At 47.4% G+C, this 131,426-nt stretch overlaps 1 protein-coding gene across 1 annotated transcript; it reads left to right on the top strand.

The window, feature by feature from the left end:
- Positions 1–3,162: 3,162 nt before the first annotated feature.
- Positions 3,163–118,271, top strand: ARHGAP35 (Rho GTPase activating protein 35). Its single transcript, XM_061388764.1, has 7 exons — positions 3,163–3,251; positions 42,502–46,378; positions 58,972–59,116; positions 104,895–104,972; positions 106,478–106,609; positions 113,142–113,247; positions 113,874–118,271. The coding sequence occupies exons 2-7, from the start codon at positions 42,695–42,697 to the stop codon at positions 114,229–114,231; spliced, it is 4,503 nt and encodes a 1,500-aa protein (XP_061244748.1). The 5' UTR covers positions 3,163–3,251; positions 42,502–42,694; the 3' UTR covers positions 114,232–118,271.
- Positions 118,272–131,426: the final 13,155 nt, after the last annotated feature.

Consider the following 131,426-nt stretch of genomic DNA (forward strand, 5'->3'; position numbering starts at 1 on the left):
GTGTATGTGTCAGTCACTCAGCTGTGTCTGACTCTGTGACCCCATGGACTGTAGCCCACCAGGCTCCTCTGTCCAAGGTATTCTCCAGCCAAGAGTACTGGAGTGGGTTGCCATTTCCTTCTCCAATGTCTCTGCTTTTTAATATGCTGTCAAGGTTTGTCATAGCTTTTCTTCCAAGGAGAAAGCATCTTTTAATTTAATGGCTGCAGTCACCATCTGCAGTGATTTCAGAGCCCAAGAAAATAAAGTCTCTCTCTTCTAGTGTTTCCCCATCTATTTGCCATGAAGTGATGTGACCTGATGCCATGATCTTAGTTTTTTGAATGTTGAGTTTCAAGCCAGCTTTTTCCACTCTCCTCTTTTTCACTTTCATCAAGAGACTCTTCAGTTCCTCTTCGCTTTCTGCCATAAGGGTGGTATCATCTGAATATCTGAGGTTATTGGTATTTCTCCTGCCAATCCTAATTCCAGCTTGTGCTTCATCCAGCCAGCATTTTGCATGATGTAGTCTGCATATAAGTTAAATAAGCAGGGTGACAATATACAACCTTGACTACTCCTTTCCCAATTTGGAAACAGCCTGTGGGAGGGCCTCTTGGAAGAGGGGACATCTGAATTAGTATCTGAAAGAGGATTAGAGTTAGTTATAAAACAAGGATTGTGTCTTGGCTACCATGCCCTCAATGCCAGCCATCACTCCCTTTGTTCACCATTGGATTAATTCATTTATTCATTAGCAAGTATTTAGTGTGGGTCATCTTTCAGACTGAGGATCTAGCCAGAGTTCCTGGCTTCGAAGGGTTCCCACATAATATGGTGATGCCAGTACAGAACTTTAACCCCTGATGGAGTGCTATGAAAAAGAACAAAGTGTGTGACTGTCTGACCCCTGTTGTCTGGGTTTAAATCTCACATTCGCCACTCACTAGCTGTGTAACCTCTCTGTGCCTTAGTTTAGTAGAATAATAACAACCCCAACCTACTTGTAAGGTGTGAGGATTAAGTGAGTTAATATGTTTGAAGTGCTTTGGAATGTTGCCTAGCATGAAGTGCCCATTTTTATAAAGTATGAGGGGTCAGGTCAAATCTGGGAGGCCACCCAGAGGAAGTGACCTCAAACAAGACTTGAATAAGGCAGAGTTGATAGGCTCCAAAAGAAGGGGAGAGGGGCATCTGGATCCAGAGTGAGCCCAGGCTTTTCTCTTCTCTAGGTGCTGCCAGTTCAAAAATTTCCCAACATTCAAAGGACCTAGAACACTGCATTGGAGTTATAAGCACATATTAATTTGAGGTAGGGGAATCCGATGTCCCTTCTCCCCAGGTTTTTCTGGTTTTCTCAAGTGATAGATTTCAAAATCGCTTACAAATTAGGGCTTGCAGTGACATGTAGAGAAAATCTGGCCCAGGCACTGGATTTGTTTCGCCCACAATGCTACAAAACAAACTTCCAATAACCAGAAAATCTTTATTTAGTGGGATGCTTTAAAATTTGAGCACATCTAGCACAACATTGTAAATTAACTATACTTAAATTTTTAAAAAGCAATAAGACCTCCAAAAAAAAAACCCACCAAAAAACAAAATTTGAGCGCATGTAATTTTATCAATGTTTATAGAGCAAGGCATGATTTTCAGCGCTTTACAAGTATAATTCATTTAATTCTCCCAACAAATCTTACTAAGAGATAAGATTATCATTCCACTTTTAAGATGAAGAGACTGAGCAAAGAAAACGAAAAATGCAATAAGAAACATAGCTTTTCTTCATGCATTCCTTAAATATTGACTGGGTTCCCAGAACACTCATCTTCCACGATCCGTACTTCCGGAGGGCTCCCAGAGGAACCCCTCTTCAGTTCAGAGGAAGGAACTCAGGGGTTACAGCGGTGCCCCTTCCCATCACTACTATTTCCCCTCTGGGCGCCCAAACTGACATTTGATTTGCAGTCATTGGCACAATGCTGACTTGGAGGCCAGGGATGTATGCGGGACCAGGCCCTCTCCCGTCTCCCGAGATTTGGCGATCACGGAACCCAAAGCAATTTGTAATAATGCGCGCGTTGCCTGCAAATTTTCTTCGCTGCCAGGGAATAGAGCACGCGCTTCGCAGCCCCGCCCCTTCTTCCGGAACGACGAATTTCGAGGCTCCTATTGGGCTGGGGCGGGCCACGCCTCCCCGTGTCCCCCAATCAACTCCCCACTGGGTGCACTCCCTCCTCCTCAGCCCCGCCCCACCGCCCCACGTTACGTCGATCCTTCTCTCCTCCTCCGTTATCCCGGGGGCTGCGCTCGCGCGGCAAACCCACCTCCCCTTGCCTCTTATTGGCTGGTCAGGTCCCGCGCGAGCGGGATCGCGCCCTTCGCCCCCGCCCCCAAAGCCCAGCCATGCCTCTCCCCTCCCGCTTTCTCCAAGAGCCGACGCGAGAAGGGTTTTAGTTGCTTCTTGTGCGCGCAAGGGTGCGCGCGCCTCTCGAGGACCACTCCCTCCGCCTCGCGCGAGTAGCCGCAGAGGCTGGCAGCCCTTCCCGCGCACGCGCTCTTGTTCACCCCAGCCCTCTGCCCAGTCGCAGGTCTCCTCGCGCTCTGTCTGGCGCTGCAGCCACCGCAGTAGCGGCATTTTGTGTGTGTGTGTGTGTGTGTGTGTGTTTCTGTGTGTGTGTGTGTGTGTGTGTGGTGGGGGGGGGGGGGGGGGGGGAGAGCGCACGCGCACTGCGCCCTCCGCGCCCGTTCCCTGGACGCGGCCGCTGCGGTGGCAGTGAGTCCCTCGGGCGCGCACGCGCTCTCGCTTCTCCCCGCCACGCGCCGGTTATACCCTCGCGGCGCGCGGTTCAGGGGCCGTTATCCCCCTGCAACGGTCCCCGCGCCACGCACGCGCGGTAGCGAGGGTGAGCGCGCGCGGGAGCGGCGGCCGCAGGAAGGAGGCGCCGCCGCCGCCATTGCGAGGGAGGGAGGGAGGGAGCGAGCGAGCGAGAGAGGCTGGTCCGCCCTCCCCCTGGTTCCCGCCCCTCCCCCCTTCCCCTCCCCGCCCCCCCGCCCCGAGGGAGAGCAGCGGAGCGGCGGGAGGAGGAGGTGGAGGAGGCGGAGGAGGGAGCCCGCGAGGGAGGGTCCGCCCGGCCCCCCGCCGCCGGAGCTGCCGCCGCCGCCGCCGCCTCAGCCGCCGCTGGACGAGGAGCAGCAGAACATGGCGCCGGGGCCGCCGTCGCCGCTGCCGGGATCCCGAAGGCCAGGGCCGCGCTGAGGGCGCCCAGCTGGTGAGTGCGCGAGCTCGCGGGCCCGGGCGGCGAGGCCGGGCGCCGCCCCGCTGCGGGGTCCAGGGGGAGGCGGGGACGGCGGGGCCCGGAGCCCGCGAACAATGGAGGAGCCGGAGGGGGAGGGGAGGCAGCGGCCCCCCAGCCCCCCGGGCTCAGCCGGCCCCGCCGCCTCGCGCTGCGGCCCGGCCCGCCGGGGCCCGCCTGCCCTTCGGACTTGCCCCTGCCGGCCGCAGCCCTGCTGTCGCCGCGTCTGCCCCCACCCTCCAATCCGTTGAGATCTCCGTGTCTGCCTCGGCTCCCCCCACCCCCCGGCTTCAAGCCACTCTGCTCCCAATTCTGCGCCTCCGCCTTCTCTCTTCCGCCCCTCAGTAATGCCCTTCGCCCCCCCACCCCCACCCCTAGACTCTGCAGTGCTCTTGGGACCCTTCCGCATCCCTGAATTCGGGACCCCCACGTTCAGATTCGTGACCCTTCTGCCTTCTCCGATTCCGCTCTCACCACCCTGAGTCCGTCCCCTTCTTTGACCATGTCCTGTTCCCCTCCGCTGCTGCACCCCCAGGAGCTGTCCGTCTAGGACCTGCGGTTCCACCTCCTCGGTGATTCATTCGAGACCCTGTTCGTCTTGGCACTACTGCCCCCAGGTCTTCTCCTTGGGCTTAATTCCATGTCCCTCTTGGGCCCTACTGCCCACTGACAAAACCTGCCGCCTCCCCCCGGCCCGCTCCCCACGGGATACCCCTGGACTCTGACCCCTGCCGATCTCGATGCAGTCCCCTGCCCCCTCTTGGACTCCGACGCGCCATGCTCGCCTCCTCCCCTCCGATCTTACTCCATTTTTTGCCATGCAGATCCTTGCCTCTCATCCAGACCTTTTTGCCTCCCCACTCTGCCCCTCGTCCAGTTTCCGATCTTGCGGTGCCCTCCAGCCTGCTTGCTTTCTGACTTGGCCTTGATTGAAGCAGCCTCCACCCCCTTCTCTGACCCTGCAGCTCTCTCGTTCCTGCCGTTCAGTTCTCTGACCTTTCTCCCTAACTCAGCCTCGCCGCAGCCTGACGCCCTGCAGTCCCCGGTTGAGGTTTCTTCTCTCCCCCACCGCCTTATTGGCCCTCTTCTGAGCCGTTGCATTCATTTGTTCCCGCTTCCTTTGCCCTGTCTCCCCTTCATTTCTTCTTTGCTGAAGACCTGCTTCCAGCCTGTTTCTCCAAGGCCGGTCCTTTCCATTTTGGCCCTTACTGGAAGACTGGGAATTTCTCTCTGATCCATCACCCCCCTTCGCTTCCCATTCTGCACCCCAGACCTGCCCCAGATCCTTTTTGCATCTGCTCTTGGCACTTGTTCAATTCCACCCCATCCTCTCTAATGTTTTCCTCCCAGCTCTGCCCCTTTGGGAGCTGTCCACAGTTGTCCACCTATGTTTTGGACCCATTTTAATTTTCCTACTGCTGTCTCCTCTTGGAGTGGTCCTCTTTAACTCTGGTCATCTTATGACTGCCTCGCCTCTCTGTTGCCTCTCAATTCTAAGTTTTCCCCCTGTTCTTCTCCCCCCACCCCATTTTGATTCAACCCTCAATCACAGCTCTCTCCTTTCTTGAATGGGTCCTCCCCCTTTTGCCTTGCCTCTTACCTCCTTTTTTGAGTCTCCTTTCTCTGGGTCTGCTCAGTATAGAGATGTTTCCCCAAGCCTTCCTACATGTCACTCCCCCCAGCCCAGCTTCCTCTTGAAGCTGTCTCAGTTCTTGTCGAGAGTCTCCGTCCCTTTTGTGATCCCTTTCGCAGTTCTGGTCTTCATTGCCTGGTTTTCTCCCTCATCTTTTCTTTCCTGTTGTATCTTGCTAGACTGCTTCTCTTCCCTTGTAGTTCCTCTCAGATTTGCTTCTCCCAGTTCCCCTCTTGACCTGCCTATTCCCCACCGGGTTACTTCACCTCTTCAGGTATGCCTTTCTCTAGTCTCCATCTCACAGCTTTGGGGAGGAAGGGACTGGGTTGGGCCTAGGATGCTTATGTTCACATTTAGACTTAAGATTCGCTCAGCACTCTGAGGGTTTTATCTCCAGGGATCCTGTGAGATCTGGGTAAATAGCTGGGGTTGGTTGATTAACTACTGCTCTCTCGAGTCGCGGAGTGTCGCCCCTATTTCCCCCACTTTTACCAAGCGTAGTGATGGTGGAGGTAGTTCTCTTTCCATTGCCTCGCTTTTCTTTCCCACTCCCATTTTGCTTCCCCGCCCCTTTGAGTCCTGAGGCTTTGCAGTTTTGTGTCCTTTGGAAAAGGAGAATGCAGCTGCTCACAGGTCTGTCTTCTCTCTCTCACTTTCCCTCCCTCCTCCTCTCAGCTATCATAAAGAGGCAGTTGTACCCTCTCCCCCTTTCACCTCCAAGCCAGCATCTTTGGGGAGAAATTAGGAGTGTGTTTTTTTGTTTGTTTGTGTTTTCCAGCTGACAAGTCCTATTTTTGTTTCGCCTTTAGCTGGAGAAATGCCAGTTCTCAACTTCTCCCCAGCCCCACAGGGGTTATGGCCACGCTTGGTGTTTACTGTTCTGGGTCTGCAGAAGCTGCCAGTCTTGCTTGGCTTCCTTGATGGCCTTTGGTTTGCTGTGTGACCTTTGGGAAGGGTTGAAGGAAGGTGGGCTTGTTTCTTTTTCACCTCTGCCCCAGGAAGGATTCAGCTTCCTAGTCTTCAAAATGGTGAGGGCCTGGCTTTGGAAAGCTCTTTGCGGTTGTTTGTTGAAACAAAGAGTGCCAAGTGTCACTCAGATTTCTGCCCTCTGGTATTGCAGGCGCTTCCAGCTGCAGAAGCTGAATTTCTCTAGGTAGCTCCATGCTTGGGGAGAAGGAGGGAACTCATTGGTGAACCAGGAGTATGTGGGTGGGCCCTGACACTCCCAGGCCTTTTGACTGCCCTGATTTGATAGAGAAATGAGTGCCAGGAACGGGCTGATATGATTGGGTTTTTGGTTTATTACCTGAAAAATGTGCCTTTGCTGCCTTTCCCTGAGCTGTTTTCTCCAGTGATCTTCTGTTGGAGGTGGAATATAGGAAATTCATCCAGAGGAAGAGGTGGTTTCACAGAAAACCGTCCAAGCATTCTCCTTCCTTAACTTGGGAGAGGGAACCTTTTGCATGTTCTAGGTTTATTTATTTTATTTCTTAAGTAGATCAAAGCCTGATTATTTTTTCCCCCCTGTGGCCTAGGGCAATTGCATATTAAAGCAGCCATCCAGCTGTGAAGGAGCATTTACTGGAAGGACTTTCTTAACTGAGCTATGATCAAACTTTGTTTACTTCACCACTTAAATTTAGAAATAGTTCTGTATGAATACATGTGAAATAAAAACCATTCGTTGTCATCTACAGAATTAGACCACTGACTCATCAAACATTAGGGCATTTGTATATGAGACAGTGAGAGGGAATGAACAGAAGATCCTTATGGCTCCTTTCGCCTAAGTTCTCAGGACTTTAAATTTTGTGACAAGCAGAATCTGGTAAATTATCTTTGACATTTGTTTTCACCATTATTGACTTTAAGGTTTTGGTTCATTTTTGTTCATTTCTGTTCATTTGATGAAAAGAATTCTGATGAATTCTCTGAATTTATTTGAGTTTTTATGTTGCCTGCTGCTGCCGCTGCTGCTGGTAAGTCGCTTCAGTCGTGTCCGACTGTGTGCGACCCCATAGACAGCAGCCCACCAGGCTCCCCCGTCCCTGGGATTCTCCAGGCAAGAACACTGGAGTGGGTTGCCATTTCCTTCTCCAATGCAGGAAAGTGAAAAGTGAAAGTGAAGTTACTCAGTCGTGTCTGACTCTGTGCGACCCCATAGATGGCAGCCCACCAGGCTTCTCAGTCCATGGGATTTTCCAGGCAAGAGTACTGGAGTGGGGTGCCATTGCCTTCTCTGTTTATGTTGCCTATGTTGGTATAAATAGTTGTTTTGGTTTTTATTCCTAATGTGCAAGTGACAGCTAATTAAGAATAAAAACAACTGTGTATTCAGTACTGCTTAAATTTGTGTTCCAGGTTTTTCACATCACTGGCAGCATAGGAAGTTTCTGCGTGCCCAAAGCCTAAGTTTACATAATAGGAGGAGAGGAGACAGAAGAACAAAGAGCTGTTTTTCTTCTGAGACTGGGAACTGATGTTCCAGAGATTGTCAGATTTCTCTGATGGTGACAGAGGCTCCAACCCCTGTATCAACATTTGTTTTCATGATGGAATTGGGTGCTGCAGAAATCTGAGGTGACAGCCTTGGCCTTCTGGAGCATTTAATGTGCCAGTTGGGGGTGGGGTGTGGAGTAGGGGAAGGCAGTAGATGACTGTTTTCAACCTAGTAATGTGTCTTCAAGGGTTCTTGCCCTGGTTAGAAAATCTTTATTACTGGCCTGATTAGAATTCTGTCTTCATTTTTTATACTAGCCTTTACTTTTGGCTACCTCCGCCCTCCCTTATATGTTGCCCCTTTTTTCTTGCCATGATGAAGGCCAAAGATTTAGGACAATAAAAGGATCAGAAAATAGTCATTCCTGGGATTCCCTGGCAGTCCAGGGGTTGGGATTCCACACTTCCACTGCAGAGGGGTGCAGACCCCTGGTGGGGGTCTAAGATTTCATATGCTGTAAGGCATGTGGCCACATACCAAAAAATAGTCATTTTTCTTGATACTGGACACATGGAAGGAGTTATCCTTGTGCATATCCATGGACCTGAAGGTGACTTTCTGACAAAGGACAGTCTGGGGAGAGTGAGGGTTGTATAGGTGACTGTGACCTACAGCCTCATAGGTGTGGTCAGTCTGTATATAAGGAGGAAATGCATTGGGCCAATACAGTTGGAGATCGAAAAGGTGAGCTTGGTTGTTTCCCTCTAGTCTTGCCTGCTTTCCCCTCCTCCATCTGCTGTGCTGTTCTGAGAGGGGTTGGGCCTCTTGTAGGCCTTTTGGTGGTAATGTGCTCTAACTATTGTCATTCATCCACTGACAGTCTAAACAGTGTGTTAATATACCCAGTCCCTGTGATAGTTCATTGACCATCTAGTTCAGTCACTGAAAATTTCTTTTTCACACTATATGAAATAAACTTGGAGAGTCTCCGTTTGAAGAGGGAAAGTGACCAGCAGAAATCCCTTGGCTTTGAAACAGCAGTTTGAAGATCAGTGCCTAGTCTAGCCTCCTCCGTTATAGTTGGGGGAATGGAAAGCTTGCAAGGGGCATAATGACAAGGCTTCCTGTCGTAGCTGAAAGAGTGTTGGACATACAGGTAGGAGACCTGGTCTAGGCTCTAACCTAATTAGATGGACTCTTGGACAAAATGCTTTACCTCTCTGGGCTTCTCATTCCCAGCCTGAAGTCTTGTGTGCCATCAAGCTCTAATTGTAGATTCTTGTTCTGGATCACAGATGACAGGACACTTGAGATTAGCCTCTTGGTACTACTCTTAACCCCCCCCACCACCCACCCCGTCCTCCCCCCATCAAATCCTGTGACCCAGAATGGGCCAGGCAGTGGTGGGACAGGGGCCTCTTTCCCCAGGGGATGCAGTAAAATGAATTGCATTACCTCTGTTGTATGCTTTTTCTTTTCTTTTTTTTTAAATATTTATTTGTTTTTGTTTATTTATTTGGGTGCATTGGGTCTTAGTCACGACATATGGGATCTAGTTCCCTGACCAGGAATTGAACCTCTGGCCCCCTGCATTCAGAGCTTGGAATCTTAGCCACTGGACCACCAGAGAAGTCCCCTGTTGTATGTTTTTTCAAGTATAAAATAAACACTTGCCTCTTTTTCAGCCATTCACATGAAGATAGTTTATAATTTCGGGAGAAAGGAGCATCCAGATTGTATTAACTACATAACTAAAACCATATACCTCCTAAAAAACAGTATGAAATTTTTCAAGCTGAGTCATTGTTGACCTAGGCTCTCAAATAGCAGTGGTTTGAATAGCACTTGAATTGCTGGTATTAAGAAATGCAAACAAATCTTTCATGTTCATCTTCCCCCAAATTTATTTCTATTTAATTTTTGATACAACACTTTATCAGACTTCGTCTATGAAGAGTTCTTGAAAATAGTATTTGGCATCTGTCAGCCTCACCTTCATTGCTTTGCTTTGCTAATGTTAAAGAGACACCATTACTTTGATGTACTAGCAGAGAACCAGCCATGAAGCATCCTCACAGGAAAGTAATATTTGTTTTAGTCAAAAGTGGCCAGATTTGCCTGTCTGCTTTATCTTCCTTTGTTGAAATGGACACATTGTCATCTTATGAAATTCGCAGCAGCTGTGATGTTGCATCTGCATCTATAGGTACTTCAGACTGTTTCTGCTTTCTTAGTGTCTGCATTCTTTTTTGGAAACTGTTCTCTTGCTGGTCACTATTGTAATACTTGTGCTTGGTAATCAAACTTCAATAATTGAGAGACAGCTTCCTATGGTAAAGAATGTTGACTTCATCATGAAGAAACTTGGGTCCTAGCCCTGGCTCTGCTGCTTACCAGCTGTGTGATTGTGGCCAAGTCATTTCACTTCTGGGCTGCAGTTTCTTCATGAGAAAAATGAAGGGATTATATCAGTTGGTTTCCATTATTTCCAGTCATACCTAAATACTTTATGTGTAGTAGGCCCTCACTACTGCTAACTGAAACCACGCTGGTGCCAAAGACTTTTTCCTTTTTTGGGGGGCATGTCTGCCGCTTAAGAGTTTCAAGCCTAAAAGTGGCCGTTATGGTTAGTGCACACATCTCCCCGACGTTTTTGACATGCCCTCCTGCTCAGCATTTAATCCCTATACATACACACACAGCCACACACATGCACATATATCATAAATGTCTTGACCAGGGCTACGCAACTAATATATGAGCTAATTTATGGTAAGCTCATGTTACGAATCCATATCTGTCTGACTGTAAAATCTGTCTTTATTTTATTAGACTGCCTTGCCTCTCTGGGCTATAAGAATAAGCTGTAGTTTAATTCCTTAAGGAATTGTAGTCAGTTATAAACAATTAACTATATATGTAATATGGGGTGTGGTGAGGGAAGTAAATGTTGAATAGACTATTCTTACTAATTTCTGCTGTTCCGGAGGCAGTCCCATAGTAAACTGAAAGATTCTCATATTCAGAGACTCAGCACACATCAGGTTCCATATTCCAGTATTTTAAAAGGAATCCACAGCCACGTGTACCAGCTTATCTTTGTAGTCAGTATTGAAGAAGTTGAGCATTTTATTTCTGACCTGGATTCAAACCTGAGGTAGCAAAACTATAAGTAAATTTATCTAACAGAAATAAGGTAGAAATGTTTGGTTATGGAGTGGCCTTAAATCTGTCTTGTCTTTGGCAAGTAGAAAAGTGTCTGAATAGCTCCTAACTGAGAGATTTTATTCTGAGAAAACTCTCTGTGCAGCTAGAAATGTATAAATAAAAATATACTTTGCCCCTTGACTTATTTGTATGGAGCTCCCTATAATATATTTTTTTAAAAATAGCAGTTCAAAAAGTTCTTAAACAATGTTGGGGTGCAAGAATGTTTCCCAGCTACAGCTAGTAGCCTCCTGAAGTGTAAAATACTATTGTTGTGTGGTACTTCTTCCTATCTCCATTTAGAGATAGAAAGGTCAAAACCGAGGCTTCTGTATTTCGGCCTGCTCTACTTGAGAGTAAGATAAAGGAAAATGATTACTGTTAATTGCCACGGGCAATTAAAAAGGATTCTTTGTTCAGTACCAAATTGATTGTGTACAAATGAAAGTCAGCACTGCATTAATACAAGATTATTAGATTCTTGAAATCAACATCTTCAGCCAGAATGGCTTTCACTTCAAGGGAATTGTTTCACTGGGAATAGTGTACCTAAATGCTTGGTGATTAAAAGTATCACTAGGTCTTTAGTTTTCAAAAATGCTTATTAAGTTTGTAGGTGGAAGACTGGTGGGTGCCTCTTTTGTAATACTATTTTAAATGGACTGATAACATTGAATACTTTAATGCTGCTGACATATAGGGAATTTATTCCACTTTGGTCAGCCAGTTGAAGAATGCAGATAAAACCTTTGGTAAATGAGGAAAAGGGCCTCAGCGCTGCGGGAGTGGGCTGCTGGCGTCTGCCTGGTGTCGGTCAGTAGACACAAAGGCTTAAAAATGGCCACTTTAGCTAAAGTAGTTATAGTTTGATGTGTATACAAGGAAGATGTATTTTCTTACATACATGTTATACAGATTCCTTTTTCATATGCTGGGGCATAATTTTCTTTTTCACATATGTTTTTTTCCCCCTATTCAGTTCTTCTTTTTTAATTTTATTTTCTCCCACACAGTTCTTAATAAATTGAAAACTGGTAATAAATTTGAGAGTCTCTATCTATAAGGTACTTCTCAGGATTTCACAAATGTGAATGTGTGGGATCATATTTTTAACTTTTACAAGTTTGTTCAAAGTCACATACCTGATGATGAATGGGTTAATAGTGATCTCATACAAATTACAAGTGTCAGAAGCATCTTATACTTACAGATATTTTCTATTTGTGTTATAATTGCAGATTTTTGGGGTCTCTGTTTACTTGGAATTAAAATAGGTATGGTCACTGCTCTGACTTCATGATGGGACTGTCAGGCAGACTGGGGCAAACTTTCTGGAAAACAGTTTGGCAAGAGATACAGTCCTTGGTCTGGTTATAGGTATCTGTATGGACCAAGATGAGGAGATGAGGACCAGAATTTGATATGAATATGTTAATTATAGTGGTGTGTATTGGGGAAAAAAAGAAACAATCTAAATGTTTTAACTTTATGGGAATGGTCACTTTATGGAAAAGTCTGGAGTCATAAAAAAAGATGATTTTGGAGAATTCTTGACATGGGAAAGTACACACAAAATGAAGTTAAGTATGAGAAAAAAGCAGGATATAGAACTATAAACAGTATGATTCCAGTTATTTTAAAATATATATGGGAAAAAGTGGAAGAAATATGCCTACGTGCTATTAGTATTTGTCTCTGTTGCAGAAATTTGAGTGATTTTTTTTCTGAGTTTTCCCAACTTTTCTAAAATGATTTGCTATTTTTGATTCAGAGAAAAAATATTAAAAATAGTTTTTTGCAGTGTGGTTGTATTATGTTTGGTTTTTTCTTGAAAACGTGAAGGAAAAATTGAGCTGAAAAGCAGGAACTTAGTAATCATGAGATCTGTTGGAGTTTAGTGCCTTTGAAGGTAAAGGCAGTCACACTTCTTAGAGCAGTAGTTGAATTAATGACAGCAGTGTAGCCTTCCTGGGTGGCACTGGTATTGAAGAACCCACCTGCCAAGGCAAGAGATGCGGGTTTGATCCCCAGGTCAGGAGGATCCCCTGGAGGAGGAAATGGCAACCCACGCCAGTATTCTTGCCTGGGAAATCCTGTGAACAGAGGAGCCTGGCGGACTACGGTCCATAGGGTCACAAAGAGTTGGACATGACTGAAGCAACTCAGCACACATGCATGCATGGCAGTATTACCATGCAATAGCAGCAGTTGCTTCTTGAGTGCCAGGAGATTCCAGTGTGTTCCCTCACATCCTCCTCACCATAATCCTTGCCCTGAGGTGGGTGGTACAGCAGTGCGGGGACTGAGGCTCCCTAAGGGCGCTTAAGGCCACCAGGCTGACAGGTCAGCAGTCTGGTTCAGAGCCTTTGCTTGGAGCCTTTACATTCTAGCACTTTCTCTGGTGTGCCATATACTTTACAGAACTGATTTCACCCCAGAGATGAGAAGAATAAAAGTCTTACTTCCTTACTGATAGCTGTACCCTAGTCACTCAGTCGTGTCCACCTCTTTGCAACCCCATGAACTATAGCCTGCCAGGCTTCTCTGTCCATGGAATTCCCCAGGTAAGAATACTGGAGTGGGTTGCCATTTCCTCCTCCAAGAGATCTTCTTGACCCAAGGAGCTAATCAAGGTCTCCAGCATTGCAGGCAGACTCTTTACCATCTGAGCCACCAGGGAAGCTCTGTTCTCTTCAGCATGATATCCCCCTGCCCTCAACCGTGCTTATTTTAAAGGAGCCATAGTGTATCGCTTTTTTCTTTCTTGGTCACAATCAGGAATGGACATGGAGCTAGTTATGTTTTCCCTTTTATGGGCCAAAAATCTTTAAGAGTTAAATTATTTCACATTTGATTAACTATTAAAATAAATTAAGGACTGTACAGCAGAAAAGGAAAAGAAGGGAAACATACTAATTCTTTGTAGCTCCAGAGGATAGAGGTGTAGGGAGAGAAGTATTTTTCCTTTTTCCTCCACGTTCAGCCAGCGTTCAGGGGAGGATCTATGCCATGTAGAGTACCAGCTGTACAGAACAAGCCTTCTCTCTGAGAGTTGACACACCGTTTATAAAACAAAAGCAGTTTTTCCCTTAGAGGTAACACAAGGAACACCCTGTTTCTGTACCAGAAAGTAAAAAATTTAGAAGACCAGTGGCCTGATTTTTTTTTTTTTTTTGATCTTGCCTTAAGGAATTAAGTGTGACTGAACATTCAAACACAAGAATGTGTTGACCAGGGAGGTAGATGTCATCTTATTATGAGAAAGAAAGTGGTCTGAGTTCATGTTTTGTTTTGAATAAGGAATAATTCGGAAATTTAAGTTTTCACCTTCTTTGTATTGTTGTTACCAACAAGACATTTGCACACATGTGTACCTGTTCTTTTACTCGCCCTTCTTTATTTCACCGGGGAGAGCGCTGAAGACCTGATGTGCGTTTGTAGTGGGGGGTTGACAGGTATCAGGAAGAAATTGGAAAACGGCTCAGAAGCGCCACAGGACTTTTCGTTTTGTTCTCCCATTTATCCTGTGAACCCATCGCTTTTATCCTAGAACAAACACGTCAATAGGAGCACGGTATTTGTTGAATTAAAGATAGGACTAATGAGAGAAACCAGGAGAAATAAAGCCTCTGAAGCCTTTCAGAGCTTAGACTCTTGGGTTTCCTCTAGTGACGTAAAGAACCCTTTCTTTGCGTTTTGCTTCTTAGCAGCTTTTGACCTTGGACGTCATTTATCTCGAGTTCTTATGTGTAAAATGGGCCTCAGTACTGTTCTGCCTGCTGCAGAGGCTTTTTGTGTCCAGATTTTTTCTTTTTTTTTTTTTGAGTGCTAAATGACAGCAGTGGATGTGGACATTCTGTCACATTGGACAGCCTTTCAGTTTTCTGGGAGGATGAAAAGGAGCAGTGTGATTAATGAAGCTGCTTAGGTAAGCCAGCACGTTAGATGCCTCACGAGAGCCTGGAGACGTTTTTGGATCCGTGGAGCAGCAGTGCTATTGATTGGGCATCTTGTCGTTAACGACGGCAGCAGCCGGTTTTCGGGTCTTCCCAGGGTCTCACCCATCCTGGTGCTGTAGGTCACAGGCCGCAGAGCAGCGTTAGGACTGAAGCTGCGGTTGCTCCCCCCGTGCTGACCCCAGTCCCGCCCCTGCACCCCAGTCCCGCCCCTGCGCCCCAGTCCTGCACCCTACACCCCAGTCCCGCCCCCTGGCAGCTCTGCCCCCTCACGTTGTTGCCTTCAGGCGCCTTGTCCGTAAGAAGGGGGAGCAGTGTCTGCTCACAGGCTCACTGTGCAAGTGAAACAGCGCCTGGCCACGGTAGATGCTTGTAATGTCATTATTTGTGCCGTGCTCTTGACTTTTACAGGTCAGTTGACAATATGGTGGTGGGGCAGAAAAAGTGTTAATTTACCAATTTTTAGTTTCGCCAAGGAGGATATTTTAAAAACGGGGCAGAGGGGAACTACTCACTATATTCTGTTAAAATAAAAGGGTCCACTATCAGAGTAAAAGATTGCCATTTTCCTTTTTTGTCGGGAGGCGCACTTCTGGCTTGCAGGATCTTAGTTCCCCGACCAGGGATCAAACCCTGGTCTCCCTGCAGTGGAAGCGTGGACCTCTATCCACTGGACCACCAAGAATTCCCAAAAGGTAGCCTTTTTCAAGGAAGTTGGCAGCTTTACGCGGACATACATAAGTGTATGTTTCTAATTCTCATTTTTACATAGACTGGGGAAAACTACCACAGGCCAGCACCAGTTGTATGTAGACAGGCATTGAGTAGATTCCTGTCCTAGTTTGTCCATTTATTGTCACCTTAAATAAGCTCTTTGACTTCTCTGAGCCTTCTTTTTCTTGTGTAAAATAAAGATGCTGATTGCTATCTCACAGGGTTGTGAGAAACCAGGGGAACTTAAGAAGAATGTTTGGCATGTAGTAAGTGTTCAGTTGATAGAGACCATCACTCTCAGATGGTTGGTTAAGTATTAAGCCAGGTAAGCGAAATCCCTTGTGCTTTGTGCCACTGGGAATTCCAAGAAGTAGGGTGTCAGGCTCGATTGCAGAAATGTCCTACGGAGGTGTCCGTCTCTCCATTCTTCCCTCGTTTATTCTCAGCAAGCCGCTGGAGACACTAAGCAGAACCTGACTGTTGCTCCCCCTCTTTAAAACTCGAGTGCTTTTCCGTGGCCTGTAAGGTTAAGTCCAGATCACTGGGTGGTCTTGTGTATTCCTCTATGGTTTGGCCCATCCTGCCTTCCCAGCCTGGTCACTCCTGGTCTCCAGAACACGCTCTGTTCTTTCTCTGCCTCTGATTTTGGTGAAGCTGGTTCCTCTTGAGAGTTCCTTTACCTTTCCTCCGATTGGTGAATTTCCTGCTCACCCTTCCACATCCTCTCAAGTGTCCACTATTCTGAGGCCTTTCTTCCAGGGGTTTTCCTCAGCTCTGTTCCTTTAGCACTTTGCTGGTGACGTTAGACACATCCCTTGCTTCGTGTAGTGATATGTTTGTGCAGTTCTGAGTCAGCAGCCACAGAACACCTCTGTTTCCTTATCCCTGCGCCACCCCCCAGCCCAGCCATACAGTTGTTATCTTTGGAGACATCAGTTTTCTACCAGGGTTTTTTTTTCCTTCCAGAGTTGCTTTTTGCACACATAAATAAGCAAATAGAAATGATATATGCATTCCAACAGAAGCATACTGTAATTACTGTTCTGCATCTTCCTTTTTTTCACTTAATATTTTGGGAGATGGTCAGTGTTAACACAAAGGAAGCTTCCTTGTTCTTTTTCAACAGCTCATGGTACTCCACCATACAGATACACTGTAATTAGCTAATCTCCTAGTGATGGACATTGGATTTGTTTCCAGTTCTTTGTTTTGCAATCAGTGCCGTAGGGGAAACTTGAAAATAATTTGCACAAGTGAGATTATTCCTGGAGGTGAAATTCCTAGAAGTAGAAAAGTTCTTCTTTTTTGGCTGAATGGCTTGTGGGATCTTAGTTCCCTGACCAGTGATTGAACCCGGGCCACCGCAGTGAAAGCGCTGAGTCTTAAACACTAGACCGCCAGGGAATTCCCGTCTCCTACTTCTTCTTTTTTTAAAAAACATCTATTCTTGGCGGTGTCGGGTCCTCGTTGCTGTTGCTGCGCGGGCTTCTCTCTAGTCGCGGTGAGTGGGGGCTTCTCATTGCGGTTGCTTCTCTTGTTGTGCAGCACGGTCTCTAGGGTAGTTGCTGGTAAGCCAAGATGGGTTTTTGAAAAACATTTTGATACCCTGAGTCCTGATATCAGGGGTCCGTGGCTAGATCCTAAAGCTTGCTGAAGTTCTGGCAGCAGTCCCCCATGGCTTTGGGTATTTTGATGGCCCATAGGACATGGTTGGAAGATGTCTGTGTAGCTCACTCAGCTTGGGACAGATTGGACTTTTCAAAAGCCCCCACCTGACATGACAGTCAGTACAAAATCCCTTTCCCCTGTGAGCTCACTCCTGGGGAAATCCTTTTACCCTTCACCAAGTGAACTAGGTCCTCAGAGACTCCTGCACTAATAATAGCCGTACTTCCTTAGTCTTCTGTATCCTAAGCACTGTCTTATGCATTTTACATGTGTTAACTCAAGGAATCCACCTAACAACTCTCAGAAATAGGTGCTGGTACTATCCCTGTGCCCATTTTACCGATGAGGGAACTGAGGCATCTTGTGTTTAGGTAATGCAGGTAGATTCAGAGAGAAGAGAGGAAAATGCCTGCCTTTTAGAAAGTGCCCAGTTGCACTTCAGTTTTGCTGGACTGGTTTTGTGTGTGTGCTGTTTCCTCTGACTCTGCAGTTTCACCTTAATTGTTGACCTTGATTATTGGGAAATGTTTCTCCCACTGAAGGGTATTTGGATGAGCATAGTGCGTTCTTTTGTTTGTCCCCTTGATCCCTAGTTTAGCTTACCTGTTAAAGATTTCCAGAATGATCTAGCAGTTAATTTCATTTCTGTTTCCCACTCCTTTTTAGTGAGGTCCTAATTGGACTTTATAATCCAGTTTTTTCACCAAAGCTTCTCTTAGCAAACTACAGCCAAAGCTTGTTATTACTCAATTCTTTCCGTAATGCTGTCTTGAAACACTTTGCTTTTGGTTTTGGGGGAATAGCCCTGGAGATTCTGATATTGCGCGATGCTCAAGGGCAGGGCCAGTGGCATGTGTTGTGTGTCATCAGCCAGCCTGGAGTGCTCACTTCAGTAGCCACGTCAGATGCCTGTCTCCCCAGAAACCTTCCCCGGTCCTTCTCTGCTTCCAAGGTCTGAATTCGCGTCAGGTTGTCGTTTAGATCAGCCCCGTCTAGTCAGCTCAGTCCTTTACAACAGCTACTAGCCCCATGTGTCTACTTGACATGTAACCAGGGGGACCAGGAAACTGAATTTTTAATTTCACTTAATTTTGATTAAACTTTAAATAGAAAAGTATCAGGGAGTGCAGATGTAGACAGTAGCCTCCACAAGGGAGAGGGTTTTCTTTTTCTACTTTTAATTCTGACACAGGGCCATCCATGCTTATGTGTTTGATGAACGTTTGATCAATAGCCCTCAGTGGCTGAAATACACAAGGGAAGTTAAAGTATTCCTTAAATACTACTTCCTAGGGATAGCCATTTTTACAAATTGTGTTTTAGTTGTATAAAAAATTGCCAGTTTTCATTGACATTTCAGTGATTTTTGCACAGGATTCATCCTTCTATGAATTGACATTAATCAGGGTTGTTGTAGGTTTAGGAATTTTAGGAGATGCAGGCTTAGAATAAATGTAATAGAATGGGTCATAAGTTTAATAGAAGTATGACTAACATTGGTCAGGTAGCTTTATGAAGATTATTGTGACATAATGGAATTCTGTCCTCAGAATTCTGTGATTCAGGTCCTTAGTGAAAGTCATAAGAGGATAAATCATCATTCATCTTTCCACTTCCACTTTCCACATGATTTTGCTGGCATTTTGTTTTAAGGATAAATTGGATGTTTAGGTGTTTTGGCTTGGCTACTTGGAGTGGTTGGGCTCTTTAGAGAAAGAGGTTAAAGGATTCATGACTTGGTAGCAAGACTAAAGAAGCAGAAGTGGATCTGCTAGAATTTCTTTGGTCTTTCATAGTGGAAGCAGCACCGTAGGCCAAGTTCTGTTTGTAAAGGCGAGGATGGGATGTGCTTCTTGCCCATGTAAAGCTGTCACTGATTTAGTTTTCATTACATTTCTTTGAATCCCTAATAGTTTTCTCTAAATCATTTGTTTTTGAGAACTTCTGTTCTGAAACGATGTTGTATTTACATTCTAAGTGGGCTGGTGATGTTCTGGCATAGGGAGGCATAGATAAGAGAGAGTGATGAAAAATGGCAAACTGTGGTGCTCAGAAGGAAAGGAAGGAATTTTACAAAAGTCTTTGAATTAATGGAATATGGCATTGAATCCTGGAACAGAAAAGAGAATTAATGGAAAACTGAAATCCAAATAAAGTCTGCAATTTAATTTTTTTGTACCAAAGATGATTTCTTTGTTTTGACACGTGTACCTTGGTTATATTAACATTAGGGGAAGCTGGGCAAGGGCATATGAGAACTCTGTAATATCTGAAGCTTTTCTGTAAGTCTAAAATTATTCCAGACTAAGTTTTTTTTTTTTTTTTTTTAAGAAGCCCGGAAGAGCATGAGCATTTAGGGCTGTGACTTCATTAAGGGGGTGGGGTCTGTATAAATTTAGATTATATAAGGGCCCTCTGGGAGCTCTGCTTCTCTCCCACTTCCCTCCTTAAACTCAGTGTTGCAGCCATGTCGGATGACTGCAGCTCTCCCAGAGATCCTTGCTTCTGACTCTTTATGTACTGTTTTCTCTTTTATGGTATGTTTTCCTGCTACCCCCAACCCAACCAAAAATAAAATAATAAAAACAACTCCTAAAAACAAACCCCCCCCCCCCCGCCAAAACAACCCACTTAACTAATTCCTGTTAATTCTTTAGATCTGCCTTAGATTTTACTTTTCTCAGAAAGCTGCCCCTGACCTGCAGTGGTCAGCCTCTTGCCTGAATTTATTCCTAATGTGGTACTTACCATTCTGTATTCTAATTGCCTCTTTTCTTTTCTCTTTATCCAGCTACATTTTAAATACCTTAAAAAGACAGGGGCTGGTATGACCCAGGAATATAGGCATCATTGATGTTCAGGAAATATTTCTTGAATAAATATCTTTACAGCGAGAAGCAAGACACCTGCCCACACCCCCTCAGACCTCTTCAGTGAGGCAGTTTCCCTCGCTCCCTTAGGGAATGGTGGCTATAGTTGGCTGTATGCTGGCATGTATACCATAGATGGCTAGATCCCTGCCAGAAAGAAAAATCAGGACTATGGAGATGAGAAAGTCCTTGTTTAACAAACTTAGTCTTTTATTTCAAGCTCCCAGGAGTCCAATTTAGGAAAATATTTTGTTCTAAAATCTGCTAGTTATGTACCAAGTTATCTTTTCCTGTAGTACATTAATTTATATCTCACTTTACGATAAATAACGTGTAGGTTATTTTAAATCTGTTCTTTAAGTAAACCATTATCTAGATAGTTAAGACTGTCAGATACAGACCCTGCTCTTGAATTTCTTACATTCTATTTGGAGGAGAATAGCGTGCTTATCTCACAGTTTATTGCTGTGGCGTAATAACGTGACTCGGGTAGTAAGATGAGCAGGGCCCTCCGTCGTGATGGGCAGTGAGACAGTGCCAGTGTAAGCTGTTGCCTCTGTCTTCAGTTGCCTTTATGTTGGTATGACATCTAACGAACAAAAGGTTGATGAATTTAGGTTGCCTCTAGCACAACTTCCCTGGTGGCTTCCCTGGTGGCTCAGACAGTGAAGCGTCTGCCTGCAATTCTGGAGACCTTGGTTTGATCCCTGGGTTGGGAAGATCCCCTGGAGGAGGAAATGGCAACCCACTCCAGTACTCTTGCCTGGAAAATCCCTTGGATGGAGGAGTCTGGTAGGCTACAGTCCATGGGGTCACAAAGAGTCAGACACGACTGAGCAACTTCACTTTTCTAGCACAACAGGGATTAGACATGCAGATTCTAAGGAAAAGTTATGAACTCAAGGGTCTGTGGACCCTTAAGTGATTGAAATGGGGGAGTGGCCATGATAATGTCAAGAGTATGTGCTGAATTTGGTTCTGTTTATTTTCTGTGGAGAGAGGATCTGTAGCTTTCATTTAATTCTCAAAGGAATCCATGACCCAAAAAAGATTAAAACCCTCACTAGTTTAGAGTAACACTGAGACCCATGACCTCATTTTGTCTCTCTTTTGTTTGACCATTTTAGTTGGAGCACTGCATTTTGTTTTTCCCTGATAGTTATTTGGAGGAGTCAACTGTTGAACATCTAAGGGAGGCGTGTGTCAATTTTCTTTTTGGAAGCTTGGCTTATGGCTCTTAAGCCTTCATCTGTTCTCTCATTGTTTAGTAAAAATGGCTTTGTATTTGAAATATGAGCACTACTTTCCCGGGTCTGAGTAGCTGAGCAGTGGTCATATAAAGATGAAAATGATTAGGCTCTGACCTTAACTAGGCTTTCAGAGATACACAGTGTAAGAGCTCTGAAATGGGAGCTGAGAGTCTCAAGGGAACAACTATCACGCAGTGTCATGGCCACAGTCTTGGAAGATGTGCAGGGTAGAATGGGAACATGTGGGAAAGGTTATCTTGGCTTTGTTTCATTGAAATTTCACTGTTGATTTATTTCATTACCTCACTGGTATTTTGCAAACCTTTGCATGCGAGGCTGTAATATAGCTGAGGTGCATAGGCTCATTGACAAGCCGAAGAGGCCCAGCTGGAAATAAAACAGTGACTGAGGTCCATGCTGTAACACACGCCTTCATGTGGGACTCAAGTCTGTTGACACCATTTCCCCTTCTGTGGACAGGGTTCTCACTGCCCTTAGTCACTCAGCAGGTGTTTATTGGCCAGCCGTAGGGTGTGTAGTACTGGACTGGAGCCTTGGGCTGGGCTGTTTACTTACGAGGAGAGGGCAGTGTCTTCCGGTTGCTCCCCATAATCAACATGGTGACAAGGCCCTTTTTGCTGGGAAGCAATATAGATGGACTTTGGAAGTCAAAATGCCAGAGTTCTAAGCCCGATTTTGCCATTTTTCAGTTAAGTAGCCTTGAATCGGGTCAGTTGACCCCTCTGCGCTTCTGTTTCCTCATGTGTATACAGAGATAACTATTATATAGGATTTTTTATTATATACTGCATATCAACTGTTATACAGAAGACCTGTCATATATCTGGGCCCAATAAGTGGAAGATATATTGTTGGCTGATGGGCATTGTAAAACTGGAGAAATTCTCTCATTTTATTTAGTCAGTAAGGAAAATTACTATGTCATTCGAAAGAAAGATTCTGCATATGTGAATAGGGAGAATTGGATACTCCTGGTTAGTATTAGAAACAGTGGTGATGTCCTTTTTTTTTTTTTTTGGTTGGTCTTGTTTATTCTGTTATTTTTACTAGGGAAAGGTTCTGGATTTGGGTTCCTGAATTTTTTTGTGTTAAGTGCAATTTTCTGAGAGAGGGTCCGTATTTTCATCAGATTGTCAAAGAGATCCTTAACTGTCAAATGATTAAGAATTAGTTAATTGACCTAAGTCACAGTTAATACCCTTGATCTGAAATTATCCATTAAAGTAAGAACTGAGAATTTTTCCACATAAAAAGAATGTAATGAGGCTATATAGTGAATATGCAAAAGCTTTTATGTGCTGCTCTTTTTTATTTTTTAGGCTGGGAGGAAGTGGGACAAGTAGGGAGGGAAGAGAGGTGTCAGAGGGAGTAGTGAGGAACCCCCTGAGTAATTAAATGCCAGCTTCTTGCCCGAATATTCCCCAGATTGATTCTAGGTTATCGCTTAGCCTCCTCTCCCTGTACTCTAACTTCCGATCAGACTGGATCACTTGTTTTCTTCTGAACAGGCTTTAAAGTTTTATTATTTTATGCTGGTCCCTCTGTCTAGACTCTCCCTTCTCCTGTAATTCGCTGGTCCAATTCTCTGGGCTTCAGAGCCTCTTTCTGATGCTGCCTTTCTTAATTGTCATCAGCTTATAAATCCCTTAAAAGCACTCACTCACTCATCTTTTGTCCATCCGAGGCACAGTTCTTTGCCTAGAGTTAGGCACTTAATAAAAGGTTGTGGAACTAAAATGAAGAATGATGCCTAAGATGCAACTAAGTTTGTGACTCCACGGCCTGTAGCTGTGATAGGCTGCTCTGTCCATGGGATTCTCCAGGCAAAAATACTGGAGTGGGTTGCCACTTCCTTCTCCAGGGGATCTTCCCGACACAGGGATCAAACCCGGGTCTCCTGAGATTCTTTACCATCTGAGCCACCAGGGAAGCCCATAGGTTAAAATGATTGAAAACAAACAAACAAAAAATGGTCAGATGCCAGTGTGAGTTCTGAGTTCTGGGAGAGAGTTTGGGGAACCTTTTTATAGTTGCAGTGACAGTCTGGCTACCTTGAATTAGGAAGCAGGAGTGTGGGGAACTAGTAGCCAGCATTGTAGCTTGGCCAGGTGGTATTTTTGTACTGGGGTTATCTTCCTGGAAGGTGGGTTGGACTTTTTGAGTATGTAATAGCGATGGTATTGATGAGCATCTGCTGTGTGCCAGGTGCTGTGAGAGTGTCGTAGGGAACAACCAGGCAAGACCCCTGCTTCTATTCCAGTAGGGGATATTGGGTAGGCTATTCCTTCATCAGCCTTTAAATTCTGTGATCTGGAGAATGGGGCACCAGTCCCTGTTTGGGATTGTTGTGAGGATTAAACGAGAAAGTGCTTTGAAGATTATATAAAGTGCTCTTATTTATTTTGAGTACCCTCCACCCCCCCATCTTTGAGTTATAACTTAAACAGATTAAAAATGTTTAAAATGTGTATGAAGGTCACTGGCAGCATTTTTGCATTCGCCAATCCCCAGTGAGGTTTTCATGCCATATTGTAAGCACATTAGCATAGGAAGATTGGTAGAAGCTTCTTGCACCAGTAGGAGTATGAACTAATGATCCCAGGGTTTAAGTAGATTCAGGCACTTAATTCTTTCCGTTATAAGTGAATCCCTTAACAGGATTGGGGCATAGATTTGTAATACCATCTTCCCCCAACTCTGAGGAGTACATTTATTTATGAATGTTTTTGGCTGTCTCTTAAATTCTTAAATGCAGTTTCATGCTGGTGAAGGCTGCATGTTGGGGAAAACCGAACTTCTTTACTGATTTGGGGCTTTTTTTGACCATAAATGGGAGATACAGTTATTCTGCTTCCATTTTGTGATTAGGATGAAAATTTTAAAATACACCTCCCTTGTCCCCAGAACCCTTATAACAAAGAGCAAATGATGCAATTAGGATGCAATCCATTGCCTGTGGATTTCAAGGGAAATTATTTTTCTACATAACTCGGAAGCTCATGGGTAAAGTCACGCTTCCTTTTAGATCTGGTGAGTTTTGTCAAAACTGACCTGATAAGGTGAGCTTCCTACCTTGAGGTTAGAGTTTTTGAGTGTTAAGCAGTGCTGTGAAATTCCTAAGGTAGCTTTGATTTATGAATAAAGTGTCACTTCTGATTCCTTCTTTGAATTATTTTTATTCTTTTTTCCTTGAAACTATAAATGGAATTGACTTTGTTCACACTGTATTCTGGTGTTTTTCATTTTCGGTAAAAGCAAAGACTTCGCTCCCTTCTGCCTGTCTCCTGTGTTAGGTCTACTCTGCTGTTCTGTGAGTTCTTGGGATTGAGATAAAAGATGAATTTTTACCTACCCACTCATTTTTAGTACAGGTATTTTAATTTCTTTAAATTTGAGACTGACTTTCTTTCCATAGAATTTAATTTGATGATTGTCTCTATTTGTGGCCAAACCCCTCAGGATCCATATGAACACTCCTCTCTGATCAGTAAGAGATACTTTTTCCAGAGTCTTGAAGGAGTATTTCTGTAATAGTGGAGTCACAATATTACTTTTTTTGGTGATTTTTCAGGTGTATTTTCTGTATGAGTAGAATTGAATTTTTGCAGTGGGTTGAGGGAAAAAATGAGGTTAAATTTAAGGGCAGAAACTTAAAGCATCTTCTTCCTTCTATTGTTTGAGAACTGGAGAAAGGTAGAAGTTTGTGTTTTTTCACAATTTAATAGTTTACTGAAGTCATAGTAATTCTTAATTGCAAATTACTTAAGTTTTAAAGACAACCATTTTCCATCAAATTTCATTTTGGAAATGGTCTTTGTGGTTAAAACCAAAGGAGACACTCTGTTTCTGCTGTGTCTTGGGTGACATCTATGTGCCCTTTAAGGAGACAGCATATTGAATCCTGACCTACTTCCCCTTCCCAGGTGGGTTTGAAAAGCTTCAAGACAAGATATGTAATAGTACTTTGAGCAGCATAAGGCACACACACATTTTTATGGGGAGTGTATTATTAAAGTTTTGCCTTTAGGCAAATAAGTGACTGCCCCCCTTACAATGGCGAGCTCTGCTGAAAGAGGCCTGGGATTATAGGGCGAGTCGCTTCTGTTTTCTCCAGAAAACCCATGCTGCACCACTGGTTTTGTTCATTCTGTCTTTGCTGAGGGCAGAATTGGGGTTAAGCCATGGGCTTAGGTTTTAGAAGCAGGCAGCTAGGGCCACATGAAGCCTGTGTGATCTAGAATGAGTCACTTGGCCTCTCAGAGCCTGTTTTTTTCCTTATCTATAAAATGAGGATTATAATAATACCTGACTTGGGTTATTGTGAAAAATGAAATGAAATCACATATGCATATTGTTTATTTGGTACTGTGCCTGACTCATGAATATTTGCTATTATTACTTACATAAAAGAGATGACTAAATGGGAAAACAGCTAGTGTAGGCATGTGTGTGTGTGTGTGTGTGTGTGTGTGTGTGTGTTTAAAGCCAGTTCTAGGGCATCTTCTGTCCGGTCATTTACGTACTGTGCAGTGGGAAGCCTTTACGTTGGCGTGGAACTCCTGCTCTGATGGTCCTCTCATTTCTCATCTGGCCCCAAGAAGGCCTTCAGTAAATGTTAAATAAGGGATATACTTGAAGCCCTTCATTGAAAAGTGCTGGCTTATTTATCAGAGAAAGGTGTGGTTTTCTATGCTAAGTGCTAGATATATTTTTGTTTATTCCGGTTTGTTGAGAGTTGATTATCTATGAAGCATTCAGCAAACCCCATCTTACCAGACCTTTTCATTTTGCAGTCTCTGAATTTATTGTGCCTGACACTTGGAAATGCTTCTCTTGGGTTGTACAGCATGGTTTCCTGTGGTAGCGTTGTGAGAAGTAGGAATGGACTAGCTAACAGCGTTCAAGCACTTACCTGTGAGGTATGTTGGCAGATGCAGAATGAAAATGACAACAGCTGGATGGCCCAGTTGCATCAGGCAGCCTGGAAATCAGTGAGAATCAAGCTTCTCTGTGCTCTGGTTGGAGGTTATATCTTCTCTAAGGTTTCCATTTCATGGAACATTTTTTTGTTGTTGTTAATGGAAATCTGGGTCCCCAGATGATGTGATGAAGCGCCATAGGTATGGTTTTCGTAATTGTTAACCTCTGGAGTTACTGGGTTTTTCTTTAGCCTTTTAAAAAAGTTTATACTCTCCAGCCCTTCTTAGCCTTATTTAGGTTTAAAATAATACCTGAATTTGAATTTAAGAGAAGACTTAGAGATGTTTAAGTGATCTCTGAGCAGGTTGGAAACACACACACTTTCAGGAGCCAGAGATTTGCATCTGTTCTAGATTGATTCAGTTCTTCTTCTTTCTAAGAAAGGTGTTTTCAGGATAGATGTTTAACCAAAAAAAAAAAAATAGAGACCCTCATCAGAAATATAGGTTCAAGGGTGGCTTCAGCAAGGAAGAGGTGAAAAATCCTGCCTCATCTGCTAGTTGAATTCCTCACCTCCCCTCCTTAGTGGCTACATTTCAGGACTTGAAAGAGCTTTGGAATCCTTTGTTGAGTGCTTCAGATGAGATTTGCATTCAAGTTGCTTCTTAGAACTAGGCTGACTGTTTGCTTGGCCTTCATCCCCAGTCTCTATGAATTCCAACACTACATAACAGACATCAGTTTTAGACACCAGATACCTAATAAGTACCTCCTGTGTGCGAGGTTCTGGGAAAACAGAAGCAAACACACAGAATAATTCTATTCCCTAGAAACTCAATGAGTCAAAGAGAAGCAATACTGACTTCCTTTAAAAAAAAAAAAAAAGGCACAGCTAAACTACACTATAAATATACACCTGAATAAACTAGCATGTTAATCTTGAGAACTCAAAAATGATGTTGTGTAATACCCCTTAGGACACATTTTCTAGGATTTCATTTTATGAAATTAAAAAAAAATGGTGGTCTTCATTCTTTTGCTGTTTTATACTTTGATTTTTGTTTAGTTGCTATTACCATTATTATTTCCTCATTATCTGCTATTGTATCAGCTGTTGTCCAGTCAGGTGCACAGTAATTGGTGGTCCAAGCAGAAATCACTCTAGATACTTCAAGGAGAGAGGGATTTAAATGCAAGAGATTTGTGCAGAAATAGAGACACAGACAAACGTATGGATACCAAGGGGGAAAGGAGGGGTGGAAGGAATTGGAAGATTGGGATTGACATATATACACTATTGATACTGTGTATAAAATAGATAATTAATGAGAGCCTATTGTATAGCATGGGAAATTCTGTGGTTCTCGGTTCTCTGTGGTGACCTAAATAGGAAGGAGATCCAAAAAAGAGGGGATGTGTGTATATGTATGCTGCTGCTACTGCTGCTAAGTCGCTTCAGTCGTGTCCGACTCTGTGTGAGCCCATGGACTGCAGGCCACCAGGCTCCCCCGTCCCTGGGATTCTCTAGGCAAGAACACTGCAGTGGGTCGCCATTTCCTTCTCCAATGCATGAAAGTGGAAAGTGAAAGTGAAGTCGCTCAGTCGTGTCGGACTCTTAGGGACCCCATGGACTGCAGCCTACCAGGCTCCTCCATCCATGGGATTTTCCAGGCAATAGTACCGGAGTGGGTTGCCATTGCCTTCTCCGATGTACATGTATAGCTAATACATATACTTCACTTTGCTGAGCGGTTGAAACTAACACAACATTGTAAAGCAACTGTATGCCAATAAAATTTTTTTAAAAATTAAAAAAATGCAAGGGATATGTTATAGAGGTGGTAGGAGGGCTGAAGGAGCGAAAAGAGGAAAGGAGCTATGTGTGGAGGAGCACAAGGGAGCAGGGGGTTCCTAGCCAGAGATCAGAAAGCTGCCTTGGGGCTGAGTCCAGGCGTCTGCTCTCACAGATGCGCTGGGAGCCATGTTGCCACAGCTCAGCAGGAACCCGGAGGCTGTGCTCCACCAGTACCTCCAGGGCCTGTGGCGTGTGCAGTTGCCTGCAGTCCTCTGCAGTTGCTGACAGCTGCTGCAGATATGCCAGAAGCAGGAAAAACAATGTTGCATCCCTCTTCCAGCAGTCCAGCCTCCGGCAGAATCTTACCTGGAAGCTAGCTAGCAAAGGAGTGTGGGAAATGTATTTTGCAGGCTTTCAGTTCTGGTGATACAGAGAACAGTATATACAGAGAACAGTATAGGAAGTGCCAGGTGTGGCCAGTGAGTAGGGATGCACTGCTTGGGGATGATGAATGTCATGTGGGCCTGAGCGGAGAAGGCATTATTTTAATTAAACTGATAACATTCAGACAGATGGAGAAGTGGAATGGCATTCCATTTAATGGGTATAGCCTGGGTAGAGGTGTGAAAGCGGGAATGCATACGACATGTTCAGGGAACAGTTTCTCTGGAGCTTGAAATTCTTATTGAAGGAGAGTTGGAAACAAGGTTGGAAAGGTCGGTTAGAGTCAAATTGGGGAGGAAGTATTCTGACAGAATTGTCTTAAAATTAACATGGAGCAATGATTTAGCCTTGGAGAGACCACTGAGGAAACGCACGGGATAGTTCCAAGCTTTGTGATGAAAAGGATACAACTAAGGCCACAGTAGTGGTGTTGGAGAGGAAAATGCAGTCCAAGGTAGGTAAACTTTTAACTGGTATATATATCAGGGGATTGGAGTCAGCCATGGGAGTAAAAAATGAATTCTGATTGTCTCTGAGTTTTTCCACATAAATTGACGGTGTTAATTACTTCATGATCATTGAAGGTCTCTGTTCTCTACTTTATATGCTTTTCCCTCTGGGATGATCCTTTAGTGAGTAAAGTTCTCCATAACTTGTATCAGTTCAGTTCAGTTCAGTCGCTTAGTTGTGTCTGACTCTTTGCGACCTCATGAATTGCAGCACGCCAGGCCTCCCTGTCCATCACCAACTCCCGGAGTTCACTCAGACTCACGTCCATTGACTCAGTGATGCCATCCAGCCATCTCATCCTCTGTCGTTCCTTTCTCCTCCTGCCCCCAATCCCTCCCAGCATCAGAGTCTTTTCCAGTGAGTCAACTCTTCTCATGAGGTGACCAAAGTATTGGAGTTTCAGCTTTAGCATCAGTCCTTCCAAAGAAATCCCAGGGCTGATCTCCTTCAGAATGGACTGGTTGGATCTCCTTGCAGTCCAAGGGACTCTCAAGAGTCTTCTCCACCACCACAGTTCAAAAGCATCAATTTTTCAGTGCTCAGCTTTCTTCACAGTCCAACTCTCACATCCATACATGACCACTGGAAAAACCATAGCCTTGACTAGACGGACCTTTGTTGGCAAAGTAATGTCTCTGCTTTTCAGTATGCTATCTAGGTTGGTCTGGATCTCTGTCAAAGTGGCACTTCATTAATCATGATCAAAAACTGTATTAGTAAATCTGCAACCTGTGTAACCTCTGCAGGGGCCTGGATAACTTGAGGTGACACTTTTTGGCCTTTTCTTGAGACAGGAATTCACTTATCCCATTTAGCCAGTAATGATTGAACCCTCTACTATATGCGGTGCTGAAATTGAATGAGGAGTGGGATGGATAGGACGCTGGTCCCCCTCTTCTTGGAGTTAACAATTTTAACACACACTTTAAAGGGAAAATATTGCTCAGCCTTAGAGGCTTTGCGTTTCCTGTTCACTCTGCCTGGAGCCCTCTCCTCTCAGCCTCCCACCTTATTAACTCCCTCACTTTTTTGTTCTGTGATCTTTTTTCCCTTTGTTAGAATATGAACTCCATGAGGGCAAGGATCTTCGGCTCTTTTGTTCATTGCTATATCCCTAGTGCCTAGTGTAGTGCCTGGCACGATAGTAGGTAATTGACAAAGGCTCAGTATTTTTTTTTTAATTTATTTATTTTAATTGGAGGCTAATTACTTTACAATATTTTGGTGGTTTTTGCCATACATTCACATGAATCAGCCATGGGTGTACATGTGTTCCCCATCCTGAACCCCCCTCCCACCTCCTTTCCCATCCCATCCCTCAGGGTCATCCCAGTACACCAGCCCTGAGTGCCCTGTCTCATGCATCAAATCTGGACAAGGCTCAGTATTTTTTGTTGAGTGGTTGAAGAAGTAAATAGGGGCATCTCGGGAACTAAATAAAGGCCACAGTAGAGTCTAGTGAGAAAGAACTAGAATGGTGGGGATGAGATCCCACAGGGATGGGTAAGACTGGGGTTTTATTAGAAGGGGGGAGGGACGTTCTGAGGGGTTGTAAGCAGGAGGTCAGCAGGGACAGATCTGTACTCTTAAAAAGGTAATCTGCCCCTCTACAGAGTACTGGGTTGCAGAGAGCAGAGTGGGAAGGGCACTTGAGGCTGTGGGGATCTAGCTTCCCTGCCCGCGGGTATGTTTTCTTTCTCAGCTGTTGAATTCGAGTGTCTGTTCCAAGGGTAGGAATTGATTGTTATCAGTCTGGTTATAATTGCATGCACTCAGGTTATCATTTGCCCCAAGAGACCTACCTGTCTCCTTGAAGAACATCATTGTCCAGTGAGCCTGCTGACAGACAAAAGCTGTCAAGATAGCTTGGTTGTGAGATGCCATTTAACTAGTTTGTATCTGCGTGCGCCTCCCCTCCCTTCTGTGAGATTTAATGACCTAGTTGGGGAGAAAGTCCAGGCCTCTTGGCTACTCTCCAAGTGTTCTACCACTAAAATGTTGATATTACCTTTCTCAGATTTCTTCTGAATCATTTGTAGGCATGGTAAGTGGTTTTCTAAACTGATTTTGCCACTTTAAAGACTGTGTGTACTAGTACTTCTCACTGTAGGAATTTGAGTTTCTTTGGTTACTGGAAGAAGGCCTTTTCACTTGCCTCTGCTGTTTAGAATGGAGTTGAGTAGCCCGTGATAGGTAGGAATGTTTCTGCCTCCTGACATGGTAGTTGGCAAAGTAGGAGAGGCAGCTCTTTATAAAGGTCACTTTGGAAGAGTATTATTTAGGTACTTAGCATTCCTGGCATTCTTGTGGAATGATATAGGTTTATGGCCTTTTTATTAAGTTCTTAAAATTGAATGATCTTTAATTAGAAGCAAGCACATATAAAACTTTGTGACTCCAGACAACACTGGCCTTACTGTATTAGCTTATAGAGTGAGGTTTGCGCCTGTAGAAATACAGGCTTTGGAGGAGGAATCAGAAGGGGTGTGAGAAGGCTGTATTGAACACATCCTAGCCCTGTCCAGGCCATCAGCTCACTACAGCCTTGACTGTGTGGAATGTGGAACATACGCCTTTATAGCTCAATTGCCTTTTGATTGCTTCTGACTAGACTGTTAGTGCTCATGATTCAGCTGGTTGAGTTGAGCTTTTGTTAATACTATGGAAAATGGCATTCAGAAGCTTAAAAAATTTTTTTTTTAAACTCGTTACTATAAGACTTAACAAACCATGATACATAGATTTGAATCATCATCTTTGAAATGGTCTGCTCTTATGTTTTAAATAAGACATTGGAGGAATATATAAATTCAAGGACTAAGTTATTACAACCCCCTTCCCACTGCCAGCGCCCCCCTCCCCCCGCCCCCCCAAAAAAGGGAGACAACAGCAAGAGAAGTCCCACCATACTCTTGTATACGATTCTTCACTGGACAAAAGGGACTCAGAAAAGTGTGTATCATCGCTTCATCTGAGTGTAACTCAGGATGGTCCTTAATGAGGAAAACTGACCGGTCGGTGTATTTGGCAGAGCATTTTGGTATAAACAAGCTGTATATAAGTTTACCTACTGATTCCTGTGTTCTTTAGGAGAGTTGGTAGTCAGAGGGATCATCCTGTTGTGGACAACAAAATTAAGCCTTTGATAGGCTCTTTTAATGGTGGGTTTTCTGAGCAGAAAGTCGTAATAACAGTTGGATTGCAGGAGCAAGTGAGTGGTCTTGAGGATTTGGGAAGAAAGCCCCCTGAATGCTGAAAGCGAAGGAGCTGAGCTGAGTCGCATCTATTCACCACCACACCCTCTCTTCTTTCTACCGATTGTAGTAGTCACATAGCCATGTCATAAACGTTTTCATTTAAACATAGCTGGTGCTGTAGATAGTTAAAGTCAGTCTACTGATAGGATTGTAAAATGTTGCTATATTTTTCTATTTGTTTTTTTCAAGTGTGAGTTAAAAATCAGTAACTATTTGTTGTACATCGATTTTAAGACTTTTCCAAAGAAAGTAGCTGTGCTGTGTTCCCAGGGCCACGTGTAACCTGGGGAGTGGGAGGTGAAGTCAGGGAGAGGGGCACTCAGCAGGTTTACACTGGGATGGAGCAATGTGAGCTTTCTGTGCACAGGCAACTGAGAAGGGTATAGTGTCACCTAATGTGAGTATAGTTTTGATAATTTGAACTCAGAGACACGGTTTTCTGAGTAGCAGGTGATTTCCTCTTGTAGGTAAGACAGCCATCATGGAAGAGTAGGCAGGACCTGTTTTCCTTCTGAAGTCCGAAGGCTGCAGCGCTGGTTAGAGATGACTCATTGGCTCTCATGAAAGTTACTGGCCAAAGGCTTTCAAGGAATGGTGGTTGATAAGGAGGAACTAGGTACTCTTCTGGTGTGTTATCTAAGGGGAACTCACGAAGCTAGCATTTTATAGAAAATGCCGTTTATTAAATTCCTCACATGACCACAGTGTTTTCTTAGTTATTTTTGAACTCCCCACAGGACATGTTACTTTGAGAGTTTGACGTTTATCTTGAAGTAATAGGTGCCATGTGGAACGTCCAGCAGAAGCTCATGAAAATAGAGCTACGGTGAGGGACAAAGGTTGTAGCTGTGATAAGCGGTGCTGACTAGAGGACGCTCCTTTTTGTCCCCTTCCTGATCATCTTGATTCTAGGATTTGATTAACCCGCCCCTGGCAGAGAGCAGAGTGTAGAAACAGCCCTGGGCTGGGGGTGAGGTCCGGGAGGCCTCGCCTGGAGTTGGGCTGACCGCAGCCTCTGCGGCTTCTCTTTTCTTCTTCAGCTTCTGCGTCTTACCTGAAGGAGTCAGCTGCCAGCTGTCCACAGCTCTGCGCAGATCAGTTCATCTAGACGAACTCTTAGTTGTTAATCCCAAGAAGAATCTTAGGAATTTTTTTTGGCCAGTTTTCTTCAGATTTTGCTTCTTATTTATCTGCCCTTTCCCCTTGGCCAGCTTCCTTGACAGTGAGACACAGGGTCATCGGCTTAAGTATGGGAAGGAAATTATGGCCTTGAGCACAGTCAGAAAGAATCTGGCTCTCAGGCACTTCCTGTGAGCCACCACTAAATTACAAAGACTGGGCCCTGACAAGGTTTTTCAAAGGGGCGTCTTACACCGCCACTGTGTCAGCAATTCCATCGTGAGCAGTTGTTTTTCATGGTGCTTATTACGACCAGGTTTGAAGTGGCCTTTACACGGAAAGCATTTACCCAGTAGGGTGAGTGACGGTAAAATAGCAGAGGGAGATATGGAGGGAGGCGGAGAGTACAAAGATTGCTTTCAGAATTCCCTCTTTCAACCTGCACTGACTGTGCCATTCTTGCTCAGAATCCTGGGGCTTCCTCAGAGGATGAAGTCCAGACTCTCCTTATTGTGACAGGGCCTACCACACAGGTTTGCCCCCCACCTCTCCCACCATCCATGCCTTATGCTCTCCGTTCCAGTTCTTCGGCCAGGACAGTGTGGTGGAGTGGGGAGACAGGCCTGGGCGTAGGGATTTAGGGGTGGGGGAGGTGGCAGACCTGGGCCTGTCAGATGAGGCTGCATCCCTTACTAGCCACGTTATTTCCTTTCTCTGTGTGTCGGTAGTCGTTCCTCTGCCTAAGTTTCCTGAATGAGTTTCACAAAAGGAGCCTTTGGGGACAGGCAAGAGACTCTTTTTGACCCTTGTTCCTTTGGTAGAATCTTGGGAATTAGACCACCAAATGTCTGATCATTAGATTGGTTTTTGAACCATGAAGTTTTTTGAGCTTTAAAAATGTTTTTTGAACTTTTTTTTTTTAATAACTATGGAAGTTGAAAATTTTTTTTCTTTTTATGTGGAATCTTAGCATATAAAGTAGATCAAATTGAGCTGCTCTGCTTAAATGCTGGGAGGTCTGATGTTCCACCTGTTCAGCCTTCTCCATGGCCCTGAAGAACTGCCAGTTGCATCTGGGGCCCTCCAGGGCACTGCTCCTCAACCCTTCTTCTCACTGATGCGTGAGGATTAGAGTCACCTGTTTGACAGGACCCCAGGAGAGGCCTAGTATAGATGGGGGAGGATGCATCCTGGTGGTGGAGAGAGGGCCGGGTTCACGTTCCAGCTCTACTTGCTAGCTCTGTGAACCTGTGTTTCTTCATTTCTCCAAACTATATCCTTTTGTAAAAAAAACTGTGAAGAAAACTATATAAAGCACGTGCACTTTGAACAGTTATGAAGTGAATGCCCTACCCATGCAACCAACCCAGGTCAGGAAATAGAGGCTCCATTCGTGTCCTTTTTCTCTCACACCTCCTTTCCTAGCCTCAAATAGTGAGGTGAAAAATATTCAAATAAGAAATAATGTTTTTCATAATGCCTGTTTGTTAATAGTGCCTACATGTAACATTTTTTCATTCAAAAAATCATTTTGTGTTATATTAATTCGTAAGTCCATCACCTCTAGAAGATTGGGATAAACACCTCAATTTAGAAGATTTTCAAAAATGATGAATTTAAGCCTAAGGCATGATTTTTGTGCTAATTCCAGGCTCCTTCCCATGTTCTGTCTTGTAACTATTCATTTTCCATTTCTCTCAGACCTCTGCTTTTAACTGTGTTTTGAAACAAGGCAAGTATAGAAGTAACTGAAGCTTCTAGAAAATGGGAAGGAGAAATATAAGTACTGGTTTTGTTAGTGTGAGTCCTAAATAAGTTTTTTTAAGCTGTGAATTCTGATTGTTCTCTACTAAAATTTAGTGGATTTAGAAGTTCTTTTCTGTTTCTGTATGACCATTGTTCTTCAGTACAGAAGATAAATAACAATAATAAAACCAACTGTTCTTATTTAAAAAGTTTATACATGTGCATAACTTACTACTAGCAGTGGTCTGTTTTAGGACTGGCAGTTTATAGAAGCATGCAAATAAGTAGCGAGGAATAATTAGGAATAATGGGCTGAAATCCTCCTGTCATCTTAAACTGCCACCAGGGGTATTGAATAGTGAGGCTTACTGTTGGGCTTGGATAATTCGACCTATTTTCCCCAAATGAAGAAATGCCTGTTTCTCCCTCAGCAAGACACATTTGGCTGGACGGTGCCCCAACTCTTGTATATTCAGATAAGTTTTTATGGAGAATGTTCCTTCAAAAAACTTTTCTTTTTTCCTGCCGAGTTTTTTTTTTTTTTTTTTAACTGAATAGATGAGAAGCAACTGCTGAGATAAATTTATAGCTTTACCGTTTCAAAATCTAAATGTAAAATTGACCTGAATGCCAGGGGATTCAAAGGTAAGACATGGCTGTGTTTTTGTGTCTTGGTTTGGTAAGAATCTCAGCTCACTCTATTATGGTAGATAGGCTGTCATACCAAGGCAGATTTGAGTGACCTCAGTTTCCATTTGGTCTCGGTGTTACATTTCCTTCGGCATGGAGTATATTTGCAGGTTATTAGAAATTGTATGTTGTTGTTGGTGGTGGTGTAGGTAACTGGGAGAAACTGTGCTGCATCAGAGAGAAGCATTTCTCAGCCTTTGGTTTTGTCTTTGTTTATAGTGGCTTTGATCAGAGCCTGATCAGAACTCCAGAATTACCTGAGAAAAAGCTGCTGAGGATAAAGTTTAAGGAAGTGCTTTTGCTGAAAGCAACTCCCTTCATTCATCAGGGGAATTTGATTTCATCCTGTGAATAACTTGGCTTAGAAATTTTGTTTCTTTGGGGACCGGCTTGTAGAGTTCTGCATGAGAACTGTGTCATGGTGGAAAATGGGCTGTTTGCTTTATTCTATGTGGGCCGGCTCTGATGGTAAGATAGCACACCCTGAAACGTGGAGGTATCTTTACCAGGGTTTGTGGGGGGAAATGAATCAAGAGGAGCATTAAGGCACATTGGTAAAAAATTATATATGTAACATCAGAGAATCTTTCATAGCTGTTCTTTTAAAAAATTAACTTTGGGCCAGATTATTTTCAAAACAGACATCTGAATCATCAGTCCTTGAAAACTGTTTTTGATCCCTTTGTTTTCTGCATTGTGCTCTCTGGAGGGTGCTGTCCGTTGCGTTTGCGGGGGGCATAGTAAGAGCTAAGCGCGTGTGCATACCCAGTTTCCAAGAATAGCCCATCTTTTGTATGAGATTACATGTTTCAAGACCAGATTGTTGAGACACTTAGTCTTTCCAAAGACGCAGATGACCCATTTCAGAGATTGCCTGTACCCGGAGCCCTGGGGTAGGTGGGTTGTGGTGGCCGTGAGGAAACCCCTCACTGACCAGGTGCAGCGCCTGTCGCCAGTGCGGCCCGAGGCCTGTGGAGCACTGTAGGGTGGGAGCACCACTGAGCTGTTCTGGGCTAACGTGTGCTCTCTGCTTCCTTTGTAAATCTGGCTTTCTGCGCCTTCCCCGTCATACTATTTTAATTTGCATTGGCCTGAACGGTAGAAATATAATGCTGAATTCAAATGATGTTTTCTTTCATGTATTGATAAGATGATCAGTTCCTTAGACTGTGTTGATTTGTTGGGTGAGGAGTCGAGGTAACAGTGTTACCAACAATAAATCACACTGGTGGAATAAAAGATTATTTTCACGTGAGAGGCTCACAGGTGAAAATACAGTCTGTCGTTGTCTGAGCCCTGCTGCCCTCTTCTACTTTCTGTGCTTGGAGACCTCTTTGCCAAACGGTATGTCCATTTTGGTCACCGTCATTCATGCCTTTCACGTCTGTAGAACACCTGGGCCGTCTCTCCAAGCCCGGCCAGTCTTTTCTCTACCAGTTCAGATTTTACTTCTGCTCTGACACCATTCCCAGTCTACCCCAGATCTGAATGATCTCTTCTTCTTTTTCTGGAGCCGCAGAAGTGCTCTATGCCGTTTATTGTCGGTGGTCTAGTTATTTAAGTTTAAAACATTGTGTCTCTAATAAATTATTAGATTCCCACCAGCAAGTGCAGTGCCCTCTTTCTACTTTGTTCCATCACATTTCTTAGATGCAAGTATGTATTTGATTTGGTTGGTAGACAGTTAGGTTCTCAATTCTAAGAACTAGAGACTAGAGTAATAAAAAAAAATGGTGACGGTCTCTGAATATTATGAAGGAAGGAGAGAATTCAGCGCTCTGTAACGGGCCGTCAAGTGGCCTACCTTTCTCTTGCATTCAGCCTTAAAGACCGTGTTGTGCTTATTGAGTTTGATGAAGTCATTTCAAAAGACACTTCTGCAGTAAAGAAAAGGGCATTACTTCAGGTGTTGACAGAAATCACACAGAGGAAGTGAAGATTCACTCTGGTGGTCTGCATTTTGTTGTCAGGTTCATAGGATGATAATTCCTATTTATAGTTAAATACTCTGATACATTATTTGTGCACTTCACTAGCTTTAAGGTTCTGTAAATTTATCTGGATTTCACAGATGAATATTCATTCACTCTTTTAGTTTCTTTTTGTAAAGAAAAACCCAACTAAAACATTAAGAAATTTTACTTTAACATTTAATAATATGAAAATAGAAACACTGGGTTTTTAAAGACTACTTTGTTTCAATTCAGTGGCTCAGTGAACCAGAGAGTAGTGTTTTCTTGTTACTGGAGCTTTTATAGCACATCCTTTCTGGCCTGATTGGAAAGTAAATTCCTCTGAAAAATTCTCCTTGAGGAATTTCTCTTACAGGGAAAATGCTTCCTGGTTAGATCCCCTCTTTTTGTTCTCCGTCTCCCCTCTGTCCATGTATCTCCTTAATACAGACATTTTAACCAGCTGCTGATGGTAATTCATAGCTTTGAAAATCCATTCAGAAATTTAATGTGGTGAGAAGTATGCGGTATTGAGGACATTTAGAAAATGCTCTGCTTTCTGTTAGATTACAGTGTGTATTTCCAATCCTTTCTCCTGTTGGAACTAAGAAGACTTATGGTAACAAGCCACTTTGCTAGTGGCTCACTATGAAATTATTTCCTTATATTATCGTATAACATAATTATTATACAGTGTTGTATTATTAGTTTTGGTGGTGTTCAATATATGGTTGTTTGAAACGAAATGCCTCTATTCTTTTCATAAGTAGAGAGAGTAGTTTGGGTTGTGAATAGTGGTGGTAGATCTGTGTTTTACAGGGCATTCCAGATTAGAGCAAGAAGCATTTCTTCTTGGGTGGGGGGTAGGGAGTGTGAGGTCGAGGATGGGAGGGTGAAGCGCACGCCGACGGAGCTGTTGACAGTGTGAACTGGAGCAGTCACGGTAATGCTGGATCACTGGCATTTCTGTGTCCTGTGAAATATGTGGTATCTTGGGAATGTTACCACTTCTTGCCCTGGGTGTTTTGTAGAGATGTTAAAAACGAGAACACCTCCTCTTACCTTCCAGTTGAGGTGCTCTTTGGGGAGCTAGTGTCTTGGTTAACCAAATCGCATAAACAGCGCCGGAAGCTTGGTGATGGGCTCTAAGAGTTCTTAGGAGTTGGCATTCTGTTTTAGTTCAGCATATATTCGTGACAAAGAATTGGAAATACTTTGGAGTGTTTTCCTTTCTGAAGTAGTTGACCTATGTGAAGCTAAATGTCAGGTTCTGTGTTTTTATCTTTCCAATACAAGTAGCTCAGTAAAGCTTAAAGATAAAAGGAGTTACTATTTAAAGGAATATTTTTTTCTTCCTCTGCCATTAACTCTTCAGTTTTGAAAGGATTAGTATTGGCAAATTATTACAATGGGTGTTCAGATTGTGCTGTTTGAGTAGCTTAGTTGCCCACAAAGAACACTGGTTCCCAGATTTAAACTCTGAAGACATTGTGAAGTCTTGAGCATACCCTGTCTTCTACTTTCTCTTTCTTTGTGGCCTTCAGATCATTAAATTTAGTGACTCAGCTAATTCTTTTTACCCACCTCTTAGAAAAGTTGAACGTGTTTGTGACCAGGCACTTAAGGTTATTTCCTTTAAACCAAGTGTTGAGACGTTTTTAGATTTATAACAGTCTTTGTTTACCGTGTAATTCAGTCCAATTGAGGAACTAGTAAAACTGTATTATTCAGACATCAAAGACAGACGTGTAAGAAGAGTATACTTGGACCAGGGAAACTATTAGGTTTCTAACAAGTGGAAAGTTACCAGATGTCCAAAAATTAACCACTCCTGTGCCAGCTAATTCTCACTTCTTACAGCTTTTTTAGTTTAGCCAGCAGTATTCTGGGTTTAAAATAACAGTTGCTACATTCTTGAGAGTTGAGAGTGTTTTCTTTAGCATCATTCAGATAACTGAGACTTTGACTTGAATGGGCTAAATAGAAATCCTGCCATTAAAAAATGGTTAAGTGACAGGGCGTTGAATGGACTATAGTTTTTAATTTAGTTCAGGACTGAGCCACTGTCTTTATTTCTTGAGGTTTACAAGCAGGTTGTGGTTTGTTTTCCTGTGATTATTCAGCCCACTTTCCAGAGCGTAAGTGGGATGACTGGCCAGCTGCATGTAGCATTTGCTTGAAGTAGGACCCGTGTCGCCAAGTTGAATTTCAAGACTGGTCAAGTGGGTGACCTTGAGTCCTGCCAGACCCTGAGATGAGGGATTATAGAGAAAGGCTCTGGTAGGGGAGCACCCTTGACTTCTTTAAACTTCCGTCAGCATTCCTACCTGAGGCTCTATTGAACCTGAGTCTTCTCATTATGTGTGCTACTGAGTGATGTGCAAAAAGCAGTTTGATTTTGTACAAATCTTTCCTTTTCAGGTATTTCAGAGATGTATGTAAACATGCGTTAGATATTCATAAGCATCTTATAATTTTACTTATGTAAACAATCACCTAGGGAAGTGGAGGGTGGGGAGCCTGGGTTTTTCTCTTTCCCAAAGATACTATGCTTGTTCCTGCTGAAGTCTGGAGCTTAGCTCTTATAGGAGCAGGCCATTAGATTATCTGGAGGCTGTTGCTTGCAGGCTCTGAGATTTCCCTTTTGAAAATGGTCAGTTTTTACATGCCATCTAGCAACATTTTGTCTCCAATAGAGGGCTTGACTTTCTGGTTTATCAAAGGAAGACATGGATGTTTGGGAAAGGTCTTTGACCTTTCAAAGTTATCATCACAGGGGTGCTGTCCCATTTGTTACCCGCTTGTATCAGTCAGAGTAACATGGGGTGGTCTGACTTCCTGTGGCATTTCTTGTGAGACAGGTTCACAGAAGTATATTAAGGTTCTAGAAATGCTGGGTTCCTACCAAGCATAAATGAGATTCAAAAGAAAATTGCTCTGTTTATTTTAAGATATTCTCTTTGGGAATGTCTCAGGAGCCTGTTTCTTTGGCTACAGGTTCGGCAGTTACAAGGTCATATTTACCTGTGTAAGTAGACTGCGGTGCAGTGTAAACTGTAGCAGCCAGAAGACCATTTATGTAGAGGCGGCCAGAGATTACGCGGTTTCCTTATTTGAGCTGGAAGGTTGCTGAAGACCTCGTAAGACATTATCATAACTTTTCATGACTTCAACTCTTCAGACTTCAGGTCCTTTAAGGTGCCACTTCTCAGCCAAGCTCTGTGGCTCCCTGTAGCCTTTGGGGAGGAATCGGAGCTCTTTGAAAGTGGCTTCATCTGGTCCCTGCTCTTACCTGCTAATGCATCTCACCTGTCTCCCCCCACATGCTCTGTTTCAGTTGATCCTCCCATGGCCTGCGCCCTTTCCTGGGGAGAGAGGAGTCTTTGCACATCTCATCCCCTCTACATCTCATCTGAGGTGGAACTTCCTACAGCAAGACTTTCCTAAATCTAAAAGGCTGAGTTTGGGGACTCTTTAATATGCTCTAAGAGTCATTTATTAATTCATTCCTTTAGTAAATATTTGTGTCAAACGTGGCATCATAGCCTGAAGACACAGAAGTGAGCAGGTGGGGTGACGGGCTCCGTCCTCACAGAGTTTATGTTCTTGTCAGGGAGACAAGCCCCATATTCACACTCCGCCCCCCCCATTTGTTTTTTTAAAAAGCTTTTTACTTGGAAGTAATTACAAACTTTAAAAAATGAAAACAATACAAAGAAATATCCTGTGCATTTTACCCAGGTTCACCTATTGTTAATATTCTACTTCATTTGCATTATTCTTTCTCAATATATAGATGTAATTTTTTTTTGAACCAGTCATGTCCATTATGGTCTTTTCCCTCTTAATACTTAAGTGTGCATTTCCTAAGAAAAGGGCTCTTCTCTCACGTGATAGTTATAAACTTCATAAATTGACACTGATAAAATACTTTTAATCATATCCAGTCATAGTATAGTGTCACCAATTGATCTAATGATGTGCCATGTAGCCTTCCTCCTCCAGCCCCTCCACCCCCACCCCATATAGAATTCAGTCTAGGATCTGATAATCGCACCTACTTATAATGTCTCTGTAGCCTCCTGTTGTCTGGAATATTTCTTTACAAAGCCATTCTTTGTCTAGTATGACACTGAATTTTTTTTTTTTTTTTTTAAACAGGACTCCCCCCTGACCCCACCACCATCACCTTAATGGAATCTTGCTCATTTTGTGTTTGGCGTTTCCTGTGGTTAGGCTGAGGTGTAAGGCATTCCAGGCCACCACACTGCGCGGGGATGTTGTGTTCTCCAGGGGCATCGCATCTGGAGGCCCCTGGTGTCCTTCTGGCCTCTTTGATGGTGGTCGTTTTTCATTACTCAGAGTGTTGTCCAGTATCTCCAGTGTATAATTAGCATTTGTTTTTCTTCTTCCCTTTGCGTCTATTAAATAGTCTGTCAGGAGAAACCTCACTTCTGTACAAAATCCTGCTCCTAATCAAAATTCCCCCCCTAGATTAGCGTTAAGTGATAATTGTCTGATGCAGTAGTATGAACCCAGGTTCCTGTTTTTTGCAGTGGATTGTAATTCATTTTTGTACTTAATCATTTTGGTGTCCAGAGTGTCCCATATTTGACCAGTCGGTACCCCTTGAAACCAGTTGCTGCGTCCTCATGAGGTGCCCTGTCATCCTTTCAAGGCATCCTTCCCTTCTGTTACAACACGTTGTTCCAGGCTCATGCTGTGCCACTCCTGCCCTAGCCCCAGAGTCAGCTGTCCCTCCGCGGAGCATGCAGGCCCTTGTTTTACTCCTCAGCACGCTGCTTCCTGAGGCGTCTTCCTCCAGTAGATGATACTGTACCTCTCGAAGGCACACAGATGTCAGTCTTTACTTGCTCTTATGGCTTTACCTAGCTTAAGGCCTGGTATACTTGATGTTTACTGTAATTATTTGTTTGTTGAAGAACGAAATTGGATTTTGCTCGTTTGGTGATTAAAATTGGGTTCAAAATTATGACTCTGATTGGTTTTCTTTTTTTCTCTCCCCCCATCTAGGAGGAAATGTTGGCTATTCGGCGATGAGAAGTGGCAAAAACTGACCTCGTACTGGTATACAAACACTATGAGATCTGACACTTTTGCTTTGTGGGCAGCCAGCCCCCACTGATAATGTGGGGAAGCCTTTGGGTCCACGGGAAAACACTAATCTGATCTTGGAAGTGGCAGATTGTGGCAGGATGTGTCGACGATGATGATGGCAAGAAAGCAAGATGTCCGCATTCCCACCTACAACATCAGCGTGGTGGGATTGTCTGGGACGGAGAAGGAGAAGGGCCAGTGCGGCATTGGGAAGTCCTGTTTGTGCAACCGCTTCGTGCGCCCGAGCGCAGATGAGTTTCATTTGGACCATACCTCTGTCCTTAGCACCAGTGACTTTGGTGGGCGAGTGGTCAATAATGACCACTTTCTCTACTGGGGAGAAGTCGGCCGTTCCCTGGAGGATTGTGTGGAATGTAAAATGCACGTTGTGGAGCAGACCGAATTCATTGATGATCAGACTTTTCAGCCTCATCGGAGCACGACCCTGCAGCCGTATATCAAGAGAGCCGCTGCAACCAAGCTTGCATCAGCTGAAAAACTCATGTACTTTTGCACTGACCAGCTGGGGCTGGAGCAGGACTTTGAGCAGAAGCAAATGCCAGATGGAAAGCTGCTGATTGATGGTTTTCTTCTTGGTATTGATGTTAGCAGGGGCATGAATAGGAACTTTGATGACCAGCTCAAGTTCGTCTCTAATCTCTACAATCAGCTCGCAAAAACAAAAAAGCCCATAGTGGTTGTCCTGACAAAGTGTGATGAGGGTGTTGAGCGGTACATTAGAGATGCGCATACTTTTGCCTTAAGCAAAAAGAACCTCCAGGTTGTGGAAACCTCAGCAAGATCCAATGTAAATGTGGACTTAGCTTTCAGCACCTTAGTGCAACTCATTGACAAGAGTCGGGGAAAGACAAAAATCATTCCGTACTTTGAAGCTCTCAAGCAGCAGAGCCAACAGATAGCTACAGCAAAAGACAAATATGAGTGGCTGGTGAGTCGCATCGTGAAAAACCACAACGAGAACTGGTTGAGCGTCAGCCGAAAGATGCAGGCCTCTCCTGAGTACCAGGACTATGTCTACCTGGAAGGGACTCAGAAAGCCAAGAAGCTGTTTCTCCAGCACATCCATCGCCTCAAGCATGAGCACATTGAGCGCAGGAGGAAGCTGTACCTGGCAGCCCTGCCCTTAGCTTTTGAAGCTCTTATCCCCAACCTAGATGAAATAGACCACCTAAGCTGCATAAAAGCCAAAAAGCTGCTGGAGACCAAGCCAGAATTCTTGAAGTGGTTTGTTGTGCTTGAGGAGACGCCGTGGGATGCCACCAGCCACATTGACAACATGGAGAATGAGCGGATTCCCTTTGACTTAATGGACACCGTCCCCGCAGAGCAGCTGTACGAGGCCCACTTAGAGAAGCTACGGAACGAGAGGAAACGAGCTGAGATGAGAAGGGCGTTTAAAGAAAACCTGGAGACCTCTCCTTTCATCACTCCTGGCAAGCCTTGGGAAGAGGCCCGCAGTTTTATTATGAACGAAGATTTCTACCAGTGGCTAGAGGAATCTGTATACATGGATATTTATGGCAAACACCAAAAGCAGATTATAGACAAAGCGAAGGAAGAGTTTCAGGAGCTGCTGTTGGAATATTCAGAGTTGTTTTATGAGCTGGAGCTGGATGCTAAGCCCAGCAAGGAGAAGATGGGTGTCATCCAGGATGTGCTTGGGGAGGAACAGCGGTTTAAAGCGTTGCAGAAGCTCCAAGCGGAGCGGGATGCCCTCATTCTGAAGCACATTCATTTCGTGTACCACCCAACCAAGGAGACGTGTCCTAGCTGCCCCTCCTGCGTGGACGCTAAGATTGAGCACTTGGTTAGTTCTCGGTTTATCCGACCGTCTGACCGGAATCAGAAGAATTCACTCTCTGACCCCAACATTGATAGAATCAACTTGGTGATCTTGGGCAAGGACGGCCTTGCCCGAGAGCTGGCCAATGAGATTCGAGCTCTTTGTACAAATGATGACAAGTATGTAATAGACGGGAAAATGTATGAGCTCTCCCTGAGGCCAATAGAAGGGAACGTCAGGCTTCCTGTGAACTCTTTCCAGACACCAACGTTTCAGCCCCATGGTTGTCTCTGCCTTTACAATTCAAAGGAGTCTCTGTCGTATGTGGTAGAAAGTATAGAGAAGAGCAGAGAGTCCACACTTGGCCGGCGAGATAATCATTTAGCCCATCTCCCCCTGACTTTAATTTTGGTTAACAAAAGAGGAGACACCAGTGGAGAGACCCTGCACAGCTTAATACAGCAGGGTCAGCAGATTGCTAGCAAACTTCAGTGTGTCTTTCTTGACCCTGCTTCCGCCGGCATCGGTTACGGGCGCAACATCAACGAGAAGCAGATCAGTCAGGTTTTGAAAGGTCTCCTGGACTCCAAGCGCAACTTAAACCTGGTCAGTTCTACCGCTAGCATCAAAGACCTGGCTGACGTCGACCTGCGGATCGTCATGTGTCTGATGTGTGGGGATCCTTTTAGTGCAGACGACGTACTCTTTCCTGTCCTTCAGTCCCAAACCTGTAAATCTTCCCACTGTGGAAGCAACAACTCTGTTTTACTTGAACTCCCAATCGGACTACACAAGAAGCGCATCGAACTGTCTATTCTTTCATACCATTCCTCATTTAGCGTCCGAAAAAGCCGATTGGTCCATGGGTACATTGTTTTTTACTCAGCCAAACGTAAGGCCTCCTTGGCTATGTTACGTGCCTTTCTCTGTGAAGTGCAGGATATTATCCCTGTTCAGCTGGTTGCACTCACTGACGGCGCTATAGATGTCCTGGATAATGACTTAAGTCGGGAGCAGCTGACTGAAGGGGAGGAGATCGCTCAAGAAATTGATGGGAGGTTCACGAGTATCCCCTGTAGCCAACCCCAGCATAAACTGGAGATCTTCCACCCCTTTTTTAAAGATGTGGTGGACAAAAAGAACATCATTGAGGCTACGCATATGTACGACAATGCTGCCGAGGCCTGCAGCACCACCGAAGAGGTGTTTAACTCCCCCCGGGCAGGCTCCCCCCTCTGCAACTCCAACCTGCAGGACTCAGAGGAGGACATCGAGACCCCATCGTACAGCATGTTTCGAGAAGACACACCATTGCCCTCTCTGTCCAAAGACCATTCCAAGCTCTCTATGGAACTGGAGGGAAATGATGGGCTGTCCTTCATCATGAGCAACTTTGAGAGTAAACTGAACAACAAGGTGCCTCCGCCAGTCAGACCAAAGCCTCCTGTGCATTTTGAGATCACCAAGGGGGACCTGTCTTACCTGGACCAGGGCCACAGAGATGCACAGAGGAAGTCCGTCTCGTCGAGCACCTGGCTACCTCCAGACGGGTTCGATCCTTCTGATTATGCTGAACCCATGGACGCTGTGGTCAAGCCAAGGAATGAAGAAGAAAACATATACTCGGTGCCCCACGACAGCACACAGGGCAAGATCATCACCATTCGGAACATCAACAAAGCCCAGTCCAACGGCAGCGGGAACGGTTCCGACAGCGAAATGGACACCAGCTCCTTGGAGCGGGGCCGCAAGGTATCCATGGTGAGCAAGCCAGTGCTGTACAGGACGAGATGCAGCCGGCTGGGGAGGTTTGCTAGTTACCGAACCAGCTTCAGCGTGGGGAGCGATGACGAGCTTGGGCCCATCCGAAAGAAAGAGGAGGATCAGGCATCCCAGGGTTATAAAGGAGACAACGCTGTCATTCCATATGAGACCGATGAAGACCCGAGGAGGAGGAATATTCTTCGCAGTCTAAGAAGAAACACTAAGGTAAGACACGACTTTAGAGCTCTTGGAGTGACTTGTACAGCATCTTGGGAAGAGTTCATTGATGATGACAGAGATTTTCAAGGACAGCTTACCCTGGCTAAAAACCGCTGTGTGTGTGTTTCCTCCTTGACTTGCCTTAAAAAGTAAGCAGTGTTGAAATGATACAAATGAACTTACAAAACAGAAAGAGACAGACTTAGGGAAGGAACTTACGGTTGGAGGATAGAAGGGATATTTAGGGAGTTTGGGATCTACACCTGCACACGGCTGTATTTAACACGGATCACCAATAAGGACTCCGGTGCAGCTCGTGGAACTCCGCTCAAGGTCGTGTGGCAGCCTGGATGGAAGGGGAGTTTGGGGGAGAATGGATGCATGTATATGTGCCTGAGTTTCTTCCTTGTTCACCTGAAACTGTCACAACGTTGCTAATTGGCTATACCCTAATACAAAATAAAAAGTTGGAAAAAAGTAAACAGCGTCTCAGAAAGCTACTACTGGTAGCTCTCAAGTGGTAAGGACTTTTGGAGGGATAACCTGAGAAGTCTTTGTCCAAAACAGTAGTTAGGTAATTACTGAAATGAGCAGATCACGTAGAACTTGTCAGTATCCGGACAAGCAGTGAGCTGGTGACGACATGCTTGGCCTTTCTTCACTGAAACACCAGAATCCAGCATCATGGTCCTTAGTCTTTGACTGAGAAAGGAACGTTTCATCCATACATCTCTTAAATACTCCTTTTTCCCCTTGATGATCTGTAAAGGTTGCTGCATTTTAGGTAGGGAAAAATTGGATGATTATTTTACTTGAACACGTAAATCATTGAAAGGTCTTCAGTTACATAAATGAAAAATAATCTTGCCTCTGCAGGTTATAAACCTGTCCCATGTTTGTAAAATGAAAGTGCCCTCCAGCTCTTTTAAGTGAGTTGCTACTGCTTGCAGATTTGATTCAGGGACCACAGGTGGGGTGGGAAGGGGGAAAGGCCGACTGTGTGTAGGAATGCCAGGCCTGCTGCCAGACGCAGGGGACACAGCCCAGCGCAGCGGCAGGCGGAGTGCCGTGTAAGGGGCAGTGCGCTCTGTCCTTGTGGACTTAGACCTTGAGATCTAAAAGACGTTTCCCAACTTTATTTCCCCTAGTTAGAGTAGGGGAAACACCCTTTATTTCTCAGAGGAGGTGTCAGTGAGACACCACGACAGAACGCTTAGACACAGGCCGTCCCCCAGCATTGTGTATGCAGGGGGCCCCAGGGTCCAGGCTGCCAGCTGGTACCTCCTGTCAGATCTGCGGCGACATTAGATTAGAAACAAAGTGCACCCTGACTGTACTGAGCGTGAATCATCTGGAAACCACCCCACCTCCTTCCCAGTATCGCTCCCTGGTGCCAAAAAGTTTGGGGACCGCTGGTGTACAGGATGGTTTCTCTTCATTGAAAGTTTTTGCTCCTTTCCCTGCTGTGAAATGGCAGAGAACAAAGTCATGTATCTGAAAGTGTTTCAGGGAACTTTGGAAGAAAGGTTGTCCCAAGCTTTCATCATTGCAAGATATACCAAACCAGAGGGCTCTTGAGTCCAGGCTGTTTTGAGAGCTGACAATTCTGATGTAGAATGCTATCTGGAGGCCAGTTCTATGGCTCATATTGGCTGAGAGGGCCCTTGGAGATGGAGGACCTTGTGCCGTGGCCCTCACAGGGAAAGCCTGTTCACACCCTGCCTGTCCGCGGACGGCATACAGCCTGCCCCTCTGCCGCCATGGCCAGAGCGTCCAGAGCTCTGACCTATGGCGTGTCAGAAGGGGCAGGGCAGTATCGCTGTGTGTTCTGTTCCCCTCCCATTCTGAGCTCAAGGTTGATAAACAGCGTGGACAGTCTTCTGTTTGCTCTCCCCATGTTTGGTTTTACTTTTGTCAACCTTCATCTGCCATCAGTATTTTGTTCTCTAAAAGCTAGTGGTGGGCAGGCCAGTGGAAAGCAGTTCTTATGTCAGAAGCCAGAAAGTAGCCTGACTAGCCTGCCAGTGTTTCCCCGGAGCTCTCCTGTTTGATGATCCTGGAATCCAAACATTTTGAACACTGTGACTTTCCTCTCCTCCTCCAAGTGAAGACTGTTGCAGGCACAGCTTATCGAAATGCTGACAGTCTTCTAATTGTGGGGGTGTTTGCACACCTGGGAATTAGGGAGGTGGCATAATACCACACTGTGAATTAGAACTGTTTTTCTGACTTCTAGCTACATTTATAATACTGTTGAAAATAATGCTTGTAAAACGCATCCCCAAACAAGCTGTGCTCTAAAGAGTAGGCTCTGCAGAGAACCGCTGGCTACAGGGACCTCTGAGATAGCCGCCTCCATGCTGGTCACGTGCATCTCCTCACCTAGAATTGCCTCATATGGGTCAGCGTGCAAGGAGTGACCGGCTTCCCGTCCCTCCTGGTTATCTGGGCCCCACCTCTTCAAGTCAAACAGAAACGATTACCTCTGGCCCCAGAGCAATAGCGTGCCAGAAGTCATTTAGGAGTATCCTTTGGAAAGAGTGAGTAAAAGGTGAAAATGTCTTTTCCTGCCTTGGAAAATGGTGCCTTAAAAGGAGCCTCGCTGCTTTGTCATCCTAATGCAGAGAGAAGCGGAGTCTTGATTCTGTTCCTGATGGACACAAACCTTCTATTAAAATCTGCTGTTGTTAAGGAATCAGACTGACACTTGTTCTACTGGAAAAGCAAGATCCCATGGGGCAGAGAGTGCCAAATCCCCCTACACAGGGGCATCTGGTCTCTGACTTTTATTGGCATGACAGAGCAGTACAGTATTTATTTGAAGTGAGGGGAGAGCCAGGTGGTAGTGGGAAACAACACGCTTAGTCCCTCCCACTCGCCAGACACCACTGGGGAAATGGCACAGGTCGCTCTCACCCACGCCGCAGCACCCAGGGGAGGCAGCGAGACGCGCACAGCTTCTGAAAATAGGTGGTCTGCCTCGGAGGGCGAGGGCGCAGGCATCCTGTGCTGGGGCTGGTTAAGGTCATGCAGTGTGCGGTGGTGGGGAGCCGGGCTCTGGGAGCCGGGGGCCTCCATCAGATGCCAGTTCCTCCAGTTCCTCCTCGTCCTTGCTGGGGCTTTGGGGACGAGATTCACCTCCCATGTCCCTTCAGCAAGAGGAGCCAACGCAGTAGCACTTCTCTCATAGGGTGCGAGAAATGGAATGAGACTGTGCATGAAAACACAGTGAACTGCGTGCTGGATGAGCGTTCATCGTTATTTAACTTGACCTTGAAGAATGAGTAGAATTGAAGAAGTGCTGTGAGGAAAGGAAAGACTTAACGGTGAAAATGCGCATGTTGAATTCAAGGACAGGAGAACGCTGGTCTGGTCTAGCTGAGAGCTTTAGGGACCCAACACTGTCCCTCCCTTTTCTCTAAGTTTTAACCCTATATGTCACTTAGCTGCTTTCTCAGCCCTTACCTTATCAACAAGCCTAACAACAGCCAAAAAAGCTATGCTCCGAGTACCTGTGTCATGTGGAGAAAGAAAAATTGCTCAGTGCCCTTGGCTGATATTCTGGATTAGCTCTTTACTGTAAAACTGGAGTTGGAGTTCAGGGAATGGCTTTCGTTTCTAATAATGAAGTGCAGACTGTGAAGCTCACTCTCATTCCGGGTCCTTTTCCCAGCTGAACCATTTAGCAACCCACCCTCATAGTGGGAGCCTTCCGCACTCAGCTGAAAGAAATTGAAAATCTACGATTGCACTTCAGTGGGGTCCATGAATAGATGCTTTGTCCGTAGAGAGTTGTCGTTGCACATGGTCTCTGTCTCCCAGCACTGTGCGTTTGCAAAGATGAGATCAGGAGCAGCAGGGTCTTATTTTAAAGCCAAAGAACAGGCTGGAGCGCCTTGGTCCACAAAATGTACTGTTTGGGCAGGCTCACATTGCTGAATTCAGTGTGCTTGACCACGGATTTAAAGAGAAGACGCTATTGGCTGTTTACCCTTCTATCTGGTGTGCTCTTATTTTGTGTTTTAAAAAAATAGACAAAACAGAATCATAAAGAAAATCTTTGAGTCACTCTAGCTACCACATGACAAGACAACCTATTGAAAAGCAAACCAATTCAATCACGCATTGTTTGGTCTATAAGGCACCAAGTAACCAGTTTGACAGTTTGTGTCCCCCCCGGTGAATTGGCTTATTTCATCGGATTCAGTGAATTGGCTGGTTGTTGTGGCTTTGTGTGGACACAGCTCTCATTTTGTGAGGCCTAGAACGGAGTTAAAGTTTCTAGTGTGAATAAAAACCAGCTGGGGAGTTGGACTGCTCCCTCACCGGGAGGGATGCTGCATTTTGACAGGCTGAATGGTGTGAAACATGAGCTCTTTGTAACCTACCCGGGAAGGACTCCCAGTGTGCGCTCCAGAAGAGGCTGGCCCTATCTGAGCTCTCTAAGGCCAGATGAATACCTTGATCTTAAAAATGGTGTTGGGATGCCGACTGGACCTTGGATTTTCTGATTCCTGAAAGAATTTTTTCTTTGAAAAGAAATGCTCTTGCTCCAAGGGCCTCCCACATGCCGCTAGTGGTAAAAAAAAAACCCGCCTGCCAATGCATGAGATATAAGCGATGCAGATTTGATTCCTGGGTCAGGAAGATCCCCTGGAGAAGGGCATAGCAACCCACTCCAGTATTCTTGCCTAGAGAATTCCATGGACAGAGGGGCCTGATGGGCTGTAGTCCACAGGGTTGCAAAGAGTTGGACACGACTGAAGCGACTTAGCACTCTTGCACGCTTGCTCCAAAGCACATGTCCATTCACTCTTCCAGGAAAGAAACATTCAGCTCCATGCACGGGCGTTCCCTGAGCGCTTGTATGCCTGGCCTTGCGCTGAGTGTCACACGGGTGGTAGTTGTGCTTGTGTTCATCTAGTTTACCATAACGGAGAAAGACAGATTTTATCCATGTGTTTACATACATTTTGAATGTGGCCAGAGTGACGGTACAGGGTGCTAAGGGATTGTATAGCAAGGAGTTTTACCCTCAACTAGGGTAAGCTATCCAGGAAAGCTCCCTGAGGAAACGATACATAAAGCTGAGACTTTTTTTTGGTAATAATTTATTTTTGGCTGTACTGGGTCTTGCTTGGCGCATGCAGGGCTTTTTCTGGTTGCAGCAGGAGGGGGCTCCTCTTCATTGTGGTGTGTGGGCTTCTCGTGGTGGTGGCTTCTCTTGTTGCAGAGCACGGGCTCCAGGTGCGTGGGCTCAGTAGCTGTGTTGCACAGGCTTGGTGGCTCCCAGGCATGTGGAATCTTCGTGGACCGGGGATCAAACCTGTGTCCCCTGCACTGGCTGACAGATTCTTAACCACTGGACCACCAGGGGAGTCCTAAAACTGAGATTTAAGGGGTAAAGCAGGCAAAAGTCAGTGAACATGGAGGCTTCTTGGGGTAAAGTTTTGAGAAAAAGGTGTGGGACTTGGAGCTGAGAAAATGTGGCATGTGCAGAGAGTGAGGGAGAAGCAGGCAGAAAATCAGAGACTGTGGATCCCTGTGATAGGCTCTGCAGACACTTCCCTATACTTGCTGGACACCGCCTGTATGCCAGGCCCAGTGCCAGGCATTCTCACACCATTTTTTTTGTTTGTTTAATTTAATTTTATTTTTTAACTTTACAATATTGTATTGGTTTTGCCATATATCAAAATGAATCTGCCACAGGTATACATGTGTTCCCCATCCTGAACCCTCCTCCCCCATACCATCCCTCTGGGTCGTCCCAGTGCACCAGCCCCAAGCATCCAGTATCATGCATCGAACCTGGACTGGCGACTCATTTCATATATGATATTATACATGTTTCAATGCCATTCTCCCAAATCATCCCACCCTCTCCCTCTCCCACAGAGTCCAAAAGACTGTTCTATACATCAGTGTCTCTTTTGCTGTCTCGTATACACGGTTATTGTTACCATCTTTCTAAATTCCATATATATGCGTTAGTATACTGTATTGGTGTTTTTCTTTCTGGCTTACTTCACTCTGTATAATAGGCTCCAGTTTCATCCATCTCATTAGAACTGATTCAAATGTATTCTTTTTAATGGCTGAGTAATACTCCATTGTGTATATGTACCACAGCTTTCTTATCCATTCATCTGCTGATGGATATCTAGGTTGCTTCCATGTCCTGGCTATTATAAACAGTGCTGTGATGAATATTGGGGTACGTCTTCATCATCTGTTTCTCTTGCCAGTCTTAAGGGAGTGATTTTTTAAAATCCAGGTGTTAGAGATGAGGACACTGAGGCTCATTTGGTGCCCCCAGGTTAGTATGGTTACTAAGTGGAGGAGTTGAGATTTGGGAACCCCAGTCTTCTGACTTCTGTTTTCTGTGGGTTTTTAGAGTCCAGCCTCCGAGAAAGATGGTAATATTCAGTAGCCAGGCACACATTTGGAGCACTCAGTCAGCCCAGTCAACTTGTTCATTTCAGACAAAGGACTCTGGTTATTATCTAGAAACATCTATTTCCCCACACTGCCCCCTAAGAACAGCGTGATGGTTTGTTTCTAGCTTCAGTGTCTGCTTGAATAGAGGACAAAAAAGGCATGGAGACGCTGAAATAGCAACTGGAACTTTGAGAAATTGTTTTGAACTGGTGTCACTCGGTTCTCAGTTTATTTTAAGCCCAAAGAACTGCTGTAGTTTGTTTTTGGTGACAAAAATAGGCTATCTTTAACTATCTGCTTTAGCTTAGCACACCTGTTCTTTAAAAAAAAAATGACAATAGGCAACCTCAATCTATTTTTCAAAGAACAGAAGATTGCTCTGACTTTCACTGAGCCAACTTGTTCTCCTCTACTGCCTGGTGATACTGATACATCATTGTAGAAATTCAGGTTATTTCAGCTCGAGTCAGGGAATCACCTCTACTTCCATAGAGAAAGGCCTTCTAAATACTTTTTATCCAGTATTTGAGAGGAGGCTAGCAGTTAAAAACTGAGCCCCACAACTCTGAGAAGTCTAGATTGAGTGAGTGGTGAAGTGGGCAGGAATGTTTATGAACATTTCCGGAAACTAGTGGGCCCTCCTCTCTGCTTAGCCTCCTGTTGCATTGGCTGTTCAGCAGGGATTGACCCAGATTCATGCCCATGTGGCGCAAAAAGCTATGGTCTATAAGTTTGTCTGGGGCCTTTGAGGGGATGGCGTGCCTTTCTTTCCTTCCCCTTCTTGCAAGAGGGAGGGCTGGGGCTGCTGGGAGACTTCATGCTGCTCTGTGGTTCATCCCTAAGTGAAGGTGCTCCAAGTTTGAAGGAGACAAGGCTAAGCATTTGGGCTTTCATAATAGGGTTTGCCAGTAAGAACAATTCCATCCTTGGGTTTTCTGTTAAACTTGGGCTTAGATTTTTTTTCAGAGCCAGAAGCGGGAGCAGCAGAGCCAAAAATACATTTGGGGCATGAACGAATAACTTAATTGAAAAAATCCTTTGGAAGCTGTGTTGGAAATATGCAAGAATCATCACCAGTCAGAAAGCTGTAATGTTGGATGTGGAATGCAAGAGAACACTTGGGAAAACCTGGAGTAATGTAATTTACAGCATCTCTAGGTTTTCCTAAGATTTCGCCCACTTCACAGTCAGTTCAGGGTGGGCCATTGTACAGCTTGGCAAACCATATGGGTGATCCTCTCGGGCTTTGCTTATTGTATCACTTTCACTCTCAAGGGGGAGAATTGCTCCATTCAGAGGACACTGTCCCCGTTCCAAACTATGTTCTGTATATGACATTCCTCCTCAAAAATAAAAAACACAGGCTGGATTCTGTTTTTTATTTACTTTCGTAGGTAGGTTACCAAGAATTTAGAAGGCTGTGTTAGGTGTTACAACTCCAGTGACCATATTTTCTGACCTTAAAATCCGGATAAGTAATTTGACATGGATAAGGATATTTATTGGAGAAGAAAATGGCAGCCCACTCCAGTATTCTTGCCTGGAGAATCCCAGGGGTGGGGGAGCCTGTTGGGCTGCCGTCTCTGGGGTTGCACAGAGTCGGACACGATTGAAACGACTTAGCAGCAGCAGCAGCAAGGGTATTTATGGAGACCAGGAGAGAATATTTGAAGTTGACAGTTTCGGATCACTATATAGCTGTTCCTGCACCTCTGCTTGCTCTGGATACATATCTTCTGTGATACCAATTAGATTATAAATTCATCGAGGGTGAGAGAGGACTTTGGTCTTAGTGTTAGCTCTGCTGCTAGTGACGTTGGGTATAATTCATTTAGAAGGAAAGACAGGGGCTTCCCTGGTGGTGCAGTGGATAAGAATCTGCCTGCCAGTGCAGGAGACATGGGCTTGATCCCTCGTCTGGGAAGATTCCACGTGCTGCAGAGGAACTAAACCATGCACCGCAGCTGCTGAGCCTGAGCTCTAGAGCCCGTGCTCTGCAGCACAAGAGGCCGCTACAGTGAGAGGAGCTCGTGCACCGCAACGAAGGGCAACCCCTGCGCCCGCAGCCAGAGAGCCCCAGTGCAGCAGTGAAGGCCCAGCACAGCTGAAGAGAAATTAAATAAGTTTCTTTGAGAAAAGGAGAATCGCGTGGATTCCTGTGTACTAGGAACTTAGCCTGTTAGGAAGCCAGCCCTGTGTGCATATGGATGCCTGTTCCTTGTCCGGTGCCCGTAGGGTGACACAGGGAATTGATTCCCTCATGTGTTTCTTGAAAGGGAGTCTGTGATGCAGTACTGTCAGTATGAACAAGACTCTCTGAACCTCAGTTCCTCACATCCTAGGAAGAGCAGCACGATGTCAGAAGAAGAAAAATACTCTGCCCACGGAGAGGGTCCTCATCTCAACTAAACTGAAAAGCTATGAAGAAACACTGGCCTTGCACTTCATTGGACATGGTTTTTATTCAAGTGTCAGCTGCGCACGTGGCTCTAGAACCCAGCATCTTACAGACGGATAGAAGGCTCCTCTCTTGGCTTTTCCTTGCTGTGTGGCGGGCATTCTAATCTTCTTGCCCTGTGAACTTGGAGGAGCTGTGGGCTGGGCTTAGTGTCCCATAAGCAGGAGTTTCCCCTTTATGCACTTGTTTCGGAAAGGCCAGAAGCCGGGGGCAGATTCCAACCACTGTTTCTCCCCAGTGCGACACTGGCAGAAACTATTGGTTTATTTCTTTCTTTGCTACTTGGTTAGTATCAGGCCTAAGAATCAGGCATTAAGGAAACTTAAGGAAAAAAGTTTTTTCCTTAAAAAAAAAAACTTCACAGGTTTTTTTAAGGAAACTGTGAAATGAAGAACAATGGACTGTGTTATTTATTCAAAAAGTGCTTGTCCATAGGACAAAGTGAAGAGGTTTTGAGCTGACCCAGTCCCTTGTTTATGTCTGTGGCGTTTCATCATGGAGCTAGGTCACAAAGGAGACAGGACAGGAGGCTTTGACGTTCACAGGTCACTGGCCTCTGAACCCTGGCTGTCTCAGTGCTGCTGCTCTTTGAGCCTCTGATTTCACATCTGTAGAAAGGGGCTAATAACCCTTACCTTGAAGGGTGGTTGTGAGCTTTCACATAAGTGCAGAGCACCTAATACAGAGTGTCTAACACACGTCCACTCCTGATAAATTCCTCTTATTTTTCCATTTTGCACCCAGTCAGACTCTAAACTTAGACACGCAGATGTGTAGCTTATTCTCAGGGCTTGGTTTCCTCTAGCTGGCTGCTTTTTTCAGTCCAGCCCACTAATGAACAAGCCCAGAGGAAGATAGCTGTTGGGATGGCGTTATTTTCTTCTCTCCAAGGACCTGCTGCTGAGAGCACTCTGCCGACGCCCTAATGAGTGACACATGTCTGACCTGGGACTGAGACATCTGGCAGGCCACTCACTCAGAAGAATGGCATTTCCATCTCGACATGTGCCCAGTAACCCTTCAGATGCCTGCGGTGTTGCCTGCCATAGCAACGGTCCTGCCCGACTCTTGGCCTGGACCGCAGTCTTGATTTCCTTCCTCAGAAGGTTTGGAATTAGTTGCGCAAGAATCCCTGCCTGGTTTTGTGACACTCTAGAGAGCCTTCAGTTATTTCAAGGGACTATTTTGGCGTTCTGTAAAGCAGAGTTTGTTTAAGTCTTAGAATGAGAGTGAACATCCGGGTCATTCAACAAGGGGAGCTGACACTGTGGCCAGAGCTCAAGCTCCATTTGTAAGCTGAGCACTGAGCTTGATTAGATCTCATTAGACTCTGAGGTGAGAGGGTATGAGCAGCGCTCTAGCCTTCCATCTGACGGCAGGGTCTCCTCGACAGTGAGTGTTGCCCGTTGGTTGCAGCCTCTGCTTTGAACATTGACAGAGCAGTCCTGTCCTTTTTAAACAGCTGGGGCGGGGGGGGGGTTGTTTGTTTTTTAAATTCTTCTGGCCAAAATTGCCTCTTTGTCTTTGTCTCATCTCTCCCAACATGACTGTACAAGATAATCTGCTCTCTTTCCATGAAATAGTCCTGGTAGCTGTTGGAATAGCTGTCATCATGCCCCATTCTTTCTTTGAGCAGCTTAAACATCCCTGGTATATTTTATGTGAGACTTTATTACCTTTAGAAGTTCAGATTGTCAGTGTACCCTCAGTCATTTATTTAATCATCTGTTTGTTCTCCATATCCCAAGAACTTTCCGGGGAAGGTAATGAACCATAGTGGTTAAGAGGGCAGGTTTTGTAGTCAGAACTGACTGGGGCAAATAACTGAATTGTTCTGGGATTCAGCGTCTTCATCTGTGAAATGGAGTTTTAAACACCCATACCCACAGATCTATTGTGAATCTGGAATGAAATATACATATAAAGAATTTAAGCCAGAATTTGGTACTTAGAAGTGTTCAGGTGATGGAAGTTAAATTTTCTAGCTAACTTAAACTGTTAGAACACACTTCATCAGCTTGAGCATTGAGAGGGTGGAGGAAGTGTGACATTAACATTTACTGTCTGTTTACTAGAACTGTGGTCAGAGGCGTTACAGTGATTAGAAATAGCTTCCTGGCAGCTCTCTTAGAGTTTTTTTTTTTCCATTCCATAACAACAGTTTATTTGGAAGCCTCAAGGTTTTACTGAAGAACAATGGTATTGTTACGGTAGTTTTGACTGGCAGGTTCTGCCTGATTGGGGTTGGCCGAAAGAACGCCACTTAAATCCAGGTGGTCTTCCTTGTGTGTCAGATTCTGCAGCTTATAGTTTAAATGCTGCGGCCTTAAGAGAGAGCCTCAGTTGACTCCTTGTTGTCCGGTTGCTGCTGTGTGTAATGATGGAAAACGCTCAGTCCTTCTCTTTGAGTAACAGCTCACACTCTTGGGCGACTGTGTCCTCTGGGCACCGAGCCACTTCCAGTGCATCATATCACGTCACCCTCAGGACCACCTTGTGAGGAGGTACTGTCCCCCGGGTGCTAAGCAACTTGACCACATAGAACCTGTCACTTGGCATTCAAACCCAAATTCTGTTAGATTTGGAAGCTTAAATCCTTTATATTATGTTGTACTTCATGTAAGTAGAAGATGCTGGAGAGAGGCTAGGTTGGTTAAATTATTTCACGTGAAGATAAATTGTAAGTCACTTTCTTTTCCATACTTCTTTGATAAAAAGTGTGAAGTCAGGGCCTGTTTGCCTCAGGCAGTCTCTACGGGGAGATAGCAGCAGCCACTTAATAACAGGCCAAAATTTCAGGTAGCTTTAGAAAACTGAGCATTGGTCTAGAGCATTTTTTTTTCCCTCATGTGATCTTCAAAATAAAAGGTTTGAATAATTTTGGAGCAAAATATCTCAGTAATGTTTGTGAGCACGGACTTTGCAGACAGAGCCTCCTGAGTTTGAACCCTCGCACTGTCGGTTCCGCGCTGTGTCTGTGAGACATTTTCCTTGGTGAGATGGAGTGCCGTAAGGTTGAAGAGCAACGGTATCCGGAACTTCCTTGGTACATAGTAAGCTCTCCAGTAGCTGTCGCTGCTTCTGCTACTCCTCCTACATGAGGGAGGTGACTTCTAGGAAGGAACGAAGAGTTACCTTATTTGTCATGTCTCATTAGTTGGTTTTACCCTCTCCCAGTGCAGAAGCCATTGGGAGGTAACCCCAGACGGATGCATCAGAGCGGGTTCTTCCTGGGAACTTGCAGTAGAATGTGTGCGCTCTTGTCTGGAAGGAGGAAATTACTAGTTTTCAATTCCACTTTTTAATCTTTTAAAAAGATTTTAGCCATCTTTTGAGTGTATAGTATCTATTATCTGTGTGGAATGTTTGGAATATTTCCTGTTTACTCCATTGCACGCCTGATAAAGGATGTTGGCCAGTCCTTTCATTGTTATTAAATAAACACGGCCTGCTTCTTATAAACACCTTTGTTCTGATAATGCAGTTTCGCACTCAAGGTGTGACTACCTGGCAGCTTGCCAGCGTCTTGTGTGATACTTGGAGGAATGAGATGAGTAGGTGAGTCTCTTTATCCCGCTTGAAGTCTTTCTTCTAACCGTTTCCGTACCACTGTGAGTTCCCCTCTGGAACTTACTGATGTTTGGGTTGTGTGTTGAGGCTCACTTTGTTTTTGTGTGTTTTTTCTCTCTTCCCTGGACAGAAACCAAAGCCCAAACCCCGGCCATCGATCACAAAGGCAACCTGGGAGAGTACCTATTTTGGGGTGCCCTTGACAACCGTGGTGACTCCGGAGAAGCCGATTCCTGTGTTTATCGAGCGATGTATCGAGTACATTGAAGCCACAGGTAAGTGTCGCCTCAGAGAAGCTACAGTTTTCACTGTCTGCAGGCTGCTTTCTAGAGGGTAAGCCATCTGGAGATTCTGGAATCATGTCTCGTTTCCGTGAGACGCTTTCTGAGAAGGTGCTGAGTAATCCCGACAGCTGTCGGACTTATGGCTCCTGCGTCTTGGTGTAGCTGTGAGGCCTTTGGGTGCATGGGAGGAGAGCGGCCGTGGCGTCAGGACCACTGTTGAAGCTGGTTAGAATATCCTCTCGGTGCCCCCAGCCCCCTGTCATGGCGTGCGGCCTGTCTGTCCCTCTAGGTCTCTCAGCAGGGAAAGGGGCTCATTTATCAGTGACCTTGACGCTGTTCTGGACACAAATAGTAACACATTTTGGTTGAACAAAAGGAATGTGTAGTTGGCCATCAGTCAGGTGCCTGAAATTCATATATTGATAGAGTTTTTTTCCTGCAGTAAAAAAATGAATCCTTATATACCATCTTATCAAGCAGCTGCATTTCCAATTCCTTTGACACCTTGGTGTTATCACAAATGCTGACTGTCTTAAGATTTTCTGTGTTGCTCTTGAAGTGATAAAATTTTACCTGTGTTAAAAAACATTTATTTTGTTCATTTAGAGCTCCTCTAACATAACGTGTCTCCTTGGCGTTTCTCCCTTCCTCCCCCCACACGCTTTTTTTTCCTTTTTGGCCATGTCGCATGACTTATGAGATCTTAGTTCCCTGACCAGGGATTGAACTCGGTCCCCAGCAGTGAAAGCACAGAGCCCTAACCATTGGACCTCCAGGCAGCTCCCATCCTTGGCATTTCTTTTGTAACCCCTGGAGCTTCCTTGTTTCCCTTGATTTTCTCCTGGATACTGTGAAAGCTGATGAGCTTTTGAGGAGAAGTATAGTGGGTACATGGTTATGTGGATTCTTGAGCTTTAGGAGTTGAGCTCAAGAATATTATAGGCTTATACTAATTTGAAACCAAGGTAGGGATTATAATCTCCCTATGTGTTCTTTCTAATTTCGATATTACCTGTAATGATATTAAGTATTGTGTGGTATGGACAGCCTACTGATAATTTCAGTAGCATATTAAGCTGAACGATGGTGTTAATATTTACTCAGGTTGTGCCAAATCAGGGGAATTGGATTTCAAATTAAGTGCTCTGTAGACTTTGAGTTGTTACCAGGGTTTCCTTAGTCACCCCAGGATTGACCTTGCATAATTATGACAGATCTGCAGTTTCGTTCTTCTGTACCCAGAGCCTTTTGTCAGGGTCTCTCTTCTTGACCTTGGTTTTACATCAGCTTCTTCCTGCACCTCTGCCTTGGGCAGGAGGAAGTGTGCAGGAAGCAGGTTTGGGTAATTCAAGCCTTTCCTTGTTGACCCAACGCTTGAGAGAGATAGTTTGTATCATTTAGAGGGGTTGTTCCCTGACTTTATTTTGAAGTAATTTCAGATTTATAAGAAAGTTACCAAAATTTAAGCTGTAAGAAGTTTAAAAGTTACAATTCCAGGTTCCTTAAATGTTAACATTTTACCACACTGCCTGTATCATAGGTCCCTGCCCTGCATGACTGTGTATCTTTTTCCTAAAATGGTTGAAAGCTACAGACATGATACACCTTTACACTAAACACTTCAGTGGGTGTTTCCTAAAAGCATTCTCTTTATGTACTGCAGTTATCAAAATTATGACATTAATACCCAGTACTAACCTATCTAACCTATAAATGTTTCATTTCATTAGTTGCCACATTAACATCCTTTAATAGCAAAAGATAAAACCTTTTTTGGTCCAAAAGCTAATCTCAGACCACATAGTACATTTAATTATGGAGTCTCTTTAGTCTCCTTTAATCTAGAACAGTTCAGTTGATCTGTTTTTCATGGTCTTACTGCTACTACTAAGTCACTTCAGTCGTGTCCGACTGTGTGCGACCCCATAGACGGCAGCCCACCAGCCTCCCCCGTCCCTGGGATTCTCCAGGCAAGAACACTGGAGTGGGTTGCCATTTCCTTCTCCAATGCATGAAAGTGAAAAGTGAAAGTGAAGTCGCTCAGTCCTGTCCGACCCTCAGCGACCCCATGGACTGCAGCCCACCAGGCTTCTCCATCCATGGGATTTTCCAGGCAAGAGTACTGGAGTGGGGTGCCATTGCCTTCTCTGTTTCATGGTGTTGATGATTTTTTTTTTTTTGATGATTTTAAAAAACACAGATTGGTCATTTGGAGGAGCTTCCTCAACTTGGATTTTTTTTTTTTTTGGATGTTTCCTTATGATTAGGTTCATGCTTACCCTTTTGGAAGAAACATCAGGGAAGCGAGGCTGTGTCCTTCTTGGGGCCTCGTACCAAGTGGCCTGTGCTGTCAGTGTGTCCCGTCACTGGAGATCTTCTCTTTGATCCCTTGGTTAAGGTGGTGCTGTCTGCTGAGCTTCTCCACTGTAACGCTACTCTTTCTCCCGTTACCTGAATAAGTACTTTGTAGGGAGATGCTTTGAGACTGTGTTTTCTCCTCTTGTTTTCACCTTTCTTGGTGGCTCAGATGGTAAAGAATCCACCTGTCATTGCAGGAAACCCGGGTTCAGTCCCTGAGTCGGGAAGATCCCCTGGAGGAGGCCATGGCAACGCACTCCAATATTCTCGCTTGGAGAATCCCGTGGACAGAGGAGCCTGGGGTCCTCTGCAGTCCGTGGGGTCGCAAAGAGTCAGACACGACTGAGCGACTAACACATGCACATAGTTTTAGCATCCATTGATGCTTCTTCCCTGAGACAACGATCGCTCTAATTCCTTCTTCACTTATTGGTTAGGATTCTCCTGTCAGCTTCCCTTTTCAGTGGAGCCTCTTAGGACTGGGCTCCTTGACTGGCTCGCCTGTGGTAGCAACAAATGCTTGAAGTCGTCCGCTAGGGTAGCACCCCCTAGCTCAGCACCTCAGTGGGCTTGATCTGTCATTCCCATCTTGCTTCTCCCGACTCTTAGACTGGGCTTAGCTTTTCTTCCATCCACCGCTTCTCAGTACTCTTTCTTACCCGAGAGTCCTTTCAGGTGTGACCTCTTCGGCCCTGTCCCCAGGTCACCAGCAGCCCCCACTGAGCCTCTGCTTCTCTTAAAGCTCCATTAGATGCCCCATTGCTCACTCTGACACCCTAGAGCTTGGAACTTCAGCGTCCTCTCGGACTCATTGCATCAGTTCCCAAGTATGTCGCTCCCCTTCCGTCACCTCTTGGCTCTGTCTCCTCCACTTCATTTCTCCTGCCCCACCATCACCCTCCTCGGTCCATCCCAATTCTGTGACAGTCCCTCTCCTGTAAACCTCTTCTTGCTTCCTCATTGCCTCCCAGATGCTGACTCCTCCCTCCTGCACACAGTCCTGCCGTGGTTGTCTGCCTGCCTTCTTCCCTCAGTCCTTTCCTCTTTCCCTCCCTCCCTCCCCCTTCTTTGTTTTATACCACTGCAGGCATTGATTTTAAAATTGTTTCACAAGAATACACAGTGTATTAGAAGGGTATGGCCAGAGCAGAATTTCTTTGCATTTCTCTGCCCTGCATATGTCCTTTGTGTGGTTTGAAATGTGTCCCACATTCCTCCTTGCCTCTGGAACTTGTCCTCATTCCTCAAGACTCTTCCACCCCCAGTAGCCCTTGGAGTGTAACCTCCCTGGTAGCTTTTCTCAGCATGTTTCAGTCCTGAGAACAGGATTCTCTGTTCCTCCGGACTCCGAGAGCCCGGCACACAATGTCCATTAGTTGTTGATGGAGTGATTGGTTTTTGGCCTAGAATACCGTAATTCCATTGTTTTCTTCTTTCTTACCTTCTCCCCTTAAATTCTAGTCACATGCTTCCCTTCATTAGCATTAATTTCTATTTTTATAGAATTTCAAGAAAAAATTTAGATGTGGTATCTGTGAGCTTAATGTGTGTTAGAAGCAGATGTCTTTTGAGTACTCAGTTTCCTAAAAGAACTTGTTTTTGACTCTCTAAAATTTAAGCGTGTTTGTTGTAAAAATTCAACAGAAGGCAGAAACTGTGAAAAAGAATTTGAAGATTCATTGATTTTCCATTTAATGAAAACCACTGCAGGTGTTTTGTTGTATTGCCTTATAGTCTTGTTTCTCTGCATGGGTGTGTGTGCTTAGTCGCTCAGGCGTCTCTGACCCTTTGTGACCCGTGGACTGTAGCTCTCCAGACTCCTCTGTCCATGGCGATTCTCCAGATAAGAATGTTGGAGTGGGTTGCCATGCCCCTGTCCAGGAGATCGTCTCAACCCAGGGATCAAACCCAAGTCTCCCACATCGCAAGCAGATTCTTTACCGTCTCAGCTACCAGAGAAGCCCAAGAATACTGGAGTGGGTAGCCTATCCCTTCTCCAGGAGATCTTCCCGACCCAGGAATCGAACCAGGGTCTCCCGCATTGCAGGCATATTCTTTACCAGCTGAGCTAGCAGGGAATCACGTGGCGTGTGTATAGGTGTTTGATTTTACATAATTCAGGTTATGTGGTATTATAGTTCCCAAAAACTGTGTAGCGTAACTCAGATGACGCTGAAGAGCCCTGAGTTTACCAGCCTACCTACTCCTGTTTTCCTGCAGAAAAAAGGACTCAGTAACTAAGAGTTATATCAGAGGACCATTTTTTGAGATGCATTGTTTTTTAAACCAGACATTGTTTTGTGAGCATGTTCCCCTGTCATTAAACACCCTGTGAAAATACGACTTTTAATTGCTGTACAGTGTTCCATTAAATGGCTGTATCACTGATAATTCAGCCATTCCTCTGTTGTCCGGCCCCTGTAGCATTTTCCCCTGATGTACTTAAAACAGATTGGCTAGGAGAGGCATTTGGGAAGAGCGATACATCGCTTCAGATCTGCAGTTAGATAGAGTTTAGATCTCCGCTCTGCCGCCCACTCATCTGTAACCTGAAGGCGATGGCGGGACCGGCCCCCTGGCTGCCGGGGCTCAGGGGGTCTTGTGCATCGGGCAGCGAGTGTGGCGCCGGCCCACGGAGTGCTCGGTGCAGGCTGCTCGCCATGCTCAGCTTCACCTGGAGTGTTTGGTCTTCCTGTTGCTGGTCAGCTGTACCGAGTTATGACTTCTCTTTTCTCCCTAACTGTTACATTTGAACATGGTAAAACCCATGGAAAGAATAGTAATCTCCCAGTATTCACCAGTGGGTACCATTTTGCCACTTTTTTCCCTTTCTCCCCACAATTGTATGTTGTTAAGCCATTTGAAAGTGAGCTGCAGACACCATGTCACTTGGCTCCCAGAAAATCTCAGGATATATCCCTAAGCTTAAGAACTTTTTCCCCCATAACTGGAATAATATTATCAATTTTAAGAATTGTTCAGTCAGTCGTGTCTGACTGTGACCCCATGGACTGCAGCACCCTAGGCTTCCCTGTCCGTCACCAACTCCCAGAGCTTGCTCAAACTCATGTCCATCAAGTCGGTGATGCCATCCAACCATCTCGTCCTCTGTTGTCCCCTTCTCTTCCTGCCTTCAGTCTTTCCCAGCATCGGTCTTTTCCAATGAATGAGCTCTTTGCATCAGGTGGCCAAAGTATTGGAGCTTCAGCTTCATCATTAGTCCTTCCAATGAGTATTCAGGATTGATTTTCTTTAGGATCGACTGGTTTGATCTCCTTGCAATCCAGGGGACTCAAGACTCTTCTCCGATACCACAGTTCAAAAGCATCACTTCTTTGGCGCTAGGACTTCTCTAAGAATATTAGCATTAATTCAGGAGCATTTCTTACACTGTCTGTGTTGACTCAGATGTACTCAGTTGACTTAAAACTGCCTCTTAGAGCTGAAATTTTTGTGCTAGAATCCTATCAGTATTCACAGTGCATTTATCGATTGCCTCCTTAGTCCCTTCTAGTTGAGAACAGTTCTCACTGCCTTCCTTTTTTAATGCTGAGTCTTTCTGAAGAGTCTAGACAGTTGCCATGTGGACTGCCCCCTTCTGTGGTGTGCTGTCTGTGGTTCTCCGGCGTCCTCGGCCCCCTTCTGACACCACGGGCCACCGCCTCATCGTCACGTGGCTCCTGCGTGAGCCGAGGGCCAGACCACAGACAGGGTGGCGGGCAGCAGCACTGCCCCCTCCCTCCCTGGACAGAGCGCAGCTGTAAAGTGGGCGCAGGGACTCGCTTACATTTTGGTGAATGAATAAATTATGGATCAGGTTTTTCCCCCAGCTTGGACTGATTTATACTGAACTTATACTTTTTCTTTTAACTTTTTGTTTTATATTAGAGTATAGCTAATTACCTATGTTGTGATAGTTTCAGCCAGACAGCAAAGGGACTCAGCCATACATAACACACGTATCCATTCTCCCACAAACTCCCCTCCCATCCAGGCTGCCATATAACATCGAGCAGAGTTCCCTGTGCTGTACAGTAGGTCCTTGTTGGTTATCCATTTTAAATACAGCACTGTGTAAATGTCCATCCCAAACTCCCTAACTATCCTTCCCCCATCCTTCCCCTGGCAGCCATGTCTGTAAGTCTTGAACTTGCACTTCCTTAGGGGAGGTCTGTGCTGCCACCTGACCACGCCCCACCCCGCCTTACTCATGGTAGATATTACTACCATACGACCCCATTTCCACATGGGATACCAGGCAGTCACTTGCAGCCGATTCAGATGATATTCCAGATGAAGCTTGTTTGTCAGGCTGGCCCGTGCAGTTCAGAGTCAGACGTCATTGTGTCCCGTTTCTGTGTCCATCTCCTGTGTCTCGACACTGTGCTCATCCAGGCAAATAAAATACTGCATCGTGATTTTCAGGGGCAGTGCCTGGGAGCTGGTGTTCCACCAGCCACAGGGAGGCCTTCCGTACCCCAGAGTCTCTGTTGCTACTCAATTGCCGCGTCACAGCCAGCGTCACAGTGGGAACCCAGGCAGAGCCTTGCACTGGAGGAACTGGTGTGACCGTTATGAGTTGGGACCACTTCACCTTAACAGTATTTTTTTGGGTCTTCCCTGGCGGTTCAATGGTTAAGATTCTACACTTCCAAGGCAGGGGGCTTGGGTTCATTCCCTGGTCAGGGAACTAAGATCCTGCAAGCTGTGTAGCACAGCCAGAATTAAAAAAAAAAAAAGTATTATGAGAGCAATACACTTGCTCACTATAAAAAAATTATTATAAACATAGATACTGTGTAGGTATGTAACAGAAAGTCCCTTATAATCCCAGCTCTCCAGAAGTAATCTGCATTAATAGTTGGATTATATTTTCTGCTAATACTGTCCCCCAAATGTTTAAAAGCATGAGGTCACATTGCTGTTCCACAGCTTGTTTTTTGGTTTAACACTGTGTTTCTTGTGCATCATCTTTTAAGATTTCATCTGCAAGCTGACTGTGTTTTAACCTTTGACCGGAGAAAGGGTGGCAAGAGTTGGGCCCACGCGGGTCCCTGGGAATATGGGGGGAGGAGCTTTGCAGCCAGTTTCATCTTCCTGGGACTGCTGGGCCTCGATCCCGCACTGTGTGAGAAAATTGGCTGCTCTTGCTAGATGCGAACCAGGAAGAAAGGGCTGCTGCCTTCTCGCCTCCAGGTGCGCTGCCCCTGCGTTCCCAGGGTTCTGTTGGAGCGCCTCCTCCGTATCCTTAGGTCAGCTCGTAATGTGGGTGGAGATTGGTCCTGGTTTGCACCTGTTTTTTTCCCTGAGCTTTCTGACCAGTTCATTTATCTTTGTTCCATATTTTCTAAAATTGGAACGTGTTCAAGAAAGGGCCAGGGGGTAGAAGAGTGTTCAGATGACCTGCAGGTGCCTTTAGCCCAGCCCAGCCCAGGGCCAGCCCCTGTCCGTGCTTGTGGGATGTTAGGCTCTGTCTCCCGGCTCTGGTCGCATCGAGGGCTGGGAAAGGTGCCTTCTCCTGCAGCCTTTCTGGGGTCCGCCTGGCAGTGGGCAGAGGTGCTGGCTGCGGGTCGGACTGACTTTATGTTTCTGGCTTTTTTTTTTTTTTTTTTGTAGGGAACTTTTTCTTCCAGTTTTCACCCATGTGAGAAATTGGTCGGGGCTATGGGGTCCCCGCTTCCCTTCCATAGCAGTGTGACTTCTCGGTGCAGGGGCGCGTCAGCCCAGCTGACCTCAGGTCTCTGTGCCGGGCAGGGAGTGGGAATATTCACTTCTGGACAGTTTATCTCCCTGGAGTTGGGGTGAGAACTCACTTGGAGAGCCTGCTCACCATCCTGAGACTAGTTTCTGCGGATAAGAATGCTGTCTTTATATCTCACGGTGGTCACAAAACTGAGGTTTTAAATCCCGAGTCTCTGGGCCAGTTTTGAGTCAAGGCTCCCTTCCCCAAGTTGGGAGAAACAGCCCCGTCGCACAGCACAGATGCTCCCCAAGGGAGCTTCCAGGGGTCACCCCTCCCCGTCCCGGAAGGGCTAGTGCACTGCAGACTGAGAGCCGCGTGCCTGCTCATCCGTGCTCTGCGGCACAGACTCCCCAGGCCCTCAGCCTCATGTGTCGGCCGTTTCACTAAAAATAGCATTCTCTAGGAAAGAGTTCTTTGAATAATGTGTAAGATCACATTTTCTTGCCCTGTCTGTGACTTTTAATCTTTTTCTTTTGGCAGTGGGAGAAGGGGCAGGGTGACAGTGGCAAAAGTTTCTTGGCATCCAGCGGTCCTTTTCTTCATCGCTTTCTTACTGAGAGGTGAGCACTCCAGCACCTGTAGCAAGTTCCACAGGCAGCTGAGAAGAATCGTTCTGAGGGAGAAGCGGTTTCATTTGGACAGAAGGCCCCTCCCTCTTTTGCATCTTTAATTATAATGTATTCAGACTGAACCATGTAAATAATTGGTAGGCCCTGGTATGGTTAATGCATCTTAATTTCTCTTGATCTGTATGGAGTGGGAAACTCCATATAGTCAAGGAAGCCTGCAGCTGTGTAAAATAATAATGCCAAAGATGGTCTGCCATCGTGTTAACTCTCCCCGTCTTCTGTTCCTGACACATTTATTCATTGAGTGCTTGCTGTGATCCAGGTGCTGTACTGGGCACTTGGCATCCGTGATCTCATCTCACTCGAGATTGTTTTCTTGCTGTAAGAACCCAGATGAGGGAAGGTGACTCTTGGGAAGTACAGTCAGGGGCCAGCACGGTCTTTTATCATTGCAGAGAGGACCTCAGGATCAATAAAGTGCAGGGTTAGCTTGGCTGGAGAGAAGGCGGCAGCATTTATATTCTCTTCCCCTGCTCTCTGGGAGGAGTCCTACCCCAAATCTGGTAAGAGCACCGGGACACTGCCTTTCAAGGCAGCACCTGCCTGGGCACAACATTGCCCCTGAAATTCACATTTATTTTTAAAAGCTCTTTGTGGGAAGTTCTGGCATTGAGCCACACTACCCTGCGTTGGGGTTTCAGTTCCTGCACGTAGCAGGCTGTGTAATGCAAAAGGGTTTTTTCCTGTCTGACTTCCAGGGGCACTCCTTGATAGTCAAGCTTGACATTTCTGATGGAGTGGAAAAATCCAGATACAGTCCCAAGTGGTTGTAGAAAGACAGAAATGTCCTGATAATTCATTAATAGGTTTAAAAATGTTTAGCTTACCATCTTGTGGTGGTGGTGGTGGTGGTGGTGGAGGATGGCAGATTCCCTTCAGTCAGCAGATATTTATTGGATTAATCCATTACTATATTAATTAATGCTAGGCACTGTGTTGAACTAAAGTTGCCGTCATGATATCCAGGGGTGGAGGAGATAGGCATAATTACACGACTGAATAATTAATTCAGGCAAGGAACATGATTGGGTTTTAAAGTCACTGGAGACTAACACACTGACAGGACCAAGTGACGACAGGGAGCAGCTAGAACCCTCACCGCTGCCATTCAGGTGGATGAACAAACCGGTTCATCCACCCCCTGGAATACTACTCGGAGGCCAAAAGGGATGAATTACTGCCACACCCGGCTACACTGTCAGGCCTCAGGATCATTATATGCTGAGAGGGATGGAAGCCAGACCAAAGATGACAGATTATAGTTCCATTTCTATACGGCTCTGGAAAATGCACGCTAATCTATAGTGACAGGGGGCGGATCCGGGTTGCCTGGGAGCTGGGGGTGACAAGAACAACTGATTGCCAAGGGCCATGGGAAACCTTCTGGGGGTGACGGAACCGTTGCATATCTGGATTGTGGTGCTGATTTTACTCACGTATGTGAATTTCAGAATTAGCAAACTGTATGCTTTGGGCTGCATCGGGTCCTGGTTGTGGCGCTTCATTGCAGCACGCGGGCTCTCTAGCTGTGGTGTGGGTCTAGTTGCCCTACCACACGTGGAATCTTAGTTCCCCAACCAGGGATCAAACCCGTGTCCCCTGCATCAGAAGGCAGATTCTTAGCCACTGTACCACCAGGGAAGTCCCTTAAGCTGTACACTTTTAATGTATACAGTTTATTATATATAAATTATGCCTCAATGGTTAATCACTGAGAAAAAGTACAGAGGGAACTTGATGTTTGCATGGTCTCAAAATACCACCCAATGCATTACTAATTGTGAAGGGAAAATGTACCTTTATAATGGAGAGATGTGGGGGGTTACCACTTAATCAAAAGGTGGTCAGGGCTGGCACCCGCAGTAGCAGTTCATCCTAACATCGTACGCCTCCTTGCCAGAAACACTTGGTCTGAATCTTAACATGAGGAAATAATCAGACAAAATCTGAGTGTGATACATTTTACAAGACAGTTGGCCTGGACTCAATAAAAAGGTTAGTGTCATGAAAAAGAAAAATGGGGGCATAGTGCAGTTTCTGTGTTTATAACGTGAACCCCTTTCCCATTCAGGTAGCCAAGTGTTAAGTCCGTGAGCTTTTGAGTCACCTCTGGTGTCCTGACTTTCCCAAGCAGTAGCTGACCTTAAGCTGTCTAAGCCTCATTCCAGTTCCTTCAAATTGGGAGTAAAAATAATAGCTCTTTGAAAGGGAATTTTTTAGAATGAAATGAACTTCTGATTGTGATGTTCTTAGCATAGTGCCTGGTACGCGGTTCTCAGTCCATGCTGGCCATCATTTTGTGGCTCCTGTTACTGAGCTCCTGTGGTTGTGGAAAGCCCAAAAGTACACTTCCCCAAACAGTAATGGATGAGGTTAGACAGTGGCTATATGCAGTTGTGGTTTTTTTCTTTTTTGATTTTAATTTGTAATTTTTTTAATGGGAAAGGAGGAGGTGGCAGAATCAAGTGTTTTTATTTAGTTGTTTGTTTATTTACTAGCCACATAGACTTGTGGGATCTTAGTTCCCAAACCAGGGATTGAACCCTTGCCCTCTGCAGTAGCAGCATGGAGTCCTAATCACCGAACCACCAGGGAATTCCCCATAAGCAGTTTTTAAAAAACTTTTCGTTAAAGTATATATCACTGACTCAATGGACATGAGCTTGAGCAAACTCCAGGAGATAGTGAAGGACAGGGAAGCCTGGCATGCAGCAGTCCATGGGGTTGCAAAGAGTTGGATACAACTTAGCAACTGAACAGCAACAAACAGCACAGTATAGTATCCATTAAGAAAAGGGCACTCCTGTTAAGTACAGCTCAATGAATAACCACTAACTGCATATACCCGTATAACCAGTACCCGGTACTGAAGATGACCAACTCCCTCCAAAACTTAGCAGGGTCACCACTACCCTGGCTTCTGACGGTTACAGAGTCATTCTGCCTGCTTTTATACTTTACTGATGGCCTCATCCCAGATGCATCGCTGTGGCCTAGCTTCTTTGACTCAGCATTATGTCTGCGATTTATCTGTGGGTGGATCTCTAAACTCACCCATGACTGCGTGACTCACTCATTCTCATTGCTGTATACTGTTCCATCATGTGACTCATCCACTACTGACTTATTCATTCTGTTCTTCATGGATATCTGGGCACTTGCCAGTTGGGGCTGTTATGAATAGTGCTGCCGTGAACATTCTTGTCTGTGAAATTTGGTGCATGTATGTACACTCATATACTGCAATTGTATCCCCAGGGGTGAGGCATTTTTAATCGTTACTTTTAGCACGTTGAACACGTTGGTTTAAAATCTGTCTTGACGCACATATCAGTTCTTGAAGAGGCAATAAGTCAATGAGGCTGAGAGCTACAGCCGTAAGGGGATCTCTGCTACCCATTTATGGCTTTGTGTTTCCCATCTTCTAAGGGGTAGGGGGTAGTTCTGGCAGGGGTGGGTGTGGGTACACAAAGCTGTGTCATACATTGCTTTAGCAGCTAGATCACTCCTATTGCAGAGTGTGCCTGGCTGGAAGAATCTTGAATTCTTCCAGTGCCTTGTGGTGTAGCTCTTTGCTGGGGCTCTCCTTGTGGTTCTGAGTTGAGACTGTGGTTAGCGCAGATCCTGATAACCCCGTGGGTTTTACTTGACAGGCCATCACAGGGCATTGCTCAGATTCAGTTTTAGCCATTTGTGGCACAGATAAGTAGGTGTTCTTGTTGACACCTTCCAGTGAATCTCTGAGATGAAAGGTTGAACCCTGAGGGCAGTTTGTGAGCGGGGGAAGGGTGAAGCAGAGTCTGAAAGTGAGGCTCTTCCCCCAGGGTTTCTGGGGGTGAGCGTGGAGCCCTGCAGCCAGGGCTGAAGATCAGCTTGTCTGCTTTGTTTGCAGGTCAGAGGTGGTCCATGGCTCCTCTGTGCAAATGGAAGCCCTCTGTAAAATGCTCTTTGACAAATACTTAGAGCTGTGACCTTCCTCCTTATTGAGCTCGTTTGCCTGGATAAATGAGCAGAGTGCTGTCTGCATGGCAGATTTAAATTTCACCACTAATTGAGGGGAGCATCTTTGGGGAGAAACGCTTGCCATTAGATCAGAGGCCTTTGGGAAACAGCCTGGCAACAAGTGCATCAGGGCAGATGAAGGCAGGGGGTGGAGCTGGGGAGAGGACAGATTGCAACTGTTACTAGTAACTGGGGGCGGGCCATGGAGAAGCCGGGAGAACTTGCCATGTGCCTGTGGGGACTGTGCGCATGTGCACGTGCATGGTGCGTGTGCTTTGATGGCCTTCTCCCCCTTTGTTCTTTCTGCTGACTAATCTGTACAGTAAGAACCTGGAGCCGGGCTGCCTGGGTCCAAATCTCTGTTTTGCTGCTTGTGAACTAGTGTTTAACCTCTCTGTGACTCAGTTTCCTTGACTGTAAGATGAGGATAATGATATTACTTTGAATCACTGAGGCCATTCAGTACGTTAAAAAACCTTACAACAGTCCCTGGCAGGCTGTACGTGGTCAGATAGCTTTTGTCGCTGCTGCTCTTAGTTCTGACGCTGCAGCGTGTCCTCGCTCCCACTGGGCCTCTCAGCTTGCCAAACCCTCTCCTTCACCGGGCTTTGTTCCCCTCCCCTCTGCAGAGGTACCTCACTTCCGGGTCCAGCCCAGGCCTCTCCCTCCAGGAAGAGCAGCCCCTTGACTCACTCCCCTTTCTGAGTTTCAAAGGGCTTACGAGCCAAGCGGTCAAGCAGGGACTTTGGAACTGGTCACACCTGGTTCGCAAGCCCAGCTCAGCTGCATTTCTTAGTTAAACCGCTTCACATCTCTGAGCTCTGTGCTCCCTCCGTCAAATGCAGCTAATGCACCTTATTAGGGTTATAAGGACTGAATGAGATCATGTGTGTAAGGCACTTGGCCTGGCACAACCTAAACACTCAGAAAAGGGGAGACCTCGTCATTTTGTGGAGAAATTTTCAGTAGTGACTTCTTGCTTGGCCTTCAGTCGTTTCTGGGTGGGTTTTTAATCCCTCTGTAGGTGTTCACCCCTTACAGTCAGGACGTCTGTTACATGTACTTGGGGATCTTTTTTTCTGCAGAGCCGTCTTCAGCTCTGTATTACCTCACTTGTTAGATAACTGTGCATTTATTACTCTGCCTGGTTCCAGAGAGCCAGAGGACTGGAGTGCGTGAGGATCCTGTCCTTTCTCGTTCGTTCAGCACATTGATACCGAGCACCGTCTGTACTGTGTGCCGTGTGCTGTTGAAGATGCTGATGATACAGTATTGGGCAAAAGAGATAGGAGATCCTTGCCCTCGTGCAACATGCAGTGCATTCTGGTGGGGGAGACAGTGACTGACAAAATATAAAGAATCTTCGTGACTAGTGCTTGAGAGGAAAAAAATGAAGCAGGAGAGTGGTATGTGAAATGTCCGGGTTGAGTGTTAAAATTTTAGATAGGGGGGCTGGGTGAGAGTGCCTTTTCATGAGAGCCTGAAGTCAGTGAGGAAAGGAGACATGCACTTACCCAGGGAAGAACCTTCCAGACAGAACACCAAGTATAAAATTCCCGAGACTGAAGCATTCCTGGTTAAGGACCTTGGCTTTTATTCTGAGTGAGGTAAGAAGCCATTGGAGGGTTTTAAGTGAAGGGACAGTAATTGGCCTTTGTTTAATAAAACAATCTTGGGTACTGTGTGGAGACCAGTTCTGACCCTTGAAGACTTAAAAGCACTTGATCTTAAAAAGTTGCAGTTGATCTAGCTGCCTTTCTGCAAATCTTCCTCCATTCTGGGCTTCCTTTCTCTGCATATGTGCCCAGTCTCTCATAATGCTGATGGGTTCCTCTAAACCTTTAGACCTGAAAGGGTGGAGGTGTGTATGTAATTCGCATGTAGGGGGGCCCGGGGCAGGGAGGTTGGATTAAGGCCAGAACTGGAAGAATGCCAGAAATGGCGTGCAGATGGGTCACTTGCTGGTCCTAGCAGGCCATTCCAGCCTCATCTCTCTTTCTGCTGTGCAATTCCATGCCTCCAGGCCTCCCCTCATCACTGTTCCTGCTGCCTCATATGTTGTCTCCCCTCCCACATGACAGATCCCCGGTCTTTCTTAAGCTTCCCTCTCTAGACATGCCTCTGCTACGGCTGGTTTTCCCTGTATCGAGGTTAATTGAAGTCATTGGGTGGGGCCCTGGTCTAAGAGGATTCGTGTCCTTACAAGAGGAGGCTTGAGAGATCTCTCACCAGAAACCAGGTTGGCCAGCACCTTGGTCTTGCACTGTCTAGGCTGAGACGTTTTGTCGTGGTAGCCTAAGCAGAAGACCAGAGGTGGCAGGGTGATTGATGCAGACGTCACGGCCCCTGAGGTCCTTAAGGGCTGGCTTTCTTCATTTATGCCTCCCCTTGGGGCCTAGCTCTCCAGAGACCACGGGCAGGGATCTTTGTGTTCACTTGACCAAAGCAGAGCAATTGGGTCAGTAGGAGTGGGAACTGAGGCCACAGAAAGTCAGGAGGACTGAAGCTGGTGGAAGAAGACATGGAAGAGCATCACTTGAGAATCCTGGTCTAAAAAGATCAGTTCACTCTTTTGTATTGAATCAGGTGCTCAGGTGGTTTGTTTGTTTGAAATGTAAGATTACTTGGGTATCAGACAATTGAATCCACTTTTTCAAACAGAGATGGTACAAGGCCTTGTGATTTCACCCCAGTTTGCATTCTTTCCCTCTTGGCTGGACTCCTTTGTCTATTTAAATTCGGTGGCCTCCCAGCAGTGTAAAAACAAACTCACACAATTTATCTTTTCAGGTGAGCTGCAGTTTGTTTGAAACGAGACATTTCTAGTGTGTAGCTTCTGATAACTGCACCTACAGTGTTTGTTTTGTGTTTCAAAAACCACAACAAAAAACTCTTTCTTCTTTTGTGGTTGTCAGGAGCCGGCATTTGGGTTGTGGCAGCCAGAGAGTGTTTTTGTGGAAACTTAATCTGTAATGAGGTATTTCACTTCCTATCCTGGGCTTTCTGTGAAAAGCGTGTGTTCCTTCATCACCCATGAAGGGGGTGAAGGACCCCCAAATCTGAGTAAATTCAGAATTCCTCTGAGCTTTGAAAAATGTAGGTCATGTAGTTGTTGTGGTTGTTTTAATGTCTGAGACTCGGGGAAGAAAAACAAGGTGAAAACAGCCAATCTGAATTGAATTGAATATAAGGATTTGGGTTCTAAGAAGCCCCTCAGTTCTAAGCTGCCCCCATCTGTGTGGTAACAGCTAGTGGGGGAAGGATTGTGGGGCAGTACAGAAAGTGTGGGTGTTAGTGGTCAGGTGGCCTCGTGTGGCAGACGTGAAAATGGGCCGAGGGAGGGAATGTGGTAGTGGCTATTGTAACAGCAGTTGTGATGAGGGTAGTTAACATTGAGGGGGCCCAGTCCTAGGCTCTTCATCAGCATCATTTCCCTCCATCCTCATTGTGAAGAGTTGTCCTTTCCCTGCACACAGCTAGCCTTTAACAGCCTTCTTGGCGGCAGTTATGTAAGGCTGACGGTATCTTCCTAATCTGAACATCACTATTTCATATTTCCTGTGTTTGGGGTAAGGAAGCCCTATCTTTAGCGTGATCTTTGAAGAGAAGGACTGACACAGCATTTAAATAATATAAGCAAGATTATCGGGGAACCCCTTAAACCATTTAGGGAAAAAGCAGTTGTCCTTTTTACAAAATGGAAATTGCTTTATTACTGTCATAATTTTATCCTCGAAGGATCTAAAGAAGAAAGTATAAATGAGCCTTAGTGCTGCCACCCACTTATAATCCTCGTTTAACAGGAGAGAGAACACAGCAGAGTGGTTAAGAACAACCCCCTGGAGTCTGCCCGCTTGGGTGCCAGGCTTGGTCCTGCCACCTCGCTGGATCTGTGATCTGGGGCGGGTTACTTCCCCAGGCCCAGCCCTAGTTGCCTCATCTGTTAAATGCAGGCGCTGATGAAAACACTTATTTTGATATATTCAAAATTTTCTTAGATTTAACCAACTATATCTGAGCATTTGAGAAGTACTTTCTTATAGCTCTCAACATACTAATCACAGATGACTTTTGGTTATTCTGGAAACAGGCCTTCTAATACTGCTGTTCAGATGGTACCATCCTTCATCTTTCCCCCCACCCCGCCCCAAAGTCTGACTTAAACTATTAAATTTGTAGCTTAGGTGTTTTATTCATCCAAGTAGGCTTTCTCAATTACTTCAGATTTCTGAAGTTGGGCATGGTGGCCATTTTTGTATGATGACAAGGTGACAGATGGCAGGCATCAGAACATCTGACTCAAGTTCTGGATCTGCTGCTCACTCATTCAGGCCATGAGGGTGTTTGGTGAGCATCTTCAGGAATCCAGAAGACAATGAACAGAACATGAGTTAGGAAATGAGGGGTACGCCCACGTTCAAGACCACGAGCCCGCAGAGCCAGGCTGGAGTCCTCTCTCCTCTCTCTCCCTTCATTTCTCCGGTGCAGAATGGAGGTAGTATCTGCCTTGCCTGTGCTGCATGGTGCGATGGAAGATCAAAGAAGAGACACACAGAAGTGTTTTTAAATGATGAAACTTTGCAACTATCCTTGCCTTGAGGCATGTTGGTCTCAATTTGAAAGGTAGCAGTAAGACCTTCTGTTCCTCTTGAAGAGGCATGTGCTGGGTGCCGTATCTCATCTCATCTTTACAGCAGCCATGTGAGGTGGACCGTCTGATAATGCCATAAAAGTTAGAGATAATTGGCAGCTGTGCCTTCCCAAAGGTAGGGAGCAGACTCACCACAACTTCGGTCTGACAGCTTTTCCAGTCCAGCCGCTCGGTCGTGTCTGCTAAGAGGTGGTCGGTTTAGTCGCGGCTGCTCCTGCAGCAGCGCCCAGACTCTGATTCGGTGGACTAGTGCTCTCGCCCGCAGCGTGCTGGGGGGACAGAGCGTGCCAGCCAGCTTTGGCTTCAGTCCACTGTAGCTTTTCCCTGCTGTTTATGGTTTTATCTGAAATGTGTTTTGTGGAGGATGCAGCGTTATTTATTGCATCTTCTGTCTTCTACTGATTTGAAAGCCACTTGTATATATTACATACACACTACCGAATTCTAGTACTGGAGTATCTTTTTGAACCCTCTCATCTCACTGATCTAGCTAGCTAGACATGCATTTTGTCCCGGAGCTATACTGTTTTAGTGTCTGAGTTTTCTAGGTAGCCACTTTGGAATTATCTTGGCTTTTTTTTGCTTGTTTAATTTTCTGTATGAACTTCAGAATCTGTTTAATTTTTAAAATAACCCTTTTGTAATCCTGCTGGGATCATATTAAATCATACATTAACTGTTGACATGTTTATGATGTTATTTTTATGATGGGTTTTTTTTGTCTCTCAGTAGTATTTTAAACTTCATGTAGCTCTTGACTTTTCTTTCAGGGGAGCACACGTATAAAAAGGGACTAATATATGTGTTTATATAGATAAAGACTTTTGATTTCTGCATATTAACTTTGTATTCAGACTCCTTACTGAATATTTTATTGCTCTTAATGGTGTTTCAAATGATTCGTTCGGGTTTATTGAGATATGATTTACATATAATAAAACTCACCAATTTTAAGTTTACACCCAGTGAATTTTGATGAATGTGTATAGTTTTGTAATGCTCACCACAGTCAAGACATAGAACTTCCTGGGGTTTTTTTAGGTAAATAAGTAATAGCACTTGTAAATAATTATCATTTGACTTCTTTTCCTCATGTTTATTTCTCTGATTTTACCCTCCTTTGAACTAATTATATTGGCCAATAGTACCTCCAGGACAATATCACATAATGCCGGTTAGTAATAGTGGATATTCTTGCCTTCTTCCTTGTTGCCTTTGGGATGAAATAATCTTTTTTTTTTTTTCCTAAAAACTTACCATCCATCCTTTTTCACTAAGAGTTTTTGTTTATTTTTAGTTTTTATAAAGATGCAGTCATAATTTTTCACTTTTGATCTATTTGGGATACATTAATAATTTTCTACTGTTGACCCACTCCAGCAGTCCTAGAATGAATCATACTTGGTGTGATATACTGGGAAATAGATTATTTGGTCTTTGTTCTCAGGTTCTGACTCACAGGATCTCTGGACAGGTGAGTGTCTTTTATCGGCTAATGAAATGACTGGTGACTTAGGGTCCCTAGAGAGCTTCAGGATGGGACTGGTCACCGGAAAGACCAAGGCATGATTAGAAGGTTGGACGTTTTAGCCCCACCACCCCCGCCAACCTCTGGGGAGAGGCAAGTGGCTGGAGACTGAGTTCATTCACCAGTGGCCAGTGCTTTAAGCCATCATACCTATGTAATGAAGCCTCTATAAAAACCCCTAAATGATGGAGTTCAAAGAGCTTTCTGGTTGAGGTGTTGGGAGGGTGCTCGGAGAGGGCATAGAGGCTCCGTGCCTCTTTCCCCACACCTTGCCTTGCGCATCTTCCCACTTGCCCGTTGCTGAGTTGTTTCCTTCATGTCCTTACATGCTGTCACTTCAGTGGTGTCCAACTCTTTGCCACCCGAACTGTAGCCCACCAGGTTCCTCTGACCATGGGATTCTCTAAGCAAGAATACTGGAGTGGGTTGCTGTGTCCTACTCCAGGGACCTTCCTGACCCAGGGATCAAACTGACATCTCTTCCGTCTCCCGCATTGGCAGGCGAGTTCTTTACCATTGGTGCCACCTGGGACTCCTTGTATCCTTCTATATATATATATTATATATATAATATAGCTAATAAACCAGCTATATTATTAAACAAAAATGTGTTCTTGAATTTGCCAGCTGTTTTGGCAAGTTATCAAACCTGAAAAGGGGATCATGGAACTCCTGACTTGCAGTCTGTCGGCCAGAAGTACAGGAGGCCCGGGACTTGTGACTGGTGCCCAAAGTGGGGGCCGGTCCTGTGGGACCGAACCCTTAACCTGGGGATCTGCCCTGACTCCAGACATAGTTAGTGTCAGAACTCAGTTGTTTTGGACATCCAGCTGGTCTCCGGAGAGCTGGAGAATTAGTCGGTGTGAAAAAACCCACACACGTTTGGTGTCAGAAGTGAGAGTAAAAACAGATGCCTTGATTATAGAGTATTATTTTTAAATGTGCTGCTGATTGCTAGTTTTTACATTAGTGTGCATAAATGCGGTTATTCTGTAGAGATTTGTTTTTCCTCTTGAACATTGAGAGATGTTTATTGTCTTTATATTTAAATGGCAGTCTTGCTGTGTATAAAATGGGGTTAGCCTTTCTTTCCTCGAGGCCTTTCTAGGCGTGTTTTGCTATCTTCTAGTGTGGGCTCTGTGGCGGAGCAGTCTGAAGCCAGCCTGTGTTTCGCCTCAGTGCCTTGAAGATTGCCTTTCTTCACTGTCTCTTTTTAAAGTTTAATAACTTTACCAGGACATACCTTGTTAATTGAATTAAGTCAGTTTTTCCTGGAGCAGAGTGAGCCACTTTAATCTGTAGATTGAAGCCGTCCTGACTTCTGTGCATCCCTTCCAGCTTTTTCAGCAGTGTCCTTCCTTTTCCGTGTGATTTTGGTTTCTATAATGGAAAAAGATTTATTTTTCTCTCCTACTTCCCTAGCTCTGTGCTTAAATGTTTTATCTACTTTTTGTTGTCTCATATCTTTTCTAAGTATATCTCTGCTTTACACATTGTTTCACAGAGGAGATTGCATTGTTTCTTTGTCTTTTATTTCATGGGAATATGTTTTTATTTACTAGTGGCAGCATTTTTGGATGAATGTTCTTTGCAATTGGTTTTTCTTGCGGGTTTTCTTGTTTTTGATTTTTGCTAGTAGTCTTGTGCTGGTTCCTTGTTTAAAATTGTGATTAAAATATGCGTAACAAAGTTTACCATCAACCATTTTTGAAATGGTTCAGTATGTGCTAGATCCTTTTATAAAATTGTCCTCCATCCTTGAATGGGGTGATTCCTTCCAGTCTAGCAATCTGTAGAAAATTCCTTTGGGAAGGGGCTAGCCTAGCAGGGGGTTTTCTTGAATACCCTCCCAGCCTTCCTTGCCCCCAGACGTCTGGAAATGGCAGCTGTGATGCCCCAGGCAGTCTCGCTCTTGTCACCCTGCCCCCGACAGACTGCTTCCTGGAGGTTTGACTTGTGTGTGTGATTCTTCGTGCTGGACTGGGCCTGAGGAAGCCTCGGTCACCAATCCCTGAGCCAGTTCCCACTGTTAGAAACAATGGCTTGCTGGTCTTGCCCGCCTTAGAAAGAAGCGTTTACTTTTTAGAAAAGGACTCGCCCGCTTTGTCCGACATCTGTAACAACAAGCGTCCTCTCTCATCGCTTTCCCACACCCTTATTTGACCTTCACAGCATTTGATGGTTCTTACTCGTGTATTGGGGTTTGGGGTCACAGAGTCTCTAGTTTTGTCCAAGACGTGCTATTTCTGTTTCTCATTCTTCTGGTTGCTTTTGTGTGGTTCTTCAGTGGAGAAAGGGGTCAAGTCTGTATTCTGCCATTTGAAAACCAAGTACAGTCTTCTAACTTTAGTAAATTTAGCATTCTGAAAAACTCACTTTTTTACAGTCTTTAGTTTTTGCTTACTGATGAGAACTTCCACTAGTATTGGTAGGGACTTGGCTGCTTCTGTCACTTAAAGGTAACCTGATCTTGTTCAGGGAGCCGCTTGAGGGTTTAGAGAGAAGGATGTGTTTAGACCCTTTCCTGCCTTCCCTCCATTGCCCATTTCTGTCTCCCTCTGATTTTATTAGCATTTCAGTTAGGTCTCTGTCCACAGTTATCCGTGTGTGTGTGTGTGTTTATCACTCTGCCAGGAAACTTAAGAAGGATATGTCTCCCGTATGATCCAACAGTGTGTGGGGCAGGAGTAAATGCAGACCAGTCGATCACCGAAACAGGAAGCTTTTTGTGAGTCTGTGGATAAGAGCTGCACAGACCCCCGTGGCTTCCTTAGGTCAATGGAGAATTTCACAGGTTTTCATTCTTTAATTTACATAAAGAAAGATCCTTTCTAGAGAACAGATTTTATTTTTCACCCCAGCCTTAATTATTACTGTAATTTCTTTAGCTAAATTTTTCTTTTCCGCTGGCCATAATGTATCATTCAGATGTGGCCAGATTAAAATTTCAATGCCTTAAAAGAGCAAAGATCCCCCCCCCCCATTCATAATGTTTTTTCTGGCTCCTGTGCTTTGCCTTGTCATCACTCAAGGACCCAGCTGATGGAGCAGGCACCCTCTTGAATGATGCTAGGTGCAAAGGGAAAGAAACTTCTGGAGAGACTGATTCTAGCAATTAAATGTTTCAGCCTCACCTCACTTGTACTCAGAAGTCATTGGTCAGAACTGGTCACGTGGCCTTACCCAACCACAGTAGAGCAAAGGAGCTTATTCTTCCTTGTTCCCAGGAAAGGAGAGTGGGGCACGGGAGAAGCACTGAGGACGCCCATGCTGCCTGTCAGTTGTCAGCAGAGTTGGCAAGTATTCCGTTTAGAATTCCTGGTGTTTGTGCATTTTTCTTTTAGCATCCCAGTGGATCAGAATGTCTGTGCCCAGCTCTGCAGAGAACTTCCTGAGTGGTTTTACAGAGGAAGAAGGTTCTGAGCTCTTTTCTCTTCTGCATGGTCTTACTTAATCCCCACGCAGTCTTATGAGGCAGAGGCTATTAGTTTCCTGTTGCAATGATGCGCTAGTATTGAGAAAAATTAAGTCATTTGCCTAAAAGTAGCTTAAACTTAAAAGTAGCAGATTCAGCTCAAATGTAGATCTATCTAATTCCAGAACTCAAGCTCTTAATCTTCATTATTTATATCTTAAGACCCGAGTATCCCCAGCTTTTAAATGGAAGGCTTGTTAGACCAGCCTGTGTATGACGATGGCCTTGCTGACTTAAAAATCTGCCTACCTTCCTATAACTAGCATAACAGCCCTGGTTGTCTGTGCTTTGAAATGCTAGCCCTTAACAACATTTGGCATTTCCTAGAAGCAGGGAGCCAAAACCCAAATCATTTTAAAAGGAAGTCTTGACAGGGCAGAGAAACACAATTCATGGCAACACAAACAGTACTTCTTTTGTCTGATTGTCGCATGGACTTCGGCAGCCAGCAAGTGTGGTGGCCTGATGGCTTCTGATCATAATGTCCAGGGCCAGCGTTCTTTGTGGGTGGGGATATATGCGTAGTAGTAAGTTAGGTGCTTTCTTTGGCCTTCTAAGTAAATCTGGCAGGTGGGAGACCAACTTTTAAAACAGGTTACACTTAAGACTTATTTTTTTTTGCTAGATCCTAAACCTAAAGGTTTCTATTCCTTTTTATTATGGCACTTGTTGTTGTTGTTGTAAGATAGGTACTCCTTGTTAAAAATATAATCAAAGGAAGAATGTTTAGAATTTGGTGTACTTGTGTGCTGTTGGTGGGAATATAAATAGTCATAACCTTTTAAAAAGATAATTTGGCACCATCTGTTAAAATTTTAGAACTGTTACTTTCTTTACCCCAGTCATGGGCCCTTCTGGGAATTTGTCCTGTGGAACTGGTTGCATGTGTCCTCAAAGATATGTACAAGGATGTCTGTTAATAGAATAACGCATCTGTACAGGGGAGCTCTAGGCAGATGTTAAAAAGATGAGGTTTATCTAACCAGTATGGGACTGTGTGTCCAAGATTGATTGTAAGGTGGGAAAAGCAAGTTGCAAAATAGAGTGTGTAGTATGATCTCATGATCAGGTAGAGTGAACCTATGTGTATATGCTTGTGACTTGATGTGAAACTGTTTGAAAATAGCAGCGGTTTCAGGAGTTCCTCCCAGACAGCTCTGGGTGAGGAGAGAGATTTTCAATAGGGGTAGTGCTGAAAAATAAGGCTTTTTATCTATTTACTTCGGTATGTAATTGCTATATTGTATGAAAAGAAGTTAAACAACACATGTGCTGCTGCTGCTGCTGCTAAGTCGCTTCAGTCGTGTCCGACTCTGTGCGACCCCATAGACGGCAGCCCACCAGGCTCCCCCGTCCCTGGGATTCTCCAGGCAAGAACACTGGAGTGGGGTGCCATTGCCTTCTCCAATGCATGAAAGGGAAAAGTGAAAGTGAAGTCACTCAGTCGTGTCTGACCCTCAGCGACCCCATGGACTGCAGCCCACCAGGCTCCTCCATCCATGGGATTCTCCAGGCAAGAGCACTGGAGTGGGGTGCCATTGCCTTCTCCAAACAACACATGTATATTACTTTAAAAAACTAAATTATATAGAAACTGTTTGAAATGGAAAAGTTAAAGTTGCCTCTCACTCCTCATAGTTACCTGCTATTAGGAGTTTGAGAGGTCGTCTTGCAGAGAGTTATTTTGTGCACACACACACACACACACACACACACTCTTAACAAACATCCCGTGCACAATGTGTTTATACACAGTTGCAGCAGCACAAAACATGCTGTTCTGTAACTTATTTTTTTCCACCTGAAAAATATATTGGGCACATTTTCCCATATTGGTGAGTATAAATTACTGCTATGACTTACTTTTCCTCTTCCACTTGTGCTTCCTCCTCATCCTCCCTTTCACTGCATAGGATTTCTTGGCCTGGATGTATCATAATTTATTTGCTGTTGAGGGACATTTAAACAGCACTTCAGTGGATATCTGTCTATAGGCAGGTGTATTCAGACACATACAGGTGTACAAATACATCTGAAGGAGAAATACACTTAGTAAAACGTCCGCTAAGTGGACGTTTTATGTTTCGATGGGTATTGCCAAAATACTGTTCAGTGTGTAAGGGCAGCACAGTGTGTTTAAAATGGTAATACATTAGAACTGCAAGATGCCTTAAAAATCATCTTATTCAGCTCTCCTCAATATTGGTGAATTTCATGAACATATAAGATGCCAGAGACAAAAGAATACATACTCTATGATTCTGTTTATACAAAGAAAAAAACAGGAGAAACTTACCTATGCTCTTGTAAGGCAGCACAGTGGTTATCCTTGGTGAGGAATAGAGACGACGAGGGGGCTTCTGGAAGACTGGAAATGCTCTGTGTCTTGGTCTGGATGCTGTTCCACTCGTTCATGAACTTCACCAACATTGTAGGCAGTTGAACAAGATGATTTTTTTTGAATCATTTTATCATTTACGTTTATCATTGTACATTTCTCTATAAATTTTCAAATGTGTATTATGAGAGTTTTAATGTATAAAAGAGAGTTTTTCGGTTTTTTAGGCATCTGGCCCAACTCTTTGGTTCTATAAACCAAAGAGACCCCAAGAGTTGAAGAGTTTCCTTCCTCTCCTGCCAGATGCAGCCGAGGCTTCTGAGAGCTTCTCCCTGGAAGCCGGAGCCCTAGCCTGTCTTGCCAAGATTGGACTAGCGATGCTGTTAGCACTCAGGAAGGCTGTGAGCGTGTGACAGCGTCTCTCACCTCCAGGCCCTTGAAGAATAATGGTGTGTCTGAGAGCCAACGGAGGTGTCAAATGGGAGTTTCTGATCTTACAGCTTACATCGCTTTGTTTGGGAAAACCCTAGCGCAGGCCTCACACACCCAGTCGATAAGCTCAAAAGGTCTGTAGTTCTCTGTCCTCCCGCCGGCCCCTCATTTCTTTTCCTTGAGGCCTCTCACTGCATCCTAATCTGTTCCTTGAGGCCTCTCACTGCATCCTACTCTGCCCTTTCCACTGCTTATTTTTGGTTGTTTTCGGGCCAGTCCCTATTTCAGATAGTTGTATCTTTTTCAGTAAAATTGTTTGTTCAGAGTAAAAAGGAAACAGATTTCTGTATTATCCTTCCTGGCCTGCTTTAGGAGAGTGGTGGATTCCAAGGAATTGTTTGCATGCTGTGTGACTCCCAAGATGGGTGATTTTCAGCATCCAGGAGTCCTTTATTTTGCTATGGAGATTGTATCTGGAAACCTTCTGTGAGTCAAAGCATAGCTGGTTATTCAAGCATTTCCTGTGGTCAGAAATTTTCCTTGTGGTCGAGACATTGATCGGAGATTAAGATGCATTCTGGCATGAACACACCTACTGACTTTGCTAGTGCTAGCAGTACATCTGTGTCGGATGTCCCATTCGATCATGAGTTAGAAATAGTGGCTAAATTACACAGCCCTCTTAATATAAGACAGTCTTATCATGGTCTAGGCCATGTCCTGACAATACCAAGAGATTTGTGCAAACTTTAGCGAAGTCCAGACTGGCCGCCTCTTAAATCTTAAACATCCGTGACACGTGGAGGAAGTGTTAAAGACAGTTCCTGATCTATTCTAAAGAGGCACTGGTAAATACAGAGCTGCGGGAAGACATTCTGGGTATGAAACTGAAGAGACGCCAAATTGAAAAGCCCTGATTTTGAACCAGAGGGGGCCTTCTGTAAGTGGGCACTCTGAGTAGAAAATTCCCACGTGGGACCTCACTCCAGGCCCCTAGCCCACCTCGTTGCTTTCAGCCCTTTTGTTTGCCTTCACCCTCTGCCCTCCTCCACTCTGGCCTCAGCAAGTCAGTCTGTTACCAGAGATGAAGTTTGCATCACGCCTTCTCACTGACTGGTCCTCCTGACTCCTGCTGGCCTCCCTCTCCCTCTTCTGGGCTTCTCTGCCGATGTTGTCTGTGTGCTCTGCCTCGCAGGCACTGTGTTGCACCTTATTTGTTGTTACTCACTCGCCCAATCGTATCTGACTCTTTGCGACCCCATGGACTGCAGCACGCCAGGCTTCCCTGTCCTTCATCATCTCCCAGAGTTTGCTCAAACTCATGTCCATTCAGTTGGTGGTGCCATCCAACCATCTCATCCTCTGCCATCCCCTTTCCCTCCTGCCTTCAATCTTTCCTGGCGTCAGGGTCTTTTCCGGTGAGTTGGCTCTTCGCATCAGGTGCCCAAAGGATTGGAACTTCAGTGTCAGTCCTTCCAATGAATATTTAGGATTGGTTTCCTTTAGGGTTGACTGGTTTACTCTCCTTGCAGTCCAAGGGACTCTCGAGAGTCTTCTCCAACACCACAGTTCAAAAGCATCGATTCTTTGGCGTTCAGCCTTCTTTGTGGTCCAGCTCACATCCATACATGACTACTGAAAAAACCATAGCTTTGACTGTGTGGACCTTTGGCAGCAAAGTAATGTCTCTGCTTTTTAATACGCTGTCTAGGTTCGTCATAGCTTTTCTTCCAAGGAGCAGGCGTCTTTTCATTTCATGGCTGCAGTCACTGTCCTCAGATCTGCCTTATAGCTTATCTTGTAGTGTCTTTAATTTGATTACACTTTTCACATCTTTACCTTGTCTTCCTGGATTGTTACTTTCTGAAAGGATATGACGGTGTTGGTGATTTTCCTGTCCCCACTGTACATGGAATTTAGTGTGCTGTCACCCAGGTGGTGTGATTTCAAATAGTGATTTGTTGCTCTGATACCCTGTTGCCCAGATACTGCCGCGTGTCATATCATCAGAGATGAGATTACTATAAATAGAAGATTCAATTGCTAATTTATTTTGCGAACTTGCACGGGTGGCATCTTTCTTTGTCTTCCTTTGCACCATCGGTCAATCTCTATTGAAGAAGTGTGCCAGAATTATTTTCAAGTTCTGTCTGACTTAACTGATCCTCTGGATTTAGGGTAATATATGACTGTCAGGGCAGTTTCCATTCAGCACAAGAGTTGACATGGCTTGTTGGAATTTAGTGGAAGAAGATTTTACCCATATTTATTCAATATGTGAATTCTTTGAAAGGAATGAATAGGCAGGCATAAGCAACATGAGCCCAAGGTGAGACTTTAAAAGACTCACAAACTTTTTGCAGAAATGCGTAGTCCTGGTAAGTCTTTGGTAGCCTGTTCGAATCTGAAGCATTGAGCTAAATTTTTATTCAGTTATCGTAGTACTACCTTTTAATCCTTCCCCTGTACCTTGTGACAATTACTTTATCAACTGTGAAATCCTAAAAATTGGTTCTTTTCTAAGTTTTTGTTTGTTTGTTTTTTACAGATTTCACTTTCTTGTTTTTATACCAGAATCATATGTCCTAAATTCTTATTTTATCATGTGTTCTAATAACTGGTAGAATTCATCATTTTCAGCTCTTTACCAGAATATTCTGTAGCCTCACACTGTCCTAAAAATTAAAAAACTTTTTATGTGCCAGTTCCCCCTTAGGTGCTGCAGGTTCAGAGATTATAAGACAGTTGATGTTGCCCTCATGGGGGTCTCAGTAAAGAAAGTCATTGGCGGCAAAGCTTCCATTTTTCTCCAGCCCCAGTGCCTGGCTTCGTCTGCATGCCTGACAACCACCAGGGTCTACAGGGCAACCTTCCAACCAGCCTCTATGTGGTATTTTTCTATTGGATCTTTTAAAGTTAGTTTTGCTATTATTTTTTTCTTTTGGCAAAGTGTCTTAAGTGATTTTTTGAATTATTTTTCTTTAGTGTATTTAGCCATTCCATTGAGATTTTAATTTGGTTTATGTTTGATATGTAGTTGAACATCTTTGTCTAGTAAATGCTCTTTGAATCCAAGATCATGACATCTCTATTTTTTCTCTTCATTTTACTCAGCCTTTGTATTTGTTTGTCTTCACTTTCTAAGGTTGATGAGGTGGTTTGAGTATAATAAATTAGTTTGTCAGCCTGTATCTGGGCCTAATGAGTAATTTCAGTGCTGAGGAGATCCTGAGCCTGAGGCCAAGTCCCATCGAAAACAGCTACATGGAAAAGGAAATCAATAGTTTAAGGCGTGAAAGTGAAGTCTCTAAGTCGTGTCTGACTCTTTGCGACCCCATGGACTGTAGCCTACCGGGCTCCTCAGTCCATGGAATTTTCCAGGCAAGAGTACTGCAGTGGGGTGCCGTTTGCTTTTCCAGGGGATCTTCCCAACCCAGGAATTGAACTCATGTTCAAGGTATGAGTTTGCCTCAAGTCTGTGATGCTTAAGCTTTAGGTGGAGTCTGGGTTGAAAGAAAATCCCTTGAGATGGCTTGTTAGTGTCAAGGCTGGGGGCTTGGCCTGAAAGAAAGTTGGATTCTGTAACAAAGAAAGGATGGGAAAGAACCTTCTGGGTAGGGACGGTGGCCTGAAGGAGATTCAGGTGTAGAGGGGAAAGGTGCCGTTGGCCGCATAGCTGTGTTGCCTAGAAGCTTTGAACATCAGGCTCAGCGTTCAGGCTTGGCCCGGGGTTTTCAGACGCGCTGTCCTGGTTCCCTGGGATTCTAAGGATGTGCTTCTGTGTGGAAACCAGAGGGCAGGCCATTAGGACTTCTGGGTCCTTCACCCATAAGGTGCAGTTTAAAATTTTATTGGGAAAAAAATATTTTGATGCCCCTGAGAAGGTTTATTAGCCCTTGTTCTCATCAGTGGGAAGGCAGGGTTCAGAGGTTTTCATCTGAAGAATTTGCGGGAACTCTGAGAGGTCGTTCCCTTGTAACCTCCCACATCACTCAGCCTAAGTAGTCGACCCTGTTGTTGTCCCCACTTAAGTGGTCTTGAATCCGGCCTCTGCTGCTGCTGCTATTAGTCTCATTCTCTTCCTGGTTTATGATCATAGCCTCTTGGTAATTGGGCTTTCTCCTGGTCTCAGGTCTGCTCAGCCCTTTATCCACACTGCTGCGAATATCTTCCTAAAATGAATGGGATCACGCCACCTCCCTTGTCTCAAGTTCTTCGGTGGCTCTCCATTACCTTCAGGGTAAAATGGAATACCATTGCCAGCAGAATCTGGTATCTAGCCTCACCTCTTGCCATTTTCATCCCCAGTGATAAACTTCAGCCGCACAGGTGGGAACAGCCCTCAGCTGGTGTGCTGTTTCTCACCCGCAGTGCCTTTACTTGCTGGTGCCTTCCAAGAGTCCCCTCTGGAGTCCTTCTCTGGCCTGTCCTCTGAGCCAGTGCCCAGCACCCCGTGCCCTGCAGTGGTCTGTGAGCACGTCCACACTGGACCCTGACTGTCCTCCTTCCTCAATAGAGCCTAAGTTCCTTGAGGCAGTGGACTGGGTCTTCATCATTGTATCCTCCAAACCAAGGACACAGGGCTCTCATAAATGATTCTGAATGCATGGATAGCGTCGAGACATTCAGAAGACCTCTTTCCTCAAAAGTGCCATTCAGTGGAAACATGGGATTGTGTCTAAAGAAAGGGAGAAATAAAAAGATGCATAAAATAGTAGGGTCTTGAGCACAGTGGCAGCCTCTCGGTGGGAACTAGTTTCCCTGCGTCCTTAGTGTGAAAGGTAGAGGTGTATTGCTAACAGTCCGGGTTTCCCTGCGTCCTTAGTGTGAAGGGTAGAGGTGTATTGCTAACAGTCCGGGAACCTGTGAAACTTCTCAGGTGGGGTGTTTAAACAGAGGGGCTCCGAAGGAAGGGAGGTGTGCGCCAGCAGAGCAGGGGAGGGAGAGCCAGCAGCCGGGGCTGGTGGGAGACATGGTGTCCCAAGAGTGCAGCTCGCCATGAAGGTTCAGGGGCACCTTTCCTGAGTTGGGGGACATGTGTGTAAATGACTAGAATTTAGAGTTCAAAAGTAAGGGACTAGCCTAGAAGTCCAGCAGTTAAGACTCCATGCTTCCAATGCAGGAGACATGGGTTCAGTCTCTGGTCTGGGAACTGGAATCCCGCCTGCTGCACAAGTGTGGCCAGAATAGTAATAACAGCAGCAGTAATAACCATAATAACGTGGAGACACAGCTTTATTCATTATAGGCAAAGAGAGTGGTGACAGCCCAAATGCCCAGCAGGTGAGTGGGTAAACAAACTATGGTCTGTCCGTACAGTAGAATGTTATTCCACCATAAAAAAGAATGATGTACGTATGCGTATTACGACAGGGATGACCTTTGAAAACAGTATACTGCGTGAAAGAAGCCAGTCACGAAAGACCAAATATTTTAGGATCCCATTTATATGAAATGTCCAGGGTAGACAGATGTACAGACACAGAAAGTAGATTAGTGGTTGCCAGGGGCTTACAGGTGGGAGAATCTGAAGTTTCTTTTGGGGTTGATGAAAATGTTCTAAAAGTGATTGTGGATAATGGTTACACAGTTCTGTAAAATTTACAAACAATCATTGAATTGTATACTTTCAGTGGGCGACATGTGGTGTGTGAATTATATTTCAGTAAAGCTTGTTGTAGGAACTCCCTGGCAGCCCAGTGCTCAGGGCTCAGTGCTTTCACTGCCGTGACCAGGTCCCTGGCCAGGAAACTTAAGATTCTGCAAGCCATGTGGCATGCCCCCCCCCAACCCCCGCCCAAAAAAAGCTGTTATAATAATAATGCTGATGATAATAAATGGAGGCTAGGCAGATAGATGTTTTATCCCCGGCGATTTGGTGCTTAAAATTTTTCAGTCCCCTGCAGTCTATCTGAATTCAGAGGTTCTTAGAGAAGAGACCTGCTCTGACAAAGACTCCTCATTCCCTGGTGATGTCTCTTCTCCCGGATGCACTCTGGGAGGTGGTGTCCAACCACCTGGAGCAAGGGCGGAGACAGCCTTGGAGGCTCCATGACTAAGTGAACATTTACATCCAGGCTAATCTGAGTAGCAACAGGCAGATGGTTAGGGAAGACTCCCTTCAAGGGTGTAAAGAAAGACAGGACAGAGAGCTTGACCATCCTGTCCTAACTAACAGCTGAATGAATTGTTGTGGGGTGTTGTCAGCCTCAAAAAAAGCAATCCATTTTCTCTCCTTGCCCTCTGAAAAAGATGTGCTCACGCCATTGTTAGATCTCTTTGCTACAAGTCCTCTTGGGTTGGGTTGGGTTAGGCTTCTGAGGTTACCTCCATTGTCAGGAATCCTCCCCTGAATGCCCACCCTCGCAGCTGCCCCAGGGGAGGGAGGTGTGGCTGCTGTCGTCCTTGTCACCGTCTTTCCTGCAATGCTGAGATCAGAGGGTGGGGAAGTAGACCTGTTAGGACTTAAAGGGTGAGCAGCACTGAAGTGATCAAGACTAGCTCACGTCGTTTTCACAGCTCTCCACTGAGGACCTCAAGAGCAGAGACTGTCTCTTCTTTGCCATCACCTGGCATAGCACCTGACGTACTGTGGCACCTGGTGTCTGTTGAAGGAATAAGTGACATCTTTTGCCCTGTGATAGATTAGGGGAGATAACGAAATAATCAGTAGATACAAGATGAATTCTTGAGGCTTGATCCTTAAAGATTTCTCACTGGTGAGTCTGTCTACACTGCTGCTTTTTTCACTGCTCTTTTTCTTTGCCCATGTGAAACAAAACGCAGAAGGTTTTGCTGCTGCCACAGGAGCCATCTTTGGAGTTTGCTTAAGCATTTGTTGTCTGAGGGACAGTTGGAGCAGGGAGCTTGGGGGAGAGCAGATTCTCAAACCCCTGGCATCTATGACCTGAACAACTGTGCAGGCTTATTTTTACTTAGAGGTGCATAACCTGGAGACTATGGGTAGGCTTCTTGGAGGTCTGCGAACCCCTGAAATTCAGTGTAGAGATTGCACGTGTGTGCGTGCATGTGTAGTGGGGCTGGACCACAAGCTACAGTCTTCATCAAGTGATCAAAGTGAGAGGCGTTTCCTCCTCCCAAAAGGTTAAAGGCTGTGCAGCCCAGTGGAATACCTCTGTAGCAGCCATAGTATATTCAGTTCAGTTCAGTTGCTCAGTCGTGTCCCACTCTTTGCGACCCTTTTGACTGCAGTGCACCAGGCCTCTCTGTCCATCACCAGCTCCCAGAGCTTGCTCAAACTCATGTCCATTGAGTCGGTGTTGTCATCCAACCATATCATCCTCTGTCTTCCCCTTCTCCCACCTTCAATCTTTCCCTGCATCAATCAGGGTCTTTTCAAATGAGTCAGTTGTTCACATCAGGTGGCCAAAGTATTGGAGTTTCAGCTTTAGCATCAGTCCTTCCAATGAATATTCAGGACTGATTTCCTTTAGGATGGACTGGTTGGATCTCCTCAGTCTCCAAGGGACTCTCTCAAGAGTCTTCTCCAACACCACAGTTCAAAAGCACCAATTCTTCTGCACTCAGCTTTCTCTGTAGTCCAACTCTCACATCCATACATGACCACTAGAACAACCATAGCTTTCACTAGACGGACCTTTGTTGGCAAAGTAATGTCACTGCTTTTTAATATGCTGTCTAGGTTGGTCATAACTTTTCTTCCAAGGAGTAAGCGTCTTTTAATTTCATGGTTGCAGTCACCATCTGCAGTGATTTTGGAGCCCCAAAAAATAGTCAGCCACTGTTTCCACTGTTTCCCCATCTATTTGCCATGAAGTGATGGGACCAGATGTCATGGTCTTTGTTTTCTGCATGTTGAGTTTTAAGCCAACTTTCTCACTGTCCTCTTTCACTTTCATCAAGAGGCTCTTTAGTTCTTCTTCACTTTCTGCCATAAGGGTGGTGTCATCTGTATATCTGAGGTTATTGATATTTCTCCCGCAATCTTGATCCCAGCTTGTGCTTCATCCAGCCCAGTGTTTCTCATGATGTACTCTGCATGTAAGTTAAACAGCAGGGTGACAGAATACAGCCTCAACATCCTCTTTTCATGATTCCGAACTAGTCTGTTGTTCCATGTCCAGTTCTAACTGTTGCTTCTTGACCTGCATACAGATTTCTCAAGAGGCAGGTCAGGTGGTGTGGTATTCCCATCTGTTTAAGAATTTTCCACAGTTTGTTGTGATCCACACAGTCAAAGGCTTTGGCGTAGTCAGTAAAGCAGAAGTACATGCTTTTCTGGAACACTCTTGCTTTTTTGATGATCCAACGGATGTTGGCAATTTGATCTTAGGTTCCCCTGCCTTTTCTAAATCCAAGTTGAACATCTGGAAGTTCACAGTTCATGTACTGTTGAAGCCTGGCTTGGAGAATTTTAAGCATCACTTTGCTAGTGTGTGAGATGAGTGCAGTTGTGCGGTAGTTTGAGCATTCTTTGGCATTGCTTTTCCTTGGGATTGGAGTGAACACTGACCTTTTCCAGTCCTGTGGCCACTGCTGAGTTTTCCAAGTTGGCTGGCATATTGAGTGCAGCACTTTCACAGCATCATCTTTTAGAATTTGAAATGGCTCAGTTGGAATTCCATCACCTCCTCTAGTTTGTTCGTAGTGATGCTTCCTGAGGCCCACTTGACCTCACATTCCAGGATGTCTGGCTCTAGGTGAGTGATCACGTTTTCAGCGTCTCACCTCCATATTATGGATTGAAAATAGACAACCCTCCTGGGTACTGGAGTTTAATAACTCCCCCGGATTTGCCTGTCCCCTCAGGGAGATGGCGTAGCACTCATCTGTCCCCCCTGTGCCCACTAGGCCCAGACACCTGTGTCAGGGTGCACTTGCCTGGGTGGAGCACAGTCCCTCAGAAGACACCACCCGGGCTTTCCTGGAGCTGCCTCCAAAACCCCACCAAACAGTAAACAGAAAATGGCTGCTAAGTGTTCGAGATAAGTCCTGGGCATATATTTTCAGCTTTATAGCTAACTCAGAGCAGCTTACAGTGCTGCCCTGACAGGAGACAGCAGGACAAAAGGCCAAACTCTTACTGGAGCTGATTTCCTACAGCTGCTGGGGAACTCCCAGGTTGCTTAATCTAATTGGGAAATGGTCTTTATTTAGCCCTGGCCTTTGGCACAGAGCCTTGCACAGAGAGGGGCCAAAGCGGCACCTGTGGGCCGCGGGGCAGGTGTGGCCCTGAGCGCCTCCCTTCACTTCTCAGAGTCCCCGTTTCCGCGGCGGTGAGATGGAGATGCAGATTGCTTCCTTGCAGAGTTGTTGTGCGTGGGCATGCCACCCCCCCAGCACCTCGGTGTGTTCACCAGCCTGGAAGCTCTCCAAACCCTGCTTAGGGTTTATGTAGAGGTTCCGTTACAGAGGCATGATTGATTCCTTATTGACCTTTGGTGATTGAGTTCAATCTCCAGCCCCAGTACCCTGCTGGAGGTGGGGGGTGGGGCTGAAAGTTCTAACTCTTATAATCAAGGTTTGGTCTTTCTGGTGACTAGCCCCCATCCTGAAGCCATATAGGTTCCCCCCCTCAAAAGTCACCTCATTATGATAAACTCAGGTTTCAGGTAACAAGGGGCTTGTTATGGATAGCAGAAAACACTCAGGAAATTCCAAGGGTTTTAGGAGCTCTGTATCAGGAACCGGGGACAGAGACCAAATAGGTGCTTCTTGTGGGGTTTCTCGGGCTGCACTGGGTCTTTGTTGCTTTTTGCTCCACTTTCTCTGGCTGCAGCGAGCAGGGGCTGCTCTTTGTTGCAATGCTCAGTTGCAGAGCACAGGCTCTAGGCACTCGGGCTTAGTTGCTCCGCAGCATGTGGGATCTTCCAAGACCAGGAATTGAACTGTGTTCTCTGCACTGGCAGACAGATTCTTACCCACTGTACCACCTGGGAAGTTGCATTTCGTTTTATACCACACTGCCGCTGCTCTCGCCTCCCCACAGGGTTCCTGCGTTTAAGACCTTGCCGGTGGATTTCCTCTGCACTCTGTGGACGCTGAGGGCTAGCCTGGCCAGTGACCTCAGGCTGGGAAGGAGCAGGAGGAGGGGCCAGCCCCGGGCCAGTGCCTCTCGTCTGGGTGGGGAGCACTCTGCTCTTTGTCTCCCTAGGGCACCTTACTCTCTCAGCTTTTCTCCCGTGACTTAGAGGACAGTGTTTGTCTCACAGAAGAGAGGAAACAGAAACCCTGGAGGCCTCTGGGCAGAGGCCACCCAGAGCCATCATTGGAAAGGACCCACGTTCCAGCCCTTCCGTCTGTGCTCAGGCAGGTAAAGCTGTGAGCTTTATAGCATCAGACTGAACAGATTCACATTTTACCAAGTTCCTTCCCACTTGGGAAACAGCTGCCCTAAAAAAGCCTCCATATTTCCCTCCATATTTATCACAGACACTTTCTCCAGCTCTCGTGGAAGAGAATTGGCGAGTCTAGAGCTGTTAAATCTAGTTGTTTCCCTAAAGTCAGCCTGGATCTCTGTAATTCTGTCTTGGAGAAAAGGCGGCTAATCTCAGTAGAGAGCCTCCCATCTATCGCTGTAACAGTTTGATAGGTGCAGTTACAGCTTGAACACACCAGCAGGCTTTATGTGAGTAATTGCCATATTTATGCTGCTTTGAATTGATGAGAAAGTGCTAAAATATGAGGTATGTGGTTTCATATGCTGTGATTTTATGGGGGTTCTGTATTACTTAATACCTTCCCTCCCCCGATAATTCTGGGTTTGTTAGCTAGCTGCTTTCTCATTATCCAGATAGTTTTAAAACAAAGCTTTCTCCACCTTTTTTGACTATTTCCCATGTGCCCGTGTCTCACCACCCTCCTGTTTTCTCCTTGCTTATAAGTTAAACACAAGTCATTTGCATTCCAAAAATGCCTCCTTGCCATAAAGGCAGGCAGTCAGCTCCACTTTGGGCTCTTCCAGATAAGCAGAGTTCACGTGGCTGTGACTCGGCAGTGCTTGCGGATTTCCTCGGGACCCAGTGCCCTGATCGGAACAGCATGCCCTGGCAAGCTGCCTGGGGAGCCAAGCAGCCAAAGAGAAGCAAAGCCTGTTTCACAGAGTAGTCCTGCCCTTCCATCCAAGACAGAATTGATCTGGGTGGAAGCCCAGCTCCCCGAGACAGTTCCAGCAGGCCTGCCTTGCCTGGCTGTTCCCACCACCCTTTCCCTCCATTCAGCTGTGCGCCTCAGTGGACAGGCCCCTCTGCCCTTCACTGAGAGACGACGGGACAAGTCGAGGCCTTGTGTGCCAGCAGATCGTGCGGAGGGCCGCCCTGGGAGCAGCACCTGCTCTCTCGCTCCCCCTTCTCCCCCTAGTGGTGCGCGTGTGTGCATGGCGGGGGGCCGGGGGTTCCTGTCTAGCTTCCAGGAAGAGGTGCAGCCCTCTTGTGGGGGTCCCAGCCAAAGCCATGCCACTGACCTGATCTGTAAAAGTGAGCGGCCAGGTGGGGAAACCACACCCAGAACAGCCGACGGCTTACACTGGAGAGCGCGGGAATCACTCAGCCCCTCAGCTTCTCTAGGCAGTGGTAGAGGCAGAAGGGCCCGTCCACAAAGGCAGGCAGGAGCTGGGTACCCTGGTTTATGACGCACCTTCTCCGTGCTGGCCAGGCCTCAGACTTTCTCTTTCCTGTATTCCATGAGCAAGGAGGGCCTGCCAGGATGCCTTGAAGCTCGAGGCTGGTCGAGAACAAACAACTTCAGTCCACTTCCTCCCTCTGTTCAGCCAGAGAAACTGCTCTTTTATTATCAGGCATGTATCCCTCCTTCCCTCCTTTCTTTGGATAGTTACTGAATGCCTTCTCCAGGCACGAGTTCCTATGCCGAGTCCAGGTACATAGAAGGGTAACTGAAAAACATGCCCCTTCTCCCCTCAGGGGGCTGACACTCAGCACTGTGTACATTGTATGTACACAGCTGTCCAGTGACTTTCAGGTTGTACCCAGTGCTATGTAGAGAAAGTATGCGGGTAGTGGGTGCAGTGGTTAGACCCGGGCTCTGAGCCCCTATGGGAGTAGTCGTAATAGGAGGATACAGCCCACAGGGCCACCGTGAGGGTTGCAGAGATCATGTGTGTGAAATGCTAATCACTGGGCCTGGCCCAGTATGTGTGTTGCATAAATATAAGCAGTTTTATTCTCCTAACTGACTTAATCTGGGGGTCAGGGGAGGCTTCTGAGGGAACAGGGTTTAGCCAGTCAAAAAAGTGGAGGCAGAAGTGAGGAAGTCTCCAAGGCAGTTGGGAGGGATCACACTAGGAGGCCTTGAATGGCCAGCATGATTGGAGTTGGGGGGCGGGCAGCAGAGTCAGGTGTGGTGCGGGCCCTCCAGGCCACGTGTGGACAGCCTTGTATCGTATCCTGGACACAGAGTGCAGGGATTGTAGGAGGGCAGGGACCGCGATCAGATTTTCTGCCAGTGTTATAGGCTTCTAACCTAAGGAGGGCCGCTGGGCTGTGATGGGTGCCATCTTTGAACCTTTCATGACTTGGTGAGAATCAGGAACCCGAAAGAAGTTCACCTGTGCCCTCGTTGGTGCTTGCGAGGAGTCTGCCAGGGCCCTGCTGTGGCGTGGACGCTGGCACTGTTTGCATGGAGGGGGTGGTGGTGGTGGTGTGTTGTGTGTGCCTGTATGTTAGTGCAACTGTTTCTTTGCTGGTAGCTCAGTGTTCAGTCGGTGAGGACCCCCATTTCACCCTCAGCCCAGCTCTGCACTGTGGTGGCACTAGCTTGCCTCCGAGTCACACTGCCGTCCCGCATGCCACTGGGCTTGAGTGTGCTGGCAGAGCCACACTTGGAGCCTGAAGGAGGCTCACGTTCTTAGTTGGGGCTCCCAGCTGCTCCTGGCTTTGAATATCAGTGGCTGCCTTGCCGAGTCCACTCTGCTCCCCTCAATTCTAGGTCACACTCCTCTCCCCCTCCATCCTAGGCTGCCCAGAACCAGCAGTATCCACTCTGGGCTGGCCTAAGGCTGACCCCGTCACGGTGGTTTTCTGAAACACATCTATTGGGGTATAGGGACCAAGCCCCTTGGCGGGCTCGGAGCAGGGCCCAGAGGCCCTCCTTCACAGTGACTGGCAGTAAGTGCCCGGGCAGCTTACAAAGGATCAGCCAGATGCTAGAGCCATATGATGCCCCAGACCTGGTGTGATATTTTCATCTTTTCCCCTCCAGGTCTCTTCTCTCCCGTCTTCCTCGGCCTCGAGATTAATGACACGGCTGTGTGTACATACGACGGCGTTGGAAATTCATAACGCCACAGTGCCCGGTTGTGGGGCTGACACCCGGTCAGACTGTCATAACAGAGTGCTAGTGACATTCTGTCGGGGAAAAAGGAGGGGAAAAAGGAGGGGTGGCGTTGCCAGAAACAGATCTTGATTGACGAGGGAATTACCCAGGGAAGGCAGCTAACAAAGGGGCACTGGAGGGGCCAGAGTGACCTTAGTGTTCAAGGAATAGAAGAGCCAGAGAATCATTCCAGGCACATCTAAAACAGGAAGGCAGCAGGGGACCTCGTGGGGCTGCTCTACTGTGATCAATAGTAGAACTTCATCGTAGGGAGAAAGCGCGGACACTGTCCATTGGCTGCTGTCGGTCAGAGAGGAGGCAGCTCTTCTCTGGCTCTCTCTGCTTCTCCAGCTGACAGATGAGAGCACTGAGTGGGTGTGAGTGAGGAGATGAATGCACGTGAGTAAACAAGGGAGGAACAGAAAAACCTTCTAGCACTTACAGGATAAAGCCAACATGTGATATTTAAAGAATAAGGGAATAGGGAGTTAACATGGGAGGGAGGAGCCCAGTATTTAAATGCACAGTCAGCCAAGACTGAGTGAGCCAGTGCAGAGCTGACACCCTCCACACACCCAGCTCTCTGGCCTTGGACTTGGCCTCTCTGAGCTGCTATCTGCTCTCTGTAAAATGGGGATAAAAATAATACTATTTACCTCAAAGAATTACTGGGTGGATTCACCGTGATGATTCTAGTGAAGAGCTAAAGAAAGTGCCTGGCACATAGTAAGCCCTCAGCAAAAATATTGTTTTATTATCATCATCATTATTTCAGTATGCCAGCCATTTGTATTACTTGCTCTTCATACGTGTGATCTGAGTATGCACAACATCTCAATTCAGTTCAGTTCAGTTCAGTCGCTCAGTCGTATCCAACTCTTTGCGACCCCATGAATCGCAGCACGCCAGGCCTCCCTGTCCATCACCAACTCCCAGAGTTCACCCAGACTCAAGTCCATCGAGTCTGTGATGCCATCCAGCCATCTCATCCTCTGTCATCCCCGTCTCCTCCTGCCCCCAATCCCTCCCAGCATCAGGGTCTTTTCCAGTGAGTCAACTCTTCGCAAGAGGTGGCCAAAGTACTGGCGTTTCAGCTTCAGCATCAGTCCTTCCAAAGAAATCCCAGGGCTGATCTCCTTCAGAATGGACTGGTTGGATCTCCTTGCAGTCCAAGGGACTCTCAAGAGTCTTCTCCAACACCACAGTTCAAAAGCATCAATTCTTCGGCACTCAGCTTTCTTCACAGTCCAACTTTCACATCTATACATGACCACTGGAAAAACCATAGCCTTGACTAGACGGACCTTTGTTGACAAAGTAATGTCTCTGCTTTTGAATATGCTGTCTAGGTTGGTCATAACTTTGCTTCCAAGGAATAAACGTCTTTTAATTTCATGGCTGCAGTCACCATCTGCAGTGATTTTGGAGCCCGAAAAAATAAAATGTGACACCGTTTCCACTGGTTCCCCATCTGTTTGCCATGAAGCATAGTCATTCGTAAACAGCCCCATTTTTGATGAGGAACCCGAGGCTTAGAGAGGTCGAATGGTTTTTCCCAGTCGCCCAGCAGCTATGAGAGAGCCAGGATCAAAACGGAGATCACATGCATAGAGACTGTTACGCAGAATGAAGTAAACCAGGAAGACAAAAACAAATGTCGCATATTAATGCATATATTGAATCTAGAAAAATGGTACGGATGAACCTGTTTGCACAGTAGAAACAGAGACACAGATGTAAAGAACAAATGTATGGATACCAAGGGGGAGGAGAGACTGAGATGAACTGGGAGATCGGGACTGACATGCATACAACTGCTGTGTATAAAATAGATGATTAATAAAAAATACTAGACATTGAAACTTCAGCTAAAAATCTTAACTTCTCTATTAAAAAAAATTGTAATATATAGTGAAACTACGTGTAACTTTGTGCTATTAAAAAAATTCTACTTAAGTATTTAAAGGAAAAATATTTGAAGTAAAAAAGAAGCCAACGCGTGTTTTTATTATTTGTCTGCCAGCTGCGTCCTTAGAGCAGGCCATGCCTACAGACGGGTGCTGCTGTTGCAGCTTGTTAAAACGTAAAGGAAAAAAAAAAGCAAGCATTATACAGTGGGCTTTAAATAAGTTATCTTATTTATTCCTTGCAGTAGTCTCCAAAGGTGAGGTTAATCTGTCATAGAGGAGCAGAAGTTAAGAGTCGGCATCCGGGATCTCCCCGATGGCGAAACTCAGGTGTCCTCCACTTGCCAGCTTGCTTTTCCACTTAGATCGTTAGGACCATAGCTCCTCCCTTAGCCCTGTGCCAAGACTTCATTACACTCAGCTGTACGGTGCAGAGAAGGCGATGGAAGCATAGTCACCCAGGGGCTCACCGCTAGTAAGTGGCTCCCAACCGAGATGCTCAGCCTCCCCGCAGCCCTTTCATCCTCCACCGTGGTGGGGGTGCTGCAGTGGGGCCTCAAAAGGAGACAGGCTGTGTAGGGGTGCTGTTGGCTTTTGACCCAGAGTGGGGGCTTCTTACTCTTGTTAGAGAGGTCGGCCCTCTTCAAGGCAGTTTGGACTTGATGCTCGAGGGGGGTTCCTTTCTCTCCCTGAGTTCTCAGCAGCCCTCTGGTCTTGAAATATAGCCTGCCCGAGGCTCACCTCTTGGACACGTGGAAGAAAAGGAGAATGGTCTATTAGCCGCATTTCCTTAAAAGTTGACTTGTCCTCTAGTAGTTAAAGCCTGTCTGCTGTGGGATATTTTAGAGCATTGGCAACACCGATTAATTTTTTTTTTTTTTTTAAGGACTAAAGTGCTGAGTTTTATATCTAAATATAGCAAGTGAAAAATAAACAACTCAGAGTTTGTCTTGGAGGAAGTATTGATTTGTTGCTAGAAAGGAAACTCAGGAGGAACTGAGTCCTGGGGTGTGTGAGCGGGGCTGAAAGCCTGGCCCGGGGGGCGTATGGCAAGACTTGGGGCCCAGAGCGCCGGTGCTGAGCAGAAGTACTGGGATCCAGGAACGAAGAGTTGTTTGCCCATTTCAGAAAATGGGACACATACCAGAGCAGAAGGTGGAGTCTCCCCGCCGTCTCCAAGCTCTTGCAAGTCCCTTGTCCGCTTTCCTGGTGCCTCTAGCGTGCCACAGGCACCTCAGCCGCCGGGACGGGGAGGTCAGGAGTGAAAGAGGCCAGTTTTTAGCCCGTGGGGAACGCCTCATGGGTGGGTCCTCTGGAAGGTTGTGTGGCATCACCGACTCCGACATGAGTTTGTGTAGGATCCAGGAGTTGGTGATGGACAGGGAAGCCTGGCGTGCAGCAGTCCACGGGGTCACAAAGAGTTGGACACGACTGAGCGACTGAACTGAACTAGCCTTTTGTCAGTGAAATACTTTTGAGGAGGACCACGGCTTGCAGCTCTGTAAAGGAGCTCATCTGCCAGATTGGGTGCTCAGTAAATATTGAAAGAAAAAAATAAGGCCTCTTTGCTTTTTTTTCCTTTACTTTTTTAATACTCTTTTGAAAAATCACACGTGGCCATGGTTTAAATAATGTATAAAAACCTTGCTTACGAATAAAAGGCGCTAATTTTAATACTTTTTGGAAATGCTTCATTCCTGAAGTCTCTGGTATTTATTTTTCCTTGTGTATCCCCCCCCCAAATATTCTTGAATCATAGATTTTTTTTAAGAGTCGGGGGGACTTGGAGACCTGTCCCATCTTCTAGAGCGACAGGGGTCCTTAGAGCACGATTCCCTGACCAGCAGCAGCAGCATCACCTGGGAACATGTCAGCAGTGCAGATTCTTGGGTCCTGCCCCCAACCAACAGAATCTGAAACCCCAGAGGTGCAGCAGCCTTGTAATCTAGATTATAACGAGCCCTGATTCTGCTGCATGCTCAAATTTGAAAGTGCGTGATTTAAAACACCGCTGTAAAAGAACTCAGGCTCCAGAAGCAGGTGGGCTTCAGATTGCAATTCACTAGCTCTCTAACCTTGCGAGTATGACTTTACCTCTTAGCCTCTGTATTGCCATCTGTAAAATGAGATTAGTAATAGTCTCTCTGAAGGGGATGTTGTGAGAACCCATGTAGAAGTGCACGGTAAGGACTCGGCATTATGTGCCTCACATATAGTAAGCACTGAGTAAATGGTTCGTCATTATTGACTGTCTTCTTAGACCAGGTATTAATCTTTCTAAAAAAAAAAGCAGCATCCCAAACAGATGGCTGTCCAATGAGGGAGTTCAAAAGCTCTGGCCCTTCATAATGAATGGCAGCTGTAGCTAAGATTATGTGTTGAGAGACGGTTTGCCTTCCTGTCATTCCCATTCTAGTCGTAGCTCTCTTCTCTAGAGTCATTAGAACAAGACTGTTCTTCATAGAAATTGTTAGATTTTTGAAGACAGCAACCTCTGTGGTTCTGAACTTCCTCTTGTTTTATTCACACAAGATTAAAAGATTCCCTAAGAAACCAGTGGAGCTCAGTTAAAAAAGAAGAAGGAAGCAGGGCATGTTCCCGAGACACTGGGTATTTGGAGATGCCTGGTATGTAGAGATGCCTCAGAGCTTACAGCTGAAGCTTTCTGAGTTGGACCTCTGGCCGCGGACCAGACCTGTGGCGAGGAGGCACTACTCTCTGCCGGCAGGTGTGAGCCGGAGCCAGCCCCGGAGCGTCTCTGGGTGGGTCTCTGGGTCCTGGGTGCACCTGCTCAGGATCCAGCATCTCTGTAGGGGTCTGCTCCAGGCCCTAGGCCTCCTCCTGCTCTGGCCTTGGGTCCCCGGCGAGCTGCCTCACTCTACCCAGCCTCCAGGCTCTCACCCGTGTCGCTTGCCCTGCTTCACTGGCAGTTGGCCGTCTGCTCTAAGGTTTCTGTTTTTATTTTATTGATGTCTAATGAATAGCTGCGAACAATTGTTCTGGCCAAGCAAATGATACCTTTCCTCAATTATGCCATGTTGTTGTATAGGTCAGTGGCAGAATTGCTGTTTTAAAGGGGGTTTCGTAACAGAAGCATGTGTCCAGATGACAGGAGATACTAAGGTGTTGACTAGCTGGTGCTGAGGAGCTGGCCTCGTGCTTCGGGTGCTCCCGTCTTTCTGATCACCCGTCCAGTGGCCTTGCAGCGGGCCTGCACCTCAGATGGTCTCCAGTGGCTAATTTGCAGTGTTTCCAGCCCTGTGATACCAGGCAGCTGGCCGTTAGGAGACAGCACTGAGGATTCCTGTGCGCAGGTTGCCAGAGATTGCAAGTGGACTGAGGCTATCAGGATCTTATCTCTGCCGTTCAGAGAGCCCCTCTCCACGCTGGGGCGCAGGCACTGTGGACATGTCCGTCAGGACTTTTGAGGCTCCCGCGTTTGTACCGTTGTTTTCTTTGTATTCAAGAGGGCTAATATTCAGATAAAGGGAAAAGTATAGTGATTTCTTGTCAACCTAGAAGGTGAAGATTTGAATCTGTTGACACATACCCAGGGCTTGTCAAAATGTGGATGATTTCATGTTGAAGCATGTGACGTGGGTTACCTGAGATGTGCAATAGGTAGAAAGTTTAAGTATCTGAGAATAGTGTAGAAAAGTCCCCGAGGAAAGAGAATTACTGTAGAATTACTAACTGTGGATGCTGGGCAGGGGCCATGCTGACCTCTGACCTCTGACCTCTGAAGGGCATGGACCATCTCAAAAGCTGCCCAGAATACTGAGGGCCTGTGGGCTTCACGGAGATGTGGTGTTTCTCCGGGGGTGGGGGCAGAGGGGGCTGTGGTCTGGACGCCAGCCTGATGGGGGTTAAACGGGAAGCCCCTTCTGAATAGTGTGGGGGCCCTGGACTGAGACCATACTGCCACCTCTTACCAGCTGTGCAGTTTAGGGCAAGGACTTCCCCTTTCCGAACCCCACTTCCCTCATCTGTGTTCTCTCTTCATCCAGTAGCTCCCACAATAAAGGGTTGAGGATTCGATGGCATCATCATTAAATGAGTGGTAGATGCGGGGAGCGTGTAGCCCAGTGCACAGCATGGCGACCACACCGGAAATGTTAACTCCCAGGGGGAGGCGTGCAGTGATGGGGCTTCTTGGTAGCAAGTCGTTGCACCGTAGGGTGTCCTTGAGGCTGGTCCGTTAATGCCCTTGTCTCTGGGGTGAAAGGGCCCATGTGCAGTTAACAGCTTTTAGGCCAAGGAATGATGACTTTTGTTTCAATGATCTTCAGAGTTCACCTGCCACCAATCTAGGGCCCCAGAAACTGACTGACTGCTTTCATCTCGCCCAGCGGGTGCCTCTCCAGCGGCGTCAGTCACAGCAATAACTGACTTCGAGGCCTGGTCCGCTCTGCACTGCCCGCTGGCGTGCCGCCCTGGCTCTAGGATGCTTCCACAGCGCCCCGCCAGCTCGTCAGGGTCGCTCAAAGCCATGAGCTTCAGAAAGGACCCCAGGCTGGTTTGACCATTGCCCTTTAGACCACGGTCTCAGGGGTGCAGAGTGGACTTTCCTCCCTGGAGAGAGAGAGCCCGGTTGACCGACAGCCTGGAGTCCGCTGCAAGCTGCACAGCGCTTCCTGTGCGGAGGGTGGAGAGGGCCGATCTCCCTTGGAGCTGTATCTCCTCCTACATTGTTATTTAGTTGAAGTTTACTGATCCTTTTTTTTTTCTCTTACCTAACACTGTGCACCAAGTAAGTTCCAGAAGGAACAGGAAAACCCACTCTAACCATAAAAACAAATGAAGACATCATAAAGAAGCAGATTGGTCTTGAAAACCCAGCATTTTTGAATTATGTACGTCAAAGAAAATTCAATACACAAAATTAGAAGACAGATAATGAAAGGGAAACAATGTAAAGCTATATAACATTAACATAGTTAATTTTATTAATATTAAGTACAAAATGAGGAGAACCACTCCGTTTGAAAGTGAACAAAAACATGAATAGAAAATTCACAAAGTAAGAAAATTATGTTATAAAAGAATATTTAATGGTTAGGTTCACAATATAGTTTGTAAGTGAAAAGGGTGGGTTAAAACGTAGTATTATCTCTGTTTTATTAAAATTAAAATTCCAAGGTATATATCAAAATGTGGGCAGATGTTACCTTTGTCTGATGTGTTTCTGTATTATTTTAGTTTTTACAAAAAACAAGTATTTGTAAACTTCAAAGTGAGAAAGAAAAAGGGCAGGAGTGGGCTGAGGCACCGAGGCAAGACAAGTGCCCTCGCGCCAGGGGGGCCTCATGGACCCCTGCTTCTCCCCTCAAGCACATCCCCCTCCTGCTCTGCTCTCCACTTGCTGCTCCTAAGGCTCCTGCCTGTTTCTCCCCAGGGCTGAGCACTGAAGGTATCTACCGGGTCAGCGGGAACAAGTCAGAGATGGAGAGTCTGCAGAGACAGTTTGATCAAGGTAAGGCCACAGCCATTCAAGGCAGACGACACTGCCATTGGAACCCCTTGGGGTGCTCCTGCCACACAGCCCCAAAGCCAAGGGTGCTGGCTAGGTGGCTGAGGAGGAGAGAGTGTTTGGCCCCTGTCAGCAAACAGAAGCATCCACCCCGCAAACCTGCTTCAGCCAGGCTGCTCCCCTCTCCACCATCTACAGGCACTGTCGCAGCCCCCGGCATGGGTCTCATTCACTGAGACCCAGGCCTCGCTTCCCTAGGGCTGGGCCATGCAGAGGTCATGGCGGGCGCGTGACTCAAGGTTGGGTTGAGATGACAGTCCTGTGTTGGCAGGGCCTCTCAACCGTAACTGCGCTTCTCACAGAGTCCTGCAGGAGAGAAATAAAGCAAGGGGGAGCATCTTGTGATGCACTGAGCCTTGGGCCCGGGGCTCCCCAAGCTGAAAACGCTCTGCCTGCTAAGCTAGGTCAGATCTGAGAGGCTGAGGGCCACATGGCCACATCCGTTCCACCCTAACCCAGTTCAGTTAGGGCTGCACACACTGGGATGAGAGGTCACACCCACCAGTGTCAGACGCAAAGGAGCCAAAGAGTAAAACTTGACAGATGCCACTGGCCAAAAAGGAAGGTAAGCAGAAGATCAAAGTGGGGTCCGACTTAGCATGTGACTGGGCCTCGGGAGATCCAGCCCGGTGGCCTGTGCAAGCCTGCAGGCCCAAGCCACTGCCCAGTGCGTGGTGGGAGCAGACACCGCCCCCACCCCCAGCACCCAGCTCCACAGTCTCCACTAGCTGCCAGCGGGAAGGGAAACGTGTGAGTCTTGAAGGATTGGAAGCACAAGGTCAGGATGAGGGCAGACCCACACTAGGTTAGACACTTGTGTATATGCCAGGATCTGCAGCCCAGGGTATACTCCCAAGCGGAAACAGTCGAGATCTATTGGTAGATGATTTGCTACAAATCAGAAATGCAGTCAAGTATGGAAAGAAAAATTAGAGACAGGAGTTGGTGGTATCATAAGCTGGACAGGACCAGCAGGAGGAAAGTGAGTCTGGTTGCCTGACCACCACAAGGAGCAGAGTGGAGACAGCAGTCAGGGTTGCTGGTACCATTTCTGTAACCTTCCAGGAAAAGTGACATGGCCTTAGGGGGACGCCTCCTCCCGTCTCCCCAAGTGGGGATGTGGGGAAAGGCAGCAGCATGTCCAGGGCAGACGAAGGGGCTTCGGCCGCAGAATGGAGGCGCAGCTCCTCTGCTCAGAGGCTGATCTGGGCAGGTTGGGTGTCAGCGTGTCTGTGAGTCTCAGAACTTTTTTTTTTTTTTTTAGCAGTACCAGGGGTGCTACCTTCTGTCCAGTCTGTGATGCCCCTGAGTCCCTGCCCAGGCTCCAGGCCAGCCCCCGGCAGCACCCCTGGTTCTCCAGGTTTCTCTTGCTTGTTCCCACTGCCAAGTGTTCCTTGCTTTGGCACAGCCTCGATTGGCCTGGCCTCACTCTCCCAACTTCCTTTCAGATCACAACCTGGATTTGGCAGAGAAGGACTTCACGGTGAACACCGTGGCGGGGGCCATGAAGAGCTTTTTCTCAGAACTGCCAGACCCCCTGGTCCCGTACAACATGCAGATTGACCTGGTGGAGGCCCACAGTGAGTACCAGCAGCCCGCCTGGCTCGTGGGCCCCTGGCGGTGCCCCAGGCTGACTCTGTTGGGCAAATGGCGGGGGCGTGGGGTGGCGGTGCAGCAACACAAGAACGGGTCCTGCCCTCAGGGAGCTGACGCTCTGGCTCTTGGAACTGAGACTGAAGGACATAGGAAAGAGAACTAGCAAGATGACACCCGAGGGGCTCACAAATTAGACCCCGGCCTTGTCGACCAGAGGTGCTTCGTTCTGTCAGGAAAATTGCAGACTGCCCCAAAGCGCCATGGTTGAGAGCCTGGTTTTTATGCCGGACTTGGGGCAGAGCCTCGCTCCTTTGCCTGTTCACACTGGACCTGCCTGGCCCTGAGTGTCCTAGGTTGCCATCCCTGCCTGCATGTATGAAGTGAGACTCGGAGAGGCCTGGAGGCACGGCTGAGTCACGGACCTGTTCGGTGGAAGGCTGCACTGGCCTCTCCCTCCTGACTCTGTCTCCTCCCAGCTCTCCTGAAAAGAAGTGCACACGTGGTCTGGGCCAGAGAGCCTCTGGAGGGACGGGGACAGCTGCAGTGGACGCTCGGGGCTGCAGAGGAGCGCCTCTGCTTTCAGTGGTCCTGCCCGCTCCAGGGACTCTCTCTGCCCTGGCCTGCCCCTCTCTGGGGGCCTCTCCCACTGTGGGAACCCTGCCCTTGGCCGTCCTTCCCTGGACTTCATGTGGTGCTGCAGGGGGCCTGACCTCTCAGTTTTTCACAGACTGACAATTCTAGACTTTTTTAGCCAGAGGCAGCTGCTGCTATGCAGCCGTGGGAGGGAGCTGTGTCCCTCAGACCCGAGGGCCTTAGTCTTACCCTGCTGCTGCCCAACTCCAAAGACGGAGCTCTAAGCACACACGGTCTACTCACAAAGCTGATGGGGTGGACAAAAACTGAGGGGAGGCCACAGACGTGCAGGACTTCAAGTCATGGTCGTAGACTCTTGGCGGCTTTGGAAAACACAGGTGCTGATAGAAGCCCAGCCCTGAATGGTGGGAGGGTCCCCGTCAGAATCTGGCTGCTGCAGGGCTGAGGGCCCCAGAGTCGCTGTGCTGTGATCTGCCTTCCCCGTGATGTTTGTTTCCGCAGTCTTTTCGTAGTTTATGCACACCATTCTTAGCTGCTTGAGATTCTTCACAGCCACCATCTTACCCAGGCCCACAGGCAGAAGCCCTGGCAGAACAGTCATGGTGTCCCCTGGCCTGCTCGCCCATCTGCCCGCTCAGGACAGGGGCTGGGTCTCCCAGATGAGTTAGGGCGTGGGGACAGGTGCCAGCTTCTGCCCTGGTTTTGCCTTCCAGAGATGGAGGTCCTCCCAGCACTCACTTCTCTAGCAGGCTCCGGGCTGGCTCAGATGTGAGGCGCATGGGAGGCCTCTGTCCAGAGCCAGCTTTCTTTGCCCCTCAGCCAAGCCTCCCTGGACCGCAGGTAGGAAGAGAAGGTGTAGGCTAGCACCCAGCTTGCGGGGCGCCTGGAGGTTGCCAGCAGCGTTTGTCTTGACTTGGCGCCATCTAGAGGCTCGTGGCATCCTAGCACCCTGCAGAAAGAATTCCATTGTTTGTGCGGGAATTGCTGACATGGCATCTTTTTGTTTTTGGAGGGTCGCAGGGGGCAGGAGAGGAAGGTGTCACTGATGGGGAATCAGCTGCCTTCCTCCAGCAGCTTCCGCCGGCATCCACTCTGAGGAAGGGCGCTGCTTGCTGCTCCTGCAGCCTGGAAGAGGGTGGAGATTTTCCGCTTCCTCTTCCCATTGTGTGTTTCCTGTGCCCCACGCTAGTCAGCTGGAGCTCGGTTATCTTGAACCTGGTGGAGAGGAGCGTCTCTCACTGACATGGCACCTCACAGCCAGAGTTGAGTGAGCAGTGGGGCTGTGTGTATCAGAGCTTAACACCAACCGGGCAGTGCTAGAGATCATGGTGAGGGACACGCGGGAACAAAGATTCTCAGCCCCTAGAGTAGCTCGGCTCAGCCTGGCTGGGTATCCATGGCAACATCAACTTGACCAGCTCTTTCCACTTCCTGCCTCAGCGCTGTCGTGTCCGTGTGCGTTCAGGGCTTGGAGATGGTTTCAGATCCTGTCATAGCAAATACCAAGGTCACTATCACATTGTTGTGTACACTCCAGGATTTCCCAGCAGTGTGAGTAGCGCTGGAATTGTGGCTACAAATACGAGACTTTTGTAATTATTCACCAGTTATCTTCCTGCCACATACAAGATGCCATGTGGGAGATTGAGAAGTGACTAGCAGCCACAGCCCGCACTGCCAGGGAGTGGCAAGCCGGGTGTGACCTTCTGTGCCAAGACATTTTTCCTGCCTCCCCAGTGCTCATTTAAGTTCTCTGCCAGACGGCGAGAAGCAAGCCAAGTTGGAAGGGCAGAAAGCGCAGAGAGGAGGGAGGAAGGAATTGGGTCATAGTGGAAGAGATGGCCGTTGAGCTTGGCTTCAGAGAGGACCAAGATTTTAGGAGGCAGCGAGAGGGGCCTTGAATTCTCCGTTCTATCTCGTCCTCACAGTTCAGCCCAGCCTTCAAGAACCAGTATCACTTATTCCTGCCCCACAGTCTCTCCTTTTTGTCTCACGACCACCCCCACACCCCTGTCCTCTGTCTTCTTGTGCTGGCAGAGACCCTCATCCTGACTCTGTCTCAGGCCAAGAGGCTCTGAGCTTAAGGATCCTTGCCCTCCGGGCCTCATTATCCCACATAACTTGTGAGTTGTGTGTGCACATTATAGTCTACGGAGGCCAGTATTCTTCATCAATCGTCCAAGGGACGAGGGCTCTCTAGCGGTCCAGTGGTTAGGACTCCACGCCTTCTCTGCCAAGGGCCCGGGTGTGATCCCTGCTCAGGGAAATAAGAGTCCACCAAGGGAAAAGAAAAAGAGATGGTCAAAATATACGACCCCAGAGGGTTCCGGGTGCTGGCGTGCCGTCTCACTCTTTCCAGCTGCAGACGGACAGCTGAGGGCTGGAGATGCATAAACGCCAGCCTTGCGCGGTCGCTGGGCGGGCCCGCCTGGCTGCTCATCAGGCCGGTGTTCACACGCTGCCTCGTGGTCGTGCTGACGCCGGGGTCCTGCTTCTGCTTGTCTGTGCAGATAGCGGCTTAAGAGCCTGGGCGCTCTCACCCCAGTGTGTGCCGGGCCCTGTGTGAGGCAGGGACAGGCGGCAGCAGGCAGACACGGGTGCCCTGCCCTCATCTGATGGGTCAGAGACCACTGGACAGGTTATTGGACAGGCAGGGTCAACCTCCAGGAGAAGGGCACCCTGACGCTTCCATTCTGGGCCCAGCAGAGTGAGAGTTCGGCCCGAGTGGTTTGGTGCCGGGGGTGCCAGCTTGTGTCACAGAGGGGGACCCAAGCCAGTGGTTTGCCTTCTTGATGGTGTGGATGTGCCAGGTGGTCAGAATCCATCGGGGGTTTTCCTCGAGGACTGAGCTGAGATTCCAGCCAGGAGCCTGGCTGACAGCCAGAGGTGGCGGTGGGGTGACACAGCCAGGGCGCCAACGGTGTCTGGGATTGGGCCCCTGACACCAGTTCGTGCGACCTTGGACCTACTGTTCTTACTTCTTGGAGCCTGGGTTTATCTGTACACCGTGAAGGGGGTGGCCCCTGGCTCTGCCCTCCTCTTCCTCCTGAGTTATTGGGGCCTGAGTTCCGCATTGCCTGGTCTCTGTCCAGACTTTGTCTTGATTCAGCTGACCTCAGAACGCCTCTCCTGATGCCGTCTCAGTTGACAGACACCTAATTTCAGAACTACGATGTGTTAGCTGAGGAGGCCTGAGCCCTGCAGAGCCCCTCACCCCTCTCGAAGAGGATTGCTGAGGTTGGCGAGGGCTCCCAGCCTGGGGGCAGGCAGCTGATCAGAGCAGGGGTGCTGAACTTGGAGATGGAACTGGGTGCCCCCTCCCCCTCACCAGCCCCGTGGCCTGGCTGTCACCTCTTGAGCCACCTGCCCTCGGGTGGGAGCTGCCCAGAGAGCACCCGTAGAACATTGCCCCACCGACATTCCAGCCTCGGGCGACACGCCGCTGGCGCTGTGGAAAGACCGCCAGGTGGCGCCCCCGGCGGGTCCCCAGCACTGCTGGGCTTCGCTTGCACGCGGGAAGCAAGTCAGGACAGGCCAGAAGGCCGTCCTCAGGGGCCGTGTTCCGCGGGGCAGACACAGGGCCTGGCCCTGCGCTGGGAGGCCCCCCCGTGGCTCCCCTTGCCGTCCTCCCCACCTCCTGCCAGGGTCTCAGTGCTCCCCAGCGCTCAGAGCACCTGCCCCGAGCGGCCAGCGGGGAGAGCAAGACGATCCGTCTCCCTCCACGCTCCCAGGGTGCGCGGCCATCTGGGTCCTGCATAGGCACCTTGCTGAGGCACTGCGCCAGGAGGCGAAGGGAGGCTGGCATGCCTGAGGGTGGTCCTCGAATTTCCGTCTGATCAGGCGCTGTAATATCCACTTCCCCCACCCCTGCAAGGAAGAGAAAGAAGGGGCGGCCGTCCTGTTGCCTAGTGGATAGGAAGGAGAGGGGACATCCTGGGCAGGCAGTGACATTATCGGCCCCGTTTCCTGCTTCCAGCCGGAAGGACGGATGAGGCCGGGCTCTTACATGAAGGTGCTGCTGCTCAAGTGCTTGATTAAAACAAACACAGCTGTGTGTTTGTCGTGCAGGCACCTAGGAGTGGCCTGTGCCAAGCTCGCATATGGAAGAGGGCACAGTCGGTTTATTAAGTGAGCCTCCGCGCCATCCGCACACTTCTCATGTTCTCGGGACAGTTGTTCATCCTCCCAGCCCTGCTCCCACCCTGAGCAGTTTACTTCTTTCCTTTTTATTGAAACTTAACAGTGAAGGATTTTGAAACTCAAGGCCAGACAAAAAACGTGTGCCCTTGACGTTGAGCTTTTAAAATAAATCTTGGGTTCAGAGAAATGAAGCTGATAATGGCAGCACATAATTAGTTCTTGTGGGTTTTAGATTACCAAAACACTGTTTTTATCAAGCCACACTCAAGTCTAAACATTTGCCTGTTTCCTGCTCTCAGTGGCTGTCCTGGCCGTCTTTACAGCCCCTCTCCCACTGGCTTCCCGAGTCTCAGCCTTGCTCCCAGGTGCTGAGTGTGTGTCTGGCTGTGAGCGCTGCATTGCAGGGTGTGGTGTCGCCAAGTGAAGGAGGCGCTGTCCTGAGCCTCTTAGAGACAAGGAGACGGCCACTCAGAGTCATGTCCCCGAGTCTCACAGCTGGCTGGTGTCACAGACAGGACCCAGACGGCATGACCCTTCCTCCCGCTGCTCCCGCCACCGTTGACGTTCCATCTGTCCTTCCTAGTCTAGCTTGAGGCTCCTCATACCTGCTTGCCTAGGCAGTGACCCTCTGGGGCATGTCACTTTCTACCGGAGTCCTTCACAGGCTTCCTGAAGAGCAAATGGGTTTGGAGAGTCTGGGAAGCTCCAGGGATGTAGGCAGCCCTGTACACGGTGTATCTGTGGAAGAGGATCCGGAGCGTTCATCCACCCACAGGAGCCTGTGCCCCAAAGCAGTTAGGTGCCACTGTATTTGTTAATGAACGCCTTGTCCCCCCACCCACCTGCACCATCTCTTCACGGGGTCCTCCTGTGATCTTCACGAGCCCTGGGGTCCTAGAGATGAGCCTCAGCTCTGACAAGTGGCCGCACTCAGATCTTGACCCGGTCGGCCCCGGACCATTCTCGTCTTGCTAGCCCAGGCTGACTCTCGCCTCCAGGGCAGGCCAGGTCCACTCAGGAAGGGGGCGCCAGGACCCCGGGAAGCACGGTGGTCCCCACCCAGACTCTGCAGCCATTTGGGCAGGGTCTGATTCCTAGACCGAAAGGCTGATTGCTGCCACCTCCCTGAGCCTCAGATTCCTTATCCTGGAAGCGAGGTGATAAGAGCCCCAGCCTCCTAGGATCGTGAGGACTTGCTGAAGCAGGCCTGGCTTGAATGAAGCGTTTCATTTGGGCTAGCTTTTCCCTGTCTCAGGACACTAGGGGACATGTAGTCCTTTTGATGAACTCTAAGAATTCCCCACCATTGCCACCAGCTGTTCCAAAGGGCAGATGCGCAGAGGGTCCCTGACTCTAGGGAAAGGACAGAGCCCTGGTCTCGTGACTCCCCCCTTCCTGAGACTGTTGGTGCGGGTAGGCGGCGGCGCCCACCCGTCTGCTCAGGAGGCAGCAGGCGCTCTGCATCGGGATGCCCGTCTCCAGGGGCAACCAGATGAGCAAAGAATGGTGCCCTTCATGGAAGAGTCTCTGGATGGTGGGGGCCAGGAAGCTCTGGGCGTACAGTGTCCCCCTTCAGGAGCAGGGGCCTGGGGCGTGGAGGTGGGCTGGCCCTGGCCCCATGCCACTGCCAGGTGTGCCCGCCTGGGGCACGGCTTGTGGGGCGAGGATGGGGTTGGGCTGCCTTCAGAGCAGGCAGCACGGCCCTTCCCCCACTGCCCAGGACCAGCAGCTAGTCTGAGCCCCAGGCCCACCAGCCTTGGTCTTGGTTTTCTCTTTCCTCAGAAATCAATGACCGGGAGCAGAAGTTACACGCCCTTAAGGAGGTACTCAAGAAGTTTCCAAAAGAGAACCATGAAGTCTTCAAATATGTCATCTCTCACCTGAACAAGTACGTTGCAGGGCTTGCTGTTTGTCTTCCCCTCCTTGGAAACCCTCCAGTCAGGGCCAGTCGGCTGCGAGAAGAAGCTGAGCGGGGCTCTGTCCTCAGCTTGTTGGGTGCTGGCTCCTCCTCCTCAGGCTCTGTCCTGCTTCCGTCTGAGAGAGGCCTGTACGGCCCCCAGCCCACCCAAAGCTCGCTCTCCAGGATCCATGCTCCCTGACCGGTGTGACCACGTACTGGGCCCAGACAGGTGTCCTGTGGGAAAGAGTGAACGGGAGCCAGGGAAGCACATGGCTGTGGTCCGTTCCCACCTTTACTCCCACAGAGTAGGGTTGTTTTCAGCCAGACCTGTTCCTCTCCCGACAGGGTGTTGTTACGTGAATCCTGCTGTGGGACAGACACGCTGCCTTTCCGCACAGCCAGAGCAGTGTCCCCCACTTCGGGGGCCTCAGAGGACGGGGCCAGGGGAGCTCGGGCCTCAAGTCCCAGACCTAGGGCCTCTTCGGTTCTCAGCTTGCAGGGCGGGGTTGGAGGCAGGAGAACAGCCGGGGAGGCGGAGCCCGAGAGCACAGGTGGCGGGAGCCTCGGCCAGGCCCGCGCTGGAGCTCTGACCCCCAGTCTGGTGTCGCCCGCAGAGTCAGCCACAACAACAAGGTGAACCTCATGACCAGTGAGAACCTGTCCATCTGCTTCTGGCCCACCCTGATGCGGCCGGACTTCAGCACCATGGACGCCCTCACGGCCACGCGCACCTACCAGACAATCATCGAGCTCTTCATCCAGCAGTGCCCCTTCTTCTTCCACAACCGGCCAATCAGCGAGCCCCCTGGTGCCACGCCCAGCTCCCCCTCTGCCCTGGCCTCCACCGTGCCCTTCCTCACCTCCACGCCCATCACAAGTCAGCCGTCGCCGCCCCAGTCGCCTCCGCCCACCCCCCAGTCCCCAATGCAGCCGCTGCTCCCCTCCCAACTTCAAGCTGAACACACGCTGTGAGCCCCCGAGGCCTCGGGCTGAAGGAGACGAGGTCTTCTCTCTTGACGGGGTGGCACTGGGCCTTGAACAGAACCAGGCCTGCGGGGCGGGGCGGGGCGGGGAGGGTCCCCTCTTCTCTCGCCTTCTCCAGCCCGCAGCACTAGCAGCCGCCAACAGAAGGCGCAGGCTGGGCCGGCCAGTGCCCTGAGCCCAGCACTGCAGACCTGGGGTTGGCCGCAGGCCGTGGCGGGAGCCCTACCCTGTGGCATGAACCCTTTTGTGGACTGAACGAGGCAGGCAGGGGCCCTCCACACCCTCACTACTCCCGGGACCCTCCCCACCATCTGTGCACACCAGCCTCAAGGCCACCGCCCACTGGGCAGAGCCTGGCACTGGCCGGGAGGAGAAGATCCTGAGGTCCGGCTGCCCCAGGGCAGGGCCAGCAGCCCCTCACGAGGACACATCTCTCTGCTGCACCCAGCGCTCCCCACCCTTCGGGGGTGCGGCCTGCCCGGCAGCCTCCTTGGGAACATGTAGGCCGGCTCTGCCACCCTAAGGTACAGTCCCGTCTGGGGGCGTTGGCCCGGCAGGTCAGGACAGGGAGGGCAGCTTCGCCTGGACCAGGGAGCATGGGCAGCGTCCGCCCCCATGCACCCTGCCCCACTTCACAGGCTTTGGGGATCCATTCCCTTTAAAACAAAGGAACACTGGAAGAAAAATGGAAAGACATCCCTCCCCCAATAATTTTTAAAAAGGAAGAAAACTACAGACCTCAAGATGAAGCTCTCTCCCCACCTCTGCCAAGAGGCACACACGTGGAGGGCAACCTGTCTGACAGCAAGACCGGGGTGCCCAGGGGTGGCAGCCTGAGAGCCCGTTGGGGTCCCACTTACGTCCCGTCACCAGACCCCCCTCCCCCGCCCCAGGTGTACGGCTCGAGCCCCTTGGCAGAAAGAGCTGGGGGCCCGCCTGGCACCTGTCTGCCTTGGAGCACTGCGGTGCTGCGGGGACACTGCCCCGCCTGCACGGGGCGGGGGTGGGGTGGCGGGAGGTGCCAGCAGGCACGTGGGGGTTGGTTCCATGTGTTTGGTGTTGAAGTAGAATCATTTTCCTCCTGGGCCAGTAGGGCTGTCCGTGGGAAGTGAGCCATGTCAGGGGACTCCAAGGGTGTGACGGCTGCCAGTGCGGGCAGGGCCGGCCTTCCTGCTCCCCAGCCGTCAGCGCCCAGAGGAGCTGCCAGTACAGAGGCGGTCAGTCAGGACAAGGCAGCGTGCCTGCCTGTCACCATCCTCCATGGCCTCCCCCGCCCTTCCTGGCCTTTCCACTGGCCCCTGGGAGAAGCTTCCTCATCGTGCCCCCCTTTGCCCCAACCCACCCCCAAACAGCGACCCTGCTAAGGCTGCTACAGATACGGCTGCCCCCATCCCGTGGCTGGGCCATGCCTCCGCAGTGAAGAAGCCTGACTAAGGTACCCTGGGCATGGGGGCGTGGGGTGGAGGCCCGCCCGCCGCACAGTCCTCCGGGGGTCTCTTTGCACTTTAAGAAGCAGCACCTGTGGTATGTTTGAGGGCGCCTGACAAAGTAAGAGATGCCTCAGAACAGTCTTGGCCACCCCTGGCCCCAGACGCTTCCCACTGGCTGTTGGAGGGCGGGCCAGGCCCTGTGCTCACCGACTCTTCCTCTGGATAAGCTGGATGTCGCACTGTCTCTAGTTCTTGTACGGCAAAATAAGGTGCTTGGAAAAACTACATGTCCCCTGCGCGTCTTACCACCTCCTTAAGGACACAAGTCAGAAAACCTAAGGTACATGAACGTCTTACGTAAATGTCAGATGCCAGACCTTCTCTTTTGGCAGATCTGTGTCTGATGCTTTCTCGCTCGGGGCTTGGCTGGAGGGGGACGTTGCTTAGTTTTGACTTGAGGTCAGCAGACTCCTGCTTCTCTAGCCCTGCAGCTGCCCCAGTGCTGAGTCCCAGGCAGGTGTCCATGTTACTCCATTGATTAATCTCAGGCTTTTCCTAGGTCATGCTCGCTTATTCCCAGGCAGCCCGTCAAGGTATTGGGTGGGGGTAGAAGGGAAGCCTTGAGAGTGGCCTGGGACCACTGTCCCGTGTGTCAGCTAAAGCAGAAGAGGCTGCTTCCCTCCCACTGCCCAGCCTACGCGGCCACCTCTGTGTGGGCACACTGCACCACCCCGCCGCCTGCAACCTTGGCTCTGCACCAGGAACTCCACAAGCCCCAGCTGCCCTGCCTTCCCACCACCCCCCCCCCGAGACTGCGGTTCTCTAAGTGGTAGTGACTTCTGGAAGAAGAAAGGGCACCGTAAGGTGGACACCTGTGCTTTGCACCCTTAACCCTTGTGGGAGTAGTGGAGACCAGGCTTCCGCGGCTCCACGGGGTCGCCTCCGGTCCCACAGCGCCCCCTGCTCCAGCCCGGGCGGCTGCAGGGGCCCCTCGGGCCTGCACCCGGAATCCTGCCAGGGCTTTAAGCGCAGGTGGGGACTGGTGGCTCGTTCCCCAGAGAGCCACAATTGAACAGGAAGTTCCAGGGGTTCCTCTCTCTTTCCTTTGCTAACTTCTCATTTTCTGCTTCTCAGGCTGGCTTGGGCTTGGAGGACATTTCTCGATCGTTGCGAGTTGGCATTCCCACCAGCGCAGTGCTAGTTGCAGGGGCAGGGAGTGGTTGGTATTTGGACCAAATGGGCACTCGGAAGGGGACCCATGAAGGAGAGTGGGTGTGTGCGGGGGCAGGCCGACCTTAACTGGAACTCTGCCCACCCCACCCATTTATCTAGTGTGCTAAGCTCTAGAAAGTTCTCTCACAGGTCATTCTCATGTGAGTGGCACCACAACTCTAGGAATTGAGGGAGGGGCGGATGTTAATTAGCCTTGGCCAAAATGGGAAAGCCTGTTGGTGGAGTTACGGGACTTGTTCGCTGCCTCGCAGGAAATAGTGGGGCGCCTGGAAGCTCTTCCCCATCCAGTGTTCTTTAGACCCCAAAGGTGCAGACTCGAGGCCAGAAGTAAACAGCCCTGACTGAGTGTTCGGCTGGCTCTGGAGGGCGGCTTCACGGAAGGACGTGGCCCAGGGTTGGGCCGCGGCCTGTGAGTTTGCCGTCAGTTCTTGGCTGTGTTGCATGTGGTTATCACAGTGCATTTGTTCCTGCATTCTGTGAGTTCTTCCCAACACTTGACCTTTCGAGGATGAATGCTAAAATGCTGATTCCCAGGTTTTCCTCCAGGCTGAACGCATGCTGCAGGTGAGGTTCTTCTGGTAGGCTGTATCTTGGCCAGGGTGGGCAGAGGGTGACCTCCTCGGACCAGCACGCTGGCCAGAAGGGGCTGGAGAGCACGCCTCCGCTCGTCCCTACGCCTCAGTTGCCTGTGGAGGGGGCGGCCCTGGCCGGCTGCCTGTCCCCAGGCTGGGAGGTCAAGCCAGGTCGCCGCAGAACTTGTGATGCGAGCTCCTCTCCACCCACGCCCTCCCCCGTCCCCTCCTGCAGGGAGATCCACACTGCCTGGGGGCTGTCTCAGGTGTCGGCTCTGTTCTGCTTGGCCAGTGGCTGCCTTCCCAGGAGGAGGAGGCTCCAGGGACTTGGGCTGGCCGCTGGGGACAGCCACGGCACTCACCCCCAGGGCCTCCAGGTCCCGCAGACGCTGGACGCAGGTCTTGCCCTCCTGTTGCTTGGCAGGTTCAAGCCACGCGTTCATGCTTAGGTGAAAGGACGACTCGTGTGTGCTGGAAACCTAGGTCACATCTGCTGGTGGTCCCATGGCAGAAGGCCTGGGGCGGGGAGGGGCCTATACCACGTCCTGTCATCTCCTCCCGGAGCCGTCTTTCCACCGGCTGCTGGCTGCGGACTCCTCGAGGCTCCGAGGTGACTGTCCGCGCCTCCTGCCCAAGAGCCTGCCTCGGCCAGCTCCAACAGCAGTGATGTTACACCTCAGTGTAGTCGAGACAGGGCGTAAATTATTGTTTGCATTAAGAAGAATCATGTTCCCTGTGTACATTAAAAAAAAGTCTGAATTGTATGGGAATAAAACTTGTTTGAAAATTTGGAGCAGTGCTGCCGCCAGCTCATTTTTCTGGTACTTGTGTTTCACGTTAAACGACCTTTATATGTGTTGGATTAACATATTTTGAGTTTCTTGAGGGTGGGGAGGGGGAACATTAATGGTATTGAAATGTGTTAGTAGTCTGGCTGTATGCCCAAAATTCTGTTTCGCAGCAAAAGTGGAGAACTGTATGTAAAGAAAGTATAACAATTATTTCTCTGTATTTTAGGGGCTTTAACCAGGACATCCTCTAGTTGGCGTTAGGAATGTTTGCTTAATTTCCAGACTTTTTTTTTTAAACACATCGTGGGTTTTTTGAGGCTCCAACCTGATTAGTGCATGGTCAGCCATCAACAGAGGCTGAGCATCTCCGACTGAGGTGTTCTCCGTCTGGCTTTGTTTTTTAAAATCATGTATTTGCTACAAAGTATTGTACTTGTCTCAATGGGAATGGTGTACAAAACTGAAAAGGCCTTACGTGATCTGTATCATAGTTAATAAATCAATCTTGTAAAAAACCAAACCTGAGAGAGATGAAGGCGGCCCCTTCCCCGGCCCCTGGGTGCACGCCCACCAGGCAGGCCCCATGGGGACACTGGCTGCAGCCTCAGCCCATCAGGAGGAGCGCGGGGGCCTCGGGACCACGGGGCACGAGGGTTCCCCCAGCGCCCCGGGGAGAAGGCATCTCTAGCAGAGCCAAGGCCCGTGTGAGCTTCAGGCACCTTCCCCTCCACCCCCAGGACCGCTGCCAGCAGCCCCCACCAGCTCTGGCCTCCTTGCTTTTCTTTCCAGCAGAGTGATCCAGGCTTCCCTCATGGCACAGCGGTAAAGAGCTCGCCTTCCCTGAGTCGTGAAGATTCCGTGGAGGAGGGAATGGCAGCCTACTCTAGTATTCTTGCCTGGAGAATCCATGGACGGAAGAGCCTGGTGGGCCCCAATCCGTGAGATCATAAAGAGCTGGATACAACTTGAGCGCAAGCTCAGGGATCTGCTTTCCCCACGTCTTCTTGCCCCTGGTTGCTCCCGCAGTTTATTCTAGGTCATCAGGCCAAGCACCACCCACAGAGTCCTGCGGGCCACGGGGGCGCCCAGCAGGCCAGGCACCAGCGTCTGCAGCAGATGCCTTTCCCTGTCGTCTGAGCCGAGGCCACGCCGGTGGCTCTGGGATGGGATCCAGGGTTTACTCCCAGGTGACCCAGGGAAGTTAACCTCTCAGGACAGTGCCTCAGAGATGCCTCAGCCACTCAGGCTCGCTCTGCCCCATGCTGTCCCCTCCTCGCCCCGTCCTCCACGGCCCCCTCGGTCACCTCCCAGATGCCACCACTTCAGCTACCACGTCTGTTCTGGCCCAGGTCCTAATTCTGGCTCCCCTGGCCTCTGACGGACACTCTCACACCTTAATGGCCTCCCAGCCCTCAGTCTTTAAACCAAGAAGTTATCCCAGAACACCTGGCTCTGCTTTACCTATGGCAGTAGTGGGGACTAGGCACCCTGAGAGATGCCTCTCCCCTCCCCTGCCTGAGGCAGGCACGGTCCTGGATCACAACTCCTGCCCCGGCGCTCCGGCCCCACGCTGCCAGTCAGCAGGAGCCAGCAGGCACCTGAGCACAGGCCAGCCAGGGGCCCAGCCCTCTGGCCCCAGCCCACCTCCTCTCCCCGTCCTCCAGACTCCAGCCTCTGAGTCATTCCCGTTCTCCCGATGCACTTGATTGCTTCTGACTTCCAAGGCTTTGCACTGTTTCCTCTGCCTGAAATGCCTTCTGTACCTCACGCCCCCAAATCTCAGTGCTGCCCATCACATCCTCACCTGTCCTTCAAAGCCAGTCTTCCTCTAGAAGTTCTTCCCAGGCCCTTTTTTACCCATTGATGGACCCAACAACTACTGACCTGCTATGGTGATTTATGTGATTCCCAGAAAGTCTTCAACATTTGATCTTTATTTTTTTGGCCACACCAGACAGCAGGCGAGATTTTAGCTCCCCCACTGGGGATCGAACCTGTGTCCCCTGCAGTGGAAGCATGGTCCCAGCATTTGCTTTAAAAAAAAAAAGTTTCTACAGTATACAGTTAGCACTCAATATGTGCACTGATGTCATAAGCCCGTCTTTGTCTCTAGTTTTTGATGTTCAAGTGCCATGTACTCGCATATTTAACACCTCGCAGCCACTATCCACCAAAAGTGGAGAGCTTTGGGGGGCGGGGCCTGTGGCTTCCCAATATGCCTCTCAGCATCGAGCAGGTGCCTCGAGCGTGACAGGACTTCCGTCTGCAGAATTCAATGGTCGGTTTCAACCTTGCCTTTGCTTAGGCTTGTGCGCACTCAGTCGTGTCCGACTCTGTGACCCGATGGACTGTATGTAGCCTGCCAGTCTCTGTGGGATTTTTCAGGCAAGAATACCGGAGTGGGTTGCTATTTCCTCCTCCACAGTATGTTCCAAACCGAGGGACAGAACCCATGTCTCCTGCATTGGCAGGCAGATTCTTTACCACTGGTGCCACCTGGGAAGCCTTGCCCTTGGTCTCTCTAAGCCAGCCTCTCCCACGTGGTGGTGGTGTTCAGTCGTGTCCAAGTCTGTGACCCCATGGACTGCAACACACCGGGCCTCCCTGTCCTTCACCATCTCCTGGAGCTTGCTCAAATTTATGTCCATCGAGTCAGTGATGCCATCCAACCATCTCATCCTCCTTCAATCTTCTGCCTTTGTCATCCCCTTCTGCCTTCAATCGTTCCCAACATCAGGGTCTTTTCCTATGAGTTGGCTCTTCGCATCAGGTAGCCAAAGTCCTTGCAGTCCAAGGGACTCTCAAGAGTCTTCTCCAACACCACAGTTCAAAAGCATCAATTCTTTGGTGCTCAGCCAACTGCAGTGCAAACCTCTGCTCTGAGAACCACATTCCTGCCCACTTGCCTGTGACACTCTGCTTGCTGACTCTGCTGTGCATAACCACAGCCAGACTCCCAATCCCTTTCTCCAAATCTATCCATCCCCGCCCCCGCTCCCCCTACAAGCCAGAGACCCTGGAGACCTCCACAGGGTATTACTGTCTCCCATCAAGCCGCCCCAAGTTCTGTTTCACCTTCCACGTGGCTCTCACCCCTACCACTTGCCTCCTCGTTTCCTGCCAGCATCCTGATTGAATCTCACTAGCCCCCTCCTTGACCTTCTCCCTGGTCTCCCAGCCTCCAGTTTCACCCCCTCCCTTCCATCTCTCTGTGGCAGCCAGAGTAAGCTTTTCAAAACATATCTGTCCCTGCCACCCTTCTCTTGACACCTGGGGCTCCCCAGCACCGTCAGAAGCCAACTCTCCAGCGGGTCCTGGGAGGGCCCTCACCGAACGCTCAGGGAGGCTCCCCCTGCAGGCTGCAGTCCAGCCTTCTGACTCCTCAGGGGCCTGCCTACCACAGGTGCTATTCCCTCTAGACACTCTGTGCACCCTTCCTCGCTAACTCCCTCCGTAACCTTTAGATTTCAGTTCCCTGGACTCTTCCTTGGGAACGTCACCCCTCCCCCACCCAGACCGAGATGAACTCCTTTGCTTTCAAAGAAAAAAGCGTTCTCTTCAACAGCGTTTTCCCGTGTTACTCCTTTACGTTGTATTTGCCCATTTAACACACGTTTCCTGAGTGTTTATTTACTCCGTGCCAGTCCCCCAAGGACAAAGCTGGGATCCGACCCCTAGTGGAACAGACACAGAAAACAGTCCAAGAAATGAATGTATGCCTTAATGTCAGGCACGGATAAGATATTAAGGAGGATGTGAATTTGGGGGAGCAGAGCTGTTACTTGGGATGGTCGGGAAGACCTCCCTGGGGACGTGACATCAAGAAACCAGGATGAGGTGAGTCAGGCATTTGCCTCAGATACAAAACCTAAAGGGACAAGAAGTCAGAGATCAAGATAAAAAATTATTTCAATTCATGTTTTAAAAATCAAAGTCAGCCTCCCAAAATCCATGATGACCAAAATTTTAAGTAAAAAAAAAAAAAAAAAAAGACTTCCCTGGTAGTCCAGTGGTTAAGATTCTGCCTTTCTAATGCAGGAGGCATAGGTTCAATCCCTCGTTGGGAAAGTTCCGCAGGCAGTGCGGCCAAAAATAAAACCCTTTCTTAAGGCAAAAAGAAACAGATTCAGTAACAGTGCTGTGAAGCCTGAGTCAAAAGGAGAAATCGGTAAGACAGCCTGGAGTGGGGACGAAAGTGATGGTGGATGAGACAGTGAAAGTGGAAAGAAGAGATCCGAATATTTTAAAAGTCAGGGTGACTAGATGGCACAGTCTGCTCAAGATTGCCCCTGGAGATGAGAGGACTCCAGGGCTGACACAAAGTCTAATCAGCATCTGTTCCAGAAGCTGCAGCCAGCACGGAGCATGTACAGGCGCTCGCTAGCTCCAAGCCAACCGCCCGGAAGTGGGAAGGCGGAGTGTTACTCCTTGCGGCCACCAGGGGTCAGCAGAGCGCCGCCCTGCCCAGCTGTGGTCTGGCCTGGGAAGTGTTGGAAGCCCAGAGGGTGACGTTATTCAAAGGAGGGTGAGACACGACCGACTGAACTGAACTGAGAACGGGGCTGGAGGTGTCTCGGGAGCAGGCTGAGATTCAGGGGTGAGCTACTCTTCCTGGCATTTCACCCACCCTTCCCTCCATTTATTCACTCAGGGGGCCAGGCCACACAGTCTCATGGGGTGAGGTGATAAGCTCCAAGTTTGTCCTGAGGTCAGTGGGGGAGCCACTGGGTCCTATTTGCAGGAGCTGAGGAAGAGGGAGAAGTAACTGGGGATTCCAGAGATACCGCTCACAGGAACTCTGCCTCCAAGGTGGGGATTAAAGAGCACGAAGTTGCCATAAATGTCAGCAAGACCAAGCAATTAATAAACGCTTACAGGGACTTCCCTGATGGTGCAGTGATTAGGACTCCTTGCTTTCATTTCAGGGGACCAGGGTTCAATCCCTGACCGGGGAACTAAGATCCTGCAAGCCCTGCAGTGTAGAAAAAAAAAAGCTAACCATTTTTGGATACTTACAAAGTATCATGCCCTTTAAAAATAATCTTTCATGTACCAACTCAATTTTCACATGAAAATTCTATGAAGCAGGTATTCTATGAAGCAGGTATTATCATCATCCCCACATTCCAGATGAGGAGACTGAGGCATGAAAGGGATGTCCAACAGCACAAGCTAGTAAGTGGGAGCCAGGGTTTGAACCCCAAAGCCCATGGCGCTTTTTCTGGCTGCTGTAACAAATGGCCGCAGACGGGCTGGCAACAGAAATTTATTCTTTCACGGTTCTACTGGCCAGAAGCCCCAGATCAGGGTGTCAGCAGGGCCCTGCTCCTCTGAAGTCTCTAGAGAAGAGCTGTTCCTCTCGTTTTCCAGCGTTTAGATGTTCCTTGGCATCCCTCCAGTCTCGGCCTCTGTCTTCACAGGGCCTCCTCTTCTTTCTCCCTGTGTACTTGTATTTTTCCTGTGCATCACCTCTTCTGTCGCTTTTTGTTGTTGTTTTTTTTTTTGGCTGCATGGTGGCTTTCAGGATCTTAGTTCCTGAACCAGGAATCAAACCCAAGCCAGCCTTCAGCAACGAAAAGCAAGGGAGTCCAAACCACTGGACCACCAGGGAATTCCCTCCTCTTCTGTCTCTTATAAAGACACTTGTCAGTGGAGTTAGGACCTCTCCAGATAATCCAGGATGATCTCATCTCAGAGCCCTTAATTACACCTGCGAAGACTCTTTCACCAAGTAAGGTCACATTCACAAGTCCCAGGGTTAGGACACGGACATATATCTCTTGGGGCCGTAGAAGGGGCAACATTCAACCCCCTACAGCTCTTCCCCATGATCCTATTATTATCATTGTGGTCATTGGTATTATGGTATGAACTTGAAGGGCAGCTTGGGGCTGGAATAAAGTTAGCCAAGTGGGCGATGGGAAAGTCAGGCACAGCAAGGAGCGAGCATGTTGAATAATTGGAGGGACTTACCTGGCAGTTCAGTGGTTAAGACTCCAGGTTTCTCCTGCAGGGAGTGGGGCAGGGGTTCGATCCCTAGTCGGAGAACTAAGGTCCCACATGTTGCCTGGTGCAGCCAAAAATTATTGCAGCGCTGTCCTGTCACTGCCCCGCCTTCACCTGCTGCCTCCACAGCCAATGCTCGGCTTCTTGCTGAGTCCCCCTCTGCAGGGTCAGTCGTGGGGAGGAGTCCCTTCGTCTCTGGCAGGAGCAGCCCTTGGACAGGAAGAGCAGTCAGCCCACCTCCGTGAGCGTCCCCACACCTCCCTCCCTGGTGGGCAGGACCACAGGCTCACCAGCCCCGGCTCTGGCTGCCCCCCTCAGGGGGCACACCGGCTAGTTTGCTGCTTGCCACTCATTTAGTTCGGTAGCCTCCACCTGGGACCATGGTCTCACCCGGTGTCACTTGGGGGAGCAGGGGACCAGCCCAGCGATGCTGACCCTCCCGCTGTGAGCTGCGCTGTAACGAGCATCTCTCCCTGTTCCCAGAGGCTTGCTGTCTTCTTTCGGCACCTATAAACAGGTGACAGTCAGGCCTGGATGTCCTCTGTGAGGCTAGAGTCTTTCCCTGACATCTTGGGTGCCCTGAAGGGGACAAGACGGGGCTGGAAGATGGGAGGCAACCAGGAGAACACCCAAGTGTCAGGCCGGGTGACATTTAATGTGGGGTCATTTATCCTGTTGGTGGGTGGTGTTTTCATTCCCCACTTTAAAAAGAAAATTTTTAAAAATTTATTTGATGACAGCAGGTCTTAGCTGTGGTGCTCGGGACCTTCAATCTTTGTTGTGGCATGTGGGACCTTTCACTGTGGCATGTGGGATCTAGTTCCCTGACCAGGGATCAAACCCCGGCCCCCTGCATTGGAAGCCCAGAGTCTTAGCCAGTGGACCACCAGGAAATCCTCCCCACTTCCTTTATTCTTCCCATTAATTGTTAGTAGTCTACTAGGCTACCTGGGGCTTCCCTGGTAGCTCAGAGGGTAAAGAATCGGACTGCAGTGCAGGAGAACCAGGTTCGATCCTTGGGACAGGAAGATCCCCTCCAGAAGGGAATGGCTACCCACTTCAGTATTCTTGCCTGGAGAATTCTATGGACAGGAACCTGGCAGGCTACAGTCCATGAAATCGAAAAGAATCAGACACGACTGAGTAGCTAACACACACTGCTGCTGCTAAGTCGCTTCAGTCGTGTCCGACTCTGTGTGACCCCATAGACGGCAACCCACCAGGCTCCCCCGTCCCTGGGATTCTCCAGGCAAGAACACTGGAGTGGGTTGCCATTTCCTTCTGTAGCACACACCTTTGCTTTATTTCTCTCCGGCATTTAGCTCCATCTGATGTGTATATTTTCTTGTTTTATCTATTGTGACATCCCACCTGGATGTGAGCTCCAGTGACAAGAATCTCTGCCTGTTTCTTCCCTGCTAGATCCTTGGAGCTTCTGGCACCCAGGAGGTGCTCAAAACATGTTTGCTGGCTAGCTGGCTCAAAATCAAAAACAGGACAACTCTGGGGACAGGTTGGGCTGCCCAAGTCTCAAATGACCCTTCATCGTTCACTGCATGTGCTTTGAATGAAGAGTTTTACTCTCAGAACTCAGTACAAAACTGTCTGTTCAAGGAATACATTACATTCTTTGGGGGTGCGGTGCCCCACTAGCACCCCCTGGTGGTCAGAGGAATCAGCTCCTTGAGAACCTGACTATTGGAGCCCTGGCCTTGAACAGGGCCTGGTCCAGGGACTCCTACAGTAAGTTTGTGAAGTGCAGAAGTGAAAGCAGAAAAGATGAAGATTAGACATGTCGAAGGACTCAGGAAGTGAACGCCTGGGGTATGTTAGCGACTCCACGAGTCACAGGTCTGTCCCAGGAGGTCTCAAGGACAGGGTTTCACCCACCTCCTGGACAAATGCCAACCCCCCGGGAGTTTAGACCCAGCACCTGCTCCCCCAGCCATTTCTGCCTCATCTGGTTCAAGGGCAGCTCCATCCTCCAGGCCGTGGAGCCAAAACCTCTGCATTTTCAGACTCCTCCTCCCTTTCTGTCACCGTCACATCTGGTCGCCAGCCAATCCCTCAGCCCGGCCTTTGAAATATCTCCAGAATCCCACCACTTCCCCCCACCCTCTGTGCCTCCTGGTTGGACCACCATCACCTCATCTCTAACTTTTTCAGTCGCCTCCTCAGCTGGGCTCCAGGCTTCTGCTTTCACACCTCACAATTCCTTCTCCATCCAGCAGTCCAAATTTCAGAAATAGGAATTAGAGGGACTTCCCCGGTGGCTCAGATGGTAAAGAATATCTCTGCGATGCAGGAGACCTGGGTTTGATCCCTGGGTCGGGAAGATCTCCTGGAGACAGAAATGGCAACCCACTCCAGTATCCTTGTCTGGAGAATCCCATGGACAGAGGAGCCTGGTGGGCTACAGTCCGTGGGCTCACAAAGAGTCAGACACGACTAACGCTTTCACTTTCAACACTTTCCTTGGTGGTCCAGTGGTTGAAACTCCCCAGCGCTTCCACTGCAGGGAGCGTGGTGTCGATTCCTGCTGGGGGTACATGCCCTGTGGTGCCACCAAAAACAAAAAGTCAGATCAGGCCCCTCCCCGACCTAACACCCTCTGAGCCCCTTGGAAGCCAAACTCCTCCCCGCAAGGCCCCGCCCACTGCAGCTGGCTCCGCCCACTCCCTGCCAGACACAGTCAGGCTCTTCTTTCCTCCCTAGTTCCTCCATCCCACGGCAGGGCCTTCGCACTTGCCATTCCTCCTGCCTGGAGCAGTCTTCCCGTAGATTCATCTCATACCTCAGCAAATGTCACTTCCCCTGAGAGGGCTTCCTGCCACCATAACCACTCTCCGGTAGTTTTATTTCTCTTGCCTCACTTTCTTCTTTCTTTCACAGCTCTCAGTATGAGCAGAAATCGTCTTTTTTCTGTGCTAGTTTACTTGCTTGCCCCCCACATACACACATAAGGACCTTGTTTGTTTTGTTCACTGATGTCTCCCAGCCCCTGGCACACAGTGGGTATTCATAAAATTTTTAGGATCGAAGAACTGCATCATGTTCACTTATATAATATTCTCATTGAATGCAAACACGGTTTAAAATTAAATAATTCTTAAATCTATAAGATGCAAACTAAATCTCGCTTTACCAAGTTGCCGTTTTTTTATAAAAGGACCCATTTCCTCACATTTTCACTAAATCTGGAGACCTACAGTGGTTTTATTTATTTTTATTTAATTTTTTACTTTTTAATATTCTGGCTGTGTGGTACCGGGCATGTGAGATCATAGTACCCTTACCAGGGATTGAACCTGGGGCCCCTACATTTGAAGGGCTGAGTCCTAACTATTGGATGATCAGGGAAGTCCCACCACCACTATTTTGGTTTTTCAAGTCTGTCTACAGGCAAAGGACAGCTTGTTGCGTTTTTTACTTCAATTTCTTGATTATCATCACAGTTGAGCACTTTCCCATATGTTTATGTGTCACACACATGTCTTTTGTGGTTTGCCTGTGTGCATCTTGACCATTTTCCCCATTGAGTTCTCTGTATTGGGTCATCTGCCTTTTTTCTTATTGATTGGTAGGAGCTCTTTATTTATGATGTATGTCAATCCATTGTCTCTTAATTTTTTGTCCATCTTGGTACTCATCTTTTAACATTGTTTACAGTATCTTTACTACTGCAGAGTCATTTGCTTTGTGCGGGGGTGGGGAGCACAGTTCAACCCACACCACCTCCCTTCCGCATTTCCTATCATTTTATATTATGAACTAGATCGTACAAACAAAAGACTACACAAAGCAACCTGCCAAGTTCATACAATAACAGTAATTAAGTGGTCACCTGGGTACCCACCAGCCACAATAAGACTTCTGCTGCTGCCCCTCGACCCCCGCCTCTCCAGCCCACAGCATCTTCCTCCTCCACCCCCAGACTCAACCTCTCTCCTCAATCTCAGGTTAACCATTCTCTTGATTTGTTATCTATTATTCATCATTCTTGCATCACCCAGGCTCACATCCTTAAGTAATAGATTGTGTATTGTGCCTGTGTTCAGACTTTTAAAAAATAGGTTCTTTCTGTGTTCCCTCTAGTACTTATTTCTTTCACAAAGGTGAAATGGGGGACGCCTGTGGATGTGGGGGAGCAGTTCATTTATTTGGGGAGTATTGTTATACTCTCCCCATCTTACCGATGAGGGGAGTGAGACACAGAGAGGTGAAGGAAACTGCTCAAGGTCACACAAGTCGCATCAGAATTACAATGAGCCCATTGAGTCCCCTTCCTAAAACTCTGCTCTCTTAGTAGAGAAGAGTGAGATTAAGGAGAAGTCACTGGAACCCTCCAAACACACAAACACGCACACACCCATGCTCTTACGGCCTACCAAAATCCTTGAGCCTCTTTTTTTTTTAAGATTTACTTATTTATTATTAGTTTTTTGGCTGCACTGGGGCTTCGTTGCTACATGTGAGCTTTCTCTAACTGTGGTGAGCGGGGGCTACTCTTCATCGTGGTGTGTGGGCTTCTCATCACGACAGCGTCTCTTGTAGAGGAGCACAGGCTCTAGGCGTGCGGGCTTCAGTAGTTGCGGCACATGGGCCCTCACCCCTCTCTTTGATTTCCCCTGATTACTGGGACCTCACCACCTCTCAAGGACACATACTATTCTTTCCCATCTCTTCCACCCCAGAAGAGGTCTCCATGTTTTGGTGAGAAATATCTCCTAAGCTGAGGAAGGCCAAGGAGAGCTGAATGTGGCTGAGAGACAGAGAAGCTAGGGCAGGACGTGTCAGGGATGAGACCAAGAGGGTCTCAACTGCCACTGTCTCTAGATTCTCTAACAGGCCCCAGGTGGTAATGGCTCATTGCTTTGCCTGCTCTGGGGGTGGCACAGCTGTCCTAGATTTTCCCCAAACCTCTGTCAAGAGTCCTTTCAGGGACTTTCTTGGTGGTACAGTGGTTAAGAATTCACCTTGCAATGCAGGGGACACGGATTTGATCCCTGGTCAGGGAACTAAGATCCCACATGCCTGCACTCCACGCCCACACATGGCCATGAAGATCCTGCTTGCAGCAACTAGGACTGCATTCAGTCAAATAAATAAATATAAATATTTTTAAATGAAATAAAATAAACCCTGGGAGATTCACAGAAAAGCCTCTGACCCCTGACTGCTTCAAAAAAAGTCTTTTATGAAAGCTGTCTCGGTTCCCAGTTAGAGGGTCCCAGCTCTCTCCCCCAGGGTCCCACCTGATGCATACTCTGTCCCAGAAGCGATCCTGTTTCTTCCCAGCTCTATGACCAGAGCTGCCGAAGGGCATGGACATCACAAAACAGCCCACCCATTTCACAGATGGGAAAACTGAGACCCCAAATGGTGTTTGTGTTTATCAGTCACTCTGAGTGGAGTCAAGGGCACATGAGGGTGAATGTGTCTTTGGATGGGCATGTCATATCTTGCAGATTTAATGCCTGGCTCTATTCTCGGTTTGTGGGCTTTCCAGGTGACTCCAGTGGTAAAGAACCAGCCTGCCAATACAGGAGACATTAGAGATGCGGGTTCAATCCTTGGGTTGGGGAGATCCTTTGGAGGAGGAGAGCATGGCAACCCACTCCAGTATTCTTGCCTGGAGGATCCCATGGACAGAGGAACCTGGTGGGCTATAGTCCATGGGTTGCAAAGAGTCAGAAAGGACTGAAGCAACTCAGTAACACATTCTCAGCTTTAAGTGGCTTAACTCAGCAGTTTTCAGACTTTTTGGTCTCTTTACATTCTTGGAGAAGGAAATGGCAACCCACTCCAGTACTCTTGCCTGGAAAATCCTATGGACTAAGAAGCCTAGTAGGCTACAGTCCATGGGGTTGCAAAGAGTCGGACACCACTGAGCGACTTCACTTCACTTCACTTACATTTTTAGGGAAGACCAAAGAGCTTTTATTTCCGTTTCATAAGTCATATCAGAATAAAACTGGAAATTCTTGAAAAGGATTCAAAAGGCATTTTTAAATAGCAATAATAAATGCATTACAGGCTAACATAAATAACCTATTTTAAGAAAAATTTTAGTGAAAGGAGTGTCATTATTTTACACTTTTGCAAAGCTCCTTGAAGTCCAGCCAGCTGGACATTCCTGTTGCCTATGCCTGGGGTCTGCTGTGATATCACAGACCAGGGAGCCTCTGGAAACCTCCCCCACCACCGGACACGCATGGGAGAAGGAAGTGGAAAGGCAGAAAATGTCTCGGTATGAAAATTTGACCTCATAGACCCGCTGAAATGGTCTCAGGAACGAGTGCCCATGTCACACATAAAAGATTAGCTCTCAAATTGTTCAGTGTGGTTATCCTGATTGAACATCCAGACCTCCCAAGGACTGGGATACAGGTATCCAAGGAACTTCAGTGACCAGGATCCTGGCATCTTAGCTCCACCACTGCTCCAATGGGAACCCCGACATCAGAGTTTCCCATTAGCCCATAAATGAGCGCTAAGGGATTATAGTGCCTCCCACATATCTTGGAGCAACTAATCCTGTGCCCCACAACTACCGAGCCTGTGCTCTAGAGCCCGCACTCCACAGCAAGGGAAGCCACCCACCGCAAGAAGTACACACACTGCAACTAGAGAGAGAGAAGCCCCTGCTCAGCACAACTAGAGAAAGCCTGCATGCAGCAATGAAGACCCGGCACAGACAAAAGTAAATAAATACATTTTGTATTGTTGTTCAGTTGTTGTCCAGGCACTCAGTTGTGTCTGACTCTTTGCAACCCTAAGGACTGCACCATGCCAGGCTTCCCCGTCTTTCACCATCTCTTGGAGTTTGCCCAGATTCATGTCCCTTGAGCTGATGATGCCATCTAACCATCTCATTCTCTGTCGTCCCCTTCTCCTCCTGCCTTCAATCTTTCCCAGCATCAGGGTCTTTTCCAATGAGTTGGCTCTTTGCATCAGGTGGCCAAAGTATTGGAGCTTCAGCATCAGTTCTTGCAATGAATATTCAAGATTGATCAACCTTATTCAAGGTTGATCTCCTTTAGGATTGACTGGTTTGATCCCCTTGCAGTCCAAAGGACTCTCAAGAGTCTTCTCTAGCACCACAGTTTGAAAGCATTAACTCTTTGGTGCTCAGCCTTCTTTAAAGGAAT

The sequence above is a fragment of the Bos javanicus genome, chromosome 18 (genome assembly GCF_032452875.1).
Source record: "Bos javanicus breed banteng chromosome 18, ARS-OSU_banteng_1.0, whole genome shotgun sequence".
In the NCBI taxonomy this organism is placed as follows: domain Eukaryota; kingdom Metazoa; phylum Chordata; class Mammalia; order Artiodactyla; family Bovidae; genus Bos; species Bos javanicus.

Coding starts and splice junctions, on each gene's coding strand:
- ARHGAP35 (XM_061388764.1), top strand. CDS start 42,695: ATGATGATGGCAAGAAAGCAAGATGTCCGCATTCCCACCTACAACATC. Junction 106,610..113,141: donor TGACCTGGTGGAGGCCCACA/GTGAGTACCAGC, acceptor CTCTTTCCTCAG/AAATCAATGACCGGGAGCAG. Junction 113,248..113,873: donor GTCATCTCTCACCTGAACAA/GTACGTTGCAGG, acceptor TGTCGCCCGCAG/AGTCAGCCACAACAACAAGG.